Consider the following 144,179-nt stretch of genomic DNA (forward strand, 5'->3'; position numbering starts at 1 on the left):
CTTTGCTGTGGTCTTTGCTGTGATCTTTGCTGTGGTCTTTGCTGTGGTCTTTGCTGTAGTCTTTGCTGTGGTCTTTGCTGTGGTCTTTGCTGTGGTCCTTGCTGTGGTCTTTGATGTGGTCTTTGCTGTGATCTTTGCTGTGATCTTTGCTGTGGTCTTTGCTGTGGTCTTTCCTGTGATCTTTGCTGTGGTCTGTGCTGTGGTCTTTGCTGTAACATCTTTACCGCAGTCTTTCCTGTCGTCTTTGCCGTGGTCTTTTCCTGTAACATCTTTGCTGCGGTCTTTCCTGTGGTCTTTGCTGTGGTCTTTCCTGTGATCTTTGCTGTGGTCTTTGCTGTGGTCTTTCCTGTGGTCTTTGCTGTGGTCTGTGCTGTGGTCTTTGCTGTGGTCTTTCCTGTAACATCTTTGCTGCGGTCTTTGCTGTTGTTTTTGCCGTGGTCTTTCCTGTGGTCTTTGCCAAGGTCTTTTCCTGTAACATCTTTGCTGCGGTCTTTCCTGTGGTCTTTGCTGTGGTCTGTACTGTGGTCTTTGCTGTGGTCTGTGCTGTGATCTTTGCTGTGGTCTTTCCTGTGCTCTTTGCTGTGGATTTTGCTGTGGTCTGTGCTGTGGTCTTTGCTGTGGTCTTTCCTGTAACATCTTTGCTGCGGTCTTTGCTGTGGTCTTTGCCGTGCTCTTTCCTGTGGTCTTTGCCATGGTCTTTTCCTGTAACAACTTTGCTGCGGTCTTTGCTGCGGTCTTTGCTGCGGTCTTTGCTGTGGTCTGTACTGTGGTCTGTACTGTGGTCTTTGCTGTGGTCTGTGCTGTGGTCTTTCCTGTAACATCTTTGCTGCGGTCTTTCCTGTGGTCTTTGCTGTGGTCTTTCCTGTGCTTTTTGCTGTGGTCTTTCCTGTAACATCTTTGCTGCGGTCTTTGCTGCGGTCCTTGCCGTGGTCTTTGCCGTGGTCTTTGCTGTGATCTTTGCTGTGATCTTTGTTGTGGTCTTTGCTGTGGTCTTTGCTGTGGTCTTTGCTGTCGTCTTTCCTGTAACATCTTTGCTGCGGTTCTTGCTGTGGTCTTTGGCGTGGTCTTTGCCGCGGTCTTGCTGTGGTCTTGGCCGTGGTCTTTGCTGCGATCTTTGCTGCCATCTTTGCCGCGGTCTTTGCCATGGTCTTTGCTGTGGTCTTTGCAGCAATCTTTGCTGCGGTCTTTGCCGTAGTCTTTGCTGTGGTCTTTGCTGTGATCTTTGCTGCGGTCTTTTCTGTGGTCTTTGCTGTGGTCTTTGCAGCAATCTTTGCTGCGGTCTTTGCCATGGTCTTTGCTGTGGTCTTTCCTGTGGTCTTTGCTGTGATCTTTGCTGCGGTCTTTCCTGTGGTCTTTGCTGTGGTCTTTCCTGTGGTCTTTCCTGTAACATCTTTGCTGCAGTCTTTGCTGCGGTCTTTGCTGCAGTCTTTGCTGCGGTCTTTGCCGTGGTCTTTGCTGTGGTCTTACCTGTGGTCTTTCGTGTGGTCTTTCGTGTGGTCTTTCGTGTGGTCTTTCCTGTAACATCTTTGCTGTGGTTTTTCCTGTGCTCTTTCCTGTGGTCTTTGCTGTGGTCTTTCCTGAAACATCTTTGCTGCAGTCTTTGTTGCGGTCTTTGCTGTGGTCTTTGCCGTGGTCTTTGCTGTAGTCTTTGCTGTGGTCTTACCTGTGGTCTTTCGTGTGGTCTTTCGTGTGGTCTTTCCTGTAACATCTTTGCTGCAGTCTTTGCCGTGATCTTTGCTGTGGTCTTTCCTGCAGTCTTTGCCGTGTTCTTTGCTGTGGTCTTTCCTGTAACATCTTTGCTGTGGTCTTTCCTGTGGTGTTTGCTGTGGTCTTTGTCTTTCCTGCGGTCTTTGCTGTGGTCTTTCCTGTGGTCTTTGCTGTGGTCTTTGCTGTGGTCTTTCCTGTGGTCTTTTTCTTGGTCTTTCCTGTGGTCTTTTCTGTGGTCTTTGCTGTGGTCTTGTCGTGGTCTTTCCTGTGGTCTTTCCTGTGGTCTTTGCTGTGGTCTTTGCTGTGGTCTTTCCTGTAACATCTTTGCAGCGGTCTTTGCTGCGGTCTTTGCCGTGGTCTTTCCTGTCATCTTTGCTGTAGTCTTTGCCGTGGTCTTTGCTGTGGTCTTTGCGGTGGTCATTGCTGTGGTCTTTGCTGTGGTCTTTGCTGTAACATCTTTGCTGTGGTCCTTGCCGTGGTCTTTGCCGTGGTCTTTGCTGTGATCTTTCCTGTGATCTTTGTTGTGGTCTTTGCTGTGGTCTTTGCTGTAACATCTTTGCTGCGGGTTTTGCTGTTGTCTTTGGCGTGGTCTTTGCCGCAGTCTTTGCTGTGGTCTTTGCCGTGGTCTTTGCTGTGATCTTTGCTGATGTCTTTGCCGCGGTCTTTACCGTGGTCTTTGCAGCAATCTTTGCTGCGGTCTTTGCCGTGGTCTTTGCTGTGGTCTTTCCTGTGGTCTTTGCTGTGATCTTTGCTATGTTCTTTGCTGTGGTCTTTCCTGTGGTCTTTGCTGCGGTTTTTCCTGTGCTGTTTCCTGTGGTCTTTCCTGTAACATCTTTGCTGCGGTCTTTGCTGTGGTCTTTCCTGTAACATCTTTGCTGCAGTCTTTGCTGCGGTCTTTGCTGCAGTCTTTGCTGCGGTCTTTGCCGTGGTCTTTGCTGTGGTCTTACCTGTGGTCTTTCTTGTGGTCTTTCGTGTGGTCTTTCCTGTAACATTATTGCTGTGGTCTTTCCTGTAACATCTTTGCTGCGGTCTTTGCTGTGGTTTTTCCTGTGCTCTTTCCTGTGGTCTTTGCTGTGGTCTTTCCTGTGGTCTTTGCTGTGGTCTGTGCTGTGGTCTTTGCTGTGGTCTTTCCTGTAACATCTTTGCTGCGGTCTTTGCTGTTGTTTTTGCCGTGGTCTTTCCTGTGGTCTTTGCCAAGGTCTTTTCCTGTAACATCTTTGCTGCGGTCTTTCCTGTGGTCTTTGCTGTGGTCTGTACTGTGGTCTTTGCTGTGGTCTGTGCTGTGATCTTTGCTGTGGTCTTTCCTGTGCTCTTTCCTGTGGATTTTGCTGTGGTCTGTGCTGTGGTCTTTGCTGTGGTCTTTCCTGTAACATCTTTGCTGCGGTCTTTGCTGTGGTCTTTGCCGTGCTCTTTCCTGTGGTCTTTGCCATGGTCTTTTCCTGTAACAACTTTGCTGCGGTGTTTGCTGCGGTCTTTGCTGTGGTCTGTACTGTGGTCTGTACTGTGGTCTTTGCTGTGGTCTGTGCTGTGGTCTTTCCTGTAACATCTTTGCTGCGGTCTTTCCTGTGGTCTTTGCTGTGGTCTTTCCTGTGCTTTTTGCTGTGGTCTTTCCTGTAACATCTTTGCTGCGGTCTTTGCTGCGGTCCTTGCCGTGGTCTTTGCCGTGGTCTTTGCTGTGATCTTTGCTGTGATCTTTGTTGTGGTCTTTGCTGTGGTCTTTGCTGTGGTCTTTGCTGTCGTCTTTTCTGTAACATCTTTGCTGCGGTTCTTGCTGTGGTCTTTGGCGTGGCCTTTGCCGCGGTCTTGCTGTGGTCTTGGCCGTGGTCTTTGCTGCGATCTTTGCTGCCATCTTTGCCGCGGTCTTTGCCATGGTCTTTGCTGTGGTCTTTGCAGCAATCTTTGCTGCGGTCTTTGCCGTAGTCTTTGCTGTGGTCTTTTCTGTGATCTTTGCTGCGGTCTTTTCTGTGGTCTTTGCTGCGGTCTTTGCAGCAATCTTTGCTGCAGTCTTTGTTGCGGTCTTTGCTGTGGTCTTTGCCGTGGTCTTTGCTGTAGTCTTTGCTGTGGTCTTACCTGTGGTCTTTTGTGTGGTCTTTCATGTGGTCTTTCCTGTAACATCTTTGCTGCAGTCTTTGCCGTGATCTTTGCTGTGGTCTTTCCTGCAGTCTTTGCCGTGTTCTTTGCTGTGGTCTTTCCTGTAACATCTTTGCTGCGGTCTTTCCTGTGGTGTTTGCTGTGGTCTTTGTCTTTCCTGCGGTCTTTGCTGTGGTCTTTCCTGTGGTCTTTGTTGTGATCTTTGCCGTGGTCTTTGCTGTGGTCTTTCCTGTAACATCTTTGCTGCGGTCTTTGCTGTGGTCTTTCCTGTGGTCTTTGTCGTGGTCTTTGCCGTGGACTTTCCTGTAACATCTTTGCCGTGGTCTTTCCTGTAACATCTTTGGTGTGGTCTTTGCTGTAACATCTTTGCTGCGGTCTTTGCTGTGGTCTTTCCTGTGGTCTTTGCTGCCTGAAGAATGAGCATGTTACGTCTTATAGCTGCTTCACGGTTTCCGAAGCCGCCTGAGAAAGACGTTGCGCGCACAAACCATCAGGTGAAACCTAAAATAATGCTGATGAGCAGCACAGCTGCACAGAGGGTCCAAGGAGGGTCTGGGGCAGAGGCAGGAAGCAAACGCCAGGTTTTGGATGAGTTTTGAGGGTTTTTGGGGGTATGGAGGATATGGAATTTCCGCTCAGTTTCTGGTTCAAAAACTAAAAAAAAACCCTCTGTGTGCACGAAGACCAAAGCAGATTTCCCATAGTAATTAATTGGAAGAGTTTTCCAAGATTTTTTGAAGCAGTTTGCAATTGCAGGGTTTTATATACTTATTTCATATTATTACAGCCATTTTTTCTTATAGAGGACTTTTCTGAAATGATGTATGTTTGTGCTTTGCATTATGACGCCTTACAACATGGCTGACCAAAGGCTCGCTAAGTTTCACCTCAGACACACTATCACTTGTACAGTACTACACTATAACTGCAGCCACTGTTAACCCCTTAATAACATCTGACGTACTAATACGCGTCTGTGCCCTGGGACTTAAGAGCCAGACCGTATTAGTACATCATGGCGATCGCGCGCGCACACAGGCTGTGCGGGCGCGATCGCCGCCGGGTGTCAGCTGATTGTCACAGCTGACACCCGATACTATGTGCAGGGAGCGGTCCTGCACCGCTCCCAGCACATTAACCCCCGCGATGCTGCGATCGAAGTCGATCGAAGTCGATCACAGCATTGCGGGGGCAAGGGGAGGTGATCGCAGATACTCACCTCCTCTTCCGGCTTCCAGCTCTGTCTGCAAAGGCTTCCCGGGTGTTGCCATGACGACCCGATGTCGTCATGACAACATCCGGGTCACCAGACAGCAGGAAGATTGTTTGGACATGCGCAGTGCATCTCCAAACAATCTTCTCCCTGTCCGGCGCTGACAGCCTGCATGGCACAGGGATGGTGCTGCATTCCTGTGCCATGCAGGCGATCAGAGAAAAAAAAGTGAAAGTCCCATAGTGGGACTAAGTAATAAACTATATAAGCTTCCAGAAAGTGAAAAAAAAAAAAAAATTGCAAAAATATTTTAAAAAAATAAAAAAAATAATCCACCAAAAATAAAAATATAATGTACCCATCAATAAATATTATTATAAAAAAAGGACAAAAAAAACAATAAAAGTACACATATTTGGTATCGCCGCGTCCGGAACAACCTGACCTATAAAACTGTCCCACTAGTTAAACCCTTCAGTGAACACGGTAAAAAAAAAAAAAAAAAAACGAAGCTAAAAACAATTCTTTATCACCATACCGCCAAACAAAAAATGGAATAACACGCGATCAAAAAGACAAATATAAATAAAAATGATACCGCTGAAAACGTCATCTCATCCCGCAAAAAACAAGCTGCCATACAGCTCCATCATCCGAAAAATAAAAAAGATATAGCTCTCAGAATAAAGCGATGCTAAAAAATATTTTTTTCTATAAAATTGCTTTTATTATGTAAAAGTGCAAAACATAGAAAAACGATATAAATGTGGTACCGCTGTAAACGTACTGAACCGAAGAATAAAGCTACCTTATCAATTTTACCACACGCGGAACAGAATAAAAAAAAACAAAGAAAACAATTCATGAATTGTTGGTTTTTGTTTATTCTGCCTCCCAAAAATCGGAATAGAAAGCGATCAAAAAATGTCACGTGCCTGAAAATGGTACCAATAACAACGTCAAGTCATCCCGCAAAAAACGAGCCATCACATGACTGTCTGCCAAAATCTGGAAAAATTATAGCTCTTAAAATATGGCGATGCAAAAACTAGATTTTACAAAAAATGCGTCTTTTAGTGTGTAACAGCTGTCAATCATAAAAACCCCATATGATTCTGGCATTGCTGTAATCACACCGACCTGAAGAATAAAGTCGTCTAATCACTTATACCGCACGAGGAACGGCGTCAAAAATAAACTCTTGGGTTAGGATTGGGCTAGGGTTAGGACTGGGTTTGGGGCTAGGGTTGTGCTAGGGTTAGGGTTGTGCTAGGGTTAGGGTTGTGCTAGGGTTAGGGTTGTGCTACGGTTAGGGTTGTGCTACGGTTAGGGTTGTGCTACGGTTAGGGCTGGGGTTGTGATGGGGTTGGGATTTTTTTTCAAAAGTAAGAAAAAAAGATGACGATATGGCGACTAGTGTTGAGCGCAAGTGCTCGCTACTTGAGTTTGCATCGGGTGCTCTGGTATGCATTGAGTATCGTGGGTATTTGAGTGACATGCTCGAGTCTCTGCCCCATATGCTTCGCGGCCAAAAAAACTTTACGGGGATTGCCTGCCATGCATGAGCGATCCCCGCATGTTTTTTTTTGGGTATCTAATAACCGTGAAACATGCGGAGCAGGGACTCGAGCATGTCACTCGAGCACACGCTGTACATGGTGCATACCTGAGTACCCGATGCAAACTCAAGTAGCGAGCACTTGCGCTCAAGACTAATGACAACTTATTCAATATGATGACCTAATGTAAACAAATTCTGTGTCTTACCTCTGGGTTCAAAATGTTCGCTATACCCCTTAATAAAATCCTTGAAGGGTCTAGTTTCCAAAATGGGGTCACTTGTGGGGGAGCTCTACTGTTTAGGCACATCACGGGCTCTCCAAACGCGACATGGTGTCCGCTAACAAATTGAATGGAAAATCGTCTCAAATTGTTAGCGGACGCCATGTTGCGTTTGGAGAGCCCCTGTGTGCCCAAACATTGGAGCTCCCCCACAAGTGACCCCATTTTGGAAACTAGACCCCCCAAGGCACCTATCTAGATGCATAGTGAGCACTTGGAACCCCCAGGTGCTTCACAAATTGATTCGTAAAAATGAAAAAGTGAAAAAAAAAACACTTTTTCATTTTTACGAATCAATTTGTGAAGCACCTGGGGGTTCCAAGTGCTCACTATGCATCTAGATAGGTGCCTTGGGGGGTCTAGTTTCCAAAATGGGGTCACTTGTGGGGGAGCTCCAATGTTTGGGCACACAGGGGCTCTCCAAACACAACATGGCGTCCGCTAATTATTCAAGCAAATTTTACAATCAAAAAGTCAAATGGCGCTCCATCCCTTCCGAGCCCTGCCGTGCGCCCAAACAGCGTTTTTTCCCCAAATATTGGGTATTTGCGTGCCCAGGGGAAATTGCACAACAAATTTTGGGGTCCATTTTTTCTTGTTACCCCTGTGAAAATAAAAAAAAATTGGGTCTAAAGTAACATTTTTGTGAAAAAAGTTAAATGTTCATTTTTTTCTTCCAAATTCAAAAAATTCCTGTGAAGCACCTGAAGGGTTAATAGACTTCTTGAATGTGGTTTTGAGCACCTCGAGGGGTGCAGTTTTTAGAATGGTGTCACTTTTGGGTATTTTATGTCATAAAGACCCCTCAAAGTCACTTCAAATATGATGTGGTCCCTAAAAAAATGGTTTTGTAAATTTTGTTGGAAAAATGATAAATCGCTGGTCAACTTTTAACCCTTATAGCTTCCTAACAAAAAAAAATTTGGGTTCCAAAATTGTGCTGATGTAAAGTAGACATGTGGGCAATGTTATTTATTAACTCTTTTGTGTGACATATCTCTCTGATTTAAGGGCATAAAAATTCAAATTTTGAAAATTGCAAAATTTTCAAAATTTTCGCCAAATTTCCGTTTTTTTCACAAATAAATGCAAGTGATATCGAAGAAATTTTACCACAATCATGAAGTACAATATGTCACGAAAAAAAAATCTCAGAATCAGCGGGATCCATTGAAGCGTTTCAGAGTAATTACCTCATAAAGTGACAGTGGTCAGAATTGTAAAAATTGGCCTGGTCATTAACGTACAAACCACCCTCGGGGCTTAAGGGGTTAAACGAACAAAACTAATAAAGTTTTGTGGAGAAAAATAAAAGGGGCAAAAAAACACGCTAATCTTCCCGAGGATTTTGGGAATTGTAGTTTTTCAGGCTGTTACTTCACTCACGGGCGTCGCACAGAAAAACTTCAATTCCCATAATTCAACGGGAGAGGCACGGTGTAGCGTGTCAGCCAATCAGAGTAGAGAACTGGAAAAAGAGCTTTTGTCCGGCGAAATACAGATTCCACGCATGCGCAGAGTGAACCGAGACAGGTAAGCCGGAGCGCAGGAGCCGGGAGATGTCAGTGTGTGCAGGACGGGGGTTGTGGAGGAGCTGCGTGATCCGGTGTCTGTGCAGGAGACTGTGCCCAGGGTGGGGTGGCACTACAAGTCCCACACTGCTGGCTCTGCTCTGTGCATAGATCTAGTGTACAGTTGCTCTTCTCTGATCACAGGTCACATTAGTTGTTTGCACTTTGCTTCATCATGGCAAAACAAATGGTGCTAACATATGTCAGTGTATCCGCCTGCAACATCACGTGTTAGCCCGGTCCAAAGGGGTTAAAAAGCCTGTTTTTTAAATGTCCACCCCCCCTGAAAGAGACTAGTTACTATGTTTCCTCTGAAAAGGTGCTGCTGGTAGATAGGAGCCCTCCTGTGCAGGCTCCCCCGCACCCCTGCACCGCGCATGGAGCCCCCTACACATGCATTCCCCTACACCGTGCATGGAGCCCCCTACACCGTGCATGGAGCCCCCTACACATGGAGCCTTACACCGTGCATGGAGCCCCCTACACGTGGAGCCCTACACCATGCATGGAGCCCCCTACACATGGAGCCCCCTACACATGGAGCCGTACACCGTGCATGGAGCCCCCTACACATGGAGCCTTACACCGTGCATGGAGCCCCCTACACATGGAGCCTTACACCGTGCATGGAGCCCCCTACACATGGAGCCTTACACCGTGCATGGAGCCCCCTACACATGGAGCCTTACACCGTGCATGGAGCCCCCTACACATGGAGCCTTACACCGTGCATGGAGCCCCCTACACATGGAGCCTTACACCGTGCATGGAGCCCCCTACACATGGAGCCTTACACCGTGCATGGAGCCCCCTACACATGGAGCCTTACACCGTGCATGGAGCCCCCTACACGTGGAGCCCTACACCGTGCATGGAGCCCCCTACACATGGAGCCCCCTACACATGGAGCCTTACACCGTGCATGGAGCCCCCTACACATGGAGCCCTATACCGTGCATGAAGCCCCCTACACATGGAGCCCTACACTGTGCATGGAGCCCCTACACATGAAGTCCTACTCGGCGCATGGAAGTCCCTACACCACACATGGAGCCCTATATACAGTGCATGGAGCCCCTTACACATGAAGCTCTACATCTTGCATGGAGCCCTGTATACAGTGCATGGAGCCCCCTACACATGGAGCTCAACATCGTGCACGGAGCCCCCTACACTGTGCATGGAGCCCCCTACGCCGTGCGTGGAACCCCCTACACCATGCATGGAGCCCCCTACACAGTGCCGGCTCCAACACGTACCTGCACCATGCATGGAGCCCCCTACACAGTGCCAGCTCCCCCGTGTACCTGTACCATGCATGGAGTCCCCTACACAGTGCCGGCTCCCACGCGTACCTGCCCCGTGTATGGAACCCCCTACACAGTGCTGGCTCCCCCGCGTACCTGCACCGTGCATGGAGCCCCCTACACATGGAGCCCTACACCGTGGATGGAGCCCCCTGCACATGGAGCCAGGGCACTATGGGGATGGGTTTTCTTCACAGATTCCCCGCAAAGGTTTTATGCATCTGAAAAAAACTGTATAAGGCTATGTGCACACTGAGTCTTTTTGCTAAGTTTCCGGAGCAGAAACTGAGCGAAAAGTCTCCAAATTCTCCTGGAATAAGCTCAAAAATCCTCAAACCAAAAACTCCTAAAAAAACAAAACCCCTCAGTGTGTGGGAAACTCTTCCTATTCATTTCTATTGCTGTTCTTCAAAATTGCTTCAGGAAAAAAAAACTCTTCCAAAAACAACCCACAAAAAAAGGAGCGTTTCGCCGTAATCGTATTGTCAGGGGACCACAGTTACAAGTCGCTGAAAATGGCAACACAAAACAAACTTTTTTTTCCATACTAAATTCCAAACATTTTATGATGCATCTGAAATGATAAACTATAAGGCCACATTCACACGTTTAGTATCTGGTCAGTATTTTACCTCAGTATTTGTAAGCCTAAACCAGGAGTGGAACAATCAGAGGAGAAGTATTATACACTGCTCAAAAAAATAAAGGGAACACTTAACCAACAGAATATAACTCCAAGTAAATCAAACTTCTATGAAATCAAACTGTCCACTTAGGAAGCAACGCTGATTGACAATCAATTTCACATGCTGTTGTGCAAATGGAATAGACAATCGATGGAAATTATTGGCAATTATCAAGACCCCCTCAATAAAGGAGTGGATCTGTAGGTGGGGACCACAGACCACATCTCAGTACCAATGCTTTCTGGCTGATGTTTTGGTCACTTTTGAATGTTGGTTGTGCTTTCACACTCGTGGTAGCATGAGACGGACTCTACAACCCACAGAAGTTGTTCAGGTAGTGCAGCTCATCCAGGATGGCACATCAATGCGAGCTGTGGCAAGAAGGTTTGCTGTGTCTGTCAGCGTAGTGTCCAGAGGCTGGAGGCGCTACCAGGAGACAGGCCAGTACACCAGGAGACGTGGAGGGGGCTGTAGGAGGGCAACAACCCAGCAGCAGGACCGCTACCTCCGCCTTTGTGCAAGGAGGAACAGGAGGATCACTGCCAGAGCCCTGCAAAATGACCTCCAGCAGGCCACAAATGTGCATGTGTCTGCACCAATGGTTAGAAACCGACTCCATGAGGGTGGTATGAGGGCCCGACGTCCACAGATGGGGGTTGTGCTCACAGCCCATCATCGTGCAGGACGCTTTGCATTTGCCACAGAACACCAGGATTGGCAAAGTGGCCACTGGCGCCCTGTGCTCTTCACAGATGAAAGCAGGTTCACACTGAGCACATGTGACAGACGTGACAGAGTCTGGAGACGCCGTGGAGAGAGATCTGCTGCCTGCAACATCCTTCAGCATGACCGGTTTGGCAGTGGGTCAGTAATGGTGTGGGGTGGCATTTCTTTGGAGGGCCGCACAGCCCTCCATGTGCTCGCCAGAGGTAGCCTGACTGCCATTAGGTTCCGAGATGAGATCCTCAGACCCCTTGTGAGACCATATGCTGGTGCGGTTGGCCCTGGGTTCCTCCTAATGCAGGACAATGCCAGACCTCATGTGGCTGGAGTGTGTCAGCAGTTCTTACAAGATGAAGGCATTGAAGCTATGGACTGGCCGCCCGTTCCCCAGACCTGAATCCAATTGAGCACATCTGGGACATCATGTCTCGCTCCATCCACTAACGTCACGTTGCACCACAGACTGTCCAGGAGTTGGCGGATGCTTTAGTCCAGGTCTGGGAGGAGATCCCACAGGAGACCATCCGCAACCTCATCAGGAGCATGCCCAGGCGTTGTAGGGAGGTCATACAGGCACGTGGAGGCCATGCACGATACTCAGCCTCATCAGGAGCATGCCCAAGCGTTGTAGAGGGGTCATACAGGCTCGTGGAGGCCACACACAATACTAAGCCTCATCAGGAGCATGCCCAGGTGTTGTAGGGAGGTCATACAGGCACGTGGAGGCCACACACAATACTGAGCCTCATCAGGAGCATGCCCAGGCGTTGTAGGGAGGTCATACAGGCACGTGGAGGCCACACACAATACTCAGCCTCATCAGGAGCATGCACAGGCGTTGTAGCGAGGTCATACAGGCACGTGGAGGCCACACACAATACTCAGCCTCATCAGGAGCATGCCCAGGCGTTGTAGGGAGGTCATACAGGCACGTGGAGGCCACACACAATACTGAGCCTCATCAGGAGCATGCCCAGGCATTGTAGGGAGGTCACACAGGCACGTGGAGGCCACACACAATACTGAGCCTCATCAGGAGCATGCCCAGGCGTTGTAGGGAGGTCATACAGGCACGTGGAGGCCACACACAATACTCAGCCTCATCAGGAGCATGCCCAGGCATTGTAGGGAGGTCATACAGGCACGTGGAGGCCACACACAATACTCAGCCTCATCAGGAGCGTGCCCAGGCGTTGTAGGGAGGTCATACAGGCACGTGGAGGCCACACACAATACTCAACCTCATCAGGAGCATGCCCAGGCGTTGTAGGGAGGTCATACAGGCACGTGGAGGCCACACACAATACTCAGCCTCATCAGGAGCATGCCCAGGCGTTGTAGGGGGGTCATACAGGCACGTGGAGGCCACACACAATACTCAGCCTCATCAGGAGCATGCCCAGGCGTTGTAGGGAGGTCATACAGGCACGTGGAGGCCACACACAATACTCAGCCTCATCAGGAGCATGCCCAGGCGTTGTAGGGAGGTCATACAGGCACGTGGAGGCCACACACAATACTCGGCCTCATCAGGAGCATGCCCAGGCGTTGTAGGGAGGTCATACAGGCACGTGGAGGCCACACACAATACTCAGCCTCATCAGGAGCATGCCCAGGCGTTGTAGGGAGGTCATACAGGCACGTGGAGGCCACACACAATACTCAGCCTCATCAGGAGCATGCCCAGGCGTTGTAGGGAGGTGATACAATCACGTGGAGGCCACACACAATACTGAGCCTCATCAGGAGCATGCCCAGGCGTTGTAGGGGGGTCATACAGGCACGTGGAGGCCACACACAATACTCAGCCTCATCAGGAGCATGCCCAGGCGTTGTAGGGAGGTCATACAGGCACGTGGAGGCCACACACAATACTCAGCCTCATCAGGAGCATGCCCAGGCGTTGTAGGGAGGTCATACAGGCACGTGGAGGCCACACACAATACTCAGCCTCATCAGAAGCATGCCCAGGCGTTGTAGGGAGGTCATACAGGTACGTGTAGGCCACACACAATACTCAGCCTCATCAGGAGCATGCCCAGGCGTTGTAGGGAGGTCATACAGGCACGTGGAGGCCACACACACAATACTCAGCCTCATCAGGAGCATGCCCAGGCGTTGTAGGGAGGTCATACAGGCACGTGGAGGCCACACACAATACTCAGCCTCATCAGGAGCATGCCCAGGCATTGTAGGGAGGTCATACAGGCATGTGGAGGTCACACACAATACTCAGCCTCATCAGGAGCATGCCCAGGCGTTGTAGGGAGGTCATACAGGCACGTGGAGGCCACACACAATACTCAGCCTCATCAGGAGCATGCCCAGGCGTTGTAGGGAGGTCATACAGGCACGTGGAGGCCACACACAATACTCAGCTTCATCAGGAGCATGCCCAGGCGTTGTAGGGAGGTCATACAGGCACGTGGAGGCCACACACAATACTCAGCCTCATCAGGATCATGCCCAGGCGTTGTAGGGAGGTCATACAGGTACGTGGAGGCCACACACAATACTCAGCCTCATCAGGATCATGCCCAGGCGTTGTAGTGGAGGTCATACAGGCACGTGGAGGCCACACACAATACCCAGCCTCATCAGGAGCATGCCCAGGCGTTGTATGGAGGTCATACAGGCACGTGGAGGCCACACACAATACTGAGCCTCATCAGGAGCATGCCCAGGCGTTGTAGGGAGGTTATACAGTCACGTGGAGGCCACACACAATACTCAGCCTCATCAGGAGCATGCCCAGGCGTTGTAGGGAGGTCATACAGGCACGTGGAGGCCACACACAATACTCAGCCTCATCAGGAGCATGCCCAGGCGTTGTAGGGAGGTCATACAGGCACGTGGAGGCCACACACAATACTCAGCCTCATCAGGAGCATGCCCAGGCGTTGTAGGGAGGACATACAGGCACGTGGAGGCCACACACAATACTCAGCCTCATCAGGAGCATGCCCAGGTGTTGTAGGGAGGTCATACAGGCACTTGGAGGCCACACACAATACTCAGCCTCATCAGGAGCATGCCCAGGCGTTGTAGGGAGGTCATACAGGCACGTGGAGGCCACACACAATACTCAGCCTCATCAGGAGCATGCCCAGGCGTTGTAGGGAGGTCATACAGGCACGTGGAGGCCACACACAATACTCAGCCTCATCAGGAGCATGCCCAGGCGTTGTAGGGAGGTCATACAGGCACGTGGAGGCCACACACAATACTCAGCCTCATCAGGAGCATGCCCAGGCGTTGTAGGGAGGTCATACAGGCACGTGGAGGCCACACACAATACTCAGCCTCATCAGGAGCATGCCCAGGCGTTGTAGGGAGGTCATACAGGCACGTGGAGGCCACACACAATACTCAGCCTCATCAGGAGCATGCCCAGGCGTTGTAGGGAGGTCATACAGGCACGTGGAGGCCACACACAATACTCAGCCTCATCAGGAGCATGCCCAGGCGTTGTAGGGAGGTCATACAGGCACGTGGAGGCCACACACAATACTCAGCCTCATCAGGAGCATGCCCAGGTGTTGTAGGGAGGTCATAGAGGCACGTGGAGGCCACACACAGTACTCAACCTCATCAGGAGCATGCCCAGGCGTAGTAGGGAGGTCATACAGGCACGTGGAGGCCACACACAATACTCAGCCTCATCAGGAGCATGCCCAGGCGTTGTAGGGAGGTCATACAGGCACGTGGAGGCCACACACAATACTCAGCCTCATCAGGAGCATGCCCAGGCGTTGTAGGGAGGTCATACAGGCACGTGGAGGCCACACACAATACTCAGCCTCATCAGGAGCATGCCCAGGCGTTGTAGGGAGGTCATACAGGCTCGTGGAGTCCACACACAATACTCAGCCTCATCAGGAGCATGCCCAGGCGTTGTAGGGAGGTGATACAGGCACGTGGAGGCCACACACAATACTCAGCCTCATCAGGAGCATGCCCAGGCGTTGTAGGGAGGTCATACAGGCACGTGGAGGCCACACACAATACTCAGCCTCATCAGGAGCATGCCCAGGCGTTGTAGGGAGGTCATACAGGCACGTGGAGGCCACACACAATACTCAGCCTCATCAGTAGCATGCCCAGGCGTTGTAGGGAGGTCATACAGCACGTGGAGGCCACACACAATACTCAGCCTCATCAGGAGCATGCCCAGGCGTTGTAGGGAGGTCATACAGGCACTTGGAGGCCACACACAATACTCAGCCTCATCAGGAGCATGCCCAGGCGTTGTAGGGAGGTCATACAGGCACGTGGAGGCCACACACAATACTCAGCCTCATCAGGAGCATGCCCAGGCGTTGTAGGGAGATCATACAGGCACGTGGAGGCCACCCACAATACTCAGCCTCATCAGGAGCATGCCCAGGCGTTGTAGGGAGGTCATACAGGCACGTGGAGGCCACCCACAATACTCAGCCTCATCAGGAGCATGCCCAGGCGTTGTAGGGAGGTCATACAGGCACGTGGAGGCCACACACAATACTCAGCCTCATCAGGAGCATGCCCAGGCGTTGTAGGGAGGTCATACAGGCACGTGGAGGCCACACACAATACTCAGCCTCATCAGGAGCATGCCCAGGCGTTGTAGGGAGGTTATACAGGCACATGGAGGCCACACACAATACTCAGCCTCATCAGGAGCATGCCCAGGCGTTGTAGGGAGGTCATAGAGGCACGTGGAGGCCACACACAATACTCATCCTCATCAGGAGCATGCCCAGGCGTTGTAGGGAGGTCATACAGGCACGTGGAGGCCACACACAATACTCAGCCTCATCAGGAGCATGCCCAGGCGTAGTAGGGAGGTCATACAGGCACGTGGAGGCCACACACAATACTCAGCCTCATCAGGAGCATGCCCAGGCGTTGTAGGGAGGTCATACAGGCACGTGGAGGCCACACACAATACTCAGCCTCATCAGGAGCATGCCCAGGCGTTGTAGGGAGGTCATACAGGCACGTGGAGGCCACACACAATACTGAGCCTCATCAGGAGCATGCCCAGGCGTTGTAGGGAGGTCATACAGGCACGTGGAGGCCACACACAATACTCAGCCTCATCAGGAGCATGCCCAGGCGTTGTAGGGAGGTCATACAGGCACGTGGAGGCCACACACAATACTCAGCCTCATCAGGAGCATGCCCAGGGGTTGTAGGGAGGTCATACAGGCACGTGGAGGCCACACACAATACTCAGCCTCATCAGGAGCATGCCCAGGCGTTGTAGGGAGGTCATACAGGCACGTGGAGGTCACACACAATACTCAGCCTCATCAGGAGCATGCCCAGGCGTTGTAGGGAGGTCATACAGGCACGTGGAGGTCACACACAATACTCAGCCTCATCAGGAGCATGCCCAGGCGTTGTAGGGAGGTCATACAGGCACGTGGAGGTCACACACAATACTCAGCCTCATCAAGAGCATGCCCAGGCGTTGTAGGGAGGTCATACAGGCACGTGGAGGCCACACACAATACTCAGCCTCATCAGGAGCATGCCCAGGCATTGTAGGGAGATCATACAGGCACGTGGAGGCCACACACAATACTCAGTCTCATCAGGAGCATGCCCAGGCGTTGTAGGGAGGTCATACAGGCACGTGGAGGCCACACACAATACTCAGCCTCATTGTGACTTGTTTTAAGGACATTACATCACAGTTGGATCAGCCTCTATTGTGTTTTTCCACTTTAATTTTGGGGGTGACTCCAGATCCAGGCCTCCATTGGTTAATAAATGTGATTTCCATTGATGATTTTTGGGTGATTTTGTTGTCAGCACATTCAGCTTTGTACAGAACAAAGTATTCAATGAGAAGATTTCATCCATTCACATCTAGGAGGGGGGATTCCACTGTTCCCTTTATTTTTTTGAGCAGTGTAGAAACTCGTCACCACTTCTGTATTTATCACCCACTCCTGGTTTTGGCTTAGAAATACTGATGTAAAACAATGAGCAAATCCTGAATGTGTGAACGTGGCCTGAGTTTTTATGCCCAGTTTTTTGGAGCAGAAGCTGAGCGAAAAGTCTCATGCTCCTTAAAATCCTCCACCAAAAACTCTTCACAAAATTCCTCTCTATGGGAAACTTTCCTATTAATTTCTATTGCTGTTTTTCAAAATTTCCTCTGGAAAATAAACACTCCAGAAACAACATAAAAAAAGGAGCGTTTCTCCGTAATCGCGTTGTCAGGTGAGCGCAACTCCGCCGTCACCTTCCAACATTTACAGTCCTACCCTGTGATAACGGGCACAAAGGACAATTGTCTGATAAATTTCCTCACATTTTCAGCCTTGATGTTCGGAGATATTTTTTTTTCCGGCGATGATGTTATGAGATAAAACGGGTGAATATGACTTACAGGCGCTTCTCACAAAGTTAAAATATCATCAAAAAGTTACTTTATTTCAGTTCTTCAATACAAAAAGTGAAACTCATATATTATATAGTCATTACACACAGAGGGATCTATTATATAGAGTCATTACACACAGAGGGATCTATTATATAGAGTCATTACACACAGAGGGATCTATTATATAGAGTCATTACACACAGAGGGATCTATTATATAGAGTCATTACACGCAGAGGGATCTATTATATAGTCATTACACGAAGAGGGATCTATTATATAGAGTCATTACACGCAGAGGGATCTATTATATAGAGTCATTACACGCAGAGGGATCTATTATATAGAGTCATTACACGCAGAGGGATCTATTATATAGAGTCATTACACGCAGAGGGATCTATAATATAGAGTCATTACACGCAGAGGGATCTATTATATAGAGTCATTACACGCAGAGGGATCTATTATATAGAGTCATTACACGCAGAGGGATCTATTATATAGAGTCATTACACGCAGAGGGATCTATTATATAGAGTCATTACACGCAGAGGGATCTATTATATAGAGTCATTACACGCAGAGGGATCTATTATATAGAGTCATTACACGCAGAGGGATCTATTATATAGAGTCATTACACGCAGAGGGATCTATTATATAGAGTCATTACACGCAGAGGGATCTATTATATAGAGTCATTACACGCAGAGGGATCTATTATATAGAGTCATTACACGCAGAGGGATCTATTATATAGAGTCATTACACGCAGAGGGATCTATTATATAGAGTCATTACACGCAGAGGGATCTATTATATAGAGTCATTACACGCAGAGGGATCTATTATATAGAGTCATTACACGCAGAGGGATCTATTATATAGAGTCATTACACGCAGAGGGATCTATTATATAGAGTCATTACACGCAGAGGGATCTATTATATAGAGTCATTACACGCAGAGGGATCTATTATATAGAGTCATTACACGCAGAGGGATCTATTATATAGAGTCATTACACGCAGAGGGATCTATTATATAGAGTCATTACACGCAGAGGGATCTATTATATAGAGTCATTACACGCAGAGGGATCTATTATATAGAGTCATTACACGCAGAGGGATCTATTATATAGAGTCATTACACGCAGAGGGATCTATTATATAGAGTCATTACACGCAGAGGGATCTATTATATAGAGTCATTACACGCAGAGGGATCTATTATATAGAGTCATTACACGCAGAGGGATCTATTATATAGAGTCATTACACGCAGAGGGATCTATTATATAGAGTCATTACACGCAGAGGGATCTATTATATAGAGTCATTACACGCAGAGGGATCTATTATATAGAGTCATTACACGCAGAGGGATCTATTATATAGAGTCATTACACGCAGAGGGATCTATTATATAGAGTCATTACACGCAGAGGGATCTATTATATAGAGTCATTACACGCAGAGGGATCTATTATATAGAGTCATTACACGCAGAGGGATCTATTATATAGAGTCATTACACGCAGAGGGATCTATTATATAGAGTCATTACACGCAGAGGGATCTATTATGTAGAGTCATTACACGCAGAGGGATCTATTATGTAGAGTCATTACACGCAGAGGGATCTATTATGTAGAGTCATTACACGCAGAGGGATCTATTATGTAGAGTCATTACACGCAGAGGGATCTATTATGTAGAGTCATTACACGCAGAGGGATCTATTATGTAGAGTCATTACACGCAGAGGGATCTATTCCAAGTGTTTATTTCTGTTAATGTTGATGATTACAGCCAATGATAACACAAAAGTCAACTCAATAAATTATAATAATTAAGAAAAAACACCTGCAAAGGCTTCCTACGCTTTTGAAAAGGTCCTTTAAGTCTGTTTCAGTAGGCTCCACAATCATTAACACACTCCATAAGGAGGATAAGCCCCAAAAAGTCATTGGTAAAGAAGCTGGCTGTTCACAGAGTGCTGTATCCAAGCATAGTAGTGGAAAAGTTGAGTGGAAGGAAAAAGTGTGGTAGGAAAAGGTGCAGAAGAAACCGGGATAACCGCAGCCTTGAAAGGATTGTTAAGAAAAGGCCATTCAGACATTTGTTGGAGATTCACAAGGAGTGGACTGCTGCTGGAGTCACTGCTTCAAGAGCCACCACATACAGACGTATCCAGGACATGGGCTACAAGTGTGACATTCCTTGTGTCAGGCCGCTCATGACCAATAGACAACGCCAGAAGGATCTTACCTGGGCCAAGGAGAAGAAGACCTAGACTGTTCTCAGTGGTCCAAGGTGTTGTTTTCTGATGAAAGTAAATTTTGCATTTCATTTGTAAATCAAGGTGCCAGAGTCTGGAGGAAGAGTGGAGAGGCCACAATCCAAGCTGCTGGAGATCTAGTGTGAAGTTTCCACAATCAGTGATGGTTTGGGGGCCATGTCATCTGCTGGTGGAGGTCCACTGTGTTTTATCAAGACCAAAGTCAGCACAGCCATCTACAAGGACATTTTAGAGCACTTCATGCTTCCCTCTGCCGACAAGCTTTTTGGAGATGGAAATTTCATTCTCCAGCAGGACTTGGCACCTGTCCACACGGCCAAAAGTACTAATACCTGGTTTCCAAAAACAGTATCACTATATATCAATATAAGTGTTGTCAGTACAAAGGACTGGCACATGACTTATTTCATCCAAAGACCATACTAAGGACCAGGGGGCTCATTACAGGTGGAAGAAAGGCGATTCTGACACTTAAACAAAAAGGGTTCTTTACAGTCAGAGCAGTCAGACCGTGGAATTCCCTACCATAAGAGGTAGTGATGGCCGACACTATAACAGCTTTATACAAGGGTTGGACGATTTCCTCGATACACAACATTGTGGGTTACAGTTAAATTAGACAAAATATTACACCTATAGTACATTTAATATGATAATAATAATTACATAACTAGTATCATAATTTATAGTTGTGTTCAAAAGTTTACATACCCCGGCAGAATTTTTCCTTTCTTGGCCTTGTTTCAGAGAATATGAATGATAACAAAAAAACTTTTTCTCCACTCATGGTTATTGGTTGGGTGAAGCCATTTATTGTTAAACTACTCTGTTTTCTCTTTTTAAATCTTATTGACAACCAAAAACATCCAAATGACCCTGATCAAAAGTTCACATACCCCAGTTCTTAATACCGTGTATTGCCTCCTCTAACATCAATGACAGCTTGAAGTCTTTTGTGGTAGTTGTGGATGAGGTTCTTTATTTTCTCAGATGGTAAAGCTGCCCATTCTTCTTGGCAAAAAGCCTCCAGTTCCTGTAAATTCCTGGGCTGTCTAGCATGAACTGCGCGCTTGAGACCTCCCCAGAGTGGCTCAATGATATTGAGGTCAGGAGACTGAGGTGGCCCCTGCAGAACCTTCACTTTGTTCTGCTGTAGCCAATGACAAGTCTACTTGGCCTTGTGTTTTGAATCGTTGTCATGTTGGAATGTCCAAGTACGTCCCATGCGCAGCTTACGGGCTGATGAGTGCAAATTTGCCTCCAGTATTTGCTGATAACGTGCTGCATTCATCTTTCCTTCAACTTTTACCAAGTTTCCTGTGCTTTTGTAGCTCACACATCCCCAAAACATCAGCGATCCACCTCCGTGCTTTACTGTAAGAATGGTGTTCCTTTCATCATAGGCCTTGTTGGCCTCTCTCCAAATGTAACGTTTATGATTGTGGCCAAAAAGTTAAATTTTGGTCTCTTCACTCCAAATTACCTTGTTAAAGAAGTTCTGAGGCTTGTCTCTGTGCTGTTTGGCATATTGTAGGCAAGATACTTTGTGGCATTTTCGCAGTAATGGCGACTCGACCATGCAGCCCATTTTTCTTCAAGTGCCTCCTTATTGTGCATCTTGAAACAGCCACATCGCTAGTTTTCAGAGAGTCCTGAATTTCAGCTGATGTTATTTGTGGCTCTAACACTGAGCCAATCTTCACGGCCAGGCCGTGAGACGGGATAGTCAAGGAGTCCTAAGTCAAAGCCAGGAGGGTACGTCATAAACAGAGGGAAGAGGCAAAGGAGTAGTCAGGTAACGTTCCGTAGATCAGAATACCATGAGGAAAGCAGATCAGAGCAGAAAGGGTTAAACAGACGGATGGTCAGAATCATGTCAGGCAACAGAAGATCAATAAACAGAACTCAATGCACAGAACAAAGAACAAACCACACAGGAGAACATACCACACACTAGCTGAGTGTACGTCTGGCAGAGATCTGGGGAAAACAGCTGTTAAGTAGCCAGGCATTCAACTGGGATAATGAACACCTGAAGATAGCCAGTGCCTCCCAGTCTCAGGTTGGACAGCCGAGCTGTCAATCACCACACTGACAGCTATTGCACGCCCCTGTACCAGATTGGATGGTCGAGCTGTCAAACTGACAGCTCCAGCACGCCCCTGTACAAGATTGGACAGCTGAGCTGTCAGTAACTGCATCCAAGACACAGTGAGGGGTGGAACCGTGACAGTACTCCTTCTAAGTGGGGCCACCGGACCCCAAGGCTTCCCAAGAAACTTTAGATGAAAGGTCCTGACTAACCGATTGGCCTTCACATCTCGAGCAGGGACCCATGATCTCTCCTCTGATCCGTATACCTTCCAGTGGATGAGGTATTGGAGGGAATTCCGGACCCTACGAGAATCCACCACTCTCTGAACCTCATACTCTAAGCCACCGTCGACTGAAACTGGAGGAACGGGGATGAGGGAGACAATACCCAGGGAACAAACTCCTTTAATAAGGATTTATGGAAGACGTTAGGGATGCGAAGGGATGGAGGAAGCTTTAATCTGAATGCCACTGGATTGACCACCTCAAGGATCTCAAGGACCAATAAACTTTGGACCCATTTTGCCGATGGCACTTTAAGCTTAATGTTCCTGGATGACAACCAAACCTTATCCCCAATCTTAAAAACAGGACCTACCGAACGTCTTCTATTGGCCTTCAGTTTTTGGCGAGTCTGAGCAGTCCCAATATTCTTTTGAACCTCCTTTTAAACATCCTCAAGTCTTTGTACAGTGACCTCCACCCCAGGACTTTCAGAACTAATCCTAGAAAATTCACCAAAATGCGGATGAAACCCATAATTAACAGAAAAACAGAGAGGTTCCAGTAGACTGATTCATTCGACTATTAAAGGCAAACTCAGCGAGAGGTAAAAACAAAGACCAGTCCTCATGCTGAGCTGCCACAAAGCACCTTAAAATTTGTTCCAAAGATTGATTTGTCCTGTCAGTCTGACCTTTGGTCTCAGGGTGGTAGGCAGATGAAAATGTCAAGTCAGTCCTGAGTTTACTACAAAAAGCTCTCCAGAATTTAGAGACAAATTGTACTCCCCTATCGGACACAATGTTAAGAGGGATACCATGTAACCTTACAATATGGGAAATAAACAACCTGGAGAGTGTCTCTGCATTAGGTAATCCAGACAAGGGAAGAAAATGAGCTTGTTTGCTGAATCGGTCCACTACCACCCAGATAGCAGCTTTTCCATCAGACATAGGCAAATCTGTGATGAAATCCATGGACAAATGAGTCCATGGTCTTTCTGAAATTGGCAATGGAGCCAATTCCCCAGCCAGCCGGCTATGACTGACTTTAGCGCATGCGCAGACTTCACAAGCAGATACAAAATCTTTGATTTCATTATGCATGGATGGCCACCAAAAAAGTCTGGCAATGGCTTTCCATGTAGCAGTAACCCCAGGATGAACACTCAAGACAGAATCATGAAATTCCTATAACACACGCAATCTTAGGTACACAAGCACAAATAATTTAGACCCAGGAGTAGTGGTAATGACTGAGCATTGTGAATCTCCTCCTCCAATTTTGAGGTTACCATAGAAACCACAATGCCCTGAGGAATAATGGAGGATGGAGGTTCTAGAGGAGAAACTGGATCGAGACTATGAGCCAATGTGTCAGCTTTCACATTCTTTAACCCTGGTCTGAATGTAATCGAAAAATTAGACCATCTGGCTTGTCTAGGAGTTAACCTTTTAGCTGACTCAATATAGGCTAGATTCTTGTGATCAGTGACCACAGTAAATGGATGAACCGCCCCCTCCAAAATATACCTCCATTCCTCAAAGGCTAATTTTACAGCAAGTAACTCACGATTCCCAACATAATAATTTCTTTCAGCCGGTCAAAATTTCTTAGACAAAAAAGCACATATACGCAAGTTAGTCAGAGTTTTGGGCCCCTGCAACAAAACCACCCCTATTCTGACCTCTGAAGCATTGACCTGGAGAATGGCTCTTGGAGATCCAATTGGATCAGAATGGGGGCAGACATGAAACTCTTAATTTTTCGAAAGCCTTGATAGCACCCGGCGACCATATCTTGAGATTTGCCACCTTACGTGTAAGGTCATTAAGAAGTTTAGCAATCTGAGAAAACCCCTTGATTAATTTCCTATAATAGTTGGCGAATCCCAGAAAACGCTGTAAAGCCTTAAGATCACGAGGCTGAACCCAGTTAATTATGGCCTGTACCTTCCCAGGGTCCATCTTAAACCCTTCTGCAGACAAGATGAACCCCAAGAACGAAGTTTCCTGAACAGAAAAAACACATTTTTTCCAATTTAGCAAACAGAGTTCTCCCTTAACCTTTTGTAACACAACCCGGACATGTTCCAGGTGAGAGTCCAAATCTGGCGAGAAAATTAGAATATCATCCAGATAAATTACAACATATCTTCCAATGCAATCAGAGAAAATATCATTCATAAAATTTTGAAACACAGCAGGTGCATTGGATAACCCAAAAGGCATGACAAGGTTTTCAAACAATCCCTCAGACGTTAAAAAAGCAGTCTTCCACTCATCACCCTCCCGGATGCGTATCAAATTGTAAGCGTCTCTAAGATCAAGTTTAGAGAATACCCTGGCACCCAGAAGCTGATTATATAGGTCGGAGATGAGTGTAAGTGGGTACGTATTTTTAACCATGATTTTGTTTAGTTCCCGGAAATCGAGGCAAGGACGGAGACCCCATCTTTCTTTTTTATGAAGAAAAAAACGGCAGTTACCGGAGAGGAGGAAGGACGGATATGACCCTTCCTTAAATTTTCGTTAACATATTCTTTCATGGCCGGCCCGTTCAGGCCTGGACAAATTGTAAAGGCGAGCTTTAGGCAGTTTGGCACAAGAAATAAGATCAATAGCACAATCATGAGTACGATGGGGAGGTAGTATCTCCGCCTCTTTTTCTGAGAACACATCTCCGAAGTCCTTCAGGTACGCTCACAGACCCTTCAGGCTAACGGAGCATATTTGTACAGTTTTTAGACATTTCTTGCAACAATTAGGGCCCCATTTAACAATCTTCATCTGACACCTATCAATGACAGGATTGTGCATCTGCAGGCATGGAAGCCCCAGTACCAACCAAGCAGGTAAATTATCCAACACAAAACATGAGAAGGATTCAGAGAGGAGAGCTCCTAACTGAAGCGTGAAATCCACCGTAACCTTCTTGACCAAATTCCTGGATAATGGTGTTCTGACAAGGGCGAAGACTTGCAAGGGTCTTTCTAAACTAACTGTCCCTAACCCTAAATTCAGAATCAGTCCTGAATCAATAAAGTTAGCAGCAGACCCATAGTCAATGAACGCCAATGTTGATAACACCTGGTTCTCGAATGATAACACAGTATTTATCAGTTCCCTGGAGGAGCAAGGAAAAGGTACCTGGGAGTCTGGGTGACCTCCTCGGCCATCACCCAGACTCAGACGTTCTCCTGATGGTTTGGTAGCCTGAGGACGGGTAGGGCAATCTTTGAGAAAATGTCCAGAGAGACCACAATACAGACAGTCTGACATCTTGTCTGCGTCTTCTCTCCACAACACCAAGGCTGGCAACTCTGACCTCCAATGGTTCCCACTCCGGTAAATGGCCTTGCTCCAGGGAAATGTAACGGGCAGCCTGCCATTCATCACTTTTCTCACTGATTCTACGGTCCATTCGTATGGCTTGGGTCATGGCCTCCGCCAGAGAAAAAGAAGCATCATGGAGGACCAGGGCGTCCTTAAGGGTTTCCGAAAGACCTTTGCGAAACAGGCACCTGAGAGCTGCATTGTTCCATAGTGGAACTCAGTACAGTAGTCCTCAGCTGTGCGAACTCCTTGTGCCAGGTTCATGATCTTAGACTCAGCGACCTGGATCCTGTCGGGTTCGTCATATATCAGTCCTAAACTGTCAAAGAAGGCGTCAACAGAAAACCGTTCTGGGCCTGTGGGGACAAGGAAAATGCCTAGGTCTGAGGGCCCCCTCGCAGTCGGGACATGATTATTCCCACCCTCTGGAACTCCTCCCCTGAGTATCGGGGGCGCAGGGTAAAGCATAACCTACAACTCTCCCCGATGACCCTAAACTGGTCTCTCTCTCCAGAAAATGTATCAGGGAGGTCTATTACAGGTTTTGGAGAGACCAACTGTACATCAGTGGGTACTGACATCACAGCGACTGCCAGCAGTGAAGGGCTATCTAAGGTTTTTCATAGTTATCTGACCCTGCAACTGATATTGTGATGACTCCAGGCTCTGGCATTCCTTAGCCAGATCCTGAGTCATCAGCTTCAAATTCGCCATCTGGTCACAGAGCGTGTGAACAGTCCCCGTACAGGTGAAAAATAAAAACTTATGGGCCAGACGTAGTGTGACGCTGAGTCACTCTTCACGTCCAGGCCGTGAGACGGGATAGTCAAGGAGTCCGAAGTCAAAGCCAGCAGGGTACGTCATAAACAGAGGGAAGAGGCAAAGGCGTAGTCAGGTAACGTTCCGTAGATCAGAATACAAGGAGGAAAGCAGATCAGAGCAGAAGGGGTTAAACAGACGGATGGTCAGAACAAGGTCAGGCAACAGAAGATCAATAAACAGAATGCAAGGCACAGAGAACAAACCACACACTAGCTGAATGTACTTCTGGCAGAGATCTGGGGGAAACAGCTCAGTTAAGTAGCCAGGCATTCAACTGGAATAATGAACACCTGAAGATAGCCAGTGCTTCCCAGTCTCAGGTTGAACAGTCAAGTTGTCAATCACCACACTAACAGCTATTGCACGCCCCTGTACCAGATTGGATGGTCAAGCTGTCAATCACAGTAATGACCGCTCCAGCAGGCCCCTATACAAGATTGGACGGCTGAGCTGTCAGTAAGTGCATCCCAGACACAGTGGGGGGTGGAACCGTGACAGTGGGTTTTTCTTTGCATCCCGAACAATTTTCCTGGCAGTTGTGGCTGAAATTTTTGTTGGTCTACCTGACCGTGGTTCGGTTTTAACAGAGCCCCTGATTTTCCATTTGTTAATCACAGTTTGAACGCTGCTGACTGGCATTATCAATTCTTTGGATATCTTTTTGCATCCCTTTCCTGTGTTATACAGTTCAACTACCTTTTCCCGTAGATCCGTTGACAATTCTTTTGCTTTCCCCATGACTCACAATCCAGAAACATCAGTGGCTGGATGAAAGATGCAAGAGTCTGTCTGGATCCCAGAAACTCACTCAGCTTTTATGCGCACACACTGATTACAAGCAAACAGGTCACAGGTGAGGATGTTACCTTTAGTAGCCATTCAAACCCATTTGTGTCAAATTCTGAACATGTTATCAGGCCAAAATCACCGAGGTATGTGAACTTTTGATCAGAGTCATTTTGATGTTTTTGGTTGTCATTAAGAATTAAAAAGAGAAAACACAGTAGTTTGACAATAAATGGCTTCACCCAACCAATAACCATGTAAAGTTTTTTTGTTATCATTTATATTCTCTGGAACAAGGCCAAGAAAGCAAAAATTCTGCCGGGTATGTAAACTTTTGAGCACAACTGTAGGTTTGATCCGGGGTTCCAGGACTGATCGCCTTTTCTCGGGGTCTAGAAGGAATTTTTCCCCGTGATGCAAATTGGCTGAATGTGTCCTGGGGTTTTTGCCTTATTCTGGATCAATAGATTTAGACACAGGGATTTTAGTAATACCATTATTAGAATCACAAGAGTCATACAAAATATAAAACTAATTAAAACATTGTGATGCCTAGTCCCAGTAAGTTAGTGTAGTGTGAGTGTAGGGAGAACAATCGGGGGAGAAAGGTTGAACTGGATGGACCTAGGTCTTTATTCAACCTATGTTACTATGATACTATGCTTGATTGGCAGCAAACTCTCCTGACCTTAACCCCATAGAGAATCTATTATAGAGAATCTATGGGGTATTGTCAAGAGGAAGATGAGACCCCAGACCCAACAATGCAGACGAGCTGAAGGCTGCTATCAAAGCCACCTGGGCTTCCATAACCCTTCAGCAGTGCCACAGGCTGATCGCCTCCATGCCACATTGCCGCATTGATGCAAAAGGAGCCCAACCAAGTATTGAGGCATTTACTGATCATACATTTCAGTAGGACATTGCGGATTTTAAAAACATTTTTCAAGCTGTTGTTATAAAGTATTCTAATTTACTGAGATAATGACTTCTGTGTTTTCATTGGCTGTAAGCCATAATCATCAATATTAACAGAAATAATCCTGTGAAATAGATCCCTCTGTGTGTAATGACTCTATATAATAGATCCCTCTGTGTGTAATGACTCTATATAATAGATCCCTCTGTGTGTAATGACTCTATATAATAGATCGCTCTGTGTGTAATGACTCTATATAATAGATCCCTCTGTGTGTAATGACTATATAATAGATCCCTCTGTGTGTAATGACTCTATATAATAGATCCCTCTGTGTGTAATGACTCTATATAATAGATCCCTCTGTGTGTAATGACTCTATATAATAGATCCCTCTGTGTGTAATGACTCTATATAATAGATCCCTCTGTGTGTAATGACTCTATATAATAGATCCCTCTGTGTGTAATGACTCTATATAATAGATCCCTCTGTGTGTAATGACTATATAATAGATCACTCTGTGTGTAATGACTCTATATAATAGATCCCTCTGTGTGTAATGACTCTATATAATAGATCCCTCTGTGTGTAATGACTCTATATAATAGATCCCTCTGTGTGTAATGACTCTATATAATAGATCCCTCTGTGTGTAATGACTCTATAATAGATCCCTCTGTGTGTAATGACTCTATATAATAGATCCCTCTGTGTGTAATGACTCTATATAATAGATCCCTCTGTGTGTAATGACTCTATATAATAGATCGCTCTGGGTGTAATGACTGTATATAATAGATCCCTCTGTGTGTAATGACTCTATATAATAGATCGCTCTGCGTGTAATGACTGTATATAATAGATCCCTCTGTGTGTAATGACTGTATATAATAGATCCCTCTGTGTGTAATGACTGTATATAATAGATCACTCTGTGTGTAATGACTGTATATAATAGATCGCTCTGTGTGTAATGACTCTATATAATAGATCCCTCTGTGTGTAATGACTCTATATAATAGATCCCTCTGTGTGTAATGACTGTATATAATAGATCCCTCTGTGTGTAATGACTCTATATAATAGATCCCTCTGTGTGTAATGACTCTATATAATAGATCCCTCTGTGTGTAATGACTCTATATAATAGATCCCTCTGCGTGTAATGACTCTATATAATAGATCCCTCTGTGTGTAATGACTATATAATAGATCCCTCTGCGTGTAATGACTGTATATAATAGATCCCTCTGCGTGTAATGACTGTATATAATAGATCGCTCTGTGTGTAATGACTCTATATAATAGATCCCTCTGTGTGTAATGACTATATAATAGATCGCTCTGTGTGTAATGACTCTATATAATAGATCGCTCTGTGTGTAATGACTCTATATAATAGATCCCTCTGTGTGTAATGACTATATAATAGATCGCTCTGTGTGTAATGACTCTATATAATAGATCCCTCTGTGTCTAATGACTCTATAATAGATCCCTCTCTGTCTAATGACTCTATATAATAGATCCCTCTCTGTCTAATGACTCTATATAATAGATCCCTCTGTGTCTAATGACTCTATATAATAGATCCCTCTGTGTCTAATGACTCTATATAATAGATCCCTCTGTGTGTAATGACTCTATATAATAAATCCCTCTGTGTGTAATGACTCTATATAATAGATCGCTCTGGGTGTAATGACTCTATATAATAGATCCCTCTGTGTGTAATGACTATATAATAGATCCCTCTGTGTGTAATGACTCTATATAATAGATCCCTCTGTGTGTAATGACTCTATATAATAGATCCCTCTGTGTGTAATGACTCTATATAATAGATCCCTCTGTGTGTAATGACTCTATATAATAGATCCCTCTGTGTGTAATGACTCTATATAATAGATCCCTCTGTCTGTAATGACTCTATATAATAGATCCCTCTGTGTGTAATGACTCTATATAATAGATCCCTCTGTGTGTAATGACTCTATATAATAGATCCCTCTGTGTGTAATGACTGTATATAATAGATACCTCTGCGTGTAATGACTGTATATAATAGATCCCTCTGCGTGTAATGACTCTATATAATAGATCCCTCTGTGTGTAATGACTCTATATAATAGATCGCTCTGCGTGTAATGACTCTATATATAAGATCCCTCTGTGTGTAATGACTCTATATAATAGATAGCTCTGTGTGTAATGACTCTATATATAAGATCCCTCTGTGTGTAATGACTGTATATAATAGATCCCTCTGTGTGTAATGACTGTATATAATAGATCCCTCTGTGTGTAATGACTGTATATAATAGATCCCTCTGTGTGTAATGACTCTATATAATAGATCCCTCTGTGTCTAATGACTCTATATAATAGATCCCTCTGTGTGTAATGACTCTATATAATAGATCGCTCTGTGTCTAATGACTCTATATAATAGATCCCTCTGTGTGTAATGACTCTATATAATAGATCCCTCTGTGTCTAATGACTCTATATAATAGATCCCTCTGTGTCTAATGACTCTATATAATAGATCCCTCTGTGTGTAATGGCTCTATATAATAGATCCCTCTGCGTGTAATGGCTCTATATAATAGATCCCTCTGCGTGTAATGGCTCTATATAATAGATCCCTCTGCGTGTAATGGCTCTATATAATAGACCCCTCTGCGTGTAATGACTCTATATAATAGATCCCTCTGCGTGTAATCACTCTATAAAATAGATCCCTCTGCGTGTAATGACTCTATATAATAGATCCCTCTGCGTGTAATGACTCTATATAATAGATCCCTCTGCGTGTAATGACTCTATATAATAGATCCCTCTGCGTGTAATGACTCTATATAATAGATCCCTCTGTTTGTAATGGCTCTATATAATAGATCCCTCTGTGTGTAATTGCTCTATATAATAGATCCCTCTGCGTGTAATGGCTCTATATAATAGATCCCTCTGCGTGTAATGGCTCTATATAATAGATCCCTCTGCGTGTAATGGCTCTATGTAATAGATCCCTCTCTGTGTAATGACTCTATATAATAGATCCCTCTGTGTAATGACTCTATATAATAGATCCCTCTGTGTAATGACTCTATATAATAGATCCCTCTGTGTCTAATGACTCTATATAATAGATCCCTCTGTGTCTAATGACTCTATATAATAGATCCCTCTGTGTCTAATGACTCTATATAATAGATCCCTCTGCGTGTAATGACTCTATATAATAGATCCCTCTGCGTGTAATGACTCTATATAATAGATCCCTCTGCGTGTAATGACTCTATATAATAGATCCCTCTGTGTGTAATGACTCTATATAATAGATCCCTCTGCGTGTAATGGCTCTATATAATAGATCACTCTGCGTGTAATGGCTCTATATAATAGATCACTCTGCGTGTAATGGCTCTATATAATAGATCCCTCTGCGTGTAATGGCTCTATATAATAGATCCCTCTGCGTGTAATGGCTCTATATAATAGACCCCTCTGCGTGTAATGGCTCTATATAATAGATCCCTCTGCGTGTAATGACTCTATATAATAGATCCCTCTGCGTGTAATGACTCTATATAATAGATCCCTCTGTGTGTAATGACTCTATATAATAGATCCCTCTGTGTGTAATGACTATAAAAGATCACTCTGTGTGTAATGACTCTATATAATAGATCCCTCTGTGTGTAATGACTGTATATAATAGATCCCTCTGTGTGTAATGACTGTATATAATAGATCCCTCTGTGTGTAATGACTCTATATAATAGATCCCTCTGTGTGTAATGACTCTATATAATAGATCCCTCTGTGTGTAATGACTCTATATAATAGATCGCTCTGTGTGTAATGACTCTATATAATATAGGAGTGTCACTTTTTGTATTGAAGAACTGAAATAAATTAACTTTTTGATCATATTCTAATTTTCTGAGAAGCACCTGTACATGTTGATAGTCATTTGCTGCCGGAGCACATATTGGGTGATCAGAAGGGGTGCCAGCACCAATCTTACTTTGGTGACTTATCTTAAAGGGGCTGTCCAGGTTTGGCACTAAAGTCTGCTGTCACAGAGTGCGCTGTGTGCAAAGTGACGATTCACAAGTCTGCTGTCAAATAGAGCGACTGCTGAGGTTCGTGTCAAACCTGGACAACCTCTTTAAAAAGCATTGTCCCATTAGGATGTCTTGGGGGCTGCATCCTCCTTTCAGAAGTCGTTCAGAAGCCAGGGAGGAAACTTCGTACTCGGGGCGGAGACCTCATACTCGGGGCGGAGACCTCATACTCGGGGCGGAGACCTCGTTCTCGGGGCGGAGACCTCGTTCTCGGTGCGGAGACCTCGTTCTCGGGGCGGAGACCTCGTACTCGGGGCGGAGACCTCGTACTCGGCGTGGAGACCTGATACTCGGGGCGGAGACCTCGTACTCTGGGAGGAGACCTCGTACTCTGGGAGGAGACCTCGTACTCTGGGAGGAGACCTCGTACTCTGGGAGGAGACCTCGTACTCTGGGAGGAGACCTCGTACTCGGGGAGGAGACCTCGTACTCGGGGAGGAGACCTCGTTCTCGGGGAGGAGACCTCGTTCTCGGGGCGGAGACCTCGTACTCGGGGCGGAGACCTCGTACTCGGGGCGGAGACCTCGTACTCGGGGCGGAGACCTCGTACTCGGGGAGGAGACCTCGTACTCGGGGCGGAGACCTCGTTCTCGGGGCGGAGACCTCGTTCTCGGGGCGGAGACCTGATACTCGGGGCGGAGACCTCGTACTCGGGGCGGAGACCTCGTACTCGGGGCGGAGACCTCGTTCTCGGGGCGGAGACCTCGTTCTCGGGGCGGAGACCTGATACTCGGGGCGGAGACCTCGTACTCGGGGCGGAGACCTCGTACTCGGGGCGGAGACCTCGTTCTCGGGGAGGAGACCTCGTTCTCGGGGAGGAGACCTCGTTCTCGGGGAGGAGACCTCGTTCTCGGGGAGGAGACCTCGATCTCGGGGAGGAGACCTCATATTCAGGAGTAACTTTCTTGAGTTGTCTACGTTTCACATGGACGACCAAGTATTACTGCCACCATTGCCAACATCGGTAATACAGGGACACCGGAAGGGCAAATTAAGGGTGAGGTTTGATGTAAATCTTACCTCTTTTCCAACCAGAATTTGCCCAAATTTCCCAGGACTGTTTCTGAAAATGTGAAGCAGTCCTGAAAAAAGCTTGAGGCCTGTTGGCACTAAGCTGTGATTTTCTAGACCAATCTGCCATGTGTCATTGGTTGCTTCTGTGTGAAAGTGGTTGTTTAAAGGGTCTAGTTTCCACACTTGACACAAACCTTTTTGTGCTGGTCCAGCTCCAAGAATTTAAAGGGTTTATTCCCATTGTCTCATCTGGCTATTGTTGAATAGTACACGTAAAAACAAACACTTTTGCAATTAACAGCTTTTTAAAATTTATTCCCACTTTTCTGTTGTTTACAGCTCGTTGCCTAGGAGACCGACCACTGTTGCTGTTTATCTTATAAGTGCAGTACTGAAGCTGGCCGTTTTTAGGAGGTAACAGCGCACAGCAGAGATCTCATCTAGCTTCAGACCAACACTTACAAGCGCAATAGAAAAATCTTGTAAGCAAAGCACATTTAGCCAGTGCTGGTAGAGAAGAGTGGTGGTCGGTCTCCTAGGAAATGAGCTGTAAACTAAAAAAAAAGTATAAATATCTCAAGAACGGCTAAAAATGTTATGACACAGTAAATTGCAAAAGTGCTTGCTGAGAATAGCCATTTCTGAAGATAGGAAAACCCCTTTAAATAAGGAACCAGCATTATATCTCCAGGCACCTGCTTTAGCTCTGAATATGATTGGTTTCTGCACTTTTTTGGATTTTTCCTGCTCTTTTGCAGAGTCCAAATCATGGACCGGGATGTGACACCTATAAGCGACTCTGAAGATAAAGCAAGCACAGGTGTACCTGAGGACGGGGCAGCGGCTGACCACATCACAAGTGAGTGAGTAATGTCCAGCCCGTTGTTCTGGATAGTCAGGAATCTCGTAAAGCTTCACAACCAGAAGACTGTAATGGGGACCTGCCCATGTATTTATGGCGATGGGTGTAATGTGGACCGGTCATGGGCCATAAATATCTAATTCTGTTACCTGGTCTACAGGCCACTGTCCTCTTGCTGTTCTTGTGTTTCTGCTCCTGAGATATGGCCCTCTTCTCTGTGTGTAACACCAGTCTTTGTTGCCAAGTGGGCGGCGCTGTCATCAACTCATCCACAAACAAATTTCATTTTAATCAGTAGTTCTTGGAATATTTATAATTTCCACAATCTGATGTGTTTAAAAACAATGTCCCTGTGCTGAGATAATCTTATAAATGTCCCCTGCTGTGTACTGTGTAATGGTCGTGTCTGACCATACAGGAGCATGGTCGTGTCTGACCATACAGGAGCATGGTCGTGTCTGACCATACAGGAGCATGGTCGTGTCTGACCATACAGGAGCATGGTCGTGTCTGACCATACAGGAGCATGGTCGTGTCTGACCATACAGGAGCATGGTCGTGTCTGACCATACAGAAGCATGGTCGTGTCTGACCATACAGGAGCATGGTCGTGTCTGACCATACAGGAGCATGGTCGTGTCTGACCATACAGGAGCATGGTCTGATCATACGACGTCTCCTGGTCAGGGAGGGAGAAAAAGAGTATACAGACAGGACAGCAGGGGATCACAGCTGATTCTTTCTGTGCAGGGAAATGTTTTAACTCTCACAAAGAATCAGCTGTGATCCCATTCTGTAATGTCTGTATACTCTTTTGCGTCCTCTTCTGCCCAGGAGATGTGGTATGATCAGACCATGCTCCTGTATGGTCAAACACGACCATTACACAGGGGAACATTTATAAGATTATCTCAGCACAGGAGCATTCTATTTAAACACATCCAATTGTAGAAAGTTTTATTATTCCAAGCTATAAAATTAACTATGTTTGTGGGAAAACCCCTTTTAGTTCACGTTTGTATTTTTTTTATATTGGCTATCCAATTGAGCTATGTATACACAGAGGTACAAAGACTATAAATCAAAGTATTTGTCAAACTACTTTTAGATTTTATGTGTATTAAAATGGTGAAACAATAATTGTTCCCTGATGATAAACTGATCGCATGATCTCATGTGCTGAGAACTCAGAAGAAAGTGTTCTGGACAATAGAGGTATTACACAGTTCTGAAGTCAAATGTTCCCTGTATATGACATGGTAATATATTAAACACAGGTCACCCCCATCAGAATTTCATAAAAAGGTTTCCTACACCAGACAATTCCTTGAAATATTGTTTTACAGCAGATGAAATTAGATTTGTTGTTTTCTCATAGCGGAAACGCTGATACAAATATGAAAAAAGCCTTAAGGAGTAACTAAATCTTTTTTATTATTATTATTTAATTGTTGATCTTCCTTTTGCACAGTTTTGAATCTTTGTAATATACTCCATTACCTTATTTTACTTCTTCCCCTTTCAAACACCATGATGAAAGTGCAGGTTTAACTGCCTAGTTCATGCTCTTTTAGAAGCTGTTTTGAACTGCCGCTCCAACAAGAAGCCCTGGTCAAACTTTATTTCGAATCGCTTCCCTGTTTTCCTGTCTAAGCATGGGGGAGGGGAGCAGAAAAGCTCAGGCAGGGAAGAGGGTTTGTAAAGCTTGATTGAGTATAGATTCTTGCTAGAGCAGCAGTTCAAAGCAGCTTCTAAAGGAGCATGAACTTGGTAGTAAAAACTGCGTTGTCATTATGGTATTTGGAAGAGAAGGAAGTTATAAAAAAAAAGTTTGGTTACTTTAGAATTTGCCTAATCAACTTTTAGTCACAAGTCACCCGAAATTGCAGCAGCCCATGATATTGTTTTTGTTCTTTTTCCAGCTTTGAGTTTTCAAGCACGGCTCATACATCCCAACCTTTAAAATTCACATTTCTGAAGAGTTACATTCAGTTTTTCTTTGCTGTCTGACATGTATACATCTAAATATATTACTATATAGTATTGAGAATAATGCAGATTATTGGAGAGGAGATTTTTCCTGGCCATTCAGATGAGGATACTCATAAAGGACAGGGAGAGAATTATTCTAGTCATTCAGAAAGAGCCATTAGATTCTCCTGTGTCCTCATCTCAAAGGTGGTGGAGCACGACCACCAGATATCGGCCCGGAGGCTGCGAAAGTACCAAAGTCGAAGAAGAAGGCTGTGTGGATGGGTATTACCGATGCAGTGAAGGCCGTGGGCCCGCGCATGCGCAGTGCAGAAGTCTGCAAGAAGAGTTCTCACAATAGTAAGAGACATGTGAAAAAAAATGGGAGAAGCCAAAAAACCTAAGAAGCTGAATGGGAAAGAACCTTCCGGCGACGTGGAACTCACCGACTACGAGGAGGAGCTGACAAAAATTGTGAGCTCTGAAATGGCAGATCAAGGGATGCATAGATACCGGCCTTTCTTCAGGTAATACATCATTTTCTTTTTTTATCCCCTTTAAGTGGGTGTTCCCATCTTATTAAGTGATGGCTGATCTTTTATGACCACCCCCGACCTAATATCAAAGCAGGGATATCATCAGCTTATAAGACGGGAATATCCCTTTGATTTCACTTTCTAACTAGAATTGCTTGCAATACTCCTCCTAATCACACGGAGCGCTGTTGGGTGATTCTATATTGTAATGTACCACCTGTTGGTAAAAAAAAAAAAATGTTGCAGTAAAGTGTTTTCTTGTACAAAACACATGATGTTTGAGGATCATAAAAATGAGTTCAAAGTATTTTAAAAATAAAACTATGATGATGCACAGTCCTGTCCTATTACAGCCCTCGTCAGTGTTTTTATTCAATTCTTACTTTTTTATTGCCCTCATGCATCTAAAATTAATAATTGATTTGCTTCGTAAGAGAAAAATAATTCAGCGTTGTGTGCGTGCAGCTCCAATGTGTACCTATGTGTCTCCACGGTAACAGACTTCACAAAGAGCCTTTTGTAGTCTGATTTTTAGCTATACTAACTTTTTTTTTGTTCTCATGCTAATTTTTATTTTTTTTTCCAATTTTTTTGCAAACCTACTGTAAGTACATTAGTAAAACCTCTTGTTGTCATGTATGTCACAAGTTGGGTGCAGACGTATAGAGCCGCCATGTTTCTGCTCCAGTCACCTGCTGTTGACTTTGTGATTAAATACTAAACTATTGCAGACTATTGTGAACATGAACGTAGGTTCATTTCCCCTGGAAAACTAAAAATATATTGAAGGATAAATAAATGTTTTTAAATCATAATTTTTTTCTTACTTCTAAAATACAAGATAAGCATACATGGTTTTGACGCATATGAAAAGGTCCATTTTATCAATATATAAAATGTTTAATGCATACTATGAACATTGTCAGGGAGATATTAAGAAAATGTTACCATTTCTCCCCCCTGAAGCCCCCATCACCCATCCTTTATCCATCATTTGTCAAGACAAGAGCTGACAATCTAAAGTGTCTCCTATGCAAATTAACACTCCATGCAGCTGATCGTGTGAATGTCTGCACAAAGGAAAAGTGGCTAATTAGCCAGATGCTGGCACAAAGAGAAAGCTACAGGATCCAATTATCATACGAATGCAGTCCCTCTTCTCACAGGCCAGAGATTGAAGGAAAGAGGAAATGGCTCGTTAAGTTCAAAGGCACTCACAAATAATTAGGACAATTCCCCAGTTACAGATTGCAGGATTTTCAGCACCAATACGGAATATGGAATATTAAGTTCCATAATTCCAATAATGATGGGACCTATATTTTTAGTGGCAGGGACAGCCAAGGAGCGATATGCTTATTTTTCCATAGCTGTAAACCCCTCCATGGAGCTGTTGCGCAAAAGCACCAGAATAACGGGTCGCAAATACGCGATGCATGGTCTCTAAATGAAGGTAAAATCATAACGGGAAAAAATTGCGTCGTTTGCAAGCTTCTGCGATCAACGAGCAATAAGTTGACGCAGAAGTTAGCGTTTTTAATAAAAAAACATGAAGGGTGGAGCCGAGCCCACATGATGTCATCACAGTGGGTGTGTGGGCAGATCTCCCCCTTCGGCATTAAAGATCCGACGGAAGATTGATCCATACTCATTGCCAGGGGGGTATAGATACTATAAGGAATGGGTCACATCCAAAGCAAATCGGGGAGCCCCTCCTCCACCTATGTTGATTCGTCCCTGCGAACTAGAGTAAGTTTCTCCTTTGATCCTTATTATTTTGTGTAACTGCTTAAGTATTGGAATGTCTCCTTTGTAAAATCTTTGTATATATTTTTCCTAAACACTGCCTCCCTTTTGGATTAAATATAAAATTTCTTTTGTCCTGTAATCGTTCCCTCCCCCGAAGCCATATACACTACCAGAACGCAGGCGTATGCCCAGGCCTGTATTATATTTCAAATCTGGACGGTGGTGGCTGCGAATAATATTAATAATCGGGCTATCGTGAAGATGACAGTGACCGTACAGAGGGTGTAAACACGTATTCTATGCGTTGGAATCCAGAGGTGTGACGCCATACGCTCACTGGTCGCTTGCCGATACCTAAGTAGTGAGTAGTCTGGACCATGTACTCGCGATTCCAGACTAAATATGTGACACAGTGACGGTGGCATGGTGAGATATTGCATGATCTCCCCGGTGTCGTCGCTGTGGTTGTTGTGATGCCATTTCCCTGGTGATTTTAGTAAACCAGAAGCAAATGGCTGTCAGCTATAAGGAAGAAAAAAGTGTTTTATCCCTGTTATGTGTTAGTTTTCAACATTTTCTGGGCCAAAAGTTTTGCATATTTTGTCATGGGTAGCCAAATTTTGCCTAAATTTTTTTTCTTGTGTGTATGTTTTTAGGTTAAAACATGGCAAAGACAAAGCCAAATTTGTCACCAGATGTCAGGAAGATTATTATTCTGAGAGTGAAGTCATAAAGCCATAAAGAGGAGCTGTGGAATCACCTGTTCTCAGAGTCAAGTGTCACGTATATTAAAGAAAGGAAAAGAAGGTCCTGGAACAGCTGACAAACCTAGAAGTGGACGACCACGGAAAACCTCCTCCAGAGTTGATCACATTATTAAGAAGAAGTCAGTATCTGATGTCCATAAAAGTGCTGTACAGATTTCACATGACATGAAGGAAGAATATGGGGTCAAAGTGAGTCGCCAAACTGTGGTGCGTTGACTAAGAGCATGGGGCTGAATGCATGAGGTCCAGTCTAGAAGCCTTTCATCTCTGCAAAGAACGCGAAGGTCCAACTTGAATTTGCCAAAGAGCAAAGAACACAGCCAATGGAAAGAGACAGTTTGGTCTAAGGTGTTGTCGGATGAATCCAAGTTCAATCTGTTTGGTAGTGATGGCAGCACTATATATACCGCCCAATTGGAAAACGTAATGATATAAGGTACCAAACACCTACAGTGAAACATGGTGGAGGCATTGTCATTGTTCGGGGCTGCTTTTCTGCATTTGCCATTGGCCCTCTGCATAGAATTGATGGAAATATGAATGCTACATGTACAAAGATATACTGGAGAATGTAATCCTGCCACATGGTAGGCATTGGATGGAGATTCCAGCAAGCCAATGAGTCTAAGCACACATCTAATTTAGTCAAAATTGGTAAGCAAAGAAAAATGTTCGCCTGTTGCAATGGCCGAGCCAATCACCTGATTTACACCCTATAGAGCACCTTTGGGATGAGTTAGGGGACGAGTTGGGTCCCGTACTCAGGGCAATAAAGATGAATTGTTTGCAGATTTGAAAAATGGAATTGAGCAAGACCCCTCAAGATATCTTGAATACCCGAGTGGCTTCAATGCCCGGTCTGTGCGGAGCTGGAATTAAAGCAAGAGGTTATGCTACAAAATACTAAGTTATGGATTGTAAGCAATGGATTACGCTCTATGTTGTTATCAATAAATAGTAGATGCAAAACTTTTGGCAGTTAGTTTTCTTTAATTAAATGACCAGACCTATACTCAAAAGCATTGTGGGTAAAATTAAGGTCTTGTCTGATAACTTCATGCACTTTCAATTAATCACCAGGGAAATGGCATCGCAACAACCAGACAGAAGTCATCACACTTTTAAAAAAAAATCCAAAACTTTTGGTCGCCACTGTATCTTATCAGAGAAATATGATTTTTTTTTCTCTTCTGGACTGATTATTCATTATCAAAATTGTCAATTCACAACTAAAATCTGTCTTCAATGAATACAGACTTTCCCATTACTGAGATAGAAGATGACTGTTAGTACTCATAACGTTCTATGGAGGACTGTCTTTTCAAGAGAACTTGCCGCAGAATGTCTATCTCTAGCTCCTCCCCCCACCCCTTTTCATAGAATTTTAATATCACCAACTGCCATCTCCTATCTCAGTAATGGGAAAGTCTGTGTTCACTGAATGCAGATTTTATCAATGAATGAAAAGTCCAGGAGGAGAAAGAAGCAGATCTGATAAGATGTATTACAAAGTTTCTTATTTTCATGTGCACTATTGATTTATGAAATAATAAAGCGACGGTTGCCCTTTAAGATTGCGTAGACATTAGTGATGAGCGAGCATGAATTGTTAACCCTTTCGGCGAGCACGCTCGGGTGCTCGCTAAGTATTTGAGTCGTGCTCGGCATCTATGTTAGTGTTACCGCAGCGGCGTGTAGCTGTGACCCATGCAGGGATTGCCTGCCATAAACTCTTTATCCAGGTGCCACATATTTTCTACTCTATTAGATAAGAAATATCCTTTATTTATACTTTAAACCTCCTGCTACACTCGTGTGATTGCTCCAGTGGGTATCACCCTTCCTGACATCCTTTTTTTGTGCTCTCAGTTGGCATATTAAGTAATTGGACTGTAAAGGACATATTGATATTCATGCTATGGCAACTCCATTTTGTCTACTTGCTTCAAAATCATGTTATTATACTCTTTGCATAACATACATTCTTTCCTTTTTTCCTTCTTGATTCATATGCAACTTTCCCACACTAACCTTTTCTCTCAAGAACATTCTATGAAATACCCTGCTCCTATTATCTAGCTAGTCTGAGCCGGGATGTACGACCTTGTAACTTTCCACCATGTACCGAACTAACGATAATATGACCATATGTGTATTTCCGTAATAATTGTACTAACATTGGTTCAAGCTTGTAGTATGGCTGAAGGTGATTGGATATTAATAAACTCAAAACAATATAAAATTCTAAGTAGAAATAAGCGGGGTTAGAGATTCTTGAATCCCCCCCCATACAGAGCTTTGCCTCCGTCTGGTTTTCTATTGGATTGCAATCAACCTTGTAACATAATAATTTGACACTCACTTGGTCAACCATGAAGGGTCATTACTGCCCTCCCTCAACAGGACAAGTTTTCTGGAAAACTACTTTACCGAAGAAATAGCCCCTACTTATTATTTGATCCCTGTGCCGTTCTAGTGTCATCTCTCCAGTGGGCATCGCCCTTCCAGATTTCCTTTTTTTTTTGCTCTCACTTGGCATTTGAAGTAGTTGGACAAGCTTTCTGGAAAACTACCAAAGAAATAACCATTACATATACAGTGATCGCCCTGATCCTCTAGTGTGCATTGCCCTTTTCGACATCCTTTTTTGCTCTCACTTGGCTTATGAAGTAGTCTGCCAATAATAGCATAAAACCTAGGAGTATTTGGTCTAGAATTTTGTTTTTCCTTTTGCTCTTTCTTTTAGAAATGTATCAAGACCTGATGGGCTTCGGGACATCTCCTGAGCACACAGCCGACAGTGACTTTGGCTCTACATCTTCTGGTAATTTCAGTACTTGGGTTCTCCTTTAGGAGTTGCTCATGGTGTCCTCAATACTAAGTTCTCGTTTTCTCAAATTCCTAGATGAGAGTGAAGAAATCGTTGATTCTCAAGACGTAGAAGAAATCTCTGTGATAGAGAACTTTTACCAGCAGGGATTGTCGCAGGATAAATCTGATTTGGACAATGTAGACTGTGAAGCTTCGCCCGATAAAACAATAAAACCTGAGGAGTGTTCACATTGTCGAGGTAAAGCCCTGCAAGACCTGGGCAGTAGTATACAACGCTTACATGCAGAGGTGGTGGCCATGAATCACATGCTGGACCTTCTAGCTACCAACCAAGAGAAAGCTCAGGAAGAAACTGCACGCCATCGAGAAGAGACTGCCCGTTATTGGGCTAATAAGCTCAAACTTCTCATGAAAGCCAATTAAAGCACAGCCAAAAAGCTTTCAATGGAATCTTCCTCGGAGACAAACTCTCACCGTCATAATCAGACTCTTCAGACGGGAAAAAGGGAGCTGAGGAACTTACGAAGGAGTACCTTCCTTACAAGAGGTGGATCTTCTGCTTCACTTACTCGGAAATGTGGAAAATGATAAGGATCTGACTTTTTCAGTATTAGGGGCATTATGAGTTGCGTTACATCTTTTCCAGACTGAATCGTATATATGTTATTTCAACTGAATGGCCCGTATTTTACTCTAAATCTATAAAAATATATCTGTTGTGGTTGCTTTATTTTCTATCATTATTATTTTATCATACCGACTATCCCACATATTCATCATTATCAGTCCGTATTTCCGCTGTCGTCTGACTCAACGGAATCCATTGGCAAAGATGTGGAAAATGCAATGGCTTCCCTAATAGCTGAACATAGCCCTTGACAAGTTACGGTACACCAGGTTCTGAGCATCTATTGCGATTATCAACAGGTTAGAGATGTGATCAGGTCTAGTATTCCTAAAGGGCTAAGTGTCCGTTGGATGGGTGCTAAGTTACTGATCCCTGGGGGATCCAATAAATGGGACCCCCACAAATCTTGAGAAAGTGGCTCAGCGGAGGCCTGTCTGAATGGAGGTTGGGCATGTGCACCTCTGCTCCATTCACGATCTATCAGACTGCTGGAGATGCCCAAGAAAAGCAGAGGAGCACATGCTCTGCTCCGTTCAGACCGGACTCTAGTGAAAAGACTGAAGAAGAGTGATCTTAAAATTAAACATAGTATTAAAACTACTTTTTAAAAGGAAAATATCACAAGAAAATGAGCTATTGATCGCAGGATAGGTGATAACTTACTAATGGGTGAGTGTACAACTGCTGCGGATTTCTGGGTGTCCAACCGATCGACAGGACACTTATTCCCAATGGGAAACTTTTATCCCCATTACAAAGTGGAGCGGCAGAGCAGATGTCCATTCATTCTCTATGGGGCTGTCGAGAAAAGCCACAACTTTGGCAGCCCTATAGGGAACAAATGGAGCCATTGTCAAGTATGTGTCCTGCCAGTCCATTCTGGCCCGTTCTGCCAATCCTAGCAGTCGAACCTTCACCGATCAACAAATTAACTTGTTTTCACCAGAAGTTTTGAACTTCTTTTGTTTCTTTTATGTTCCATGTCACTGTTTTTTTTAAATATTTTATATTCTTGAAGTTTTCACTCTGATTTTCTGTATTTTGTGTCCTCTGTATTTCCTTATTATGAATTATCACTGACATAATTGAATGGATTGTAGAGCAAAGCAGACTACCATGATATACAGTTATATGAAAATGTTTGGGCACCCCTATTAATCTTAAGCTTAATGTTTTATAAAAATTGGTGTTTTTGCAACAGCTATTTCAGTTTGATATATGTAATAACTGTTGTACACAGTAATGTTTCTGCCTTGAAATGAGGTTTATTGTACTAACAGAAAATGTGCAATCTGCATTCAAACAAAATTTGACAGGTGCATAAGTATGGGCACCTCACCAGAAAAGTTACATTAATATTTAGTAGATCCTCCTTTTGCCTCTAGTCGCTTCCTGTAGCTTTTAATGAGTTCCTGGATCCTGGATGAAGGTATTTTTGACCATTCCTCTTTACAAAACAATTCCAGTTCAGTTAAGTTTGATGGTCCCCGAGCATGGACAGCCCTCTTCAAATGATCCCACAGATGTTCAATGATATTCAGGTCTGGGGACTGGGATGGCCATTCCAGAACATTGTAATTGTTCCTCTGCATGAATGCCTGAGTAGATTTGGAGCGGTGTTTTGGATCATTGTCTTGCTGAAAGATCCATCCCCTGGTTAACTTCAACTTTGTCACTGATTCTTGAACATTATTGTCAAGAATCTGCTGATACTGAGTGGAATCCATGCGTCCCTCAACTTTAACAAGATTCCCGGTGCCGGCATTGGCCACACAGCCCCAAAGCATGATGGAACCTCCACCAAATTTTACTGTGGGTAGCAAGTGTTTTTCTTGGACTGCTGTGTTTTTTTGCCGCCATGCATAACGCCTTTTTGTATGACCAAACAACTCAATCTTGGTTTCATCAGTCCACAGGACCTTCTTCCAAAAAGAAATTGGCTTCTCCAAATGTGCTTTTGCATACCTCAGCCGACTCTGTTTGTGGCGTGCTTGCAGAAACGGCTTCTTTCGCATCACTCTCCCATACAGCTTCTCCTTGTGCAAAGTGCGTTGTATAGTTGACCGATGCACAGTGACACCATCTGCAGCAAGTTGATGCTGCAGCTCTCTGGAGGTGGTCTGAAGATTGTCCTTGACTGATCTCACCATTCTTCTCTGCCTTTCTGATGTTTTTCTTGGCCTGCCACTTCTGGCCTTAACAAGAACTGTCCCTGTGTTCTTCCATTTCCTTACTATGTTCCTCACAGTGGAAACTGACAGGTTAAATCTCTGAGACAGCTTTTTGTATCCTTCCCCTGAACAACTATGTTGAATAATCTTTGTTTTCAGATCATTTGACAGTTGTTTTGAGGAGCCCATGATGCCACTCTTCAGAGGAGATTCAAACAGGAGAACAGCTTGCAAGTGGCCACTTTAAGTAGCTTTTCTCATGATTGCATACACCTGGCTATGAAGTTCAAAGCTCAATGAGGTTACAAAACCAAAAAAAGGGCTTTAGTAAGTCAGTAAAAAGTAGGTAGGAGTATTTAAAACAAGAAAATAAGGGTGCCCATACTTATGCACCTGTCAAATTTTGTTTGCAGATTGCATATTTTCTGTTAGTACAATAAACCTCATTTCAAGGCAGAAACATTACTGTGTCCAACAGTTATTACATATATCAAACTGAAAGAGCTGTTGCAAAAACACCAATTTTTATAAAACATTAAGCTTAAGATTAATAGGGGTGCCCAAACTTTTTCATATAACGGTATAGTCACTGGTCCAGACAATCCTAGGAGAAATGTGGAAGATACACACATAAAATACACACGGGAGCCTTTTTGTGCCATGATGTCTCCTACGTAGACCACAGAAGTAGCAGCTTGGCCGTATCAGTGACCGTGATGGTGCCTTCACTTGAATTAGATTGAATTGTAGTACCATTCACAGTATGTGCAAGAAAGAGCTTCCAGGTGATTCATTACTTACTCCAAATCTTTCAGGAATAATCCAATTTATTTTTATATACAAACAGCGCGTTTCGGCTATACATAACATTAGCCTTCATCAGGTAAAATCATAAAAGAAGCATTTATCTAGAATAATAAAGGAGGAGGAGGAACTAATCCAACCCCTCGATCAATTTTCATCAATTAAAAACACGTGCACTTCTAGAAGGTATTAAGCAGTTAATTAAAAGTGAACTCTATATTGATTTGGAAAGAGAAAAAAAAAAAACATCACTATATATTGTTCTTTCCTATTCAATAAAAAAAATTTTTCCTCTATAAAATTAATAAAATTGTTTGTCATATGACTCCATTTACTATCCTATTTACTACTTCACTGATAAGGGAAAAATATTTCTCCCAATTCTAGAATATAACGATGTCATCGATATTAAGAACTCCATTTTTTATCTTATCTACTACATTACCAATAAGGGAAAAATATTTCTCCCGATTCTAAGGTATATCGAATTTATCACCAATAGATGAACCAGGATCTGCCGGGATTAGAACTCATACATTTACTTGCGTATTTACTCCATTGAGCCACTCGCAGTTGTAGTCTCTGGGTGCTTAATTTTTCTTTTTATTCTCTTTAGCTTTTCTCCCTCTACTTCATTTACGAGGTTTGCAGACTTCGATTTTTAACCCCAAAAATTTATCGGTATTATATGTCCTCTAATTTATCATTGAGGCCGTCAGGGTTCTGTATATCCAGAAGGCCTCCTTTTTATTTAACTGTTGTATCCTGTTGGAAACATCTCAATCGGTGTCCAAGTAACAGTGAATTCTTTTTTATGTGTTAGCAAAAGGAGTCTTGATAGACTATGGATAAGGAGACCGACTCTAGCGTTGTGTCTGTGGCCATTCGGTCGGGTTCGGACCATTTGGGTGGTCCTCCCCACATACTGGAGGCCACAGTCACAATTTATAACGTATATAACAAAGTCGCTTGTACTTGTCAAATGTTGTTCTATCGGAAATATTTCACCTGTACTCTTGGAAACTATTTTTACTATTTTATGTTTAAATTCTGCAGTAACCTTAGTAGCGTATGCTAATTCATGAAGGGTCGCATTGGAACAACAGCAGTCTGTCACAAGATTAAAAGTAGCCAGATTTTCCTCTTATTTTATTTTCGTTACTGCCCTGAGGGTTTTGACTTTTTCATCCACTATTTGGTTCCAGAGATATGATCCCTTATTTTTAGTGCTAATTTTCATGGTCCTTACTAAGGGGAATGTGCTCGAAGGATCCTCGTGGGCGAGTCTGTAGGCTGCTGTGTATTATCGCCCTGTGCGTCACGCCCTTTGGTATAGACTCTAAATAAAAAGACCCATATCCCTGGAACTGTATGGTGGGTTTTAAAGAAAGAAAAAAAAATGGAATAATTGAGGGAGCAGCAGGGACAAAATAAAAGCCAAAACCGACCTGGAGACTAGATCTCCTTGAGCAGAATGGTATGTACTTTCTCAGCAGATTAATGTGAGAGCATACCCGTTTTCTTACACAATTCATGAACTAGGGACACATGTCTCATGAGCCATATTATTGAGCAGGTCATTGAACCTGTAGCACGGTCTTCGGATGATGGCAACCAAGAACAATGGAACATTTATCTGTTATGGTAACAAGTAAGATCCAGCAATGCCAGAGTATCTGTTATGGTAACAAGTAAGATCCAGCAATGTCAGAGTATCTGTTATGGTAACAAGTAAGATCCAGCAATGCCAGGGTATCTGTTATGGTAACAAGTAAGATCCAGCAATGCCAGAGTATCTGTTATGGTAACGAGTAAGATCCAGCAATGCCAGAGTATCTGTTATGGTAACGAGTAAGATCCAGCAATGCCAGAGTATCTGTTATGGTAACAAGTAAGATCCAGCAATGCCAGAGTTTCTGTTATGGTAACAAGTAAGATCCAGCAATGCCAGAGTATCTGTTATGGTAACAAGTAAGATCCAGCAATGCCAGAGTATCTGTTATGGTAACAAGTAAGATCCAGCAATGCCAGGGTATCTGTTATGGTAACAAGTAAGATCCAACAATGCCAGAGTATCTTTTATGGTAACAAGTAAGATCCAGCAATGCCAGAGTATCTTTTATGGTAACAAGTAAGATCCAGCAATGCCAGAGTATCTGTTATGGTAACATGTAAGATCCAGCAATGCCAGAGTATCTTTTATGGTAACAAGTAAGATCCAGCAATGCCAGAGTATCTGTTATGGTAACAAGTAAGATCCAGCAATGCCAGAGTATCTGTTATGGTAACAAGTAAGATCCAGCAATGCCAGGGTATCTGTTATGGTAACGAGTAAGATCCAGCAATGCCAGAGTATCTGTTATGGTAACGAGTAAGATCCAGCAATGCCAGAGTATCTGTTATGGTAACGAGTAAGATCCAGCAATGCCAGAGTATCTGTTATGGTAACAAGTAAGATCCAGCAATGCCAGGGTATCTGTTATGGTAACAAGTAAGATCCAGCAATGCCAGGGTATCTGTTATGGTAACAAGTAAGATCCAGCAATGCCAGAGTATCTGTTATGGTAACATGTAAGATCCAGCAATGCCAGAGTATCTGTTATGGTAACATGTAAGATCCAGCAATGCCAGAGTATCTGTTATGGTAACATGTAAGATCCAGCAATGCCAGGGTATCTGTTATGGTAACATGTAAGATCCAGCAATGCCAGAGTATCTGTTATGGTAACATGTAAGATCCAGCAATGCCAGAGTATCTGTTATGGTAACATGTAAGATCCAGCAATGCCAGAGTATCTGTTATGGTAACATGTAAGATCCAGCAATGCCAGAGTATCTGTTATGGTAACATGTAAGATCCAGCAATGCCAGGGTATCTGTTATGGTAACAAGTAAGATCCAGCAATGCCAGGGTATCTGTTATGGTAACAAGTAAGATCCAGCAATGCCAGAGTATCTGTTATGGTAACGAGTAAGATCCAGCAATGCCAGAGTATCTGTTATGGTAACATGTAAGATCCAGCAATGCCATTGTATCTGTTATGGTAACATGTAAGATCCAGCAATGCCAGAGCAAGATAGGGAAGGACATGCAGAGAGGAGAACAAAAAACAATAATATTTAATCAGTTCATGTTTATAGATTGGACGTGAAAGGTCATTATTAACCCTTTCAGGACCCTTTTTTTTTTTTTTTTTTTTTTTTTTGCCTTCATCCAAGAGTCACAATGCTTTTTTTTATTATTATGATCACATCAACTTAGCTGTATGAGAGCTTGTTTTTTATTAAATTAGTAAACTTGCGCTTTTTATCCTGGCCACTGGGGCGTTTCCAGACTCATGCTTTCTGTCCTTTCAGCAGTTTTATCATCAGAGGCTTGATTACAATGAGCGGTAACACCGCTATACTCACAGGATCCACCAATCACCACAGGCGACGTCACAGCTCACCCTGTTCCCCCTCCCTTCGCCATGTACTTTGCACACGCTCATTAAATGCTTCAATACAAAAAATAGGGTCGGGGTCTGACCATTGGGCTAATGTACCTGTTATTTCCTGAAACACAAGTGTAACAAAGCCTCGGTGGTCAGTGCAATAATGACATTTTTTTTGTATTGTAACTATGTATAGCAAATGTTTTTAATTAGTTTTTTTTTTTTGTACTTTCGTCCCAACAGAACCCATCTCACCCCATGGACGAGAGTCGCCATCCAATGAAGGTAGAAAAGATAAACCTAATTGTACTCATCAAAAACTAAGATTCCGCAAGTCTGGCAAACAAAAACACATGGCGATAAAGTTGAATAAAGAATCTGCTTGCTGTAAGAGAACAGATGGTGTCTTCGAGAACGCGAGTTCTTCAGAAAATGAAGAAAGTCAACCTGAAGACCATGAAGAAAAGAACAGCAGCAAACCTCATCTACGTAGATCGACTATCAAGTCAAGATATAAGAGTGAAAAAAGTAACAAAGATTCTCCGGAGATCTTGAAATGTAATATCCCTTACACTCCCTACAAGGTGCAGAAAACCTACATATGCACCGAATGTGGGAGAAGCTGCATCTCAAGTTCTCACCTCGTTATACATCAGAGGTCCCACACTGGAGAACGACCTTACTCCTGCAACAACTGTGGAAAAAGTTTTGCCCGAAAGTCTTCTCTGGTCATCCATGAAAGGATTCACACAGGAGAACGTCCATACACCTGCACACATTGTGGGAAGAGTTTTACTAGCAGTGCCACACTCTCCACTCACATACGAATCCACACCGGAGAGAGACCTTACGTCTGCTGGGAGTGCGGGAAAAGTTTTACCAGTAACTCTTCTCTGTTTATACATAACAGGACACACACAGGAGAGAAGCCATACATATGTGTGGAATGCGGAAAGACTTTTTCATGCACATCCGCTCTGGTCATACACAAGAGGTCTCACACGGGAGAGAAGCCATTCACCTGTGAAGACTGTGGGAAAAGTTTTGCTGACAACTCTCGACTTGTAAAACATAAAGCCGCTCATACCGGAGATTGGGCATTTGTCTGTACTGTGTGCGGGAAAGGATTTACTTGCTACTCCAACCTCAATGTCCATCAGAGGTCACATACGGGAGAGAGGCCATATGCATGTAACAAGTGTGATAAGAGGTTTGCCCTCAATAGAGATCTTGTCCGCCATCAGACGACCCACACCGGTGAAAGACCCTATGCTTGCTCTGAGTGTGGCAAATGTTTCACTCGTAAGGCTCATCTAACCACCCATGTCAAAATCCACTTACGTGTAAAAGCAGTAAAGGTGGCTGAATGAGCAAAATTTTTCAGCAAAATGTAGTAATGCCGCATGTGCAGCCATGATGCCAACTGCCTTTCTATCGAAGCATTACCAAATAGGTCCGAAGTACAATGGTACAGTTATGAACATCACACATCCTTTATAAGTACTGCATGACCTAATAAGTACATAAAACATCAAGATTACAGCCATGTCTGAAAGTGTTGGCACCCTTGAAATTGTTCCAGATTGAAAATTATTGGAATTACACATGTTTTGTTACACACGTTTATTTGTGTGTATTTGAACAACATGAAAATATGCAAATTGGACATAATTTCACTCAAAAAAACCCAAATGGGCCAGACAAAATTGTGGGTAAACAATTTAGTTTAAAAAATGTGATGCTTGTTCAAACTCACCTGTGGCAAGTAACAGGTGTGGCAATATGAAAATCATACCTGGAACCAGATAAGAAGGGGAAAAGGTGACTCAATCTTTGCATTGTGTGTCTGTGTGCGCCACTCTAAGCATGGAGAACAGAAAGAGGAGAAGAGAACTGTCTGAGGACTGGAGAACCAAAATTGTTGAAAAATATTAACAATCTGAAGGTTACAAGTCCATCTCCAGAGATCTTGATGTTTCTTTGTCCACGGTGCACAACACAATCAAGACTTTATAACCCATGTCACTGTAGCTAATTTCCTTGGATGTGGGTGGCTTAGAAAAACTGATGAAAGGTTACAACTCAAGATAGTCTGGATAGTGGATAAGCAGCCCCAATCAAGTTCCCAAAAAATTCAAGCTGTATGCAATTTCTTTTAGTTACAATTTCAATTACAGTTTCATCTATTGCCATATACAGATGAAATGTCCCTAATCCTTGTTTGGCATATGTAAAGATTTTCTTTTGCCACAAACTCCTCCAACTTAAGATCCAGACTCCAATACATAGAGCAAATACAGGAGCAGCTAGTTCCAAATGCACTAACAAGCTACATTTCAGGGAAACACCCTCTTTCTCGAGCATGACTGTATGCAAGGCATCATGAAATCTGAAGATTCCCAAAGGATTTTGGGTGGCAATGTAGTGCCCAGTGTCATAAAGCTGGGTTTACATCCTAGGTCATGGGTCTTCCAGCAGGACAATGACCGCAAACATACTTCAAGAAGCCCCCAGAAATGGATGGAAACAAAGTGCTGGAGAGTTCTGAAGTGGCAGCAATGAGTCCGGATCTAAATCCCATTGATCCCCTGTGGAGAGATCTTAAAATTGCTGTTGGGAGAAGACGCCTTCACATGAGAGACCTGGAGGAGTTTGTAAAAGAAGAGTGACCAAAATTCCAGGTGAGAGGTGTAAGAAGTTTGTTGATGGTAATAAGAAGCAATTGATTGCAGTTATTTATTCCAAAGGGTGTGCAACCAAAAATATTAAGTCAAGGGTGCCAACAATTTTGTCCTGCCAATTTTTGGGGTTTTGTGTGAAATTATGTCCAATTTGCCCTTTTTTCTCTGTTTTTTTTGTTCCAATACACACGAAGGGAATAAACATGTGTAACAAAACATGTGTAATTGCAATAATTTTCTGGGAGAAAAACTTCATTTTCTGGAACAATTTGATTGGTGACAACAGTTTCGGCCATGACTGTATACTGTGGGTACGGAAAGTATTCAGACCCCTTTAAATTATTCACTCTGTTTCATTGCAGCCATTTGGTAAATTCTAAAAAGTTCATTTTTTTCTCATTAAAGTACACTCTGCACCCCATCTTGACTGAAAAAAAAACAGAAATGTAGAAATTTTTGCAAATTTATTAAAAAAGAAAAACTGAAATATCACATGGTCATAAGTATTCAGACCCTTTGCTCAGTATTGAGTAGAAGCATCCTTTTGAGCTAGTACAGCCATGAGTCTTCTTCAGAATGATGCAACAAGTTTTTCACACCTGGATTTGGGTGTCCTCTGCCATTCTTCCTTGCAGATCCTCTCCAGTTCCGTCAGGTTGGATGGTGAACGTTGGTGGGCAGCCATTTTCAGGTCTCTCCAGAGATGCTCAATTGGGTTTAGGTCAGGGCTCTGGCTGGGCCAGTCAAGAATGGTCACAGAGTTGTTCTGAAGCCACTCCTTTGTTATTTAGCTCTGTGTTTATGGTCATTGTCTTGAGGGAAGGTGAACCTTTGGTCAAGTCTGAGATCCAAAGCACTCTGGAAGAGGTTTTCATCCAGGATATCTCTGTACTTGGCCGCATTCATGTTTCCTTCAATTGCAACCAGTAATCCTGTCCCTGCAGATGAAAAACCACCCCCATAGCATGATGCTGCCACCACCATGTTTCACTGTTGGGATTGTATTGGGCATGTGATGAGCAGTGCCTGGTTTTCTCAACACATACCGCTTAGAATTATCCCCAAAAAGTTCTATCTTCATCTCATCAGACCAGAGAATCTTATTTCTCATAGTCTGGGAGTCCTTCATGTGTTTTTGAGCAAACTCTATGCGGGCTTTCATATGTCTTGCACTGAGGAGAGGCTTCCGTCCTTTCCTTTGAGCTCATGATTCTCATTTGGTCTGACATGCACTGTGAGCTGTGAGGTCTTATATAGACAGGTGTGTGCCTTTCCAAATCAAGTCCTAGCAGTTTAATTAAACACAGCTGGACTCCAATGAAGGAGTAGAACCATCTCAAGGAGGATCACAAGGAAATGGACAGCATGTGACTTAAATATGAGTGTCTGAGCAAAGGATCTGAATACTTATGACCATGTGATATTTCAGTTTTTCTTTTTTAATAAATTTGCTAAAATTTCTACATTTCTGTTTTTTTTCAGTCAGGATGGGGTGCAGAGTGGACTTTAATGAGGAAAAAAAATAACTTTTTAGAATTTAGCAAATGGCTGCAATGAAACAAAGAGTGAAAAATTTAAAGGGGTCTGAATACTTTCCGTACCCACTGTATGTTTCATAAACTTTTCAACTATTTTGTCACTTCAATCATCAAGTTGTTTGCCTCCATGATACTGTGTGATAGATGTAAATTCTTTGTCTCCAAGTTGGATGTCCTGAGGCTTATTTTTAGATTTGTTCTTGATGCTTAAAAGCACGAACTTATCATATGGACCATCACATTTCAGTCGTAGTAAAAGTAACTGCAACGGGGCCCAAGGACCAAGGAGGACGCTTTCAGATGCCACTATTTTGCTCCTTTCAGTGGTGGATTTTGTACTGTTCAGTGCTCTTATTTGGATTCTGATTAATAATAATAATCTTTTTATTTAATATAGCGCCAACATATTCCGCAGCGCTTTACAATTCAGACAATTTACAGATATTATTGGCACTGTCCCCATTGGGGCTAACAATCTAGATTCCCTATCAGTATGTCTTTGGAGTGTGGGAGGAAATTGGAAAACCCGGAGGAAATCCACGCAAACACGGGGAGAACATACAAACTCCTTGCAGATGTTGTCCTTGGTGGGATTTCTTCACGAGATCAGTAAACAACATCCCTTGATGGCTGCTCAAGTGGGAAGTCATTCCTAACCATGGACCTTTATGAATTCTAGTTATGCCCTTCTTTCCAGTTGACCTATTCAGATAAACCACAATGAATGCATTAGGCTAACATTTATGTTACCTTTATCTACCCATAATGAATGGTATATCAAGTGTTGAGTTCTTGGGATGATTCTAGACCAGCAGTGGGGAACCTCAGGCCCGCGTGCCGTATGTTGACGGGCAGATAAACTGGAGACCGCAGTACTTTGGTCTGCAGCTGTATTATGATGGTCTCTGGCCCATTAATATCTTCTTGCTCTGTAAGCATGCTCACGCAGTGTTCACTACTGGGCGCTGAGGCGCGTGCAACGAAAGATTATGTCCTGACACCAGTGCCGGCTTCAGGACGTACTTTGTGAGCGAAGTTAGCTCGCAATTTGTGCGGCCCCAGAAGGATGGAATAAATATCCAAATGGCCCTTAGCAGAAAAACAATTCCCCACCCTTGCTCCAGACTAAGGCTTCATGCAGAGAGATTTTGCTCCCTTTCCCCAACTCTTCTCTTCTAAGGGTCTACTGATCAGTTGTTTACCAAGACTTCTATTGATTCCATGTTGCCGCAACTTCTCTTTGGCATCCAAAGAGAAAAGTAAGACATCATGACTCAGTCTGATAAAAATTCTGTGGGATCAACCATCTATGAGCAGTTTATCAGCTTTGGGCAACCCCTACTGGTTAGAAGGGTCCCTTGACCATAAGCAATTATCCATGGAGAGTAAATGCTCCCCTACACAGACCAACATTTCGGCAGGTTTAGTCAGCAGTCTTTTGGGGAATATAAGGATCCAGCATGTCTGATTTTTTTTTCCAATTTTTTAGTTCTCCAAGTGAGAAGTCACCGCCGGAAATGTCTTGTAGCGGCTCTCTCATAGAGAGCACACGAGTGTTCGGCAGAGTGAGCGCCCCTGTATTTGGGAGAGTCGGATAACATGGCTGCCAGCTGAACCATTCAGACAACTATTTAAAGTGTAGTGTCAAAAAATGAGGATCCGGAACAGATGACGCCTCTATATTTTATTGAAAGATATTCCCATATCATACGCTAGCAGAGAAGAGAGAAAATCCATACAGCCATTAAATAGCGCTTCATGGTGTACCACTGGGGATCAGCAGGAGGGGAAAGGTATTGGTAACACCCTGGTGGAGGAAGAGTTATGGGGTTGTCTGGTGATATGCATTCTCTAAACTGTAGGTGAGGTTAAGCAACTTTGACCAAAGGCAATGAACTTGCAAGACGCCACATGGGACAAAGGACCCAGACAGCAGTGGAGGCCGGTCGGCAGATGCAGCAGGAATGTGGTTGTACATAGGAATAGCAGATAAGTTGATGCAATCTGGTAACTTGCATCAGCGATACAATTAACCACAGGAGCAGAAGAGTTGTAGGGTGCAATAACACCAGAATACCATAAACAAAATAGTAAACAGGCATCAAATAGCAGAAACGACTGTTTTACTTGACATACCTGAGCTTATTCCATAAAGACAGTGGATGTGGACTTCATATGCGCTTCTGATTCCAAAATAGATCCAAAGACAGGTTTTGTAGAATAGTGGTTTATTGTCAACTTGTTTTAAAGTCAAACTAACTCCTTCCTCAGGACAAGACAACCACATGCGAAGTTCATGTTTTTACGGTATATCCTTCATTAATCCGTGGATGACGCCGCAGCTAACAATTGTGCAATAGTGGTTGTGTCACACACAACCCTGTCAGGTGGGAAATTGACCATTATTCACCCACTCTATTACTTGGATAAGACCCTATTGCACCTTGCAATCCCTTTCTAATTACTGAGCTTATTAGCAGTGACAAGTTTGCAACTTGTCACAGCAGAGCTGAGCTTGCAAAATCACATGGTAGCAAAGCTGCTATACTTCCTAATTACTCAGACAAGACATGGCTGCCCGAGCAAGCCTTAGAAAGCTTTGGGTGGTGGTTACATAAGTGATAGCTGGCAGTTTAACAGAGCAACCTGGCATGGACTGGTGCAAAGGGAGTCAGCCATAGGGAAGGGAGACAGGCCCAGCTCTGGAGCTAGGACAGGTGAGTAACAGGTAACCACTGCACATACCAATCCCGACTCACGTGTTCAGTTGTCACTATCCATTAACCACTAGAGAGGCGTCATATAGATATACTAACAAAGAAGTTTTTAATTTCTCTTAAAATTATTCCAAATAAAGCCTTAAAAAATCACTCAATGTGTTTCAGCTGTAGTTAAAATACATCCCCTAGAGATGGTCATATCAATTTGCAAGACTCCAGGGCATCTGCCAGGTCAGTGGTCTTTGGCTGCAGAATGGCTGGCTCATGAAACTCTAATCTCTACTAGTTTTTATTAGCCAGACTGGCTCAAGACCAGATAAAATGGAGATGTTTGGCCATCAAACACAGCTTATCAGCATAAACACCTCAAGCATGGTCACTGGTAAGCACGGTGGTGGATGGGTGATGTTTTGGGATTGTTTGGCAGCCACAGGACCCAGCATCTTGCAATCTTTGAGTTGACCATGAACTCCTCTGTATTCCATTCAAATGTGATACCATGTATCCCAAAGCTAAAGCTTAGTCGATACAGAATCATGTAAGAGGACAACAATCTTGAGTAGTAATGAGCGAACATACTCGCAAGTACTCGGTACTCGCCCGAGCATCTCAGTACTCAAGATGCTTGGAGCTGGCCGAGTACTCGCAAGATGCTCAGGTCCCCTCCCTGCATGTTTGGTGCTCTTTAGAGCGCCAATGAACATGTAGGGATTGTCTGCCACACACTGTAATGCCACAGCCATGTTGGTTGTGGCATTACAGTGATTAGCTGGCCGCACAGCATCATCAGGTCTATATCAGACCTGGCGCCGCCATGCTCGTCACAGTCACTCCGGAATCAGGCAGAGTAGGGAGAGGTGCTGCTGAGCTAGGGAGAGATTTGCTTGCTTCTAGTTAGTGTAGGTATACCAAACTATATTAGAGACACATATCCATCTCAACAAACAGTCCTTCTGAGGACTAATCCATCTGCAGAGATATCAGGCAGGCAGTGTCTATAGGCAGGCAGGGTATATAGCAGACTGCAGTGCATATAGCAAAAGGGTCCATTCCAATTCTGCCTTCTGCTGGTGCTTTTACAGATATTTTTAGAAATAGCCCCAGGTATCAGGGGCCAGGTATAATTTTTTTTTATCTTAATCATGATTATTTGCTTAAAAAGCAATCCAGAGAACACCGTTTTTCTGTGCCATTTGCTTGTTGGCACTGCAGAATACAGCCAGGTCCTTTCCATATTACAGCACTAAAAATCCAGCTATTTAAAACTGTGTTTTCTCTGTCACACGGATCACATATAAGTTCGCTCCAAATTCAGCCATTTGTAGTGAGCATGGAAGATATTGTCCTCCATTTAAAATGGGCAAGGCGCATGGCAAGGGACAATGAGCTGCACGTGATGGTGATAGTGCATGCAGAGGACAAGGCCGTGGGCAAGCTGAAATTGTGCCACAACAAACACCCACATCTTCTCGCCCGACCTTCCTGTCCCAATTCCTAGGGGACCGCAGCACACCACTATTGAACCCAGAGCAGTGTCAAAATGTTGTTGGTTGGATAGGGGATAATGCTTCCAGTCACTTTGCCACCACCACCACCACCCTGTCTTCCACATGGTCAAGTCTCAGTAGCCGTGAGTCTGGACCGCATATTCCTCACCCTGATCCTCCTTCTTCCCAGCATGCCGAGTGCGCGGAGACAACTGATCCCACACTTGGACACTCCGAAGGGCTGTTCACTTTTCCATTTATAGGTTCGGGCCTCTCGCCCGGTCCACTTGAAGCGGGGCAAGAGGAGATCGCATGTAGCGATGCCCAAATATTTGAGCAGCCACAGTCAAATGAAGGCGACGGTGGGAAAGTGTCACAAGAGGTGGACGATGATGAGACACAATTGCCAGAAAGTCAGGAGGAGGACCAGGGTGCGGAAGTGGAAGACGAGGTGGTGGATGATATACTAACTGACCCAACCTGGCAGGAGAACATGCAGAGCGAGGACAGCAGCACACAGGGGGAGTGAGGCAGAGCACCCCAACAGGCAGGAAGAAGCAGTGTGGTGGCCGCAGACAAAAGGCGGGCAACTGCCCTCTAGTTGTTTTTTAAAAACTCTGCCGATAACCCCAAAAAGGCCATTTGCACCACCTGCCAGGCCAGCATCAGCAGGGGTAGCAAAACTACCAGCCTGACGACCACCAGCATGATCAGGCACATGGCAGCAAAGCACCCGACTTTGTGGGCCGAACCCCAGGGTCCAGGAACAGTGTCTGCGGGTGACACCACTACATCTTCTGCTGTTGTGCATGCAAGCCAATCCTCTGTCCATAGTACATGCGAAGATGCCTCCTGCCCTGCACCTATCGTTGCACACTCTCAACTTGCTCCATCAGCAAGCACGTCCTTGTCCCAGCGCAGCGTTCCAGTTGTCTTTGGAACGCAAGCGCACATATGCAGCCTCCTCCTCTTCAGCCTCCATCTCCGAAATGACCACATCAGTCACAAGCTGGAATCACTGCAGCACTGCCTCAGCTCAGCTGCCGGATCTGCTTGTCAAAGTATGTCGCCTGTGTGCCCAATTTAGAAAGTCAGCTGCAGCTTCTGCCGCTCTTGCTGTGCTTCAGCAGCATTTGCAGCTTCTGTTTCACAGACTGGTGTGTGATGTCCCCATGCGTTGGAACTCTACACTGCAGATGTTGGGAAGGATTTGTGAGCAGAAGAGGGCAGTTGTTGACTCCCAGCATCAACAGGGCCATCGGTGTTCAGTTCCCACTCCACACATAAGACCTTAGGAGTGGACATGGATGTCAGACGTATGTACCATCCTCCAAAACTTTGAGGACTCCACTAGGATGGTGAGCGGCGATGACGCCATAATTAGCGTCACCATCCCGCTTCTCTGTATTCTGAAACGCTCTCTGCTAACAATCAAAGAGGATGCATTGCAAGTGGAGCACGATGAGATGGAGCAAGGAACCATACAGGGTGATTACACACAGTCCAGCCTCATCTCATCCCAACATGGATTGGGTGACAATGAGGAAGAGGAGGAGGAGGAAGAACAGGAGCTAGTTTCATGCACTATAGACGGTACTACCTGCACAACTGTCATACAGTCTGTTCAGCGTGGATGGCCTGAGGACAGGGAGGAGGAGGAGAGCATGGTCAGTCGTCCTCTTGGTGAGGACACGGAAGTCTTGCCTGTTAGCAGTCTGGCACGCATGGCTGAGTTTGTTACGCTGCCTTTCCCGCGACCCTCGCGTTCTCAACATTTTGGGTGACAGTTATTACTGGTTGGTGACACTTCTAGATCCAAGCTACAAGGAGAACTTTCTATCTGTTATCCCTGAGGTGAACAGGTCTAGAAAAATGGGGCTGTACCAGAAGGCCCTTGTTGCTGATTTATTAAAAAATTCCCATCTGAAAACGCTGGCGGTAGAGGTCACAGTTCGTTTTACAACCAAGGAGTACAGGCGACACAACTTCAATCCAGCAGAGGCAGGGGAACACTGTCAAAGTTCTGGGAGAGTTTTCTCAGCCCCTCCAATCACACAGGCCCTGAGGCGCGGGGTACTCTCACAAGGAGTGCAAAGTTTGGGAAGATGCTGAGGGAGTATCTTGCTGACTGGACCAACGTCCTCCGTGATTCCTCTGTGCCTTATAATTATTGGGTATCCAAGATGGATACGTGTAATGAACTGGCTCTCTATGCCTTGGAGGTCCTGGCCCGCCCTGCCGCCAGCGTTTTATCAGAGTGGGTTTTTATTACCGCTGGTGGAATTATAACTGATAAGCGAATCCGCCTGTCAACTGAAAATGCTGACACGCTGACTCTTATAAAAATGAACAAGGGCTGGATTGGGTCAGACTTCTCAACACCAACGAATTATATCAGCGTAACATAAACTCAAATCTAGTGTCTTTTTTTTTGGGAGGTGTATTCCCATGCATCTCTTCACGTCCAGACATGGGTATACGCTTCCTGATTTTGCCTATTTGCTCTTGTCCTCCTCCTTCTCTTCATCCTCATCCTCCACCACCATATCACCAGGGTGACCGTTGTCCGTGATGCAACAACCACATAATTTTTTTAAAGGGTGTTTATGATGTAAAACAATTTTTTTTAGACAGTATGTTCATGTATACCCCCCAGGGGTAAATGTTTGTCAACCCATATACTTGGTGCATGGGCATTACAAGTATAGGAGGCCCGCTCCTTTCTAATGGGAATTTTTTTTCATGAGGCCCTCCCAATTTTTGGCAGCCCTTGCATTCTCTGCATAGGCCAACACTATGGGAGACCCACTTCCTAATAATGGGAACATTTTTTCATGAGTCCCTCTACGTCTCTTCCAAGGGGCATTGGAGTGCCTCCCAATTATTGGCAGTCCTTGCATTCACTGCATAGGCCAACACTATGGGAGACCCATTTCCTAATAATGGGAACATTTTTTTCAGGAGGCCCTCTGACCTCCTCGTCTCTTCCAAGGGGCATTGGAGTGCCTCCCAATTTTTGGCAGCCCTTGTATTCACTGCATATGCCAACACTATGGGAGACCCACTTACTAATGATTGGAACATTGTTTTCAGGAGGCCCTCTGACCTCCACATCTCTTCCAAGGGGCATTGGAGTGCCTCCAAATTTTTGGCAACCTTTGCATTCACTGCATAGGCAAACACAATGAGAGACCTACTTCCTAATAATGGGAACATTGTTTTCAGGAGGCCCTCTGACCTCCATGTCTCTTCCAAGGGGCATTGGAGTGCCTACAAATTTTTGGCAACCCTTGCATTCACTGCATAGGCAAACACAATGGAAGACCCACTTCCTAATAATGGGAACATTGTTTGCAGGAGGCCCTCTGACCTCCACGTCTCTTCCAAGGGGCATTGGAGTGCCTCCAATTTTTTGGCAACCCTTTCATTCACTGCATAGGCAAACACAATGGGAAACCTGCTTTCTAATAATGGGAACATTTTTTTTCAGGATGCCCTCCTCTATGTCTCTTCCAAGGGGCATTGGAGTAGGTCCAAATTTTTGGCAGCCCAAAATATTCACTGCATAGGCAAACAGTATGGGAAACCCACTTCCTAATAATGGGAACATTGTTTTCTGGAGGCCCTGCTCTAAATCTCTTCAAAGGAGTATTGGGGTGCGTACAAATTTTCAAAGGGGTATTGGGGTGCATCCAAATTTTGGGCAACCCTGCCACTCACTGCATACGCAATAATAGAATAGGAGACCCACTCTTTAGTAATTGGAACAAAAAAGCATAGCCGGCTGATGGCTCTCTAAGAATAGTGAGGGCTGACTGCTGGCCCTTTAAGAATAGTAAAGGCCACCTGATGGCCCTATAAAAATAACTTTTATGACTTTCAGAGTCCCTCCTTCATGAATGAAACAGGATGTGTCTGATCATGTCTCACACACTACATGGCCAGATAAGGTTGTAAATTGTTAAAATGACTTTTCCCGGTGAATGCATTTGTCACGGTTGAAAGCAATGCAAAAGTGCTCAAGTTTCCCATAGACTTACAATGGGCTCGTTGCTCGGGTTGAGCAGCCGAGTATTCCAATGTGCTCAACCTAAGCAATAAGCACCCAAGCATTTTAATGCTCGCCCATCACTAATCTTGAGCACAAGAATCAATCTACATCAGAATCAAAAAATAAGAAATCAAGGTGTTGCAATGGCCCAGTCAAAGGAACCCAATTGAAGTTCTCTGATGAGACTGTAAGACAGCCGTGCAGAAGTAAATGCCCACAAACCTCACTGAACTTAGAGTGGTTGTATCGTCTTATTAAATAACAATAAAAACACGCAACCTTACAATTTACTTATTACTAAAAATCATTGTTCTCAAGAGCGAAGGAATGTTTAAATGTCTAATTCTATCGTTCACAGCTTGCTGCCAAGATTACTGGTCACTAGTGATGAGCAAGCATGCTCGTTACTCGAGATTTACGAGCATGCTCGAGTGTTTTCCGAGTATCTTCAGTGTGCTCGGGTGTTATATTTCAGTCACTCCGTGCTCGTTATTTGCGACTGTTTGACAGCTTTAATACATGTGAGGAATGCCTGTTTCTTAGGCATTCCTCACATGTATTAAAGCTGTCAAACAGTTGCAAATCATGAGCATGTAGTGACTGAAACATAATACTCGAGCATGCTGATACTCGGCGAGCACCCAAACATGCTTGCTAAAAGGGTTAACAGAACATACTCGCTCATCACTACTGGTCACCTTGCAGGTGGCTACTTTAATTGCTAAGTGACAGGTGCTTGCACACTGCAATACAACTTACAGGAAAGGAAAAGAAAAGTTTTTGAGCACTATACAGCCTGGAAGAGTGAAGAGCCATAAGCCACTTCGATCTCCAGATTCCAGAAGTTTCAATTCAGCTCCATAAAAAGACATTGTTGTAGAATCGGGCCCTGCATTTCCCACTGTCAGAAGACAGCATGTGGTCAATTAAAACAATCCTTAAGCCCCCCATAAACATCAGATGGCATAGCGAGGCACTCCTTCTCCACAGTAGCGTATGCCACTTCCCAGGGTAAGAGCTTGCGGCTGAGGAACATCACCGGATGCTCTTCCCCCTGCCCATTGACCTGGCTGAGCACAGCACCCAGGCCAAATGCACTGGCATCCGTTTGGACTACAAACCGCCGGGTGAAGTCCGGGGCCTGCAGAACTGGGGAACTGGCCAGGGCAGCTTTCAGCGCCGTGAAGGACCGCTCACAGTCAGCTGTCCAGTCGACTGTCTGCGGCAGCTTCTTTTTCGTGAGGTCCGTCAGAGGCTTAGCAAGGGCACTATAGTTGGGAACAAACTTCCTATAGTACCCTGCCGTACCCAAGAAAGACATCACCTGCTTCTTGGTTTTGGGGTAGGGCCAGGAGGTGATGGCATTAACCTTCCCGGGCTCTGGCTTCAGAGTTCCGCCACCCACTCGGTGTCCGAGGTACTGCACCTCCATCATGCCTACCTGACACTTTGCAGGCTTGATAGTCAACCCAGCGCCCTGGACCCGCCTGAGCACCTGCTCCAGGTGCGCCAGGTGTTCCTCCCAGGTGGGACTGAAGACAGCAATGTCATCCAGGTATGCAACCGCGAACCCCTCCAGTCCCTCGAGCAGCTGGTTGACTAATCGCTGGAAAGTGGCAGGCGCATTCCTCATGCCAAAGGGCATGACATGGGGTTCATACAACCCGAACGGTGTAATGAAGGCGGTCCTCTCCTGGGCCTCCTGAGACAGAAGAATCTGCCAGTATCCTCGACTCAGGTCCATAATTGTCAAGTACCTTGCCCCGGCTAAGCGATCCAGCAGCTCATCGATGCATGGCATCGGGTACGCATAGTTACATAGTTACATAGTTAGTAAAGCCGAATAAAGACTTGCGTCCATCAAGTTCGACCTGTTAGTTCTGTAATTGCTAAAGTTGATCCAGAGGAGGGCAAAAACCCCAAATGATTTGGCCAATCTTCACCTGAGGAAAAATTCCCTTCCGACTCTGAAACCAGCAGTCAGAATAAATCCCTGTATCAACCTACTATTTTATTCTATTTTTAAGTATATGCAGAAATCTGCCTGGTATCTAGAAAAACATCCAGTCCCCGCTTGAACTGGTTTAGTGAATCCGACATTACCGTCTCCTCACTCAGTGAATTCCATATTCTCACTGCTCTTACCGTAAAGAACCCCTTCCTATGCTGGTGCTGAAACCTTTTCTCTTCCAGTCTTAGTGAGTGCCCTCTTGTTACCGTAATATCCCTCCTTTTGAACAAATCCCGGGCAAGGTCTCTATACTGTCCCCTAACATATTTGTACACATTTATTATGTCCCCCCTCAACCTTCTCTTTTCCAGGCTGAATAGTCCTAGTTTTGCCAACCTCTCTGAGTATTGCAGTCCCTCCATTCCCCTTATTAATTTTGTTGCCCTCCTTTGTACCTTTTCAAGCTCATTTATATCCTTTCTATATATTGGGGCCCATAACTGAGCACAGTATTCCAAGTGTGGTCTGACCAGTGCTTTGTACAGTGGAAGAACAATGTTCTCCTCCTTTGCAGCTATACCTCTTCTGATACATCCCATTACCCTGTTTGCCCTTACAGCAGCCGCCTGACTTTGGGCACTCCAGTTTAGTTTGCTATCAATCAAGATGCCCAAGTCCTTTTCCATCTCTGAATTCCCCAATGATTTCCCATTCAGTGAGTACTGGTGACTTCCATTTTTCCTTCCCATATGTATGACCTTACATTTCTCCTCATTAAACCTCATTTGCCATTTAATGCTCCACCTACCCAGCTTATCCAAATCCCTCTGTAGGTCTTCACTATCCTCTTTTGTATTAATTGTTTTACATAACTTTGTGTCATCTGCAAATATTGATATTTTACTATTTATCCCGTTGACTATGTCGTTAATAAAGATATTAAATAACATTGGGCCTAGTACAGACCCCTGTGGTACCCCACTAGTGACGCTTACCCAATCTGAGTATATTCCATTTATAACCACCCTCTGCCTTCTATCCTTTAGCCAGTTAGCTACCCACTTGCAGACATTTTCCCCCAGCCCCATCATTCTCATTTTGTATACCAACCTATTATGTGGCACGCTATCGAACGCTTTTGAGAAGTCGAGATACACGACATCCACTGGTTCCCCCTGATCTACTCGAGAGCTAACCTCCTCGTAGAAGTCAATCAGGTTTGTTTGGCAGGAGCGATTCCTCATGAATCCGTGTTGGTTCGGGGTTAATAGATTATTAGTGTCAAGATGCTCCATGATTGCCTCATTAATAAAGCCTTCAAAAATTTTGCCCACAACGGACGTCAGACTCACCGGCCGATAGTTTCCGGTGTTACTTTTTGCTCCCTTTTTGAATATTGGCACTACATTCGCCTGTCGCCAATCAAGTGGCACAGACCCAGTCTCAACAGAGTCCTTAAATATAAGATATAATGGTCTGTCTATCACATTACTTAGTTCCCTTAGTACCCGTGGGTGTATGCCATCAGGTCCTGGTGATTTGTTTATTTTAATGTTACTGAGGCGTTTCTGTACCCCAGCTTGGGTTAGATTTGTCATACTTAGTGGAGGATTAAGCTTGTCACTTCTCATTTCGCCTGTTAGTTCTTTTTCCTTTGTGAAAGTTGACGAAAAAAATTTATTTAATAGATTAGCTTTATCCTCATCTTTCTCTATGATTTTGCCTTCATCACTTTTTATCGGTCCAATATTATTCGATTTAATCCTTTTACTGTTTATATACGTAAAGAACAGTTTGGGATTTGATCTACTTTCCCTAGCAATACGTCTCTCTGTTTCCTCCTTCGCTATTTTTATTTGTTTTTTACAGGTTCTCGTTTTTTCCTTGTAACACATTAGTGCCTCCTTACTGTTTTCCTGTTTTAATCTCTTGAATGCCTCTTTTTTGCTATTTAACGCCCCTTTTACGTTCTTATTCAACCATATTGGTTTCCTCTTATTTCTGGCCCTTTTATTCCCATACGGTATATACCTCTCGCACTGAGTATTCAGAATTCTTTTGAAGGTTTCCCATTTACTATTCGTATTTCCTTGATTAAGAACTTTGTCCCAGTCTATAAGTTGAAGGTTTTCTTTCAGCTGATCAAACTTCGCCCTCCTAAAGTTTAATGTTTTAGTTGTTCCCTTATTGATAACCCTACTGAAGGGCATTTTGAAATTGATAATATTATGGTCGCTATTACCTAGGTGCCCCCCTATCTGTACCTCAGTTATTCTATCAGGCCTATTAGTCAATATTAAGTCCAACACTGCCGTCCCTCTCGTTGGTTCCTGCACTAGTTGGGAGTGATAATTATCCTTAATATTTGTCAAGAACCTTTTTCCTTTCTGCGATCTACAGGTTTCTGTTTCCCAGTCAATATCCGGGTAGTTGAAGTCCCCCATTACAATCACCTCATTATGTTTTGCTACTTTGTCTATTTGTCCTAATAGCAGTTTCTCATTCTCCTCTGTTATATTGGGTGGCTTATAGCAGACCCCTAGTAATATTTTATTATTATTTTTTGCCCCCTCTATCTCTACCCACATGGACTCGACCCCCTCTTCTCCCTCTCCTATATCTTCCCTTAGTCTGGGCTTTAGACGTGACTTTACATATAAGTGACGCGCCCCCTGGGACATATTCCTTTTTGAGGGGAATACCCGGCACCGGATCAGATGGGGGGGTTGTAGTCTCCGAGCGGCTGTGACCCGGTCCCGTGCCCAGGGCGTCAAGCTCAGTGTTATGTGGCAGCTTTACAGATGTTACTAAAGTTCTTTTGTGTCGACTACGCCACCCGTTGTGATGCGGTCACTGTGGCCGCCGCTGCTGCAGGGTCCGCTGAGGCTGATGGTGGGTGCGCAGCTTGGTGAGATAACCCCCAACGGGAGGGGTATAGCCTCAGAGGGGACAGGCGCAGAGGATGGGGGTTGTGGTGGTGCGATGCAGCCGGCAATGAAGACAGACTCGGGTTGTGCAGTTAAGGGTGTTTACTTACTGCTGATGTTGTACTGGTCACTCCAGCTGCTAGTGACCACCCGAGCCGTGCTGCGTCCACCAGGTCCTGGATCCGGCCAACCCCCAAACAAGTCCAGAGCGTGGCCCTGAGCTCTCCCTCTGTCCTTTCTTCAGCCGTCCCCACCAGTGATTCACCTAGGTCCAGCTCCCTCGGGCCTTCTTTTGGGACACCCTTGGCCCTGGGTTCCCTGACCCTTCATGTGGTGTGCCTTCGGGGTGAATGTGGTGGGTGACCGTGACAGACACTGCCCACGGTCTCCGGTCTCTGGCTGGGGAATGTCTTTGCCCCCACCAGCTTGGGTTCCGGTACCCTCTTGCTGACTCCTCACCCGGTGCTCTAATTTGGGTTCTTGGGTCCCTTCAGTCTTCCCCCTCTGGGTCTTTCTCTGCTCCACTCTCTCTCTCTCCAGGGCTGCTGTTTCCTTCTCTCTCCTCTCCAACTGACTTGTTCTCAGCGTCTGACCCTGATCTAAGTTGGTGCCCTCCTTATATATCCCTCTATGTGTGAGCTCAGGTGACCAGCACCCAATGAGCTCCTATCACTACCCAGACTGCTCCCCCTATCTGCCCCTACACTACATGGGATGTACCAACCCCCCTCCCACTCCAGCCAGGAACAGGCTCGGTTGTACCTGCACATTTCTAAGTGGGAGTACCGTCGGCCTGCTCCTCTGGAATGGGATGTATGTAGTGCATGCAGTCTATCTGAGCTCAGTTCCACACTCCTTCCTTACCCGGGAGTGGAATATCACACCTCTGGGTTGAGGTGCAATACCCCTGTAGCAGCCGAATCCTCAGGGTGCTACATTCCCCCCTGGCAAATCACAGCACGTCCTCGGGCTGTAAAGACAAAAACACCAAAACATACAAAATTTTTATATGAACATATAAAACATATCAACATTATATATATATAAAACTTTTTATATAAACATTCTCGTAGACTTCTCTTGTCTCTGGTTCCTCCTCCGGACACTGTGCAACGTGTGTCCGGGAAAAGTGCGACAGTCTCTTAGAAAAATCTGGTTTTCTTATAAAACCGGTAGGGGGCGCTTTAGGACGCGCAACTATATACAGGGAAGTTGGAAGTTGGCCGCTCTCAGTCCTCGGCCAGGTAGAGGGAAGGGAATGGCTGCTCACAGTCCTCAGCCTGTAGGATGAAGGGGTTAACGGGTAAAACAGTTCACTGGTCCCAACGGGGACTATTTTAGCAGCAACAACAGTTCCAGTTCCTTTATGCCCTGATTGGGTAACTATTTACAACTCCTGCTCTGCCGCACTCAACGGCGTCTTCCTCCTGCTCTTTCTTGATATGATGTTTCTTCAGACCCGTCCGGGTCCTCTTGCTCCTCCTCCCCGTACCGCAACTCCTCCTCCGTCAAGCGGTGCACGTGGAGGGCGTAAGGTCCTTTGGCACACTTGTGCCGGGTGAAAGTGACCTCGTCTCCGACGTAGAGGTCACGGCCTTTGTGACCTTCCGGCAGGTGGGACTCGACGTCTCTGCGAGTCACAAAAACGTCACCGCGGTTGTTACGGTCCCGAATAAAGCCCCACCCATGCTGCGGGTTGAACTTTATCACTGTCCCGATGGTGCGGGGACAATGCGCTGCACGGGGGTTCCTCCTAGTCCGGCTCTTCTGCTCCGCGCTCTGGATTTGGGCCTGTTGTTCTCTGACCCGCCTCTCCTCCCGTTCTCTCTTAAACTCTGCCAGCTGTTGACGGCAACACTCTGTACGTTCAGCTGCGGCTGCCCGAGTTTCTCCGGTGAACCCCATCAAATCTTCTCCCGTGGGGTCCCACACGAATTGGGCTTCTGCTAGAGGAGGCGAGACCCGAGCCACGGGCTTCGGAGCCGGGATTAGGGGCTCACACAAGGGCCCTAGTCTTTGCTGCCGCTCCAGCTCAGGGTACCCTTCGGGCCAGATGAAGGGCCGCCCGTCCGGCCATGTGAGCTGGCCGAAGAGGTCCTCCCCCAGGTGTGGCACCCTAGGTATTGCGGGCGCGGGCGCGGTGGTGGTGGCGCCCGGGTTGCCCAGGCCTTGCGGCCAGGCCTGGGGCACCTGGAAGGTGAAGGGCACCGTTAGGACGGCGGCGCCCTGGGCTACCTGGCCTTGCGGCCAGGCCGGAGGCTCCGCGGAGGTAGGGGGCGCTGTTGGTGGTGCGGCGCCCGGGGGTACTAGGCCTTGCGACCAGGCTGGTGGTACTTCCTGCTTTGTCACGCTCCGCGTCGGGGCGCGTGACGTCACAGGGGTCGCTGCGGCGGCTTCCGGTCGGGGCCTAGTCCATGGCGGTGACCTGGCGGCTACGGGCACAGCAGGGGGACTTTCGGGCTCTGCGACGGGGAGCTGGGGCAGGTAAGCGGTGTCACGGCTTGGGGTATAGGCGTCCCCTTTACCTGCCTCCATGCGTTCGGCTCCCTCCTCGGCGCCGTCTCCGGCCTTGGGTCCTCCCGCGCCATCCTCAGAGGCGGTCTGCTTCCTCTTCCAGGGTAGCGTGCTCCGTTGACTGGTCTCTGCTTGCTGGGCCATCTCCCGGCTCCACTCCGCCAGTATCTCACGCTGTACCCGGGCCATCCTCCTTGCGAGGCCCTCCAGGGCAGTTTGTGCACACTCCCGGTCTCGGGGGAGCTGCGCTAGGATCTCCGCTAGACCTAGCGGGGTTGTGGACTCTAGCAGGCTCCTGACCATCGGGTCGGTGCTGCTCTGCTCGGCTTCCGGCAGGCTCCTGGCCAGCGGGCCGGTGCTGCTCTGCCCTCCTTCCTCGGTCTCTAGCAAACTCCTGGCCAGCGGGCCGGTGCTGTTCTGCTTTCTCTCCATCTCCGGGTGAGCTTTTCTGCTGCTCCTTTCCAGGCTTCCTGCCTCCGGGTGCGCTCGCTCCAGACTGCTCCAAGCGACACCCATCTTTTCTCTTCTCTTTCGTCTCCTCCCACCTCGAGGGCGGTCCCGGGGCAACTCGGTGACTGTCAGCTCCAGGGGTAGTTCTTTCACGCTGACAGACACCTCCAGCATCACAGTCTCTGTCGGTGGGGGCGGTTTCCACTTTTGGCGCCATTTTCTGTCCTGGCCCACGATGGGAGGTAGCCTCTTGCCCTCCTTTAGCACGCCCATAATGGCGTCCGCTGCTCTTCCAAGGCGGGAAATCTGCGGTTTTGGCGGGAAGCGTCGCCCAGTGGCGGGAAACTCTGCAGATGGCGGGAACAAGTTGGAAATGGCGGACAATCGGCGGGAAACGACTGGTGATGGAGTCCGATGGCGTGGACCCTCCGGAACCGGCGGGAGACTTCTTTCTGAGGTAAACTTGCACTTTTCTTCAGGCACGCAGTACCCGGGTGTTGCGGGCACGTAATCCTGCCGACTACGCCAAAGTTGACGCGCCCCCTGGGACATATTCCTTTTTGAGGGGAATACCCGGCACCGGATCAGATGGGGGGGTTGTAGTCTCCAAGCGGCTGTGACCCGGTCCCGTGCCCAGGGCGTCAAGCTCAGTGTTATGTGGCAGCTTTACAGATGTTACTAAAGTTCTTTTGTGTCGACTACGCCACCCGTTGTGATGCGGTCACTGTGGCCGCCGCTGCTGCAGGGTCCGCTGAGGCTGATGGTGGGTGCGCAGCTTGGTGAGATAACCCCCAACGGGAGGGGTATAGCCTCAGAGGGGACAGGCGCAGAGGATGGGGGTTGTGGTGGTGCGATGCAGCCGGCAATGAAGACAGACTCGGGTTGTGCAGTTAAGGGTGTTTACTTACTGCTGATGTTGTACTGGTCACTCCAGCTGCTAGTGACCACCCGAGCCGTGCTGCGTCCACCAGGTCCTGGATCCGGCCAACCCCCAAACAAGTCCAGAGCGTGGCCCTGAGCTCTCCCTCTGTCCTTTCTTCAGCCGTCCCCACCAGTGATTCACCTAGGTCCAGCTCCCTCGGGCCTTCTTTTGGGACACCCTTGGCCCTGGGTTCCCTGACCCTTCATGTGGTGTGCCTTCGGGGTGAATGTGGTGGGTGACCGTGACGGACACTGCCCACGGTCTCCGGTCTCTGGCTGGGGAATGTCTTTGCCCCCACCAGCTTGGGTTCCGGTACCCTCTTGCTGACTCCTCACCCGGTGCTCTAATTTGGGTTCTTGGGTCCCTTCAGTCTTCCCCCTCTGGGTCTTTCTCTGCTCCACTCTCTCTCTCTCCAGGGCTGCTGTTTCCTTCTCTCTCCTCTCCAACTGACTTGTTCTCAGCGTCTGACCCTGATCTAAGTTGGTGCCCTCCTTATATATCCCTCTATGTGTGAGCTCAGGTGACCAGCACCCAATGAGCTCCTATCACTACCCAGACTGCTCCCCCTATCTGCCCCTACACTACATGGGATGTACCAACCCCCCTCCCACTCCAGCCAGGAACAGGCTCGGTTGTACCTGCACATTTCTAAGTGGGAGTACCGTCGGCCTGCTCCTCTGGAATGGGATGTATGTAGTGCATGCAGTCTATCTGAGCTCAGTTCCACACTCCTTCCTTACCCGGGAGTGGAATATCACACCTCTGGGTTGAGGTGCAATACCCCTGTAGCAGCCGAATCCTCAGGGTGCTACATAAGCAGACTCCTCCGCCCTTCCCCTGTTTCCGGTCCCTTCTAAATAAACTATAATCTGTTAAATTTACCGCCCAGTCGTAGCTATCGTCTAGCCAAGTCTCTGTTATACCTACGATGTCATACCTCTCCTCCGATATAAGCGCCCGCAGCTCATCCGCCTTATTGGTCAGGCTTCTTGCGTTGGTCAGCATGCAAGATAAAACTTTGGGGTTATTTAGCATCCTATTCTTCTCTAACGATCTAACTGTACTATCCCCACCCCCCTCTCCACCCTCATATTCACTTCTCCCCTTCCCCCTTGCTTGCCTCACATCCCACCTATTTCCTTGGTTTCCCCCCCCCGTCTCTAGTTTAAAAACTCCTCCAACCTATTAGCCATCTTCTTCCCCAGCACCGCTGCACCCTCCCCATTGAGGTGCAGCCCGTCCCTACGGTAGAGCCTGTAGCCGACAGCGAAGTCGGCCCAGTTCTCCATGAACCCAAACCCTTCTGCCTTGCACCAACTCTTTAGCCACTTATTCACCTCCCTAACCTCCCGTTGGCGCTCCTGTGTGGCTCGCGGGATTGGTAGTATTTCTGAGAAAACTACCTTGGAGGTCCTTGCCCTAAGCTTCCTACCTAGATCCCTGAAATCATTTTTAAGGACCCTCCATCTACCACTCACTTTGTCATTGGTGCCAATGTGGACCATGACCGCTGGGTCTTCGCCAGCCCCACCCAGTAACCTGTCAACCCGATCCGCGATGTGCCGGACTCGAGCGCCAGGGAGGCAGCACACCGTTCGGCGATCCCGGTCTTTGTGACAGATTGCCCTGTCTGTCCCCCTAATAATAGAGTCACCCACTACCAGGACCTGTCTAGCCTGCCCTACACTTCCCCCCTCCCCCTCATTACTGGAGCATACACTCCCCCGGCGGTCAGAGGATCTGTCGTGCTCCAATAATGCCGGTTCTGAACCAGCCTTCCTATACTTCTTCCCTCTATCCCTTCTAACTGTTACCCAGCTCCCTGCCTGTTCAGCCTGCGCTTCCCCACTAAGCTCCACCCCCAGTGTTGACCCATTGAGTGTCTGCTCGGTGAGCAGCAAACTCCGTTCCATGTTGTCGATGCTCCTCAGTACCGCTATCTGAGCACTTAGATCCAGGATTTGGGCTTCCAAGTGCACGATATGCTCACATCTCTCGCAGCAGTATGGATCCCTGAGCGGTAGCTCAGGGAATGCATACATTGCGCAAGATGTACACTGCACGGCTCCGGCCAACATGGACGTCATTCTAAATATGGGGATACAGTCAGTATATATGTACAAGTACAAAACACAATTATTTATATATAGGTGTATGGACGGGGATCAATTAGGGATGTGCAAGTGTATCGATTAGATATCGGCGCGGGATCAGTTAAGTATGGACGGGGGATCAATTAAGTATCAATTAAGTATGGACGGGGGATCAGCTGAGTGGGTCAGGTGGATTAATTAAGTATGGACGGTGTGTCAATTAACTATGGACTGGGATCAATAAGTATGGACTGGGGAAATAATTAATTGTGGACTAGGGAATCAATTAATTATGGACAGGGGGTTTAATTAAATAGGATGGGGGGTAAAGCAAATAAATAGGTATGGACGGTGGGTCAATTAACTAAGGACTGGGGATCAATAAGTATCAATAATATCAATAAATATGGACTGGGGAAATAATTGTGGTCTGGGGAATCAATCAATTAATTATGGACAGGGGTTAATTAAATATGGTGGGGGATAAGGCAAATAGATAGGGACTGGGGATGAGTAAAAGTGGACAAGGGGAATCTATTAAATAGGACAAGGGGGATCAATCAATTATGGGCTGGGGGGGTCAATCATTTAAATGTGGTCAGGGGGATCACTTTAATATGGACGGGGGGTGGTCGGGGATCAATTAAATGAGGACGGGGGGGTCAATTTAATGTGGTCAGAGGGATCAGTTAAATATGGACGGGGGTGTTCAGGGGAATCAATTTAAATATGGACAGGGGTGATCAATTAAATATGGACGGGGGGGGTAATCAATTAAATATGGACTAGGGAATACAATACAATTACAATACAGATACAAATACAATACAGTACAGTACACACTTGGGTTCAGTAGGGCCGCTTATCGCGGCCTCCTGCCCCTCACTCACCTCCTCTAGGTAGGGACGCTGCACGCTATCACAGCGCGCTTGTCCCTCCGGTCGCCTCTTACCGGTCCTCCTGATCACCACCACCTGGCACCCTCCGCTGGCCGGCACTGCACGCTGCCACAGCGCTCTCTTGCGCTCGTCCCTCCGGTCGCCTCCTACTGGTCCTCCCGGTCCGCTCGGTCACCTCTGCCTGGCTCTCCTCCCTTCCCAGGAGCTCTCTCCACTCACAGCACAACTCTTGCAGCACACGGCAGGCTCCGCCTCCACTACTTCCTGTCAGGCCTCCTCCCACTTCCTGTCAGCTTGCCACAGCATCAGGAGCTGTGATGGCATTTAGCCTCCTGTAGTCCACCAAGAACCGGGTTGTCCGGTCCTTTTTTGGGACCAGGACTACGGGTGAGGCCCACGCACTTTTTGACCGCTGGATCACCCCTAGGTCCACCATCTCATCTATCTCCGCCTTCATGTCTTTCTGCACCTCTAGAGAGACACGGTGGGAGGATTGACGAGCTCGGGGGTGACTCCCTGTGACCACCTGGTGGACAGCTAGCTGCGTCCTCCCAGGGGCACCCGTGAAGAGGGTCAAGTAAGGCCGGAACACCTCTCGCAACTGGGACTTCTGGTCCGTGGATAGCTGCGGGTTGAATTCCGCGTCCTCAATAGACCCTCCGTCCCGGGCGGCGGCCAGTAAGTCCACCAGGACTTCTGTCTCGCCTTCTTCGGGGATGCTACATACAGGAAGGGCACAGGCCTCCCTGTCATGATGAGCTTTCATCATGTTGACGTGGAAGACCTTCTGCCTCTTCCTGGCATGGTCGATGGTGACCACGTAGTTCACATCATTGGTCTGTGAGCATCTCCCTGGGAAATCCTCCCCATCAAAAAATGACCAGCAGGGCATCCGCCACCTTATCGGCTTGAATGGAGGACAGCAGAGCTACTGCCTCCGGGTACTGGGTAGCATAGTCTACCACAGTAAGGATGAACTGCTTTCCAGCGCTGCTGGGGATGGCAAGCGGGCCAATGATGTCCACAGCAATCCTCTGGAAAGGCTCCTCTATCATGGGCAAAGGGATCAGGGGAGCCTTGTGGGCACACCCCGACTTCCCCACTCTTTGGCACGTGATACAGGAGCGGCAGTAGTTGGCAATGTCTGTCCCCATTTGGGGCCAATAGAAGTGGTGCGACAGCCGGGCCTTTGTTTTGCGGCCCCCCAAGTGTCCAGCTAGAGGAATCTCATGGGCAACCCGCAACAACCCCTCCCTAAACTGATAGGGCGTGACCAGCTGTCTCTGCCTCATCCACTCCTGTTGGGGGTTACAGGGGACCGTTTCTCGGTACAACCTCCCCTTGTCCCAGAATACCCTCTCCTTATCGGATTCGGAGATGGGCTTCTCTGCGAGGTCCCTTAGCGCCTCTAGACTGACATCTGTGCGCAGATCCGCCTGGAACTCCTGACTGGAGGTAGCCAGAAGCGACGTTAGGGCCCCAACTTCACTGGAACCGTCTGGGACCAGCTCTGGTTCCACAGCCAGTTCTGTTGTCCCACCATGGGATGAGGGCCCAGAAGGTAGCACATCGCGTGTGTTCTGGGTACTCATACTTTGGGTGACAGCGGCTATGTAGGCCGTCTTCCCGAAGGGCAACAAACCCTTACCATCAGCCTGACAGGCTGGAGGCACCACCTCCCCACCTCAGGAGCCGTGCCAGTCATGGGGCAGCTGCTACCGGCCAAGTCACAGTCCGTCGTGACACTGGACGGCGGCACGAGACCACTGGCTTCAAGGTTCCCGGGCCTGCTCCCATCGCCCTCCGCACTCATGCTGGCTCCGTCTTGTGGGTCCTTAGCAACATCACCCTGCCGGGCGACGTGGCTGAGCACTCCGTTACCACAATACATATCATCATTATACATCATATTAGGGTTTATATCACTGGCATTCTCATCACACACGTCATCGACAGTGGCATTATATGACATATCAGATCTGGGATGGTTGTCAGGAACATATTGGGCAATCAACCGTCCCAGATCAGTCCCCAATAAAACATTGGTCGGGAGGTTCTCTGACACCCCCACTTCCCACAACCCCCTCCCCGCACCCCAGTCTAGGAATACTCGGGCCATGGGCAAAGGACGGTGAACACCCCCAATCCCGGTGACAGTCAGGGTTTTCCCAGGGATAAGATCTTCAGGGGACACCAACTCAGGGCGGATGAGGGTCCATTCGGCTTCGGTATCCTTGAGTCCCATAGTGACTTTATCACCCACGGTGACTGATTGCAAATTTTCACAGACCCCCCCAACAACCCCACCCACAAAAATAACTGCTGCAGCAGGCCCCGGGCCTTAAGTGTGGGGTTCTTTTTCTGCCTCTGCGGGCAGGTGAGGCTGATGTGACCAGTTTTGTCACAGGTATAGCACTTACGGGAGTCAGATGCGGGCCGGGTGCTAAAAGATGGGGATGGGCCCGCTGAGGGCCGGCTGGCTGGAACACTGGGGGTGGTCGTCTGCTTACCCCCTTTCCAGCTGGCGGTGGCTGACTTCCGCACCTCTGGTGTGCGGTTGGCCTCATAGGTATCCGCGATCTGGGCTGCTTTGGCGGCTTCCCTCGGCTCCCGGTCAAGCAAAAACTGTCTCACTTCCACTGGGCAAAGATGAAGAAACTGGTCCTTCACCATCAGATCCTCCAGGTCCTCGAAGGTGGTGACTGACAATCCTCGGATCCACTGCTCAAAGTTGGTTCTGAGCCCGTCTACCACATCACTGTAGGTGTCATGTGGTCCACGTTGGAGGACTCTGAACTTTTTCCGGTAAACCTCCGGAGTCAGCTGGTACTTTTTTATCAGGGCCTGCTTGACGGCCTCATTGTCTCCATCTTGTTCTCGAGGGAGGGAAGCAAACACCTCCAAGGATTTTCCTCGGAGCCCTGGATTTAAGTACCTGGCCCACTGGTCTGTGGGCAGCTGATACTGTCTGCAGGCCTTTTCAAAGCCTCGCAGAAATGTGTCCAAGTCCCCATCCTTTTCCATCACAGGGAAGTGCTGAGGACGGGGTTTAAAGCAGTTGGCACTGTTGGACTCACGGGTCTGCGTAGAGGATGACTCCTTCTAAATCTGGGCTACCTCCAGCTGGTGTTGTCGGTCAGCTTGGGCCTGGCGCTCCTCCCAGGCAGCTTGGGCCTGGCGCTCCTCTCAGTCAGCTTGTGCCTGGCGCTCCTCTAGGTCAGCTTTGGCCTGTTGCTCTGCTCGCTCCTGGAATTTCAGGATCAGCTGCAGTCGTCCCTCATGATCATCTGCGGCGAGCAGCTCCAAGGCCATCTGCAGGTGGGGGTCCACACTACCCTGATTGCGAGTATGGCTGGCAATCACAGGTGGGACCCCTGCAGCAGCGCCGTCCGAGCCTTGGCTGGCCGCCCCATCATCAGGGCTCTGCTGTCGGACAGGCTCTGCATCACCTTGCAATAGTTCAGCAATCATTTGGGCCTTGTTTTTGCCCGTGGGGTCAATCTGCCTCAGCTCACAGAGGGCGATGATAGTGGTCTTCATCTGCTGGTGATACCAGGGCTCTCCACGTGTAGCCATTATTGCCAAATAAAAGATAGGATAGAAAAACAAGATAAGGGAGGGGATGCAACTGCTACACGTACAGTAATATCCCAGATAAAAAATATTGAAACACTGAGTCTGATTTCTTAAAACTCTGCACAGAATTCTCGCAAGAACCGTGCAAGTTTTCAGTGACAGGAATGATTGCTCAATGCAGCCACTGATGTTCTGTAATATCCCACCGCTGCCACCAATTTGTCAAGAATTTCCAACACACACAGAGGGACGACACCGGGGAGATCACGCAATATCTCACTGTGCCGTCACGCTGTCAGTATTTCGTCCGGAGTCGCAAGCTCATGATCCAGACTACTCTCTACGTAGGTATCGGTAAGCGACCAGTGATCGTATGGCGCAACACCCTGGGTTCCACAGCCTGGAATCCGTGTTTAACGCCCTCCGTACGGTCACTGTCAGCTTCACGATAGCCCAATTATTAATACTCTCTGCCACCACCGGTCGAGTTTGAAATATCATACAGGCCTGGCCAGACGCCTGCGTTTTGGTAGCGTATATGGCTTAGGGGAAGGGAACGATTACAGAACAAAAGAAACAGAACTATTAAATTTTATATTTAATCCAAAAGGGAGGTAGTGTTTAGGAAAAATATATACAAGGATGTTACAAGGGAGACATTAAAATAAATAGGCAGTTTCATAAAATAAACAGGGTAAAAAGAAGACAACTTACTCTATAGGATCGGAGAGACGATTCAATATAGGTGGAGGAGGGGCTCTCCGGTTGGATTATGCTGTTATTAAACAGGACCTGTTGCTTATACTTCTTATTCCCCCCTGGCAATGAGTGCTCCTGTCTTCTCCATGGGTTCTCTTATACCTAAGGGGAGATCTGGCCACACGCCCCTTGTGGTGACATCATGTGGGCCGGTCTCCAGCCTGTACATTTTTATTAAAAACGCTGACTTCTGCGATAACTCATCGCTCGTTGATCGCAGAAGCTTGGAAACTACGCCATTTTTTCCCTTATGATTTTATCTTTATTTAGATATCACACATCACATAGCTACAGTCTGCTATTCTGGTGTTTTTGTGCTACAGCTCCCTGATTTTGGTTACAGCCCTGGAAAACTACCTATACATTTCTGGGCTGATTTGGTCACTACACATATGGGTCCCGTTACTGTTGGATGTATGGAACTCATAATATTTCATAGTTCATATCGGAGTTGATCTGGCTATGGCTGCTGGCCGGGGATTGTTATGAGTGCTTTTGAACTTAAGGAACCGTTTCCTCTTTCCTCCAAACTCTGGCCTGTATGCATTCCGTGAGCAACCGCTCGAGGATCCATACTGCTGCGAGAGATGTGAGCATATCGTGCACTTGGAAGCCCAAATTCTGGATCTAAGTGCTCAGATAGCGGTACTGAGGAGCATCGTCAACATGGAACAGAGTTTGCTGCTCACCGAGCAGACACTCAATGGGTCAATACTGGGGGTGGAGCATAGAGGGGAAGTGCAGGCTGAACAGGCAGGGAGCTGGATAACAGTTAGGAGGGATAGAGGGAAGAAGTATAGGAAGGCTGGTTCAGAACCGGCATTATTGGAGCACGACAGATCCTCTGACCGCCGGGGGAGTGTATGCTCCAGTAATGAGGGGGAGGGGGGAAGTGTAGGGCAGGCAAGACAGGTTCTGGTAGTGGGTGACTCTATTATTAGGGGGACAGACAGGGCAATCTGTCACAAAGACCGGGATCGCCGAACGGTGTGCTGCCTCCCTGGCGCTCGAGTCCGGCACATCGCGGATCGGGTTGACAGGTTACTGGGTGGGGCTGGCGAAGACCCAGCGGTCATGGTCCACATCGGCACCAATGACAAAGTGAGTGGTAGATGGAGGGTCCTTAAAAATGATTTCAGGGACCTAGGTAGGAAGCTTAGGGCAAGGACCTCCAAGGTAGTTTTCTCAGAAATACTACCAATCCCGCGAGCCACACAGGAGCGCCAACGGGAAGTTAGGGAGGTGAATAAGTGGCTAAAGAGTTGGTGCAAGGCAGAAGGGTTTGGGTTCATGGAGAACTGGGCCGACTTCGCGGTCGGCTACAGGCTCTACCGTAGGGACGGGCTGCACCTCAATGGGGAGGGTGCAGCCGTGCTGGGGAAGAAGATGGCTAATAGGTTGGAGGAGTTTTTAAACTAGAGACGGGGGGGGGGGAACCAAGGAAATAGGTGGGATGTGAGGCAAGCAAGGGGGAAGGGGAGAAGTGAATATGAGGGTGGAGAGGGGGGTGGGGATAGTACAGTTAGATCGTTAGAGAAGAATAGGATGCTAAATAATCCCAAAGTTTTATCTTGCATGCTGACCAACGCAAGAAGCCTGACCAATAAGGCGGATGAGCTGCAGGCGCTTATATCGGAGGAGAGGTATGACATCGTAGGTATAACAGAGACTTGGCTAGACGATAGCTACGACTGGGCGGTAAATTTATTAGATTATAGTTTATTTAGAAGGGACCGGAAACAGGGGAAAGGCGGAGGAGTCTGCTTATATGTAAAGTCATGTCTAAAACCCAGACTAAGGGAAGATATAGGAGAGGGAGAAGAGGGGGTCGAGTCCATGTGGGTAGAGATAGAGGGAACTAAAAATAATAATAAAATATTACTGGGGGTCTGCTATAAGCCACCAAATATAACAGAGGAGAATGAGAATCTGCTATTAGGACAAATAGACAAAGTAGCAAAACATAATGAAGTGATTATAATTAGAGATGAGCGGTGTTCGACTAGAACTGTTCGCCAATCTCAAATTCGAGCTGTTTTGGGCGGTGTTAGAGCCATTCGGCGAACACGAACAATTTGCAAAAAATTCGGCTGTTCGAGGTTATGTTCGATAACTGTTCGTGCACCAAAAGCGTGTCCTGCATGTCTGGTGCTGTTTAGAGCACCAATCATGCAGGGATTGTCTGCCACTCACTGTAATGCTACAGCCATGGTGGTTGTGGCATTACAGTGATTGCCCAAATCGATGGGAACAGTGCCAACAGTGAAACATGAAACGCCGGCAATTCAGCAGCGGCATACACCAGTACCCGACAATTTAGAACCGAAAGAATAGAGCTTCACACATAGATTAGATAGATAGAAACATGTCAACCACATATATACGAAGTACAGTGAAAGTGCTGCTTACTGTACTTGTCATTTAGTGTAAAGGATTTATCAAAAAAAATAATAGTGTTTTCATGCACCGTCTCTTTAAAAAAGCCGGCCGGCAATTCAGCAGCGGTACCCGACAATTTATAACAGAAAGAATAGAGCTTCACACATAGATTAGATAGATAGAAACATGTCAGTCACGTATATAAGAAGTACAGTGACAGTGTTGGTTACTGTACTTGTCATTTAGTGTAAAGGATTTATCAAAAAAAATAATAGTGTTTTCATGCACCGTCTCTTTAAGAAAGCCGGCCGGCAATTCAGCATCTGTACCCAACAATTTATAACAGACAGAATAGAGCTTCACACATAGATTAGATAGATAGAAACATGTCAGTCACATATATATGAAGTACAGTGATAGTGTTGGTTACTGTACTTGTCATTTAGTATTAAAATAAAGGATTTATTATTAAAAAAATTGGCGTGGGGTTCCCCTTAATTTTAGGCTCTAGCGGAGGTTAAGCAGACAGCTGGGGCAGATGTTTGAAGCCTGGGAAGGGGGTAATACCCACGGAGCTTCCCAGGCTACTAATATCAGCCCCCAACTGAATACCTAGCCTTTACTAGCTATTAAAATGGGGGACCCCCCCCAAAAAATGACGTGGGGTCCCCCCTAATTTAATAGCTAGCAAAGGCTAGGCAGACAGCTGGGGGCTGATATTAATAGCCCAGGAAGGGAGCCATGAATATTGGCCCCCCTCCCAGGCTAGAAACACCAGCCGTCAGCCACCCCAGAAATGGCGCATCCATAGGATGCGCCAATTCTGGCACTTAGCCTCGCTCTTCCACGCTGCCCTGGTGCGGTGGCAGGGGGTAATAGGGCTGGGGTTGATGTCAGCTTATAATGCCAGCTGACATCAAGCCCAGGTTAGTAATGGAGAGGCGTCTATAAGACACCCCCATTACTAACCCCATAGTCAAAGTTAAAAAAAACACAAACACCCAGAATAAAGTCCTTTAATTGAAATAAAGACACAATTCTTTATTGTTCTAAATTAAACCATACTTACCATCCAGCCCATTCCAGCTGAAGCCAACGATCTCCTGTAATAAAAATAAAATAATAAAGCAACCTCATCCTTACCTTTCCATGGTTCCCACGACAGCTTCAGCTCTGCTACATCGAGATGACAGGCTGGACCGCAGCAGAACGCCGCCATCCAGCCTGTCATCCCGCAGACACTGAGAAGAGCAGGCATGCTTGCGCTCCACATTCTCTCTCTGTGACGGCATAAAGATGAGCCGAGGTCATGTCCAATGAACTCGGCTCACCTCATGCACGTCACTGACAGCGTGGGAAAATTCTCACGCTGAAGTGCTGAGTGCAGGAGAATTCTCCCACGCTGTCAGTGACGTGCATGAGGTGAGCTCATGTCCAATGAACTCAGCTCACCTCATGCACGTCACTGACAGCGTGGGAGAATTCTCCTGCACTCAGCACTTCAGCGTGAGAATTTTCCCACGCTGTCAGTGACGTGCATGAGGTGAGCCGAGTTCATTGGACATGACCTCGGCTCATCTGGATGCCGTCACAGCGAGACACTGTGGAGCGCAAGCAAGCCTGCGCTTCTCAGTGTCTGCGGGATGACAGGCTGGATGGCAGCGTTCTGCTGCGGTCTAGCCTGTCATCTCGATGTAGCAGAGCTGAAGCTGTCGTGGGAACCATGGAAAGGTAAGGATGAGGTTGGTTTATTATTTTTCTTTTATTGCAGGAGATCGTTGGCTTCAGCTGGAATGGGCGTGATGGTAAGTATAGTTTAATTTAGAACAATAAAGAATTGTGTGTTTATTTCAATTAAAGGACTTTATTCTGGGTGTTGTGTTTTTTTTAAATACTTTACTAGAAATTCATGGCGGTCATGTCTAATACTGGCGTGACCCCATGAATTTTGGGCTTGGGGCCAGCTGATAATACCAAGCTGGCCCTAACCCCTTTATTACCCAGTGAGCCACCGCACCAGGGCCCTGGATGAGTTGGGTACAGCGCCAGAAGATGGCGCTTCTATGAACGCGCCATTTTCCGGGGTGGCTGCGGACTGCAATTTGCAGCGGGGGGGGCCCAGAAAGCTTGGGCCTCCCTGCGCTGCAGATTCCAGCCCCCAGCTGCCTAGTTGTACCTGGCTGGACACAAAAATAGGGCGAAGCCCCACGTATTTTTTTTTTAATTATTTCATGAAATTCATGAAATAATTAAGAAAAAAAGGCCTTCCCTATATTGTTGTGTCCGGCCAGGTACAAATAGGCAGCTGGTGGTTGGGGGCAGCCCATTCCTGCCTGCTGTACCTGGCTGGACACAAATATAGTGCGAAGCCCCAATTCAATTTTTTTAAATTATTTCATGAAATAATTTAAAGAAAATTGACGTGGGGCTTCGCCCTGTTTTTGTGTCCAGCCAGGTACAACTAGGCAGCTGGGGGCTGGAATCCGCAGCGCAGGGAGGCCCAAGCTTTCTGGGCCACCCCCGCTGCAAATTGCAGTCCGCAGCCACCCCGGAAAATGGCGCGTTCATAGAAGCGCCATCTTCTGGCGCTGTACCCAACTCATCCAGGGCCCTGGTGCGGTGGCTCACTGGGTAATAAAGGAGTTAGGGCCAGCTTGGCATTATCAGCTGGCCCTAAGCCCAAAATTCATGGGGTCACGCCAATATTAGACATGACCACCATGAATTTCTAGTAAAGTATTTAAAAAAAACACAACACCCAGAAAAAAGTCCTTTAATTGAAATAAACACACAATTCTTTATTGTTCTAAATTAAACCATACTTACCATCACGCCCATTCCAGCTGAAGCCAACGATCTCCTGAAATAAAAGAAAAATAATAAAGCAACATCATCCTTACCTTTCCATGGTTCCCATGACAGCTTCAGCTCTGCTACATCGAGATGACAGGCTGGACCGCAGCAGAACGCTGCCATCCAGCCTGTCATCCCGCAGACACTGAGAAGCGCAGGCTTGCTTGCGCTCCACAGTGTCTCTCTGTGAGGGCATCCAGATGAGCCGAGTTAATGTCCAATGAACTCGGCTCACCTCATGCACGTCACTGACAGCGTGGGAGAATTCTCACACTGAAGCGCTGAGTGCAGGAGAATTCTCCCACGCTGTCAGTGACGTGCAGGAGGTGAGCTGAGTTCATTGGACATGAGATCACCTTATGCACGTCACTGACAGTGTGGGAAAATTCTCCTGCACTCAGCGCTTCAGCGTGGGAGAATTCTCACGCTGAAGCGCTGAGTGCAGGAGAATTCTCCCACGCTGTCAGTGACGTGCAGGAGGTGAGCTGAGTTCATTGGACATGAGCTCACCTTATGCACGTCACTGACAGCGTGGGAGAATTCTCCTGCACTCAGCGCTTCAGCGTGAGAATTTTCCCACGCTGTCAGTGACGTGCATGAGGTGCGCCGAGTTCATTGGACATGAACTCGTCTCATCTTTATGCCGTCACAGAGAGACGCTGAGCAGCGCAAGCAAGCCTGCTCTTCTCAGTGTCTGCGAGATGACAGGCTGGATGGCAGCGTTCTGCTGCGGTCCAGCCTGTCATCTCGATGTAGCAGAGCTGAAGCTGTCGTGGGAACCATGGAAAGGTAAGGATGAGGTTGCTTTATTATTTTTCTTTTATTGCAGGAGATCGTTGGCTTCAGCTGGAATTGGCGTGATGGTAAGTATGGTTTAATTTAGAACAATAAAGGATTGTGTCTTTATTTCAATTAATGGACTTTATTCTGGGTGTTTGTGTTTTCTTTTAACTTTGACTATGGGGTTAGTAATGGGGGTGTCTTATAGACGCCTCTCCATTACTAACCTGGGCTTGATGTCAGCTGGCATTATAAGCTGACATCAACCCCAGCCCTATTACCCCCTGCCACCGCACCAGGGCAGCGTGGAAGAGCGAGGCTAAGTGCCAGAATTGGCGCATCCTATGAATGCGCCATTTCTGGGGCGGCTGACGGCTGGTGTTTCTAGCCTGGGAGGGGGCCAATATTCATGGCTCCCTTCCTGGGCTATTAATATCAGCCCCCAGCTGTCTGCCTAGCCTTTGCTAGCTATTAAATTAGGGGGGACCCCACGTCATTTTTTTGGGGGGGTCCCCCATTTTAATAGCTAGTAAAGGCTATGTATTCAGCTGGGGGCTCATATTAGTAGCCTGGGAAGCTCCGTGGGTATTACCCCCTTCCCAGGCTTCAAACATCTGCCCCAGCTGTCTGCTTAACCTCCGCTAGAGACTAAAATTAAGGGGAACCCCACGCCAATTTTTTTTAATAATAAATCCTTTATTTTAATACTAAATGACAAGTACAGTAACCAACACTATCACTGTACTTCATATATATGTGACTGACATGTTTCTATCTATCTAATCTATGTGTGAAGCTCTATTCTGTCTGTTATAAATTGTCGGGTACCGCTGCTGAATTGCCGGCCGGCTTTTTTAAAGAGACGGTGCATGAAAACACTATTATATTTTTTAATAAATCCTTTACACTAAATGACAAGTACAGTAAGCAACACTGTCACTGTACTTCATATATATGTGACTGACATGTTTCTATCTATCTAATCTATGTGTGAAGCTCTATTCCTTCTTGTCTAAATTGTCGGGTACCGGTGTATGCCGCTGCTGAATTGCCGGCCGGCTTTTTTAAAGAAAGCGTCTTCTGAGCAGTTTGTCAGCTTTTGGACACCTTTGAAGGTGTTTTCTATGTGTTTCTATGTGTTTTTGTTTGCCTGCCATTGGTTTTAACGGTGTTCGACAGTGTTCTAAGGTGTTCGACGAACAGTTCGACGAACAGTTCCTCGAACATCCCGGTGTTCGACGAACCGAACCGAACCCGAACACTACGGGGGTGGCTCAACACTAATTGTAATGGGGGATTTCAACTACCCGGATATTGACTGGGAAACAGAAACCTGTAGATCTCAGAAAGGAAAAAGGTTCTTGACAAATATTAAGGATAATTATCTCTCCCAACTAGTGCAGGAACCAATGAGAGGGAAGGCCGTGTTGGACTTAATATTGACTAATAGGCCTGATAGAATAACTGAGGTACAGATAGGGGGGCACCTAGGTAATAGTGACCATAATATTATCGACTTCAAAATGCCCTTCAGTAGGGTTATCAATAAGGGAACAACAAAAACATTAAACTTTAGGAGGGTGAAGTTTGATCAGCTGAAAGAAAACCTTCAACTTATTGACTGGGACAAAGTTCTTAATCAATGGAATACGAATAGTAAATGGGAAACTTTCAAAAGAATTCTGAATACTCAGTGCGAGAGGTATATACCGTATGGGAATAAAAGGGCCAGAAATAAGAGGAAACCAATATGGTTGAATAAGAACGTAAAAGGGGCGTTAAATAGCAAAAAAGAGGCATTCAAGAGATTAAAACAGGAAAACAGCAAGGAGGCACTAATGTGTTACAAGGAAAAAACGAGAACCTGCAAAAAACAAATAAAAATAGCGAAGGAGGAAACAGAGAGACGTATTGCTAGGGAAAGTAGATCAAATCCCAAACTGTTCTTTACATATAAAAATAGTAAAAGGATTAAATCGGATAATATTGGACCGATAAAAAGTGAGGAAGGCAAAATCATAGAGAAAGATGAGGATAAAGCTAATCTATTAAATAATTTTTTTTCGACAACTTTCACAAAGGAAAAAGAACTAACAGGAGAAATGAGAAGTGACAAGCTTAATCCTCCACTAAGTATGACAAATCTAACCCAAGCTGGGGTACAGAAACGCCTCAGTAACATTAAAATAAACAAATCACCAGGACCTGATGGCATACACCCACGGGTACTAAGGGAACTAAGTAATGTGATAGACAGACCGTTATATCTTATATTTAAGGACTCTGTTGAGACTGGGTCTGTACCACTTGATTGGCGACAGGCGAATGTAGTGCCAATATTCAAAAAGGGAGCGAAAAGTGACGCCGGAAACTATCGGCCGGTGAGTCTGACGTCCGTTGTGGGCAAAATTTTTGAAAGCTTCATTAAAGAGGCAATTACGGAGCATCTTGATGCTAATAATCTTTTAATCCCGAACCAACATGGATTCATGAGGAATCGCTCCTGCCAAACAAACCTGATTGACTTCTACGAGGAGGTTAGCTCTCGAGTAGATCAGGGGGAACCAGTGGATGTCGTGTATCTCGACTTCTCAAAAGCGTTCGATAGCGTGCCACATAATAGGTTGGTATACAAAATGAGAATGATGGGGCTGGGGGAAAATGTCTGCAAGTGGGTAGCTAACTGGCTAAAGGATAGAAGGCAGAGGGTGGTTATAAATGGAATATACTCAGATTGGGTAAGCGTCACTAGTGGGGTACCACAGGGGTCTGTACTAGGCCCAATGTTATTTAATATCTTTATTAACGACATAGTCAACCGGATAAATAGTAAAATATCAATATTTGCAGATGACACAAAGTTATGTAAAACAATTAATACAAAAGAGGACAGTGCAGACCTACAGAGGGATTTGGATAAGCTGGGTAGGTGGAGCATTAAATGGCAAATGAGGTTTAACGAGGAGAAATGTAAGGTCATACATATGGGAAGGAAAAATGGAAGTCACCAGTACTCACTGAATGGGAAATCATTGGGGAATTCAGAGATGGAGAAGGACTTGGGCATCTTGATTGATAGCAAACTAAATAGGAGTACCCAAAGTCAGGCGGCTGCTGTAAGGGCAAACAGGGTAATGGGATGTATCAGAAGAGGTATAGCTGCAAAGGATGAGAACATTGTTCTTCCACTGTACAAAGCACTGGTCAGACCACACTTGGAATACTGTGCTCAGTTATGGGCCCCAATATATAGAAAGGATATAAATGAGCTTGAAAAGGTACAAAGGAGGGCAACAAAATTAATAAAGGGAATGGAGGGACTGCAATACCCAGAGAGGTTGGCAAAACTAGGACTATTCAGCCTGGAAAAGAGAAGGTTGAGGGGGGATATAATAAATGTGTACAAATATGTTAGGGAACAGTATAGAGACCTTGCCCGGGATTTGTTCAAAAGGAGGGATATTACGGTAACAAGAGGGCATTCACTAAGACTGGAAGAGAAAAGGTTTCAGCACCAGCATAGGAAGGGGTTCTTTACGGTAAGAGCAGTGAGAATATGGAATTCACTGAGTGAGGAGACGGTAATGTCGGATTCACTACACCAGTTCAAGCGGGGACTGGATGCATTTCTAGATACCAGGCAGATTTCAGCATATACTTAAAAATAAAATAAAATAGTAGGTTGATACAGGGATTTATTCTGACTGCTGGTTTCAGAGTCGGGAGGGAATTTTTCCTCAGGTGAAGATTGGCCAAATCATTTGGGGTTTTTGCCCTCCTCTGGATCAACTTTAGCAATTACAGAACTTACAGGTCGAACTTGATGGACGCAAGTCTTTATTCGGCTTTACAAACTATGTAACTATGTAAGGTGTCAATCTATCTCAGGTCTGTGTTAAGAGGAAATACATTTGCATAAACTTGTAACACTTCATGGCCAGCATGTTTGTGTAAAGCCTTTTGGCTGTGGGTGATAATTTGCAGGATGACACAGTATAATTGTCATCTCTGGACAAATACTACAGGAGAGGGCATGGGAGAAGGGGCTAATATTCTGTTAATATGTTCCTGACATTAATATTTTCCTTACACTCAGACAGGACCTTTAACCTGCTAGGGTTAGATAAATCAGGGAGACAGTCCTCTCTAACATCACAAATCACCATAAGGAAAGAATTCAAGATCCTGGGACAGATTGGAGAGTGTGAACAGAAAGAGAAACTGTCTTATATGAACTTGTTGCACCAAATCGATGCAGGATTACAGAAAGCCTACCAGCCAGATGAGATCGTTGCGGGGGTGGTGAAAGCGATCAGCCTAGGACTGAACCTCCATAGTATGCTAGAAATGAAGAGTCAATTGAACTTGCCACAGCTGAAGATGACTTTAAAAGGGCACTATAAAGAAGAGAGTACTTCAGAATTGTTCCACCGACTCAATAACTTCTCACAGAAAAATAATGAATCACCCCAAAGTCTCTTGTTCAGAGCAATTGAACTGAAGGATAGACTGTTGTTTGCATCCAGAGATGTAGAAGCGGAAGAGAAGTTTGATGCTGGACTAGTCCAGAAGAAGTTCTTGAGATCATTGGGAACGGGATTAATCAGCAAAGACATCAAGATACAGCGGAAACAGTGCCTAGAAGATCCTGGCATTTTGGATGAAGTCCTAATTGAAAAAAATGAATGAGGCAGCTAGTTTGGAGTCAGAGAGTGAACAGAAGTTAAAGAAAGGCTCTGCTCCTAAAATCACCAAAATGAGTCAGCTGAAGTTGGAGACTCCCGGTGGCCAGTCCGAAGATCATCATAGAGACCCTCCAGTGCCATCTCCGAGAGGGAACCTTGAATCACCAACAAAAGAGAGGCCTGCCAGCGCTGACTAAGAGGAAGTAATAGGAGAACTGCGAGCTGAGTTGATTGAGGTGAAAAAGTTAATTCGTTCCAGGCCAGAACCTGTATCCCTCAGACCCAAGAGTGGGTTCCAAAACAAGATACCCGGCTTGTGAAGCGTGCCGTTCATCAAATCAGAGTACGGTATGTGTCCACTGTCTTAAGATGTGGTGAGGAAGGACATTAAGCCAAGGAGTGCCAATGGTCACGGTCATTTGGGTTAAAAGACAGGAGGTTGCCAGTATGGGGCGACTGGTAACCGCGACACGGAGGAGGCCCCAGAAGCAAATCCAAATCTCACCAAACCCCAGAACAGCGCATGAGGTAAAACAGCTGTGTCAGTACTATCCCCAAGTGTGTTCCCGTCTACAACAGCTGCAAGGGAGACAGGAGCATCAGTTACTTAATGCCCAGTGCGGAGGTCAATGAGGAGGATGATTCCTTGGTCAGTAAAGATAGCTGTTATGCACACGCCCGGGCTGAGCGGCGTGTGCGTGTGATTGTAGTGATTCCACTGGACCGTGCCGGAGAGTGAATGCCTGGAGGGGCTTAACTAGGTATTCACCCGATCCGACCAGGGTCGCACGACGGCATACGACGCCAGTGCACCAAGGAGGAACCGAGCAAAGGGACCAGGTGCTACTCCAGGACAGACCCCGGACACGGCTGTTGACCCACACAGGGGAATACAGGAACAGACTGGTAGGCTGGCACGACTGGTATGCAGGCAGGCGGGTAAGCAGGCAGGGGGGTACAGGCAAGCACAGCTAGAGTGCAGACAGGGAGGCACTAGCAGGTAGGAACACAGGCGGGATAGGACCCAGTACACACTGGGACTCAGGAACAATACAGGCAGAGGGGTACAGGCAAGCACAGCTAGAGTGCAGACAGGGAGGCACTAGCAGGTAGGGACATTGGCGGGATAGGACCCAGTACACACTGGGACTCAGGAACAGAGCCACAGATGTGGCGGACAAACACAGCAGAGTGAGGCCGCCCAGAGAGGTGAGCGAGAACAGGGCAGGACAAGGCCGCCTGGAGCGGTGAGCAAGAGTAGAGCAGGACAAGGCCGCCAGGAGCGGTGAACAAAGGATCAAAGCTGAGCGAGACTGCTGGAGCAGTGAGCAAGAGTAAAGCAGGACGAGGCCGCCTGGAGCGGTGAGCAAGAGTGGAGCGAGACTGCCGGAGCAGCGAGCAAAAGGGTCAGAGCGGAGCAAGGCTGCCGGAGCAGCGAGCAAAGGAGTCAGAGCAGGCTAGAACCGCCGGAGCGGTAAGCAAAGGAGTCAGAGCAGACTAGAACCGCCGGAGCGGTGAGCAAAGGAGTCAGAGCAGACTAGAACCGCCGGAGCGGTGAGCAAAGGAGTCAGAGCAGACTAGAACCGCCGGAGCGGTGAGCAAAGGAGTCAGAGCAGGCTAGAACTTCCGGAGCAGTGAGCAAAGGACTCAGAGCAGGCAAGGCTGAGTAGGGGGGACAGGGCTCTGTTCACACAGAACAGACAGGAAGGGAAAGGCAGAGCCAGACACCCACAGGGTACTTGCAGTGAAGTAGCGAGTGGACCACAAACTCACAAACGGGAGTACAGAGACAACAGGCAGGAGTTAGGTACGAGTTCAGACTCTGCAGAAAAAGGAAAGGAACGGACATAGAGAAAAGACAGATGAAAGATAGGAGAGAGTACAGACTGGAACTGAGTGTACGGACGAGGCCGACACAGGAGCGGGACACAGGAGCGGGTCTGGGAATACGGCCCCCAGAGAGGCAGGACGAACAGGCAAGGAGCGTGTTCAGACAGGACAGACAAGATACAGGAGCAGGTCTGGGTAATCGGCCCCCAGAGAGGCGGGACAAACAGGCAAGGGGCGTGTTCAGACAGGACAGACAAGATACAGGAACGGATCTAGCTAATCGGCCCCTAGAAGGCAGGAGGAACAGGCTAGGAGCATGTTCAGACAGGCCTGGAAATACAGCCTCCAGGAAAGGCAGCAGGCAAGAGTACACAGACAGGACTCAGTTCAGACACGGGAACTGATACCACAAGGCAGGAGACATAGACAGGACTCAGTTCAGACACGGGAACTGATACCGCAAGACAGGAGACAAAGAACGGGACCTGGCATCTTCAGAGTGAAGGCACACACTGAATGAAACACTATGCTCAGGCAGGGATAGATGGGAGCAGCTGAGCTATATACCAGGTGACAGACAGCAATAGGCTGAGGACGCACAAGGGGTGTGACCCACAGCAGGTACAAAAAGCAGGAAGTGATCGGGCGCCGCCCTTAAGCAGCAGAAACAGACACAAACAGACAGCATGGAGGGAAGCCAGAGAGACATTCTGGACTGGAGATCAAGTGCGCGCTCTTGCACAGTGGGAGATGGACCACCATGCAAGGACGCTGCCAGGTATGTTACAGTACCCCCCCCCCCTTACGCCCCCTCTTCTTCAGGCCTGCCAGAATCTTCCGCAGGGAATTCGAGGACCAGTCGTTCACTTCAAGGAGATCACTTCCACTGTCCACAGGAAAAACTGATCTCATCTGGTTAGCTAGGATGCTACCTCCTATCCAGCCATCCTCAGCAACAGACGAAACGGGTGGAGTACCAGGAACAGCACACAAGGAAGTCTCTCTCCACATATTTTCAGGTGGCACCCCAGAGGGTACAGGAGACAACTGGAAGTCCTTCACCGGGTTGGAGGGGGACAGAGACTTGGGGGTAATCTCTGCTTCGAGGTACATCTTGTCAAGCTCACGGGAAGAAATAGACGGGTTATCAGGTACATAATGAGGAAAAGTCACTGTCTCTTTGTTATCTGGTGGTACCCCGGAGGATTCAGGAAACAACTGGAGGTCCTCCGCCGGGTCAGAAGAGTGCAGAGGCTCAGAGAAAACATCTGCTTCAGAGTACACTAGGTCGGACTCACTGGACGAAGCAGGCGAGGTATCGGGTACCGAGTATAGGAAAGTCTCTGTCCATTCACCACCAGGTGGCACCCCGAAGGGTTCTGGAGACAACTGGCGGTCCTCCGCCTGGTCAGAGGGGTGTAGAGACTCACGGGTAACCTCTGCTTCAGAGTACACTAGGTCGGACTCACTGGATGAAGCAAGCGAGGTATCAGATCTAGGATATAGGAGAGTCTCTGTACATTCACCACCAGGTGGCACCCAGAAGGGTTCTGGAGACAACTGGAGGTCCTCCGCCTGGTCGGAGGGGTGTAGAGACTCGGGAGTAACCACTGCTTCGGAGTACACTAGGTTGGACTCAGTGGACGAAGCGAGCGAGGTATCAGGTACAGAGTATAGGAGAGTCACTGTCCTTTCGCTACCAGGTAGCACCCCGAAGGGTTCTGGGGACAACTGGAGGTCCTCCGCCTGGTCGGAGGGGTGTAGAGACTCGGGGGTAACTACCACTTTGGGGTACCCATTGTCAGGCTCACAGGACGAAGCGGACAAAGTATCGAGTACCGGGTGTAGAGAAGTCTCTCTCCATTTGTCATCGAGTGGTATCCCGGAGGATTCAGGAGGCAACAGGGGGTCCTCCACCAGGTAGTAGAGGTGCACAGACTCTGAGGTAACCACAGCTTTGGAGCATCCTTGGACATGCACACCAGTTAAAGTGGGTGAAGCATCTGATGCCGGGTGCAGGAAGTTCTCCTGTGTGGAGTCTGGATGGGCAGAAGTCTCTTCGGGCAGGAGAACTGGTGCACTACCCACGCACATTACCCGTTGGGGCTTCTCCGGGATACAGGGAGATGAAGCTTCAGTAGGGACTTCAAGGTTGGGGTCAGGAGGTCTCAGGGAGGACAGACCCTGGCGTGACGGCTTGCCTCTACGTCTAGCACGTCTGGACTGCCTCTTGAGGTTGGGAGAAGTATTCCGGAAAGCGTAGTCACCCTGTGAGGATTCTGGGTGGGCAGTAGTCTCATTGGGCTGGAGGACTATTGCGCTACCCACACACATTACCCGTCGGGGCTGCTCCGGGATATTGGGAAGTGAAGCTTCAGCAGGGGCTTCAGGGTTAGGGTCCTCGAAGACCATACGAAAGGCCACCAGGAAGGCCTGCAGGTCAAGGACGACAGGATCCCATGCTTCCCATAGGGGGGTGACCCATTTCAAGGCATCACCCGCTAGGTAGTCAATCATAAAGGCCACTTTAGCCCAATCGGAAGGAAAATAGAGAGAGTAGGCCTTAAAGTGTAGCATGCATTGCTCCACAAATGCACGACACTGTCTTGGATCCCCATAGTAACGTGGCGGATCCGCAGGAACGAGAGCTGATAGATCCATCTGGACGGTGCGTAATTCGCCTGGAACTCAGCTAAGGAAAAAAAAAAATATTTATTTATTTTAATGCATGTATTCGTTGGAAAACTTCTCAGAGAGCGAAGGCCGTGGGGCTCAACGGGAACCATGGCCTGAGCATGCTGTTATGCACACGCCCGGGCTGAGCGGCGTGTGCGTGTGATTGTAGTGATTCCACTGGACCGTGCCGGAGAGTGAATGCCTGGAGGGGCTTAACTAGGTATTCACCCGATCCGACCAGGGTCGCACGACGGCATACGACGCCAGTGCACCAAGGAGGAACCGAGCAAAGGGACCAGGTGCTACTCCAGGACAGACCCCGGACACGGCTGTTGACCCACACAGGGGAATACAGGAACAGACTGGTAGGCTGGCACGACTGGTATGCAGGCAGGCGGGTAAGCAGGCAGGGGGCTACAGGCAAGCACAGCTAGAGTGCAGACAGGGAGGCACTAGCAGGTAGGAACACAGGCGGGATAGGACCCAGTACACACTGGGACTCAGGAACAATACAGGCAGAGGGGTACAGGCAAGCACAGCTAGAGTGCAGACAGGGAGGCACTAGCAGGTAGGGACATTGGCGGGATAGGACCCAGTACACACTGGGACTCAGGAACAGAGCCACAGATGTGGCGGACAAACACAGCAGAGTGAGGCCGCCCAGAGAGGTGAGCGAGAACAGGGCAGGACAAGGCCGCCTGGAGCGGTGAGCAAGAGTAGAGCAGGACAAGGCCACCAGGAGCGGTGAACAAAGGATCAAAGCTGAGCGAGACTGCTGGAGCAGTGAGCAAGAGTAAAGCAGGACGAGGCCGCCTGGAGCGGTGAGCAAGAGTGGAGCGAGACTGCCGGAGCAGCGAGCAAAAGGGTCAGAGCGGAGCAAGGCTGCCGGAGCAGCGAGCAAAGGAGTCAGAGCAGGCTAGAACCGCCGGAGCGGTAAGCAAAGGAGTCAGAGCAGACTAGAACCGCCGGAGCGGTGAGCAAAGGAGTCAGAGCAGACTAGAACCGCCGGAGCGGTGAGCAAAGGAGTCAGAGCAGACTAGAAACGCCGGAGCGGTGAGCAAAGGAGTCAGAGCAGGCTAGAACTGCCAGAGCAGTGAGCAAAGGAGTCAGAGCAGGCAAGGCTGAGTAGGGGGGACAGGGCTCTGTTCACACAGAACAGACAGGAAGGGAAAGGCAGAGCCAGACACCCACAGGGTACTTGCAGTGAAGTAGCGAGTGGACCACAAACTCACAAACGGGAGTACAGAGACAACAGGCAGGAGTTAGGTACGAGTTCAGACTCTGCAGAAAAAGGAAAGGAACGGACATAGAGAAAAGACAGATGAAAGATAGGAGAGAGTACAGACTGGAACTGAGTGTACGGACGAGGCCGACACAGGAGCGGGACACAGGAGCGGGTCTGGGAATACGGCCCCCAGAGATACAGGACGAACAGGCAAGGAGCGTGTTCAGACAGGACAGACAAGATACAGGAGCAGGTCTGGGTAATCGGCCCCCAGAGAGGCGGGACAAACAGGCAAGGAGCGTGTTCAGACAGGACAGACAAGATACAGGAACGGATCTAGGTAATCGGCCCCTAGAAGGCAGGAGGAACAGGCTAGGAGCATGTTCAGACAGGCCTGGAAATACAGCCTCCAGGAAAGGCAGCAGGCAAGAGTACACAGACAGGACTCAGTTCAGACACGGGAACTGATACCACAAGGCAGGAGACATAGACAGGACTCAGTTCAGACACGGGAACTGATACCGCAAGACAGGAGACAAAGAATGGGACCTGGCATCTTCAGAGTGAAGGCACACACTGAATGAAACACTATGCTCAGGCAGGGATAGATGGGAGCAGCTGAGCTATATACCAGGTGACAGACAGCAATAGGCTGAGGACGCACAAGGGGTGTGACCCACAGCAGGTACAAAAAGCAGGAAGTGATCGGGCGCCGCCCTTAAGCAGCAGAAACAGACACAAACAGACAGCATGGAGGGAAGCCAGAGAGACATTCTGGACTGGAGATCAAGTGCGCGCTCTTGCACAGTGGGAGATGGACCACCATGCAAGGACGCCGCCAGGTATGTTACAATAGCTTCATCAGCCTAATCGGTGAAAGGTGCTTTATACAGTGCCAGCTAGATGGACTCCTAGTAAAAGCACTGTGGGACACAGGAGCCCAAATGAGCCTTTTAAATGAAGAATGGAGAAGGCGCTACCTGCCACACACTTGCTTTCGGTCACTTAAAGAACTCTTGGGACCAGTGGAACTCCACGGCAAAGCCGGCAACCAGACCGGTATCACTTTCATAGGCTGGATGGAAGTGACTTTCCAACTCAGGGCCATGAAGAACAGCACCACCATTGAGCTCTTGGTACCTTTTCTCGTGACCAGTGATCAGATCGTGGCAGAGGATCCTATCGTGGGTTATAATGTAATCAGGATGCCATACCCAACGTCGTGGCAGAAAATTTGATTCATAGAGTAAAGAAAGAACAGAATACAATGGACCTAAAAGAAGTCAAGGTAGGCTGGCGCCCAACCATCATCCCTGCAAATCAAATGGTGGGGGTGAGGTGTGGAGTCTGGGTAGAACCGGGAAGAAAAGTCCAGAAAAGACTGTTCGTGCCAAAAGACTCCTCAGAACTTCCGGAAGGCCTAGTTCAAGGTGAGACTGTGCTTACGATTCCTACTGGTGGGTTTGCTGGAGACACAATACCAGTGATGAATACTACGAGACACAAAATTAGACTGGATCCAAAGACTGTGTTAGGTCACATCGAAACCATTAAAACTGTATATCCAGCCAGTGTGAGACCCGCCCAGGGGTCTACAGTGAATTCAATCTCCCCACCAAGGAACAGAAGTTGCCCAGGGGAAGAAATTGCACTACCCACCTCGGTGTCCTGGGATCCCCCAGTACTCCTGGAACACTTGTGTTCTGAAGATCTAGCGGTAACAAAACAGATGCTGGGAGAAGAGTGTCATGCGTTCTCTAAAGATGAATCTGATATAAGTTGTATCCCATTTTTGCAATAGAAAATCAATTTGAAAGACACGACCCCAGTAACCAGAATTACATGTCTGTGCCAAAACTATTACAGCGTGAAGTGAAACAATACTTACAAGATCTCATCAACATAGATTGGGTCCAAAAGTCGAAGTCGTCTTATTCCTCTCCTATTGTCTGTGTTAGGAAGAAGGATGGTACAGTGAGACTCTGTTGTGATTACTGGGAACTAAACCGAAAGTCAGTACCTGATCGACACCTGATACCAAAGATCCAAGATATGCTGGATAGCCTATCAGGAAGCACCTGGTTCTCTGTCCTCGATCAGGGTAAGGCGTACCACCAAGGGTTTTTCGAAGAGTTCAGTAGACCCTTGACAGCATTCATCCACCGTGGGGATTATATGAGTGGATCCGCATACTGTTTGGGCTCATTTCAGCTCCAGCAGAATTCCAGAGGAGCATGGAGACTTGTTTAGAAGGATTGAGAGACAATATCTGCCAGTCGCACTTGGATGACAATGTGGTACACAGCAAAACCTTCCAGGAGCATTTTGAACACTTGAGGACCATAGTACAACGGTATCAACAACACGGAGTTAAGTTGACCTCAAAGAAGCATGAACTGTTCAAAAGACAAGTCCGATTTATAGGGAAAATTGTGTCCGGAGAAGGATATACCATGGACCTAGCAGAAATCGCTCTGGTACTGGCCTTAAAAGACAAGCGGCCCTCTACCATCGGGGAGTTGAGGCAGATGTTAGGATTCCTCTCCTAATATCGTACTTACGTTCGGAACTTCTCCAGGATTGTCGCCCCACTATACCTCTTCTTGGGGGGGGGGGGACAGAGACAACAACACCCACGGAGAAAAAGAAGAACGCGGGTAGGACCGGGCTTAAAAGAAACAACTCTGTTTCATCCCAACAGCCCATTCTATGGACAGCAGACCACCAGGAGGTATTGAAGAACTAGTAGACTTCCTGGTAAAACCACCCATCTTGTGATATCCTGATTTCAATTTACCATTTGTTCTTCATTGTGATGCTTCTCAAGTTGGACTGGGATCTGCCCTGTATCAGCATTAAGATGGAAAAATGAGAGTCATCGGTTATGGTTCTAGAACATTGACAGATACCGAGAAGAATTACCATCTACATTCTGGAAAATTGGAGTTCCTAGCATTGAAATGGGCTATCTGTGAACGATTTAGAGATTATATCTACTACAGCAAAGAGTTTGAGGTATACACTGACAACAACCGTTTGACCTATGTCCTTACTACAGCCAAACTGAATGCAACGGGTCAGACATGCGTCGCTGAACTAGCTGACTTCAATTTCAGCATCAAGTACAGGCCAGGAAAATGCAATGCGGATGCTGACGGATTGTCAAGAATTCCACTAGAGCCTGAGGAGTACATGCAAGAATGCTCGGAGGAAATCAGTCCAGAAGCAATTGAGAGCACTACCCAAGCAGTACAAGCTTATCAGGAGGATGACACACCATTGTGGTGTCCGTTGATGGTGGAAACCACCATAAAAGCAAGAGAACAAGATCACCCCCGGTCTATTCAACAACTACCAAAAGGGAAAATCCGTAGCGCACAATGGGAAGATCAGATAAATGGTAGAATACTACTTTAATGGAACCCAATTCAGTTTCCAAATAAACAGAGAGAGACAGAGAGAGACAATGAGTCACCATTAGTATCTGTTTTAATGAAAGAATGGACGAAGCTCTACCTCAGTGAAGACGGTATCCTGTATCATAAAGGAGGACAAAACCGGCAGTTGGTACTACCCTGAGTATTCCAAAGGTTGGTCTTCAAAGAACTCCATGAAAACATGGGTCACCAGGGAGTGGAATGAACAACAAATTTGATCCGTGAATGTTTCTTCTGGCCGTACATGCAGAGAGATATTGAGAGGTACGTGACCAGGAAATGTGGGTGTCTGAAAGATAAACGTCCCAACACATCAACCCGGGCACCTATGGGCAACATCCAAACTACGTATCCGTTTGAGATGTTCTCAATAGACTTCCTACATCTCGAGACGTGCAAGGGTAATTACGAATGGTGATGGACCATGTCACTCAGTTTGCTCAAGCATATGCCACCACCAATAAATCAGGTCGAACAACAGCAGAGAAGACCTTCAATGATTTTGCTTTGAGGTTTGGGTTCCCTACGAGGTTACACCACGACCAAGGAAGAGAATTTGAGAACCAGCTCTTTGCCAAGCTAGGAAAGTTCTGTAGAATTCAGAGATCCCACACAACGCCCTATCACCCAGAGGGTAATGGACAAGTGGAACATTTTACCCGGACATTATTGTCGATGTTGCGCACTTTAACAGCTGACGAGAAGAAAGACTGGAAGAGTTCTCTGTCAAAAGTGGTACATGCCTATAACTGTACAAAGAGCAATGCAATGGGTTACTCACCCTTTTTCCTATTGTATGGACAATCGCCAAGACTGCCAATCGACATCATGTTCGATACTCCCGTGTCAGAGACATGCAGAACGTATCCGGAATACGTTCGGAAATGGAAGGAACGGATGGCAAAGGCATACAACATAGCGTCCAAAGTGGTTACGCAACAACAGAGCAAGAGTAAGGAGTAGTGTTGAGCCACCCCCGTAGTGTTCGAGTTCGGTTCGGTTCGTCGAACACCCGTGTGTTCGCCGAACTGTTCGTCGAACTGTTCGTCGAACACCTTCGAACACCGTTAAAACCAATGGCAGGCAAACAAAAACACATAGAAACACATAGAAAACACCTTCAAAGGTGTCCAAAAGCTGACAAACTGCTCAGAAGACACAACTAACACATGGAAAAGTGACAAGTACATATAGTCATGCGAAAAGAAAAGAGGTGGAGGAGTAAAAGGAGGGGGAGACACAGATATAGGCATGTCATGCCCTTCGAAAATCCAAAAAGTGAGAAGCCGAGACGGCCAGTCCGCTCCTGCCCGTGCCACCTCCGTGTCGCCGGGTTTGTGCCAGAGCCGCGGTGAACCCTGACGGCCAGCCCCCCTCTCCCAATACTGGTGCCTGTCCGCTGGTGGGTCGAGAGAGCCCCCCTGTGGTGGAGGCAGCTCTAAGCTTTTTAATTTAAATTGTCCCTCTAATTTGAATGAATACACTTTAAATCCATTTACAAGGATCTATTGGAGGGCAAGTCTCATGCCAGCAGCCGCGTAATTCCAGCTCCAGTAGCGTCCACTAAAGCTGCTGCAGTTAAAAAGCTTTTATAAGGATCGAGCTCGGCTGTCCACCGCAAGGCATCCTAGTGCCAGTCCCAGCCCCTATGCCTTGGGGTGCCTCCTGATGCTCTTCACTAAGTATCCCGTGGTCCCGAAGCATTTCCTTTGAAAAAATTAAGTGTCTAAACTACAGGTGGTGTAGCTTGCTTAACAGCCGGGATAATCCGCTGACTAGCAGACACTGCTACTAGGCACAAAGTATTTCCTGGGCTAGATGCAGTTAAAAATTTGTAAGTAGATACTCTCGTTGGATGCTGAGAAAGCATTCCATAGAGTCTCCTGGCACGCCATATATGATTCTCTTAAAAAGCTTGGGGTAGGGGTCTAGGGGACCCTTTTATAGCCAAAATCACGGCCCTGTATCACAATACGTCACCTAGGCTGAAGATAAATGGAACTGTAGCACCGAGGGCTCGGTTGCTACAGACGTATTGCACCTCACCCAGAGGTGTGATATCTCACTCTCAGATAAGGATGGAGTGTGGATCAGGACCCGACACCTGCATGCATTACACCACATTGCCGTGGGGCAGGGCGACCAATATGCCCCTGAGATGGGCACGACAGTCCCTGTCCCTGGCTGGAGTGGGGGGAGGGAACACTGAGGAAGGGGAACCCTGCAGTGCAGGAGCAGGGAGGAAGCAGTTCCTGGGTGCATTGAGAAGGGAGTATAAAAGGTGGGCACCATCTTAGTTCAGTGCAGAGAAGTCTGAGCAGAAGTGGCAGGGAGCAGGGGCTCTGCATGAGCTCTGCTCCGGAGGCGGGCCTAGTAACAGAGGCCCAGGCCTGCAAGAGGGAGAAGGAAGGAAGAGGAGCGGAGAAGGCTCCAGGAACGAGGAATGAAGGGATCCCAGGGGTGCGGACGGGCGAGTCGCCACCGCACGCCCGAATCCACCTGCGTGGAGGGGTCAGGCCAAAGGGGGAGACCGGTCCCCGAACTAGTGGAGGCAGGAAACGACCCTCAGCTAGAAACCGGAGGCTCTGACATTTTATGTGGCGCAGCCCCTTGCTCCACCCGCTAGGAAGGCACCACATAGGGTCAGGGAAACTGGCGCCAAGTTTACCAAGAGGAGGCCCGAGGCAGCCGGACAGAAGTGTTGGTAAGAAAGGCCAGACAAAGGACACACAAAGGGGGTCCTGTGAAGCGCTCCAAAGTTATCTGGGAGTTGTCTGAGCCCCTCACCTGGTGAGCACAGTACGACGTGGGCAGCCGTTACCTGCAGACGTGGTCTGGATAATAAGAACTGTGAGTAAAGGCCCTGAACTGCATCACTGACTCCGTGTCGTTACTGCTGCTGCCCTGCACCATCACCCCCATCCTCCGCATACACTGCCCTGAGGCTATACTCCTCCCGTGGGGAGTTATGCTACGCTCTGCTGCACCCACAACACCAGCCTTAGCGGTCTGCCCTGTAGCGGCGGTTCACTCTGACCGCAATCCACGGGTGGCGTAGTCGGACATTTAAACATCAAAACCACATAAATAGTTCCGCCACTGGTTTGACCGCCCTGAGCCACGGAACCGGATCGCCGCCACGAAGACTACAACCACCAGCATCCACCAAAAAGGGTCCGGCTCCGGGTGTCCCAAGGCCCAGGGGGTGCGTCAGAACATTTTCATCACCTTTCACAATCACCAATGGGACAAGGCAGGGATGTCCTCTGTCCCCTCTCTTATACATCCTAGTGACGGAGCACCTGCTCTCATCAATTCGCCATAACCCCAATATTAGGTGGATTGAGGTGGGAGGCACCGAGTACAAGTGCTCTCTATTTGCTGATGATGTCCTAGTATATATCACTCAATCACATATATCCATCCCTGCTGTTATGGCTGAAATAGATCACTTTGTTACATGGTAAAATTTTAAAATCAATGCAGCGAAGTCTGAGGCCCTCGATGTCTCCCTCCCTAAATCCATATAGGATTCCATCCAGTCCAACTTTCCCTTTGCCTGGCCCTCACAGGGTATCAAATACTTAGGAATTCCTATTCATAGAGACCTCTCCCATCTATGTTATCTTAATTTTGGGCCCTTTATTGAACAATTCCATACAGACCACGGTTGGCAAGTTAGAACTGTAAGATTCACTACGTGAACCACTGGTGTTTTGTGGAAAAGCACATGTACACCGCGTTCCAAATTATTATGCAAAAAGTGTTTAGGAGTGATAAGGGAAGAATTTGTTTGTTTGTCAGTTAAACTCATTGATGGTGATGTGTGTCAGGGCTCTTTATATCACTGTAAGCAATTGCAGACACCTGTGCTAATTAGTTTGGCAGGTGTGTCCAATGAAAGGCAAGACTACTTAAGAAGGCTCTCTCACATTATTAAGCAGCCTACATTTTCTGCCAAAATGGGAAAGAAAAAGGATGTGTCGGCTGCTGAGAAGCAACAAATTGTGGAGTGTTTAGGTCAAGGCATGACTACAATCAACATTGTGCGATGATCAGGATGAAGTGTCTTGGCAATCAAGAAGTATGTAGCTGATTCACAGTACACACGTGTGCGTGCTGATAAGGGCAAATTGAGGACTCTTTCCTACAGGCAATTACGTCAGGTTGAAACAGCAGCGGCAAAAAAGCCTTGTCATAGCAGCAGACAAGTTTTTGAAGCTGCTTGTGCCTCCAACGTCCCCCGAACAACAAGATGCAGGGTCCTTCAGAGGTTTGCAGCTGTGCATATGCCATCCTGTCGACCTCCTCTATCCACTTCACACAAGCAGAAACGGCTCCAGTGGGCCAAACATTACATGAAGACTGATTTCAAAACTGTTTTGTTCACGGATGAGTGCCATGCAGCGCTCGATGGTCCAGATGAATGGAGTGGAGGATGGCTGGTTGATGGACACCCCACGCAAACACGGCTACAGCGCCAACAAGGAGGAGGTGGAGTAATGTTTTGGGCTGGAATCATGGGGAGAGAGATTGTCGGCCCCTTTAGGATCCCTGAAGGCGCTAAAGATGAACTCCATAATGTATGTGGATTTTCTCAAACAGCACTTCCTGCCATGGTTCAAGAAGAAGAACCGTGTATTTCACAGCAAGATCATTTTTCTGCATGATAATGCACCATCTCATGCTGCACATAAAACATCTGCATCTCTGGCTGATATGGGCATAAAAGGGGACAAACTTATGGTGTGACCCCCATGCTCCCCTGACCTCTACCCCATTCAGAACCTTTGGAGCATCATTAAAAGGAGTGTCTATGATGGCGGGAGGCAGTTCACATCTAAGCAACAGCTCTGGGAGGGTATTCTGTCCTCATGCAAAACAATTGAAGCAGAAACCATCCAAAACCTGACAAATTCAATGGACGAGAGAGTTCAGAAGCTCCTTTCGAACAAGGGGTCCTATGTGAAAATGTAACATCACCTAGAATAAAGTTTTGAGTTGAAAACTGTTTGATTTCAGTTTCTAACAACCTGCTAATGCTTATAATTTCAAAAATGACCATTTTTTTGGTCTTTATTAAAATGAAAAGGTTGATCGAAAAGTTTGGGGGATCTAAGAGTGTGGCAACCCAGTAGTCATGATTACTTCGAATTCTGACAATATGAGGGTCATGCTGCAGGTAGTGCAGCAAGAAGGCACTTATGTGTCTTGCGCATCTCGGAGCCCCAAAATTATTTTCCGGGCTAGATGCAGCTAAAAATTATTTTTAATTTTAAATCTGGTGAAGCTTATTATAGATGGCCTAATAGGATCAGTGCTGCACACTGCTACAAAGCCCAAATTATTTTCCAGTCAAGATACAGATAAACATGATTAGTAATTTGAAAGCTTAAAACGGTTGGTAGGGTGATTTTAACCAATCATCAAGCTTTTACTCTCCCCAGGATGACACAGGGGTAGAAAAGTCGTTTCGGATCCATGATTTGTTCATCTTTATGAACGTGAGTCTGTCTACATTATCAGTGGAGAGCCGCGTGCGCTTATCTGTCAGCACACCACCAGCAGCGCTGAACACACGTTCAGACAGAACGCTGGCTGCGGGGCATGACAAGATCTCCAAGGCGTAAGTGGCTAGCTCCGGCCATTTATCCAGATTGGAAGCCCAAAAAGAGCAAGGGTCCAGTGACACAGTCGTGGCTTCAATGTTTACTTGGAGATACTCCTGTACCATCGTCTCTAGGCGTTGACTATGTGTCAGACTTCTTGTCTCCTGTGGCCTTGCAAAGGATGGGCTAAAAAAGTGGTGAAATGATTCCGCAAAATTGATGTTACCAGCAGATACTGTGGTTCTGTTACGGTTTGAGTGCTGAACACTTGACGGTCCCACGGTTGGCAAGTTGGAACTGTGAGATTCACTACGTGCACCACTGGTATTTTGTGGAAAAGCACATGTAAGATTCTGCAACAGTCTCTGCTGATACTCCTGCATGCGTGCATCCCTTTCTATGGCAGGAATAATTTCTGCAAATTTACTTTTGTACCGGGGATCTAACAGTGTGGCAACCCAGTAGTCAGGATTATTTCTAATTCTCACAATTCGAGGGTCATGTTGCAGGTAGTGCAGCAAGAAGGCACTCATGTGTGTTGCGCATCCAGGAGCACCAAGTCCCTGTTGTGTTGGTGGCGAGGTAGCAATCATGCTTCCTTCCTCTGTCCTCTCCCCCCAACCTCGCACAACAGAAATGTGATCAAGGTCTCCCTCATCTGATGAGTCTTCCATCAGTTCGTCCTCCACTTCTTCCTGGGCTCCTGCACCTTCCTCACTAGTTTGGCTGCTACCATGCGCCCTGGTAAAATCATCTCCCCCACCCTCACATGCCTGCCGCCTTGGTGCTGCCGACCGTCTGGACCTTGCAGATGTTAGCCCTTCCGCATACAACTCCTCCTCCTCTACTTCCTCCACCTCCTCTTGTGCCACCACCTGACTCCGAATTCTGTTTAACATGTGCTCCAGCATGTAAATCACCGGAATAGTCATGCTGATAATGGCATCGTCAGCACTAAACATCTTCGTCGCCATTTCAAAACTGTGCAGAAGGGTGCATAGGTCCCTGATCTGAGACCACTCCTCCAGCGTGATTTGCCCCACCTCTGAATCTCGTTGGCCCAGGCTATACGTCAGAACGTATTGCACCAGGGCTTGTCGGTGCTGCCACAGTCGCTGCAACATGTGCAGAGTTGAATTCCACCGGGTAGGCACATCGCATTTTAGCCGGTGAAGTGGCAGGCCCAACGACTTCTGTAGAGATGTAAGTCGCTGAGCTGCGGGATGCGAACGGCGGAAGTGAGCACACAGCGACCGTGCCCTCTGCAGAAGGCCATCTAGTCTGGGATAGTGGGCTAAAAATTGCTGGACAACCAGGTTCAACACGTGAGCCATACAAGGCACGTGTGTGACATTGCCCCGGCGAAGGGCCGCACCCAGGTTTGCAGCATTGTCGCACACGGCCTTCCCTGGTTTCAGGTCCAGTGGAGACAACCATTCATGAAATTGGTTCTCCAGAGCTGACCACAACTCCTCAGCTGTGTGACTCACATTTCCCAGACATTTCAATGTAAAAACCGCCTGATGACGTTGAGCCCTACTGCCAGCATAGTAAGGAGGTGTGCAGGATCCCTTCTGCGCAGTTAGAAAGCTTGTGGCATGACCAGACAGGCTTTGGGTGCAGGTGGAAGACCGAGAGGAGGTTGAGGAGGCAGAAGCAGTGGAGGAAAAATGACATAAAGAGGATTGACGCACAACTCGTGGGGACGGCAAGACTTGGACAGCAGCCCCTTGTCCTGCTGTCACCATAGTTACCCAGTGCCCAGTCAGCGACATGTAACGCCCCTGTCCATGCCTACTCGTCCAAGTGTCTGTGGTGAAATGCACCGTGTCACACACAGAGTTTCTCAAAGAAGCGGTGATGTTGTGTGCGACATGCTGGTGGAGCGCAGGCACACCTTTCTTTGAGAAGTAGTGCCGACTGGGCATCTGGTACTGGGGCACTGCGACGGACATAAGGTCTCGAAAATCCTCTGTGTCCACCAGGCGGAAAGGCAGCATTTCTGTAGCCAAGAGCTTGCAGATGGTGAAATTCAACCTCTTAGCTTTCTCATGGCTAGGAGGAAATGGTCTTTTACTTGTCCACATCTGAGGGACCGAGGGCTGGCTATTGTGCTTAGACGGGGTTGATAAGGGTGTCCCCGGCAAACTGCCGGTCTGTGAGGAAGATGCAGGCGGACATGTTAGGTTGCCTTGATCCAAAGGTGGTGCTATCGATGTCGGACAGCGCTCAAGACCAGCTGGTGTTACCACCTCCAAAGAAAATGATGACCTGCCAATCACGCTGGCTGTTGCGGGTAAAGAGGTGGCAGGTCTGCGCCCCAAAACAGGTGTGACTGCTGTCCCCCCAGTCACAGAGGATGAAGAGGCCGCGGATACACAAGATATGGCAGACGGTGGTTGGCCCGGCCGGCTAGACCGCATTGTAGCACACTGAGCTTCCCACTGCAACTTATGCTTCATGTCCATGTGCCGGTTCATGCATGAAGTACTCAAACTATGTATTTTTTGGCCTCTACTTAGCTTTTGCTGACAAATGTTACAGATAACACGAGTTGGGTCATCTTTATCGATCTGAAAAAATGCCCAGGCTATGCAAGGCTTAGCACCCATGCGACCTGAAGAGCCACCACGACTTGTGGTGAGAGGCAGAGTTGTGTTTGAGGATGCAGTTGTTGACGTGCTTCCAGTACTACGTCTCTGTCCAGGAAGGCGCAACCTGACCTCGTCGTCACTAGCATCTTCCTCCACCTCCTCTGCTGACCTCATCTCTTGGCTGACTGTGGGTTGACAGTAAGTGGGATCTCCGACCTCATCATCATCACCCTGTGCGTTATCACACCCGTCGTCCTCAGAGCCAACCTGTTCCTGCCCTGACAAAAAACTAAAGTTGTCGCTCCAATCAGGTATTTGAGTCTTATCATCGTCTTCCTCATTGTCTCCACCAACAGGAGTTACAGTTTGGGAATGAGGGTCTACATTATGGTCAGAACCTTCTGCGTCTGGTCCTGGATCCGACTCATAAAGATTCTGGGCATCAGTGCAGATCATTTCCTCGTCTGGATTCACAGAACCGCTGGAGTCGACCTCTGATTCCCAGGCTATAGTATGAGTAAACAGCTCTGCAGACTCAACCATCTGTTCTACCTCATACTCAGACGGGCAGCTGGAGATTTGGGAGCTGTGAGGAAGCAAGTGCGATTTGGGTAACACCTTTGAGGACTGGAGTATTTGTGATGTTGAAGTTGATGTGGAGGAGAGCCCACTTAAAGGAGCACTTGATATCCGTTGAAGCACCTGCTGTTTTTGTGCCTCATCTGGAATTTGTAGCGATTGGCGTGGCCGTAAGAAAGGGATCTTATCACATTGTCCGCTAAAAGAAGTAGACATTTTAGTTTGGCTGGAAGATGGTCTTTCTTCTGCACCTACCCCACGGACACAACCTTTTTTCCCCTTCCCAACACGCCTATTCCCCTTTCCACCAGCAGCAGGCCTTTTTCCACTCATTTTGGTGGTTAACTAATTCACAACTCTGGAGTTGTTTGCACAAAAAAACAATGGATGGTAACCGAGCAGAGCTGAGTGGCCAAACTGTGGTATTAGGCCAAAACTATTGGCTGGGTTAGATGCAGAAAAAAATTATTTTTAATTTGCAACCTGATGGAGGTCAGTTTAGATGGACTAATAGACCAAGTCCCACACACCGCTAGAAGCCCAAATATTTTTTCAGAGCTAGATGCAGAAATTTTTTTTATTCAATTTGCAACCTGATGGAGGTCAGTATAGATGGACTAATAGACCAAGTCCCACACACTGCTAGAAGCCCAAATATTTTTTCAGAGCTAGATGCAGAAAAAAATTATTTTTAATTTGCAACCTGATGGAGGTCAGTATAGATGGACTAATAGACCAAGTCCCACACACTGCTAGAAGCCCAAATATTTTTTCAGAGCTAGATGCAGAAAAAAATTATTTTTAATTTGCAACCTGATGGAGGTCAGTATAGATGGACTAATAGACCAAGTCCCACACACCGCTAGAAGCCCAAATATTTTTTCAGAGCTAGATGCAGAAAAAAATTATATTCAATTTGCAACCTGCTGGACGTCAGTATAGAAGGACTAATAGAACAAGTCCCACACACTGCTAGAAGCCCAAATATTTTTTCAGAGCTAAATGAAGAAAATTTTTTTATTCAATTTGCAACCTGATGGAGGTCAGTATAGATGGACTAATAGACCAAGTCCCACACACTGCTAGAAGCCCAAATATTTTTTCAGAGCTAGAAGCAGAAAAAAATTATTTTTAATTTGCAACCTGATGGAGGTCAGTATAGATGGACTAATAGAACAAGTCCCACACGCTGCTAGAAGCCCAAATATTTTTTCAGAGATAAATGAAGAAAAAAATTATTTTTAATTTGCAACCTGATGGAGGTCAGTATAGATGGACTAATAGACCAAGTCCCACACACTGCTAGAAGCCCAAATATTTTTTCAGAGCTAGATGCAGAAAAAAATTATTTTTAATTTGCAACCTGATGGAGGTCAGTATAGATGGACTAATAGACCAAGTCCCACACACCGCTAGAAGCCCAAATATTTTTTCAGAGCTAGATGCAGAAAAAAATTATATTCAATTTGCAACCTGCTGGAGGTCAGTATAGAAGGACTAATAGAACAAGTCCCACACACTGCTAGAAGCCCAAATATTTTTTCAGAGCTAAATGAAGAAAAAAATTATTTTTAATTTGCAACCTGATGGAGGTCAGTATAGATGGACTAATAGAATGATGCTATGCCCAAAAGATTTTACTTCACTAGGTGCAGTAAAAAAATTGGTATTCTATACACAGGTGGTATATCTTGCAACACAGATAGGCTACTCCACTGACTAACACACTCTGCAATAGGCCAAAAAGGATTAGCTTTGCTAGATTCAGCCAAATGCTGTGAAAAAAATTTGCACAGCACTGGCACAGACCTGCCTGGCAAAAACTGATAGGAACTGATGTAACCTAGTCCTGAAAAGGACTCCAATTACAATTAGTCTTTACTCCCACAATCTATCTATTTAAGAGCACAGACCTGCCTGATAAAAGTCGTAGGAAATGCTGTAACCTAGTCCTTAAAAGGACTGCAATCACAACTATTCCCTACTCCCAAGCTATCTGTAGATTTGTGTGAAAATTGGCTTGAAATTAACAAGGTATAGCGCACACAGCAACAGCGGTGCCGTCTAACACGCAGCTGCAGCAGTGAGAAAATGGTGGCGACGGGGAAAATGGCTTGGTCTTATAGGGCAAGGACATGTGACATACACTGCCAATCACACATGCCCTTGCTTGTGTGAAAAAAAGCACTTCGCTCCGTGTGTGCGCTGCTGATAGGCTGACAGATTGCACCTCCCCACTGCAAATGCGGGAAAGAGAAAAAAAAATGGAGATCTTCATTGTTCCTGCAGAGATCCATCCCCTGCCCCTCCCCCCGCCCCGCTGTACACTCAAACTGCGTATTAACATTAATTTTCATCATTACTGAGAAAAAATCCAGTTATGATTTTGGTGCACGAACAGTTATCGAACATAACCTCGAACAGCCGAATTTTTCTCAAATTGTTCGTGTTCGCCGACCGGCTCGAACACCGCTCAAAACAGCTCGAATTTGAGATTGGCGAACAGTTCGAGTAGAACAACGCTCATCTCTAGTAAGGAGTACTATGATCGAAAATGTTATGGAGCAGAATTGGCACCAGTAAGCCGGGTGCTAGTCAAGAATGTACGTGAGAAAGGCGGTCCAGGAAAACTTTGTTCGTACTGGGAAGACAAGACATACGTGTTCGTAAGGAGGAAAGCTGATGACAGCCCAGTGTATGAAATCCGATTAGAAACGGGAGAGAAGAAAATCTGAATAGTCCATCAGAACTTACTACTACCCTGTGATTATTTCCCACCCCAACCAGACTTCCCAGAAGTAGACCGACATCTACCGAGATCGACTAAGGGACCACCACAGACTGAAGCTCCGGAGGTGGATAGTGACCTTGAAAGTTCAGATGAAGAAGAGCACACCTTTTGTATTTCTCGGACCGGCAAGGAGAGGGATGTACCATCCTAAGGAGAGTGAACTAAGTCCTGAGGCTCTAGAGTTTGTACCAAGGAGTACAGAAGAAGTCCAATTCAGATCTGATCGAACACAGGCCTCTGAAGAGACCGATTGACACTCAGGAGGAGCGGAATTACCAGACCATGTGGAAACAAGCGACTCAGGAGAAGTACAGCAACTTACAGAGGCAGCTCCAAGAGCATCTGAGAAAGCACAGGAAATGAGTGTGGCAGAAGAAACTTCTGTGACCGAAGAACCCGTAGTCTCTGAGGAACAGCCCAGCAGTAGGATGTCAACTCGAGGACTGAGGAGTCCCGTGATGCTGACGTATGAGACACTTGGTGAACCAAGTCAAGTGCCAAGGACTGTCAACTGGAAACAGGTATCTCTGCCTGCGGACCAGGTAACCACTTGAGTGGTATTCACCACCAAGAGGCAGTATGGAAGATGTTGCCTACTGGAAAGACTTGTTTTCATGCTTTGATTTTCCGTAAAAGACTTTGTAGAAACAAAGAACTGTTAAAGCATAGAGAGAGAGAGAGATGGTTGAAAACGTAAGAAAAGCTCCAGCTGAAGAGATGCTGATTGTTTTAATTGTGTTAATTGTTTATTTCTTACAGGCATCCTACAAGAAAAAGGTTGTAAGATTAGCTTGTTATCAATGTTTATGAATGTTATACCAATTTCACAATGCCAATTTGTATATAAAGTTATCCATCTTTAACCACTGTCTCAGAGTTGGTCAGATTGACCAATTAAGACGAATGTCGAGGACAACATTCAAAAAGGAGGGAAGAGTGTGACATGCTGAAGTAGTGCTGGTGCTTTAAAAGCATCCATCAATTAGAGGGGTTAACACAGTCACAGGAGAAGGGGAGTGTTTTAGCAGAGCCCCAGGGGGAATTGTGGGGGAATTGTTTACTGTCTGACTGGAGCCAAAGAAAAAGGTGGTGTGTGTGTTTTGTATCTCACAGAAGTGCTTCTGCAAGTGAAAAGGATTCAAGTCAGGAGTGAAGCTAAGCACAGGTCAGGTAGAGTTCCTGAACTAGCAGTGCAGAGTATTGTCAGGTATAAAGATAAGGACTGGAAGAAATGGTGTCACAGGGATCATCTCCCTCAGCAAAACCTCCCTCCTCCTCCATCTCACTGTGCTGTAAAGAATGCTGTGTTCATTAATGTGCCTTTGCATTAGAATTGTGCTGTCCTGTACTAGTGGGAAAACTGAACTGCTGTGCTGCTAAGGAAACTGTACTGTTTGTCACTGGAGCCTGTTGCTCATAAGACTTAACTTGCACTGGTGAGCGGCTTCTTATTAAATGCTACTGTTCTACCGTTTATGAGGACTCATGTCAAGTGTGTCTGGTCAGCAAGTGAAACAACCTACGTGTCTGTGCCTGAGGGTCAATACCCCTGTGTGCCTGAGAGAAGCTGCAGCACATGGTCTATGGTCGCCCTGAGTAACGGTTCCCCCAGGATTCCAAATAATTCATGTAACCTGTCTCGCCCCTATCTGAAGCTAGCGGCGTGCGCGTAACATTAATACTGGAAGAATTCACCTGCAAAAATAAAAGGGAATTACATTTTTACATTTTTATTTTTTAAGGGGTTTGATTTTTTCTACTTTTATATTAGTCACTGTATTATAATTATAGTACATGAACTGTGATATAGTAAATGGCATTTCTAGAGGTAGTTTAACGCTCGTATTTATTACACATAAATGTCCATTTTCCCCTTTTTGAAAATATCAAGGCAACTAATAAAATTGTGTGGAAGTACAGTAGGGGCACTTTGACTATGTGTAGGACCGATGTGGGCTCTTCTAATATATGAAAGCATAGTGGGGGCATTAATACGATGTGGAAGCACAATAGGGGTATTATTGCTATTTTGAGACACTGTGTGTGAGCACAGGGAAGAGCACTTATTTCTGTGCGGGGGCGCAGAAGTGGTGGACTACTACTGTCTAGGGCACTGTGGGTGGTTACAGTACTATATAGTTTGAGTAGGTGGGAAAAGGCAAGGAGGGTACTGACACTACCTCCTGGTCATGGATATATGCCGTATTCATGGCGGTATGGACTGCATGGAGAAGAAAGAGGAAACCAACAAATACAGTCATAAAGATATTACTATGAGACACCGGATTCATCTGTGCACGAAACACTTATAGGGTCTACAGAGCGCTTACGAAGATCAGATATCGACCGCTGTATGGTCACTGCATGGCGGTAATATTGGTCTGAGTATAGTGAGTTAATGTTAACGATCTGTATTGTCGTATTATTCGGTCATTATATGGTTATAACGTGGTCATATTATTTTCCGTTCTATAGCAGCATTATTGTTAATATTGGTCTTTATATACAGAGATTTGCTCAGTGAAAGAATAATAAGTATACTTGTATGGTTTGGCGGTATTATTTGTTTAGTGTATGATATTATTATTTAGAGGTGTATTGTTGTCTTTCATATAAAGTTTGTATTATCCTTTACTTTTCAGGGCAAGGACAAATATCTGAACAGATCCTATGGCCCATGGAGCCAGCACATTTGCTGGTGTAATTGCTTCCCTTAGATGCACGACTCTCTTAGTCCCGAGCTGAACCCATGCCCTGCGCTGGGCACGTCGGGCATCATTTTGGGTTTGTAATAGGGCACTCCAGTGTGACCTATCAGAAAAGAGGCCAAGCACACATTTTGGAATTACAGTTAAATTACTCTATATTTTGATTTCTTCCAGATCGAGAAGGTCCATTTGGAGACCCCCATTGAGGGAAGCTGGTATGGGTGGCACCATGGACTAGTGTGCACTCCAATAGCAGCTCTGATCAGAGGTGACCCACCATACACTGAAGGGCCATCATCTGCAAATTATTATTTTTGTTTGCTGTAACATTTTACTTGGCAGAGTCGTAAAGGTGAAATAAGATGCGGAATTCATGAACTATAACATTGAGATAACATTCATTATTCGTTATCTTATTCTGGAAGAATGAGACGTGCATGAGAAGACAAGCCGACCTGATAAGTAGGGAAAGATCCGATGAGGATCAAAGCGCTGCTTGTTGGCTTAAGGCCCCGATCGCTAGCGTTGATGCGTCACGGTTTTTGTGACGTAATAGCGATCTCGCTAGCGATCTCGTTATGTCTGACAGGTAGCAACGATCAGGCCCCTGCTGTGAGATCGCTGATCGTTACAAAGCCTCCTGGACCATTCCTGGGTCGTTGCGCTCCCGCTGGGCAGTGTGCATCGCTGTATTTGACACCTTATCAACGACCTCGTTAGCGATTCAGAACTGAGACGCGTAGGCGTGCATAAATTGGACTTTTCCGCGCCCCTCGTCCCCGATTGGTGGTCTTTCGGATCCCACCAGCGTTCTCCGGCTGTGACTCCACTTTGAAGAAATCAGACGTCTTTAGCGAGGTAGGTATTGTTTGGGGTCTTAAATGAGTTTCCATTTTTAATTCATTTATAGGACATCTGCCAATTATCTGCTGTCATTGCTCTTCAGGGAGGGAGGGCTTGGTTTCTATCTGTGTATATATATGCTTTTGCATGGGCAGATATTTTAGGGGTCTCGTGCACACACACCTACACAGCACGTTTTCTGACACGCTGTCCTGGCCAACCACTTCAGAGTTTTTCACACGCCAATTAACATGAAGCTTAAATCCATAGACTCTGTTGTTTTGGCCTGTTGCACGCTTCACAACTTTCTTCGTCGATGTGATGCAATGACGTACTGTCCGCCTGGCTTCGTGGACTCTGTGGACCGAGCCAATGGGGAAGTGGAGCTCGGTGAATGGCGTGCAAACCATCCTGCAATTGCAGGCCTTCAACCAGTGGGACATGGCAGAAACACCCATGATGCGAAGACCTGCCGCGACAACTACTGCCAGTATGTTAACGGTCCTGGTGCTGTTCCTTGGCAGCATCAGAACCTATAATGGGCAACTACTCATGTTTCTACACTACTGACATTTCTGTACTGATGTGTCCAATAAACTGTGTGTTCTACTATGCAAAAGCTTTGTTTCTCATTCTTTCAGTAGTAGCAGTAGTCACCGCAGTAAGCAGTCCATATATATATACAGTACAGACCAAAAGTTTGGACACACCTCATTTAAAGATTTTTCAGTATTTTCATGACTTTGAAAATTGTACATTCACACTGAAGGCATCAAAACTATGAATTACCACACGTGGAATTATATACTTAACAAAAATGTGTGAAACAACTGAAAATATTTCTTATATTCTAGGTTCTTCAAAGTAGCCACCTTTTGCTTTGATGACTGCTTTGCACACTCTTGGCATTCTCTTGATGAGCTTCAAGAGGTTGTCACCGGAAATAGTCTTCCAACAATCTTGAAGGAGTTCCCAGAGATGCTTAGCACTTGTTGGCCCTTTTGCCTTCACTCTGCGGTCCAGCTCACCCCAAACCATCTCGATTGGGTTCAGGTCTGGTGACTGTGGAGGCCAGGTCATCTGGCGTAGCCCCCCATCACTCTCCTTCTTGGTCAAATAGCCCTTACACAGCCTGGAGGTGTTTGGGGTCATTGTCGTGTTAAAAAATAAGTGATGGTCCAACTAAACGCAAACCGGATGGAATAGCATGCCGCTGCAAGATGCTGTGGCAGCCATGCTGGTTCAGTATGCCTTCAATTTTGAATAAATCCCCAACAGTGTCACCAGCAAAGCACCCCCACACCATCACACCTCCTCCTCCATGCTTCACGGTGGGAACCAGGCATGTAGAGTCCATCCGTTCACCTTTTCTGTGTCGCACAAAGACACGGTGGTTGGAACCAAAGATCTCAAATTTGGACTCCTCAGACCAAAGCACAGATTTCCACTGGTCTAATGTCCATTCCTTGTGTTCTTTAGCCCAAACAAGTCTCTTCTGCTTGTTGCCTGTCCTTAGCAGTGGTTTCCAAGCAGCTATTTTACCATGAAGGCCTGCTGCACAAAGTCTCCTCTTAACAGTTGTTGAAGAGATGTGTCTGCTGCTAGAACTCTGTGTGGCATTGACCTGGTCTCTAATCTGAGCTGCTGTTAACCTGCGATTTCTGAGGCTGGTGACTCGGATAAACTTATCCTCAGAAGCAGAGGTGACTCTTGGTCTTCCTTTCCTGGGGCGGTCCTCATGTGAGCCAGTTTCTTTGTAGAGCTTGATGGTTTTTGCAACTGCACTTGGGGACACATTCAAAGTTTGCCCAATTTTTCGCACTGACTGACCTTCATTTCTTAAAGTAATGATGGCCACTCGATTTTCTTTACTTAGCTGCTTTTTTCTTGCCATAATACAAATTCTAACAGTCTATTCAGTAGGACTATCAGCTGTGTATCCACCTGACTTCTGCACAACACAACTGATGGTCCCAACCCCATTTATAAGGCAAGAAATCCCACTTATTAAACCTGACAGGGCACACCTGTGAAGTGAAAACCATTTCCGGTGACTACCTCTTGAAGCTCATCAAGAGAATGCCAAGAGTGTGCACAGCAGTCATCAAAGCAAAAGGTGGCTACTTTGAAGAACCTAGAATATAAGACATATTTTCAGTTGTTTCACACTTTTTTGTTAAGTATATAATTCCACATGTGGTAATTCATAGTTTTGATGCCTTCAGTGTGAATGTACAATTTTCATAGTCATGAAAATACAGAAAAATCTTTAAATGAGAAGGTGTGTCCAAACTTTTGGTCTGTACTGTACATATGTATATACATGCGTATACAGATACATACATACACACACACATACATACACGCATATACATTTGTGTACTCGTATGTAAACAGATTCATCCATGTACTCATACATATTTTTAAGTACATAAATATACACACACACTCATATACACATACGTATACAGATAACTATATATACACATACATACTCTCAAACATACAGATATGCATACACATAAATGGCCATTTACATCTCTATATATATATATTCATATAAATATATGGACATCCATACATCTGTACAGGAACAATGCACACACCAGTATTCTCGTCTGACCGGAGACGCAGTAGCGATCCCGTCTGGTGGGCGATCTTGTGTTAAACCAAGGCCGCCCAATCAGAACGCAGTAGCGTCCACCAATCGGAGGTGAGGGGGCGCGGAAAAGTGATTTTATGCACGCCTTTGTGACACAGTACAGTCCCTATCAAGGTGTGGATCGTTGAAATAGCTGCTGAGTGAAAGCGTCCCAACGACCGCCGAGATCGTTAGTTAGATCGCTGGGGCGGCCGAAATCGTTGGGAAGTTCTGCATGTTTGACAGCTCCCCAGCGATAACGAAACGACTCTCCACCGATCCCAAAACCGTGACGCACTAACGATCTTGCTAGCGATCTCATTATGTATGACGGGGCCTTTATAATACCAGGACTCTCGCTACATGGACCCTTTTTGGTAAACAGGCATACAGTACTGTGTAAAAGTTTTAGGCACTTGAAAAAAAAAATGCTGCAAAGTAAGAAGCTTTCAAAAATGGAAGTGGAAATGGTTTATTTTAATTAATTAACTAAAAGAAAAGTGAAGGAGCTAAAGAGAAAAATCTAAATCCAACATTTGGTGACCGCCCCTCATCTTTCATAAATTCTTCTCAATACTTGCACACAGATTTTGAAGGATCTCGGCAGGAGACATTTTCTAAACATCTTGGAGAGCTGACCTCAGATCTTCTGTGTATGAGGCTTGTGCGGATCTTTGTCTCTTCATTTCATCCCAGAAAACTGGATGATCAGGGATCAGGGGCTGGATCATCACCCCCAGGGCTCCTCATTCTTTATGACATTGGCTGGATGTTTGGGGTTATTGTCCGTTTGCAGAATAAATTTGGAGCCGATCAGACTCCTCCATGATGGATAAATATCTGCCTGTATTTCTTAGCATTCAGAACACCATTAATCCTGACCGTGTCCCCAACCCTTATTGCTGAAATGCAGTCTCAAACTTGCAGAACACTCCATTATTCTTCACTTTTCCTGCGTACACTCTACAGCCCTTCAGAAAACGAACAGATTCTGTTACAGCCAAACACTTCACATTTTGACTTATCAGCCCAGAGCACCTGCTGTTATCTCTACCTGAGAGACACCTTGCTGATGAAGAATTGTGTCATGCATAGTCTTGACATGGTGTATGCCCAGTGACATGAAACCGTCTTCCACAACCTCACCTTTATAGTAGAAATTAGCTATTCCGCACCCAATTTTTAGCATTCTGCACAAATGTTTCTGTTTCAGTTGAATTGAAATCAACTGCTCTGGTGTTTCAGAGAAAACATAGTTAAAACAGCCAGCCGGGGGCCATAAGCCGGAAGAAGCCTGGTTCAACACTTTGCACTGATGATGGGCAGAAACCATGAAACGCGTGTCTGCATTTCTGGTCAGGCGGCTATATTCTTTGAAGGGTTGATATTGACTTAGAATTAGAAGTAGAAGAAATGCTACTTCCAATAGGTGGCACTAGAGTTCCTGTCTTCTTGCACTCTTAGGAGGTTATTTGCATAGAAAAAATGATAGACTGACCAAACACTGCTGGAAAGCTGTCTGTTTTTTCACAAACAAGGAAAAAACGGATGTCAGAATGGGGCTACAGCAGCAGTGATAATAGGAATTATATGGGGAGAAAAACAGCACACGTGGATCTACATTGACTATACAAAACAGCACACGTGGATCTGCATTGACTATACAAAACAGCACACGTGGATCTGCATTGACAATACAAAACAGCACGCGTGGATCTGCATTGACTATACAAAACAGTATATGTGAATCTACGTTGACTACATAAAGCAGCACACGGGGATCTTCGTTGACCAAACAAAACAGTACATGTGGATCTATGTTGACTACATAAAACAGCACACGTGAATCTTCATTGACTATACAAAACAGTACATCTGGATCTATGTTGACTACATAAAACAGCACATATAGATCTACATAGACTATACAAAACAGTACATGTGGATCAACGTTGACTACCTAAAACAACAAATGTGGATCTTCATTGACTATACAAAACAGTACACGTGGATGTACATTTACTACATAAAACAGCAAACATGGATCTATGTTGACTACACAAAACAGCAAACGTGGATCTACATTGATTATACAAAACAGCACATGTGGATCTACTTTGACCATACAAAACTGCACACGTGGATCTACGCTGACTATACAAAATAGTGCATGTGGATCTACGTTGACTACATGAAACCGCACACGTGGATCTACGTTGACTACACAAAACAACACGTGGATCTTCGTTGACTACACAAAACAGTTCACGTTGATCTTTGTTGACTATACAAAACAGTTCACGTGGATCTTTGTTGACTATACAAAACAGCACACATGGATCTTCTTTGACTATGCAAAACAGTACATGTGGATCTACGTTTACTACATAAAACAGCAAACAGATCTACGTTGACTACACAAAACAGCAGACGTGGATCTACATTGACTACATAAAACAGCAAACATGGATCTACATTGACTATGCAAAACAGCACACATGGATCTACGTTGACTACAAAATAGCACACGTGGATCTACGTTAACTATACAAAACAGTACATGTGGATCTACATTGACTATACAAAGCAGCACACATGGATCTACATTAACTACATAAAATAGCACACGTGGATCTACGTTGACTACACAAAACAGTACACGTGGATCTACGTTGACTACACAAAACAACACGTGGATCTACGTTAACTACACAAAACACCACACATGGATCTACGTTGACTATACAAAACAGCACACATGGATCTTCCTTGACTATGCAAAACAGTACATGTGGATCTACGTTTACTACACAAAACAGCAGACGTAGATCTACATTGACTACATAAAACAGCAAACATGGATCTACATTGACTATACAAAACAGCACACATGGATCTACGTTGACTACAAAATAGCTCACGTGGATCTACGTTGACTATACAAAACAGTACATGTGGATCTACGTTGACTATACAAAGCAGCACACGTGGATCTACATTGACTGCATAAAATAGCACACGTGGATCTACGTTGACTACACAAAACAGTACACGTGGATCTACGTTGACTACACAAAACAACACGTGGATCTACGTTGACTATGCAAAACAGCACATGTGGACCTTCGTTGACTATACAGATTAGGGGTCAGTAATGCTTCTTACTGCTGCAGTTCTGGACCTGGGTGCCTAGCCGCTGCAGGAGCTCTTAGATCTTAGCAGAGCCACATCATTTTTACAGTGCAGTCAGGAGGTTGTATCCCCCTGATCTATCAGCCCCAGGTACATGGGAATCTAACATAAAGAAAACCAAAATGTTAATATGTCCCTTAAGAGAGAAAGCCAAATCCAACTCCTTCCTCAGGACTACCACATGTGAAAGTTTTCATAAACCGCCTTTAATTAATTTGTTCTATGATTTGTTCTTGAAGTCCACCTGCTCGGACTTTCTATTATATTCAGCTCTGTGGAGGTTGCAGCGGCTGACAACTAGGCTATGATAGTGGTTGTGTTCACACACAAGCCCTACATGCAGCTTTCAACTAAATCTCCAACCTTAATACCCAGATGAGACCTCATTGAGCTTTTTAACATTTTACAATATGTCGCTTAAGGGTTTATTCACACTAATGATTTTGTTGTGTAAGTCCTGTCCAAGAATGGGTCACCACTCGCACTGAACACTGAGTCCATGAGAAATGGACAGCATACTGATCCAACTCAGATGGAACTCAGATGTAAAACATGTCCATTTTTCACAGCTTTTTTCATTGTTTGTCTAAAGAAAAGATAGCCTGAAGTTCTCCAATGACCTTATGGGGGGATCAGGGAGATACAATGAATGTAAAAAAAAAACACATGAATGAACACGAAAATAAACATTAAATGAATTGGAAGAAAAAAAGACCCAAATGCACTAGAATATACACTGCTCACAAAAATAAAGGGAACACTTAAACAACAGAATATAACTCCAAGTAAATCAAACTTCTGTGAAGTCAAACTGTCCACTTAGGAAGCAACACTGATTGACAATCAATCTCACATGCTGCTGTGCAAATGGAATAGACAATAGATGGAAATTATTGTCAATTATCAAGACACCCTCAATAAAGGAGTGGTTCTGCAGGTGGGGACCACAGACCACATCTCAGTACCAATGCTTTCTGGCTGATGTTTTGGTCACTTTTGAATGTTAGTTGTGCTTTCACACTCGTGGTAGCATGAGACGGACTCTACAACCCACAGAAGTTGCTCAGGTAGTGCAGCTCATCCAGGATGGCACATCAATGCGAGCTGTGGCAAGAAGGTTTGCTGTGTCTGTCAGCGTAGTGTCCAGAGGCTGGAGGCGCTACCAGGAGTCAGGCCAGTACACCAGGAGACGTGGAGGGGGCCGTAGGAGGGCAACAACCCAGCAGCAGGACCGCTACCTCTGCCTTTGTGCAAGGAGGAACCGGAGGAGCACTGCCAGAGCCCTGCAAAATGACCTCCAGCAGGCCACAAATGTGCATGTGTCTGCACAAACGGTTAGAAACCAACCCCATGAGGGTGGTATGAGGGCCCGACGTCCACAGATGGGGGTTGTGCTCACAGCCCAACACCGTGCAGGACGCTTGGCATTTGCCACAGAACACCAGGATTGGCAAAGTCGCCACTGGCGCCCTGTACTCTTCACAGATGAAAGAAGGTTCACACTGAGCACATGTGACAGACGTGACAGAGTCTGGAGACGCTGTGGAGAGTGATCTGCTGCCTGCAACAGCCTTCAGCATGACCGGTTTGGGAGTGGGTCAGTAATGGTGTGGGGTGACATTTCTTTGGAGGGCCGCACAGCCCTCCATGTGCTCGCCAGAGGTAGCCTGACTGCCGTTAGGTACCGAGGTGAGATCCTCAGACCCCTTGTGAGATCATATGCTGGTGCGGTTGGCCCTGGGTTCCTCCTAATGCAGGACAATGCCAGACCTCATGTGGCTGGAGTGTGTCAGCAGTTCTTGCAAGATGAAGGCATTGAAGCTATGGACTGGCCCACCCGTTCCCCAGACCTGAATCCGATTGAGCACATCTGGGACATCATGTCTCGCTCCATCCACCAACGTCACGTTGCACCACAGACTGTCCAGGAGTTGGCGGATGCTTTAGTCCAGGTCTGGGAGGAGATCCCACAGGAGACCATCCGCAACCTCATCAGGAGCATGCCCAGGCGTTGTAGGGAGGTCATACAGGCACGTGGAGGCCACACACAATACTGAGCCTCATCAGGAGCATGCCCAGGCGTTGTAGGGAGGTCATACAGGCACGTGGAGGCCACACACAATACTGAGCCTCATCAGGAGCATGTCCAGGCGTTGTAGGGAGGTCATACAGGCATGTGGAGGCCACACACAATACTCAGCCTCATCAGGAGCATGCCCAGGCATTGTAGGGAGGTCATACAGGCACGTGGAGGCCACACACAATACTCAGCCTCATCAGGAGCATGCCCAGGCATTGTAGGGAGGTCATACAGGCACGTGGAGGCCACACACAATACTGAGCCTCATCAGGAGCATGTCCAGGCGTTGTAGGGAGGTCATACAGGCACGTGGAGGCCACACACAATACTCAGCCTCATCAGGAGCATGCCCAGGCGTTGTAGGGAGGTCATACAGGCACGTGGAGGCCACACACAATACTCAGCCTCATCAGGAGCATGCCCAGGCGTTGTAGGGAGGTCATACAGACACGTGGAGGCCACACACAATACTCAGCCTCATCAGGAGCATGCCCAGGTGTTGTAGGGAGGTCATACAGGCATGTGGAGGCCACACACAATACTGAGCCTCATCAGGAGCATGCCCAGGCGTTGTAGGGAGGTCATACAGGCACGTGGAGGCCACACACAATACTCAGCCTCATCAGGAGCATGCCCAGGCGTTGTAGAGAGGTCATACAGGCACGTGGAGGCCACACACAATACTGAGCCTCATCAGGAGCATGCCCAGGCGTTGTAGGGAGGTCATACAGGCACGTGGAGGCCACACACAATACTCAGCCTCATTGTGACTTGTTTTAAGGACATTACATCACAGTTGGATCAGCCTCTATTGTGTTTTTCCACTTTCATTTTGGGGGTGACTCCAGATCCAGGCCTCCATTGGTTAATAAATGTGATTTCCATTGATGATTTTTGTGTGATTTTTTTGTCAGCACATTCAGCTTTCTACAGAACAAAGTATTCAATGAGAAGATTTCATTCATTCAGATCTAGGATGTGTTGAGTGTTCCCTTTATTTTTTTGAGCAGTGTATATATACAGTCATGGCTGAAAGTGTTGGCACTCTTGAAATTGTTCCAGAAAATGAAGAATTTCTCCCAGAAAATTATTGCCGCTGTTTTGTTATACACATGTTTATCTCCTTTGTGTGTATTGGAGCAACACGAAAAAATAAATAAAAGGCAAATTGGACACCTGTCTAAACTGGTGATAATTGGCATCACACGTTTTGTTGCCATTTCTAGGCCAAAGAAATCATTTTTCAGGACTGGTGTGTGTTTTTTAGTAGTCTATGGTAATAAATAATTGGCATCAACCGTCTCGTTGCCATTTCTAGGTCAAAGAAATAATTTTCTTAAACCAATGTGTGTTTTATAGTAATCTGGGAAATAAATAATTGGCATCAGCAATATCGATGCCATGTATAGTCCAAAGAAATAATTTTTCTAAACCAGTGATAATTGGCATCAGCCATTTTGTTGCCATTTACAGGCCAAAGAAATAATTTTTCTTGACCGGTGTGTGTTTTTTAGTAGTCTGGAAAAAAACTATTGGCATCAGCCATCTTTTTGCCATTTTTAGGCCAAATAAATAAATTTTTCAGGACCGCTGTGTGTTTTTTAGTAGTCTTGGATATAAATAATTGGTATCGGCTATCTAGTTGCCATTTCCAGGCAAAATAAATAATTTCCCTAAACCGGTATGTGTTTCCTAGTAGCCTGGGAAATAAATGATTGGCATCACCCAGCTAGTTGCCATTTATAGGCCAAAGAAATAATTTTTCAGGACCGCTGAGTGTTTTTTTAGTAGTGTTGCAAATAAATAATTGGAATCAGTCATCTTGTTGCTATTTGTAGGCCAAACAAATAATTTTTCTGTATTGCTGTTTTTTCTAGTAGTGTGGCAAACAAATAAATGGCATCAGCCATCTATTTGCCATTTATAGGCCAAAGAAATAATTGTTCAGGACCGTTGTGTATTTTCTAGTAGTCAAGCAAGTGAACAAAGAAAAAGAATGTATGCAATGACAGGGATCACCAAGTAATATAAGAAATACTTTTATTGAAAAAGACTAAACATACAACACATGTTAAAAACAATTAAAAAGCAACAAATGCTCCAACATATAACAAGAACATAGCAAAATAATGATATGGCTAATCCTCGCATATATATGCCAAGTAAGTCACATAAGATCTCAAAATGCGACTATAGAATACACACCACAATGTAATAAAGTGCAAGGTAACCGCAAAGTATCTACTCACAAAGGCATTAGTATGAAATTAAGCCCAAGAACATAACACACATAATATGAGCAAACAATAAAATATGCTGCTGACACAATTACCCTAAATGAGAAATTCCATTGCTAAAGGTGCAAATAAATTCTGCTGAATTAAGCAGCCAAAAAATAAGGGGATGGTCAGGGTAAATATACCTGAACCATCAGGCAAACAGCAGAAATATGCTTGAGAGGATATGGACAAACCAAGACCCCACGCGTATCGCCTCTACGACAGTGGCTTCATCAGGGGAGACAGTTTATGTTCTTGGGCTTAATTTCATACTAAGCCTTTGGAGCATTTGTTGCTTTTTAATTGTTTTTAACATGTGTTGTATGTTTAGTCTTTTTCAATAAAATTATTTCTTATATTACTTGGTGATCCCTGTCATTGCATACATTCTTTTTCTTTGTTCACTTGCTTGTCTACTATTGTATGAGACAGATGGATCCCTAGGCATATTTATATCTACAGTGCTGCCCTCCCCTTCCCCTATTTTAGCGTGTTTTCTAGTGGTGTAACAAATAAATAATTGGCATCAGCCATCTCGTTGCCATTTATGGACCAAACAAATACAGTGGGTACGAAAAGTATTCAGACCCCTTTAAATTTTTCACTCTTTGTTTCATTGCAGACATTTGGTAAATTCTAAAAAGTTCATTTTTTTCCTCATTAAAGTACACTCTGCACCCCATATTGACTGAAAAAAACAGAAATGTAGAAATTTTAGCAAATGTATTAAAAAAGAAAAACTGAAATATCACATGGTCATAAGTATTCAGACCCTTTGCTCAGTATGGAGTAGAATCACCCTTTTGAACTAATACAGCCATGAGTCTTCTTGAGAATGATACAACAAGTTTTTCACACCTGGATTTGGGGATCCTCGGCCATTCTTCCTGGCAGATCCTCTCCAGTTCCGTCAGGTTGGATGGTGAACGTTGGTGGACAGCCATTTTCAGGTCTCTCCAGAGATGCTCAATTGGGTTTAGGTCAGGGCTCTGGCTGGGCCAGTCAAGAATTGTCAGAGAGTTGTTCTGAAGCCTCTCCTTTGTTATTTTAGCTGTGTGCTTAGGGTTATTGTCTTGTTGGAAGGTGAATCTTCAGCCAAGTCTGAGGTCCAGAGCACTCTGGAAGAGGTTTTCATCCAGGATATCTCTGTACTTGGCCGCATTCATGTTTCCTTCAATTGCAACCAGTCGTCCTGTCCCAGCAGCCGAAAAACACCCCCATAGCACGATGCTGCCACCACCATGTTTCACTGTTGGGATTGTATTGGGCAGGTGATGAGCAGTGCCTGGTTTTCTCCACACATACCGCTTAGAATTATCACCAAAAAGTTTTATCTTCGTCTCATCAGACCAGAGAATCTTATTTCTCATAGTCTGGGAGTCCTTCATGTGTTTTTGCGCAAACTCTATGCGGGCTTTCATATGTCTTGCACTGAAGAGAGGCTTCCGTCGGGCCACTCTGCCATAAAGGCCCGACTGGTGAAAGGCTGCAGTGATAGTTGACTTTGTGGAACTTTCTCCCATCTCCGTACTGCATCTCTGGAGTTCAACCACAGTGATCTTGGGGTTCTTCTTTACCTCTCTCACCAAGGCTCTTCTCCCACGATTGCTCAGTTTGGCTGGACAGCCAGGTCTAGGAAGACTTCTGGTGGTCCCAAACTTCTTCCATCTAAGGATTATGGAGGCCACTGTGCTCTTAGGAACCTTGAGTAATGCAGAAATTCTTTTGTAACCTTGGTCAGATCTGTGTCTTGCCACAATTCTGTCTCTGAGCTCCTTGGGCAGTTCCTTTGAGCTCATGATTCTCATTTGGTCTGACATGCACTGTGAGCTGTGAGGTCTTATATAGACAGGTGTGTGCCTTTCCAAATCAAGTCCTATCAGTTTAATTAAACACAGCTGGACTCCAATGAAGGAGTAGAACCATCTCAAGGAGGATCACAAGGAAATGGACAGCATGTGACTTAAATATGAGTGTCTGAGCAAAGGGTCTGAATTAGTGATGAGTAGTGTTGAGCATTCCGATACTGAAATATCGGGTATCGGCCGATATTCGCAGTATCGGAATTCCGATACTTAATTCCGATACTTTTGCAATATCGTATACCGGAATCGGAAGTTCCCATAATGCAATGAGCCATTTTCATTTTATTCAGCCAATGAGGATCCTAAGAAGTGTGGGCACATCCTGTTAGGCATGTAGGCATCTTAACTAATGGCATGGCTGTGATTGGCTGCTGAAATGATGTCATGATGCACTATAAAAGCCGCCGCCGCCATTTTGAGCTCACTCTGCTGTGAATTCAGTTAGGGATAGGACGCTGTTGTTCTGAGGGACAGTTTTAGCTACCTATTTGGTCTATTCTGCTTTACCCAAGTAACTTTATAAATCGCTGTGCCTTGCAGTGCTAGTGCACAGTTCTCTGTGCTGTTCACCACTGTCTGCAAGGTCTGTGTGTGTGAGTGCAGCTCACCCTGTAGTGTGTGCTTCAGCCACGTCTGGTTGTAGTGCACTCAATGTGTGTCACTGCCTCATACATTGTCCTTTTTTGCCAATTCATAATTTTTCCTGATATCTCCTATTAGTGTGGTGGTTCCATCCGTATTCAGCTAAATTGGTTCCAAACACACTATATAGGAGTAGTTAGAGGAGCCTTTCTGCAGCATTGGGCCCTGCAGCCCCAGCCAGATTAGTATTAGCCTATTTTTTGCAGCCTCATCTATTGCATTGTAGGTTACCTTCCTACATTGTAATAGCTACAAAAAGTTTGTGATACTATCGTTATTACATCTTTAGGCACATCCAGTGTCTTTTTGTGACAAAAAAAACCTAAATAAAGTTCACCAAACACTCCACTTTACAGTTGTGTAGGCCACATTAGCTCATATTAAAGTCTAGTCCACACTTTATAAAATTAGTGTTTCTTATACCTGTTAGCAGCTGTTCAGGAATAAGCACACTAAGCCCTTAGTACTTTTCTGCCTATCTTTATCAGTCTACCAAGATGAAGAAGGCAGGGAGTAAGGCATGTGGTCATGGGCGTGGGCGTGGGCGTGGAGTTTCTGCAGGGAGAGGACGTGAGGATTCTGTGCCTGCAGGGAGAGGACGTGGGGATTCTGTGCCTGCTGCGGGCACCAGTGACTCAGCATCCCCCAGTTTTACCAGGGAACAGTCCTTTATGCGCAGCTTTGTAGGAGCTAGCCGTACCCCACTGCTGCGCGAGGACCAAATTGAAGCCGTTGTCGGATGGATGGCAGCTAACGCATCGACTTCAATTAGTTCCAGATCCTCTCAGGTCCTGAGCACTGAAGAGCACCCATCTGTCTCTTCACCACCTGCCAAATTGCCCAGGCAGTCAGAGAGCCCTGGACAGGAGCCATCTCTACTTCTGTTCTCTGAATCTCTTGGCTTGGAAAGAGGGGGCCAGCCAAGCAGAATTCGAGAATTTGAAGAAGAGGTAGTATGCAGTGATGCGCAACCGTTTTGTCTCTCTGAATCTGAAGAGGCGGGTGGGCCAGTGCCTATGGTCAGCAGCACACCTCAGTACGCATCTGATGATGAGACTCAGGTGCCACTTTCTGGTGCGTACTGTGCTGTCGAGACTACCCAGGAGAAGCAGTTGTTTGAAGAGGGTGGTGTAGATGATGAGGTCCTTGACCCATCATGGCGTGAGGGACAGGAAGGTGGTGGGAGCAGCTCTGAGGAAGAGATTCCCTGAACGGCCCAAAAAGGAGGGAGAGGGAGGGGGCAGACTTGGTTGCCTGTAGCCTCCACTTCGGCACCCATTAGGAGCATGGCTCTTCCAAAATCCAAAGCGGGCGCTCCCAAGACTTGCAGTGCCTGGTCCTTTTTTGACACAGTTGCAGATGACATTTGCTTTGTCAAATGCAAGCTGTGTAATCAGAAGGTGAAAAGAGGGAAAAGTGTCAGCAACCTCAATACCACAAATATGTGGAAACATGTGCGGACCAAGCACGTGGTGGAGTTACAAAAACACACTGAAGACCTAGGCCAACCTACAGCGCCACCTACCACCTCTTCAGCTCGTGTTGTAGCCTCTTCCTCCAGCTCACACACAGCTGGTTCGGCTTCCTCACAGGATCGCCATGGAAGAATCTCTGGCACTGTTGTACAGAGACACAGTGTAATTCCACCCACAGCACCACTTTCCCAGTCATCCTCACACTCCCAGGCCAGTCTACAGCCATCGTTAGCACAGGCATGGGAGAAAAGGCGCCCATACTCGGCAAACCACCCCCGAGCACAGGCTCTGAATGCTGGCATTGCTAAACTACTGGCCCTTGAAATGCTATCATTCAGGCTGGTGGAGACTGACACATTCCATAACTTTATGGCATTGGCAGTCCCACAATACAACGTGCCCAGCCGCTTTTATTTCAGCAGGCAAGCCGTCCCTGCCCTGCAACATCATGTGGAGGGAAAAATTAAACATGAGCTACAAAACGCCGTCAGTAGCAAGGTCCACCTGACCACCGATGCGTGGACCAGTAAGCATGGACAGGGACGATACCTTTCCCTCACTGCCCATTGGGTAAATGTTGTGGAGCCGGGTACAAATCTTGAGAGTGGCGCTGTACGTGTTCTGCCAACTCCAAGGATTGCAGGAATCCAGTCTGTACACATTGACTCCTCCTCATACTCCAGTTCCTCTGAATCAGCGCTGCAGGAGCCGTCACGGTCTACCTCCACATCGACCCGTGAACGGTTACCTGTTATGATGACCGATATGAGCACAGCCGTGGCCAAACGTCAACAGGCCGTATTAAAATTAATTTCTTTGGGGAATCGAAGCCACACAGCGCAGGAGCTCTGGAATGCCATCAAGCAGCAGAGCGACGTGTGGTTTGTGCCAGCGAATCTCCAGCCAGGCATGGTTGTGTGTGACAATGGCCGAAATCTGGTGGCAGCTCTGGGCCTAGGCAACCTCACTCACATCCCATGTCTGGCACATGTGCTCAACTTGGTCGTGCAGAGTTTTTTGAGGGACTATAAGGATCTTGATGCACTGCTTCACAAGGTCCGCATAGAGTGCGCTCACTTGCGGCGTTCCAGCAATGCAAGATCACGCATTGCAGCTCTGCAGCGCCGATTACGTCTTCCGGAACATCGCATCATATGTGACCTACCCACCAGGTGGAATTCAACGTTACCTATGTTAGAGAGGTTGTGTGAGCAGCAGGCAGCAGTAATGGAGTACCAGCTGCAGCAGGCGCAAACAAGTCGCAGTGCGCGCCGTTCACACTTCACCACCACTGAGTGGGCCTCTATGAAGGACATTTGCCACGTTTTGCGTGCCTTCGATTATTCCACGCGGATGGCGAGTGCAGATGATGCACTAGTCAGCATGACTATCCCCCTTATCTGCCTGCTTGAAAAAACACTGCAAGCACTAAGGGACGAGGTTTTGGAAGAGGTGGAGGATGAGGAGTCACAAATGCCATCTGCTTCTCTACAGTCTGCGTAACGTGGTTCCTCACAAAGGCCTAGGCAGGGGACACTTTGTGAGGAGGATGAGGAGGAGTCAATGGATGAGGAAGACATCTGTCCAGAGGAGGGAGGTACACAATGCTCTAGTAGTCAGTATCTAGAGCGAGGGTGGGGTGATGCAGAGCAGGCAGAGATCACGCCTCAAGCAGGGGACAGCGTTTCTTGGCCAGTTGGCAGTCTGCAGCACATGGTTGATTTCATGCTGCAGTGCCTGAGAAACGACCGCCGCATCGCCCACATTCTCAACACGGCTGATTATTGGGTGTCCACCCTCCTAGATCCTCGCTACCGGGACAACTTACAAAGCCTCATAACACCGTTGAACCGGGAGCGTAAAATGTGGGAGTACCAAGACGCACTGGTGCATTCCATCATGTTCTCCATTCCAACCGAGAGCAGTGCTGCTAGTGCTTTACAAAGCAGCTCAGTGCATCGAGGCAGTGGAGGAAGCTCTGCACAAAGAGGGAGCAGAAGCAGCGCCTCAGCACAAGGCAAGACCAGTATGGCCGAAATGTGGCAAAGTTTTGTGTCCCCGCCGCCACAAATGTCTACACCATCACAGACGGCTCCAGTCAGCAGGAGGCAACGTTTCCGTCAGATGGTGACAGACTACATGTCTTGCCCTCTTAGTGTACTCCCAGACGGCTCTTCTCCCTTCAAGTTTTGGGTCTGTAAGCTGGATACATGGCCAGAGCTTAGTCAGTATGCATTGGAGGTGCTAGCTTGCCCTGCTGCTAGTGTATTATCGGAACGCGTCTTTAGTGCCGCAGGTGGTGTACTAACAGACCGTCGCATGCGACTATCCTTCGATAACGTTGACCGGCTTACTTTTCTCAAATTGAACAAGGCCTGGATCTCTCATGAATTTGCCAGTCCTCTTCCAGAATAAATAATTGGTTGGCAACAGTATCCAGGTCTCCTGTTCTGTTCATGTTTCTACCACCTGAACTGTAATCCCTGAGCTCCAACACCGCCAGTTGGCGCTCGGAAGTGCCGTCTGCACAGTCAACACTTGCTGCCGTGTTATTGGGGTTCAGTAACGTCAGCTGTTCCCCTGCTGTGCGGACGGCAATTTCTCCTGCTCTGTCCACATTCTAACTACTACAGATTTTAAAGTTGCTCCAATTACACCTCTGGCTACTCTGTTTTCAGTATTATCCCTGAGCTCCAACACCGCCAGTTGGCGCTCGGAAGTGCCGTCTGCACAGTCAACACTTGCTGCCGTGTTATTGGGGTTCAGTAACGTCAGCTGTTCCCCTGCTGTGCGGACGGCAATTTCTCCTGCTCTGTCCACATTCTCACTACTACAGATTTTAAAGTTGCTCCAATTACACCTCTGGCTCCTCTGTTTTCAGTATTATCCCTGAGCTCCAACACCGCCAGTTGGCGCTCGGAAGTGCCGTCTGCACAGTCAACACTTGCTGCCGTGTTATTGGGGTTCAGTAACGTCAGCTGTTCCCCTGCTGTGCGGACGGCAATTTCTCCTGCTCTGCCCACATTCTCACTACTACAGATTTTAAAGTTTCTCCAATTACACCTCTGGCTCCTCTGTTTTCAGTATTATCCCTGAGCTCCAACACCGCCAGTTGGCGCTCGGAAGTGCCGTCTGCACAGTCAACACTTGCTGCCGTGTTATTGGGGTTCAGTAACGTCAGCTGTTCCCCTGCTGTGCGGACGGCAATTTCTCCTGCTCTGTCCACATTCTCACTACTACAGATCTTAAAGTTTCTCCAATTACACCTCTGGCTCCTCTTTTTTCAGTATTATCCCTGAGCTCCAACACCGCCAGTTGGCACTCGGAAGTGCCGTCTGCACAGTCAACACTTGCTGCCGTGTTATTGGGGTTCAGTAACGTCAGCTGATCCCCAGCTGTGTGTCCGGCAATTTCTCCTGCTTTGTCCACATCCACTGTACTACTGATTTTAAACCTCCTCCAAATACACCTCTGGCTCCTCCGTTTTTAGTATTTACCCTGGGCTCCAATACCGCTAGTTGCTGCTCAGAAGTGCCGTCTGCACAGTCAACGCTTGCTCCAGTGTTATTGGGGTTCAGTAACGTCAGCTGATCCCCAGCTGTATGTCCGGCAAATTCTCCTGCTTTGTCCACATCCACTGTACTACTGATTTTAAACCTCCTCCAAATACACCTCTGGCTCCTCCGTTTTTAATATTTACCCTGGGCTCCAATACCGCTAGTTGCTGCTCAGAAGGGCTGTCTGCACAGTCAACGCTTGCTCCAGTGTTACTGGGGTTCAGTAACGTCAGCTGATCCCCAGCTGTTAGTCCGGCAAATTCTCCTGCTTTGTCCACATCCACTGTACTACGGATTTAAAACTTGCTCCAATTACACCTCTGGCTCCACTCTGTTTTTAGTATTTACCCTGGGTTCCAGCACCGCCAGCTGGTTCTCGGTAGTTCCATTTGCTCTTGTACCTTCTACTACCCATCCGGGTTCCAGTACCGTCACCTGGTCCTCGGCAGTGACTTTGGCACGGGTACTCCCTCCTGCCCAGCCTGGTTCCAGCACGCCAGCTGTTTCCGGGTAGTGTCAACGTCACTTTGCCTCCAATGCTTTGTCCTGTCGTGTTGCGGTCGGGTTAGCCGACTCTATGGTGCCTGCAGTTTAGGTGACTCCTATGTGGGCTGCGGGATCTGGCAATGAAGGCTGGTTCCATAGTGCCAATAGGACAAGCACCCCCTGTAGGACTGTGGGTTTTGGTAACTGCGGCCGGCTCGCGGCCTTGAACTTTTTTTTACATTGGTACCTTCTGCTACCCATCCGGGTTCCAGTAACGTCAGCTGGTTCTCGGCAGTGCCTTTGGATTAGGTGCCTCCTTCTCGGTATCCAAGTTCCACCAACGTCTGGTGGTCCTTGGTAGTGCTTTCTGGCACAGGTACCTCCTGCTTAGTAACCGAGTTCCAGTACCGTCAGCTGGTCTTCGGCAGTTCCATTGGCTCTTGTACCTTCTGCTACCCATCCGGGTTCCAGTACCGTCAGCTGGTCCTCGGTAGTTCCATTTGCTCTTGTACCTTCTACTACCCATCCGGGTTCCAGTACCGTCAGCTGGTTCTCGGCAGTGACTTTGGCACGGGTACTCCCTCCTGCCCAGCCTGGTTCCAGCACGCCAGCTGTTTCCGGGTAGTGTCAACGTCACTTTGCCTTCAATGCGTTGTCCTGTCGTGTTTCGGTCGGGTTAGCCGACTCTATGGTGCCTGCAGTTTAGGTGACTCCTATGTGGGCTGCGGGATCTGGCAATGAAGGCTGGTTCCATAGTGCCAATAGGACAAGCACCCCCTGTAGGACTGTGGGTTTTGGTAACTGCGGCCGGCTCACGGCCTTGAAATTTTTTTTACATGGGTACCTTCTGCTACCCATCCGGGTTCCAGTACCGTCAGCTGGTTCTCGGCAGTGCCTTTGGATTAGGTGCCTCCTTCTCGGTATCCAAGTTCCACCAACGTCTGGTGGTCCTTGGTAGTGCTTTCTGGCACAGGTACCTCCTGCTTAGTAACCGAGTTCCAGTACCGTCAGCTGGTCTTCGGCAGTTCCATTGGCTCTTGTACCTTCTGCTACCCATCCGGGTTCCAGTACCGTCAGCTGGTCCTCGGTAGTTCCATTTGCTCTTGTACCTTCTACTACCCATCCGGGTTCCAGTACCGTCAGCTGGTTCTCGGCAGTGACTTTGGAACGGGTACTCCCTCCTGCCCAGCCTGGTTCCAGCACGCCAGCTGTTTCCGGGTAGTGTCAACGTCACTTTGCCTCCAATGCTTTGTCCTGTCGTGTTGCGGTCGGGTTAGCCGACTCTATGGTGCCTGCAGTTTAGGTGACTCCTATGTGGGCTGCGGGATTTGGCAATGAAGGCTGGTTCCATAGTGCCAATAGGACAAGCACCCCCTGTAGGACTGTGGGTTTTGGTAACTGCGGCCGGCTCGCGGCCTTGAACTTTTTTTTACATGGGTACCTTCTGCTACCCATCCGGGTTCCAGTACCGTCAGCTGGTTCTCGGCAGTGCCTTTGGATTAGGTGCCTCCTTCTCGGTATCCAAGTTCCACCAACGTCTGGTGGTCCTTGGTAGTGCTTTCTGGCACAGGTACCTCCTGCTTAGTAACCGAGTTCCAGTACCGTCAGCTGGTCTTCGGCAGTTCCATTGGCTCTTGTACCTTCTGCTACCCATCCGGGTTCCAGTACCGTCAGCTGGTCCTCGGTAGTTCCATTTGCTCTTGTACCTTCTACTACCCATCCGGGTTCCAGTACCGTCAGCTGGTTCTCGGCAGTGACTTTGGCACGGGTACTCACTCCTGCCCAGCCTGGTTCCAGCACGCCAGCTGTTTCCGGGTAGTGTCAACGTCACTTTGCCTCCAATGCGTTGTCCTGTCGTGTTGCGGTCGGGTTAGCCGACTCTATGGTGCCTGCAGTTTAGGTGACTCCTATGTGGGCTGCGGGATCTGGCAATGAAGGCTGGTTCCATAGTGCCAATAGGACAAGCACCCCCTGTAGGACTGTGGGTTTTGGTAACTGCGGCCGGCTCGCGGCCTTTAACCCTTTTTTTACATGGGTACCTTCTGCTACCCATCCGGGTTCCAGTACCGTCAGCTGGTTCTCGGCAGTGCCTTTGGATTAGGTGCCTCCTTCTCGGTATCCAAGTTCCACCAACGTCTGCTGGTCCTTGGTAGTGCTTTCTGGCACAGGTACCTCCTGCTTAGTAACCGAGTTCCAGTACCGTCAGCTGGTCTTCGGCAGTTCCATTGGCTCTTGTACCTTCTGCTACCCATCCGGGTTCCAGTACCGTCAGCTGGTCCTCGGTAGTTCCTCAGCTTTCTTGTACCTTCTGCTACATTTCCAAGTTCAAGCTTTTTGAAATGGTTCTTGGTAATCACTCTAGATCTCCCTGACGAGGACCCTGAAGACGAGGACCCTGAAGACCAACCCTAAGAAGACGAGGACCCCGAAGACGACGACCCTGAATACGAGGACCCTGAAGACCACCCCGAAGAAGACGAGGACCCTGAAGACCACCCCGAAGAAGACGAGGACCCTGAAGACCACCCCGAAAAGACGAGGACCCCGAAGACGACGACCCAGAAGACCAACCCGAAGAAGACGAGGACCCCGAAGACGAGGACCCCCGAAGACGATGACCCTGAAGACCACCCCGAAGAAGACCGAGAAGATGACCCTGAAGAAGTTGACCAAGAGGATAAAGAAGAGAAGACAAGCACCAAGATACAGAAGAACAAGAGACAGAAAGCCAAGAAGCAGAAATACAAGAAGCTGCAGAACAAAAAGCGGAAGAACATTAAGCATAAGACTAAAAATCAGAGCAAAAGATAATATCTAAATTATAAGCAGAAGATGACTAAGCAGTGTATGGGGGTGAGTCCGTTCCTCCTCGTGGTGCCCCTGGAAAAGACCTGCTGCTGCAGGCCAAACTGAACGCGGACAAATCCTGTTGTAAATCTTTTGTGACGGGCAGAACGAAAGGTGTAATGTCCAACCTTTTATAGATAACAACTACAGGAATGCCTGCCACAAATAAGAATATGATGAAGAAGAAGAAGATGAAGAAGTAGAATATGAAGAATGTAAAAAAAAAGAATAATACGAAGAAGGTGAAGAAGAAGATGAAGAAGGTGAAGAAGAAGTGGATGAAAAAGATGCTGAAGATGATGAAGGAGAAAGTGTGGGAGAAGTAAAAAAGAAGGTGAAGAGAATGGAAGTAGTGAAACATAAATATCTGACAAAATATAAAAAAACTTAACATAGTCAATATTTCCGTAACTCAGAACGTCTTAAAAAAAATATTAATTCCTGCTATTCCATTTGATTGGGCTAAACCTCTATGCCTTTATTGTCTCCCCCACCTCCCCCAATACATTCTACATTATTCTTAGTTGTTTTCCTTCATGTAGAATTAACCTACAAGGAAAGAAAGGGTTTATTTTCATTCCGATATTTGTGTCCCATTGACTTGCATTGGTTTCCGGTATCGGAATCGGCGATATCCGATACTTTTTCGGTATCGGTCCGATCCAATCCGATCCGATATTTCCCGATATCGGAAGGTATCGCTCAACACTAGTGATGAGCGATTATGTTTTGTTAACATTTTCGCTGAGTATACTCGGGCGAGCACCGAGTATTTATAGCTGCTCGGTGATATGTTTGAATCACTCCCGTGTGCATGATTTGCGACTTTTTGACAGCTTTGATAGATGTGAGGAATGTCTGCTTCTTACACATTCCTCACATGTACAGTATTAAAGCTGTCAAAAAGTTGCAAATCATGCACATGGGAGTGATTAAAACATATCACCGAGCACACAATAAATACTCGGTGCTCGCCCGAGTATACTCGGCGAAAGGGTTAACAAAACATACTCGCTCATCACTAGTCTGAATATTTATGACCATGTGATATTTCAGTTTTTCTTTTTTAATAAATTTGCAAAAATTTCTACATTTCTGTTTTTTTTCAGTGAAGATGGGGTGCAGGATGTACTTTAATGAGGTAAAAAAATGAACTTTTAGAATTTAACAAATGGCTGCAATGAAACGAAGAGTGAAAAATTTAAGGGATCTGAATACTTTCCGTACCCACTGTAATTTTTCAGGACCGCTTAGTGTTTTCTAGTAGTCTGGGAAATAAATAATTGGCATCAGCCAGCTCATTGCCATTTATAGATCAAATAAATAATTTTTCTAAACCGGTGTGTGTTTTCTAGTAGTCTGGGAAATAAATAATTAGCATCAGCCAGCTCATGCCCAAATACAACACTTTCCTTTGCTATGCGTCCTTTCGTAGGCCTGACTACCCCTGCATGAATGGTGAGGCCACAAGATGTTGAAAAAGTGTTAGATTGGATGGCTGAGAGTGGCTCCAGTACCTCCACATTATCTTCCACCCAGTACACTGCAGAAAGTGCAGAATTGGCACCTGAGGACCATGGTCACCCAGCTTTCACCTCACCCCCATGCAAATCAACCAAGCAGTCTGAGCTCCAAGTCATGCAGCAGTCTCTTCGGCTTATTGATGACTCCACTGGCTGGGGTTCAGTGGCCCATCCACCTGGCCCTACCCCAGAAGTGTTAGAGACTGAGTGCACTGATGCCCAACCACTTGTTAGGTTGGAGGATGAGAACATAGGAGGCCTAGTGCACACGGTTAGTGGACAACCGCAGCACATGTCAGGTGATGATGAAAACTCAGTTGCCAACTTGCAGCATCTGCTGTGTGCAGACCAGCAAGGAGGGCAGAGTTGAGAAGTCGGCTGAAGATTATGTGGAAGATGATCAGGTCCTAGACCCCACATGGAGCGGATGCCATCCTAGTGACGTACGCAGTTCGGAGGAAGAGGAGGTGGCCATGATATCACAGCAGCACAACAAAAGAGGGAGCAGGGTGTAAAGGCACAGCGCGCAGCCCCTAGCCAGTACATCGGCTGCTACTGCCCACCGTGCCACTGAAATCAGCACACCAAAGCTAGCTCAAAAGAGCTCCCTGGCGAGATATTTCTTCAGGGAATATGCTGCCGACAAGCGACAGGCATCTGAATTCCAAGCACAAGGTGCAGTAGAGTACATACCTTAAAAAGCATGACAGATCTGAGCCTCCTCCTTCTCCCTCTTCTGCTGTGGTCTCAGCTTCTTCTTCCCGCTCACAATCAACATGGCCACCTGCCTCCCTGCAAAGAGAGGATGTGACCCCACCACCTGTGTCACCGAGCATCATCACACCATCCGATGGAAGTGTTCAAGTTTCCATCCCCCAAACCCGCGTAAAAAAGAGGAAATGCACCCTTACACACCCGCGCGCCATGATCCTGAATTACAGCATTTCCAAATTACTGACCTTTGCAATGCTGCCAATCCGGCTAGTGGAAACAGACAGTTTTAAAAAACTGATGGCAGCGGCTGTCCCGTAGTTTGTTGTTCCCAGCCACCACTACTTTTCCAGGTGGGCCATCCCTGTGTCACGCAAGGTGTGGGAAAGACTTAGTGCAACACAAAGGGAGAGGGAAAGGGAGCCCAGACTCTAAGGAAAGGGGGGAAGTGGAGACCTCCTAGGTTGATCTAGCGTCACCCTGTCTCCCCTAACATCCCTGTATTGGCTCTTCACCAATCGCTGCATTCGTGCCTCGTCCTGTATTTCCCTGGCGTATGGCTAAGGCTAGGGAAGGGAGGAGATGAGCACTAGTCAATCTCCACTAAACACTATAGACAAAAAGGTACACAAACAGGGGGAAATTGCTTAGCTTTATTTGACTCCAGACAAATGTGCACACGTCCTCAAGCTCCAGAGAGGACTAAGTATTTCTCTTGCTAAAGCCCTCACAAGTAGTAATGAATATCGCCGGCACCTCCCTTTAAAACACAGCAAGTATTTATACACCCAGGCAGGGTGTTAATTAACCAGAGGAAGGTAGCCACTGGATCCTAGAGACAGCTTCTAAGAATAGGTCTGTAATGCCAAATGTAGAGATCTCCTGCAACCAACTGCAGGGCGACTGTCTGTCACTTGCCTCTGGACACTCACAACCTGGTCTCTCAGGATAAGAGGTGTGGAATGAGTGAACCAACTTGGGAGCGTTCACCTCTGACCCTGAAACCCACATCCTCTCCTCTGGATCATAGCCTTTCCAGTGCACCAAATATTGTAGAGAATGACGTTGGAGATGAGAATCTACAATCCTCGAAATCTGGAACTCCAGATTTCCATCAACCATTACTTGGCGCGATGGTAGAGGCGAGGGCTCAAGAGGTTCCACATACTGTGGACCTGTGGAACACATTGTGGACCTTAAGGGCCGAAGGAAATTCAAGACGAAACGCTGCTGGGTTAATGACGGTGGTTATTTTATAGGAACCAATAAACCTAGATCCCAGCTTCCAAGAAGGAACTTTCAATCTTATATTCCTGGTAGACAACTACACAAAGTCATTCACATTCAAGTCCGGACCTGGCAAGCATTTTCTGTCAGCCATATGTTTATACCTGTCTCCCATGATCTTTAAATTACTCAGAACACGCTGCTATACCGAGGAGAGCGATGAAGCAAAACGTTCCTCCTCAGGAACTTCTGAAACTCCTTCCCGACTAAAGATACCAAACTGTGGGTGATAACCGTATGCACCGAAGAACGGTGACCTGCCAGTGGATTCTTGACGATGATTATTAATGGCAAATTCCGCCAGCAGTAAGTAGGATGCCCAATCCTCCTGATTTTCGGAGACAAAACACCTGAGGTAGGTCTCCAAATTCTGATTGACACACTCGATCTGAACATTCGACTGAGGGAGGAAGGCAGAGGAAAAGGACAGTCGAGAACAGAATGCCTTCCAGAACTTGGAAACAAACTGGGTCCCCCGATCTGACACCACATCGGAGGGAACCCCGTGAAGCTTCACAATCTTATTTATGAACACCTGAGCAAGTGTCTTGGCATTTGGAAGTGCAGGCAATGCGACAAAGTGAACCATTTTACTGAACCTTTCTATTACCACCAAAACCACTGTTTTGCCTGCAGAAACCGGTAGGTCAGTATTAAAATCCATGGACAAGTGTGTCCATGGCCTATCAGACGGACGGGTATGCAAAACCTTTGAACGCTCACAAATACTACAAACAGCTACGTGTTCAATCACATCCTGATGCAACCCCGGCTACCAAAAATGATAAGAGAGGAGGTCCGTGGTTGCCTTACTAACTGGATGCCCAGCAAGCACAGAGTTATAGTGTTCCTTAATTACTTTCTGGCTCAGATTAGATGGTACAAATAACCTTCCTGAAGGGCAGGAGGCAGGGGCGTCCCCCTGGGCCTCCAACACCTTGCCCTCCAGTTCAGGATACAGTGCTGAAATGACTACTCCTTTCTGTAATATCGGGGCAGGGTTCTCATGGTCACCACCACCATGGAAGCTCTGGGACAAAGCATCAGCCTTGACATTTTTGACCCCTGGACGAAAAGTGACAACAAAATTGAACCTAGTAAAAAACAGGGACCATCTGGCTTGCCTAGGGTTGAGACGTTTAGCTGACTGGAGATATGACAGGTTCTTATGGTCAGTAATAACAGTGATAGGATGGACAGCCTCCTCCAACCAATGTCACCATTCCTCGAGCGCCAATTTGATTTCCAAAAGTTCTCTATTACCCACGTCATAATTAGTGTTGAGCGATACCTTCCGATATCGGGAAATATCGGATCGGATTGGATCGGACCGATACCGAAAAAGTATCGGATATCGCCGATTCCGATACCGGAAACCAATGCAAGTCAATGGGACAGAAATATCGAAATGAAAATAAACCCTTTCTTTCCTTGTAGGTTAATTCTACATGAAGGAAAACAACTAAGAATAATGTAGAATGTATTGGGGGAGGTGGGGGAGACAATAAAGGCATAGAGGTTTAGCCCAATCAAATGGAATAGCAGGAATTAGTATTTTTTTTTAAGACGTTCTGAGTTACGGAAATATTGACTATGTTAAGTATTTTTATATTTTGTCAGATATTTATGTTTCACTACTTCCATGCTCTTCACCTTCTTTTTTACTTCTCCCACACTTTCTCCTTCATCATTTTCAGATCTTTTTCATCCACTTCTTCTTCACCTTCTTCATCTTCTTCTTCTTCACCTTCTTCGTATTATTCTTTTTTTTTACACTCTTCATATTCTACTTCTTCATCTTCTTCATCTTCTTCTTCTTCATCATATTCTTATTTGTGGCAGGCATTCCTGTAGTTGTTATCTATAAAAGGTTGGACATTACACCTTTCGTTCTGCCCGTCACAAAAGATTTACAACAGGATTTGTCCGCGTTCAGTTTGGCCTGCAGCAGCAGGTCTTTTCCAGGGGCACCACGAGGAGGAACGGACTCACCCCCATACACTGCTTAGTCATCTTCTGCTTATAATTTAGATATTATCTTTTGCTCTGATTTTTAGTCTTATGCTTAATGTTCTTCCGCATTTTGTTCTGCAGCTTCTTGTATTTCTGCTTCTTGGTTTTCTGTCTCTTGTTCTTCTGTATCTTGGTGCTTGTCTTCTCTTCTTTGTCCTCTTGGTCAACTTCTTCAGGGTCATCTTCTTGGTCTTCTTCGGGGTGGTCTTCAGGGTCGTCGTCTTCGGGGATCCTCGTCTTCGGGGTCCTCGTCTTCTTCGGGGTTGGTCTTCTGGGTCCTCGTCTTCGAGGTCCTTGTCTTCTTCAGGGTGGTCTTCAGGGTCCTCGTCTTCTTCGGGGTGGTCTTCAGGGTCCTCGTCTTCTTCGGGGTGGTCTTCAGGGTCCTCGTATTCAGGGTCGTCGTCTTCGGGGTCCTCGTCTTCTTAGGGTTGGTCTTCAGGGTCCTCGTCAGGGAGATCTAGAGTGATTACCAAGAACCATTTCAAAAGACTTGAACTTGGAAATGTAGCAGAAGGTACAAGAAAGCTGAGGAACTACCGAGGACCAGCTGATGGTACTGGAACCCGGATGGGTAGCAGAAGGTACAAGAGCCAATGGAACTGCCGAAGACCAGCTGACGGTACTGGAACTCGGTTACTAAGCAGGAGGTACCTGTGCCAGAAAGCACTACCAAGGACCAGCAGACGTTGGTGGAACTTGGATACCGAGAAGGAGGCACCTAATCCAAAGGCACTGCCGAGAACCAGCTGGCGGTGCTGGAACCCAGGGTAAATACTAAAAACAGAGTGGAGCCAGAGGTGTAATTGGAGCAAGTTTTAAATCCGTAGTACAGTGGATGTGGACAAAGCAGGAGAATTTGCCGGACACACAGCTGGGGATCAGCTGACGTTACTGAACCCAAATAACACTGGAGCAAGCGTTGACTGTGCAGACGGCACTTCTGAGCAGCAACTAGCGGTATTGGAGCCCAGGGTAAATACTAAAAGCGGAGGAGCCAGAGGTGTATTTGGAGGAGGTTTTAAATCCGTAGTACAGTGGATGTGGACAAAGCAGGAGAATTTGCCTGACACACAGCTGGGGATCAGCTGATATTACTGAACCCCAATAACACTGGAGCAAGCGTTGACTGTGCAGACGGCACTTCTGAGCAGCAACTAGCGGTATTGGAGCCCAGGGTAAATACTAAAAACGGAGGAGCCAGATGTGTACTTGGAGGAGGTTTTAAATCCATAGTACAGTGGATGTGGACAAAGCAGGAGAATTTGCCGGACACACAGCTGGGGATCAGCTGACGTTACTGAACCCCAATAACACTGGAGCAAGCGTTGACTGTGCAGACGGCACTTCTGAGCAGCAACTAGCGGTATTGGAGCCCAGGGTAAATACTAAAAACAGAGTGGAGCCAGAGGTGTAATTGGAGCAAGTTTTAAATCCGTAGTACAGTGGATGTGGACAAAGCAGGAGAATTTGCCGGACACACAGCTGGGGATCAGCTGACGTTACTGAACCCCAATAACACTGGAGCAAGCGTTGACTGTGCAGACTTCACTTCTGAGCAGCAACTAGCGGTATTGGAGCCCAGGGTAAATACTAAAAACGGAGGAGCCAGAGGTGTATTTGAAGGAGGTTTTAAATCCGTAGTACAGTGGATGTGGACAAAGCAGGAGAATTTGCCGGACACACAGCTGGGGATCAGCTGACGTTACTGAACCCCAATAACACTGGAGCAAGCGTTGACTGTGCAGACGGCACTTCTGAGCAGCAACTAGCGGTATTGGAGCCCAGGGCAAATACTAAAAACGGAGGAGCTAGAGGTGTATTTGGAGGAGGTTTTAAATCCTTAGTACAGTGGATGTGGACAAAGCAGGAGAATTTGCCGGACACACAGCTGGGGATCAGCTGACGTTACTGAACCCCAATAACACTGGAGCAAGCGTTGACTGTGCAGACGGCACTTCTGAGCAGCAACTAGCGGTATTGGAGCCCAGGGTAAATACTAAAAACGCAGGAGCCAGAGGTGTATTTGAAGGAGGTTTTAAATCCGTAGTACAGTGGATGTGGACAAAGCAGGAGAATTTGCCTGACACACAGCTGGGGATCAGCTGACGTTACTGAACCCCAATAACACTGGAGCAAGCGTTGACTGTGCAGACGGCACTTCTGAGCAGCAACTAGCGGTATTGGAGCCCAGGGTAAATACTAAAAACGGAGGAGCCAGAGGTGTATTTGGAGGAGGTTTAAAATCAGTAGTACAGTGGATGTGGACAAAGCTGGAGAAATTGCCGTCCGCACAGCAGGGGAACAGCTGACGTTACTGAACCCCAATAACACGGCAGCAAGTGTTGACTGTGCAGACGGCACTTCCGAGCGTCAACTGGCGGTGTTGGAGCTCAGGGATAATACTGAAAACAGAGGAGCCAGAGGTGTAATTGGAGCAACTTTAAAATCTGTAGTAGTGAGAATGTGGACAGAGCAGGAGAAATTGCCGTCCGCACAGCAGGGGAACAGCTGACGCTACTGAACCCCAATAACACGGCAGCAAGTGTTGACTGTGCAGACGGCACTTCCGAGCGCCAACTGGCGGTGTTGGAGCTCAGGGATAATACTGAAAACAGAGGAGCCAGAGGTGTAATTGGAGCAACTTTAAAATCTGTAGTAGTGAGAATGTGGACAGAGCAGGAGAAATTGCCGTCCGCACAGCAGGGGAACAGCTGACATTACTGAACCCCAATAACACGGCAGCAAGTGTTGACTGTGCAGACGGCACTTCCGAGCGCCAACTGGCGGTGTTGGAGCTCAGGGATACTACTGAAAACAGAGGAGCCAGAGGTGTAATTGGAGCAACTTTAAAATCTGTAGTAGTGAGAATGTGGACAGAGCAGGAGAAATTGCCGTCCGCACAGCAGGGGAACAGCTGACGTTACTGAACCCCAATAACACTGGAGCAAGTGTTGACTGTGCAGACGGCACTTCCGAGCGCCAACTGGCGGTGTTGGAGCTCAGGGATAATACTGAAAACAGAGGAGCCAGAGGTGTAATTGGAGAAACTTTAAAATCTGTAGTAGTGAGAATGTGGACAGAGCAGGAGAAATTGCCGTCCGCACAGCAGGGGAACAGCTGATGTTACTGAACCCCAATAACACGGCAGCAAGTGTTGACTGTGCAGACGGCACTTCCGAGCGCCAACTGGCGGTGTTGGAGCTCAGGGATAATACTGAAAACAGAGGAGCCAGAGGTGTAATTGGAGCAACTTTAAAATCTGTAGTAGTGAGAATGTGGACAGAGCAGGAGAAATTGCCGTCCGCACAGCAGGGGAACAGCTGACGTTACTGAACCCCAATAACACGGCAGCAAGTGTTGACTGTGCAGACGGCACTTCCGAGCGCCAACGGGCGGTGTTGGAGCTCAGGGATAATACTGAAAACAGAGGAGCCAGAGGTGTAATTGGAGCAACTTTAAAATCTGTAGTAGTGAGAATGTGGACAGAGCAGGAGAAATTGCCGTCCGCACAGCAGGGGAACAGCTGATGTTACTGAACCCCAATAACACGGCAGCAAGTGTTGACTGTGCAGACGGCACTTCCGAGCGCCAACTGGCGGTGTTGGAGCTCAGGGATAATACTGAAAACAGAGGAGCCAGAGGTGTAATTGGAGCAACTTTCAAATCTGTAGTAGTGAGAATGTGGACAGAGCAGGAGAAATTGCCGTCCGCACAGCAGGGGAACAGCTGACGTTACTGAACCCCAATAACACGGCAGCAAGTGTTGACTGTGCAGACGGCACTTCCGAGCGCCAACTGGCGGTGTTGGAGCTCAGGGATAATACTGAAAACAGAGGAGCCAGAGGTGTAATTGGAGCAACTTTCAAATCTGTAGTAGTGAGAATGTGGACAGAGCAGGAGAAATTGCCGTCCGCACAGCAGAGGAACAGCTGACGTTACTGAACCCCAATAACACGGCAGCAAGTGTTGACTGTGCAGACGGCACTTCCGAGCGCCAACTGGCGGTGTTGGAGCTCAGGGATAATACTGAAAACAGAGGAGCCAGAGGTGTAATTGGAGCAACTTTAAAATCTGTAGTAGTGAGAATGTGGACAGAGCAGGAGAAATTGCCGTCCGCACAGCAGGGGAACAGCTGACGTTACTGAACCCCAATAACACGGCAGCAAGTGTTGACTGTGCAGACGGCACTTCCGAGCGCCAACTGGCAGTGTTGGAGCTCAGGGATAATGCTGAAAACAGAGGAGCCAGAGGTGTAATTGGAGCAACTTTCAAATCTGTAGTAGTGAGAATGTGGACAGAGCAGGAGAAATTGCCGTCCGCACAGCAGAGGAACAGCTGACGTTACTGAACCCCAATAACACGGCAGCAAGTGTTGACTGTGCAGACGGCACTTCCGAGCGCCAACTGGCGGTGTTGGAGCTCAGGGATAATACTGAAAACAGAGGAGCCAGAGGTGTAATTGGAGCAACTTTAAAATCTGTAGTAGTGAGAATGTGGACAGAGCAGGAGAAATTGCCGTCCGCACAGCAGGGGAACAGCTGACGTTACTGAACCCCAATAACACGGCAGCAAGTGTTGACTGTGCAGACGGCACTTCCGAGCGCCAACTGGCAGTGTTGGAGCTCAGGGATAATGCTGAAAACAGAGGAGCCAGAGGTGTAATTGGAGCAACTTTAAAATCTGTAGTAGTGAGAATGTGGACAGAGCAGGAGAAATTGCCATCCGCACAGCAGGGGAACAGCTGACGCTACTGAACCCTAATAACACGGCAGCAAGTGTTGACTGTGCAGACGGCACTTCCGAGCGCCAACTGGCGGTGTCGGAGCTCAGGGATAATACTGAAAACAGAGGAGCCAGAGGTGTAATTGGAGCAACTTTAAAATCTGTAGTAGTGAGAATGTGGACAGAGCAGGAGAAATTGCCGTCCGCACAGCAGGGAAACAGCTGACATTACTGAACCCCAATAACACGGCAGCAAGTGTTGACTGTGCAGACGGCACTTCCGAGCGCCAACTGACGGTGTTGGAGCTCAGGGATAATACTGAAAACAGAGGGGCCAGAGGTGTAATTGGAGCAACTTTAAAATCTGTAGTAGTGAGAATGTGGACAGAGCAGGAGAA

General features: G+C 46.6%; 1 protein-coding gene across 5 annotated transcripts; it reads left to right on the plus strand.

The window, feature by feature from the left end:
• Nucleotides 1–8,331: 8,331 nt before the first annotated feature.
• On the plus strand, nucleotides 8,332–112,672 carry LOC141152754 (uncharacterized). 5 transcript variants are annotated; one of them, XR_012247145.1, is made up of 4 exons: nucleotides 8,332–8,386; nucleotides 33,909–34,009; nucleotides 49,148–51,585; nucleotides 111,553–112,672. XR_012247145.1 is itself a non-coding variant. In XM_073637404.1 (4 exons), exon 4 carries the CDS (start codon nucleotides 49,258–49,260, stop codon nucleotides 50,272–50,274), a length of 1,017 nt encoding a protein of 338 aa, XP_073493505.1. In that variant the 5' UTR covers nucleotides 8,360–8,386; nucleotides 33,909–34,009; nucleotides 36,191–36,510; nucleotides 49,148–49,257; the 3' UTR covers nucleotides 50,275–51,901. The 5 variants fall into 5 exon arrangements, 4 of the variants coding, with proteins under 4 accessions (XP_073493502.1, XP_073493504.1, XP_073493505.1 ...); XM_073637404.1 differs by lacking the exon at nucleotides 111,553–112,672 and adding an exon at nucleotides 36,191–36,510 and having other exon boundaries at nucleotides 8,360–8,386; nucleotides 49,148–51,901; XM_073637405.1 differs by lacking the exon at nucleotides 111,553–112,672 and adding an exon at nucleotides 36,191–36,510 and having other exon boundaries at nucleotides 8,372–8,386; nucleotides 33,909–34,013; nucleotides 49,148–51,901.
• Nucleotides 112,673–144,179: the final 31,507 nt, after the last annotated feature.

This window comes from Phyllobates terribilis, unplaced genomic scaffold (genome assembly GCF_046119375.1).
Source record: "Phyllobates terribilis strain yellow unplaced genomic scaffold, ASM4611937v1 Scaffold_6__1_contigs__length_29720123, whole genome shotgun sequence".
Classification (NCBI taxonomy): domain Eukaryota; kingdom Metazoa; phylum Chordata; class Amphibia; order Anura; family Dendrobatidae; genus Phyllobates; species Phyllobates terribilis.

Coding starts and splice junctions, on each gene's coding strand:
- LOC141152754 (XM_073637401.1), top strand. CDS start 8,364: ATGCGCAGAGTGAACCGAGACAG. Junction 8,387..33,908: donor CGCAGAGTGAACCGAGACAG/GTAAGCCGGAGC, acceptor GCTCTTTTGCAG/AGTCCAAATCATGGACCGGG. Junction 34,010..49,147: donor AGCGGCTGACCACATCACAA/GTGAGTGAGTAA, acceptor TCGTCCCAACAG/AACCCATCTCACCCCATGGA.